The 124693-nt window shown below is 43.2% G+C and overlaps 7 protein-coding genes across 22 annotated transcripts in view; 4 read left to right on the forward strand and 3 right to left on the reverse strand.

Moving 5' to 3' along the window:
• The window catches only part of LOC129820869 (glutamate receptor ionotropic, NMDA 2C-like), a 93610-nt gene extending 72949 nt beyond the window's left edge, over nt 1–20661 (reverse strand). For all 3 annotated transcript variants that reach the window (XM_055878050.1, XM_055878136.1, XM_055877965.1), the window contains exon 1: nt 19899–20661. The gene's annotated coding sequence lies outside the window, so the exon portion shown is untranslated. The remainder of the gene's footprint in view (nt 1–19898) is intronic.
• Nucleotides 20662–35690: 15029 nt separating this feature from the next.
• On the reverse strand, nt 35691–52302 carry LOC129821019 (regulator of G-protein signaling 9-like). Of its 3 annotated transcripts, none has more exons than XM_055878346.1 (19): nt 51981–52302; nt 48999–49095; nt 47845–47895; nt 47595–47701; nt 47457–47508; nt 46350–46408; nt 46083–46159; nt 45800–45881; nt 43914–43976; nt 43344–43373; nt 43172–43233; nt 42872–42985; nt 42640–42755; nt 42276–42363; nt 42055–42193; nt 41816–41898; nt 41568–41691; nt 37177–37583; nt 35691–37091 (listed from the first exon to the last, which is right to left on the reverse strand). In XM_055878346.1, the coding sequence occupies exons 2-19, from the start codon at nt 49081–49083 to the stop codon at nt 36926–36928; spliced, it is 1905 nt and encodes a 634-aa protein (XP_055734321.1). In that variant the 5' UTR covers nt 49084–49095; nt 51981–52302; the 3' UTR covers nt 35691–36925. The 3 variants fall into 3 exon arrangements, with proteins under 3 accessions (XP_055734321.1, XP_055734234.1, XP_055734403.1); XM_055878259.1 differs by lacking the exon at nt 51981–52302 and adding an exon at nt 50691–51006; XM_055878428.1 differs by lacking the exons at nt 35691–37091; nt 37177–37583; nt 51981–52302 and adding an exon at nt 50691–51002 and having other exon boundaries at nt 40458–41691.
• A 35-nt stretch (nt 52303–52337) lies between these two features.
• Nucleotides 52338–89151, forward strand: LOC129821164 (guanine nucleotide-binding protein subunit alpha-13-like). The gene is made up of 6 exons (XM_055878546.1): nt 52338–52668; nt 61819–62045; nt 83991–84041; nt 84131–84331; nt 85529–85663; nt 86527–89151. Exons 1-6 carry the CDS (start codon nt 52386–52388, stop codon nt 86761–86763), a joined length of 1134 nt encoding a protein of 377 aa, XP_055734521.1. The 5' UTR covers nt 52338–52385; the 3' UTR covers nt 86764–89151.
• A 6659-nt stretch (nt 89152–95810) lies between these two features.
• On the forward strand, nt 95811–99028 carry si:dkey-21c1.4 (uncharacterized). The gene is made up of 5 exons (XM_055922504.1): nt 95811–96479; nt 96528–97053; nt 97225–97326; nt 98015–98131; nt 98225–99028. The coding sequence occupies exons 1-5, from the start codon at nt 95811–95813 to the stop codon at nt 98251–98253; spliced, it is 1443 nt and encodes a 480-aa protein (XP_055778479.1). The 3' UTR covers nt 98254–99028.
• Nucleotides 98945–108080, reverse strand: LOC129821227 (BRD4-interacting chromatin-remodeling complex-associated protein-like). 12 transcript variants are annotated; one of them, XM_055878945.1, is made up of 13 exons: nt 107763–108080; nt 105373–105421; nt 104995–105084; nt 104763–104832; nt 104574–104639; nt 102805–103995; nt 102659–102695; nt 102515–102564; nt 102387–102436; nt 101983–102128; nt 101799–101893; nt 101596–101698; nt 98945–101495 (listed from the first exon to the last, which is right to left on the reverse strand). In XM_055878945.1, the coding sequence occupies exons 2-13, from the start codon at nt 105390–105392 to the stop codon at nt 101023–101025; spliced, it is 2391 nt and encodes a 796-aa protein (XP_055734920.1). In that variant the 5' UTR covers nt 105393–105421; nt 107763–108080; the 3' UTR covers nt 98945–101022. The 12 variants fall into 12 exon arrangements, with proteins under 12 accessions (XP_055734920.1, XP_055734741.1, XP_055735193.1 ...); XM_055878766.1 differs by having other exon boundaries at nt 105373–105426; XM_055879218.1 differs by having other exon boundaries at nt 104995–105040; nt 107763–108079.
• A 698-nt stretch (nt 108081–108778) lies between these two features.
• Nucleotides 108779–110485, forward strand: LOC129821839 (tubulin-specific chaperone C-like). The gene is made up of 2 exons (XM_055879567.1): nt 108779–109445; nt 109583–110485. Exons 1-2 carry the CDS (start codon nt 108867–108869, stop codon nt 110048–110050), a joined length of 1047 nt encoding a protein of 348 aa, XP_055735542.1. The 5' UTR covers nt 108779–108866; the 3' UTR covers nt 110051–110485.
• An 85-nt stretch (nt 110486–110570) lies between these two features.
• LOC129821911 (peripherin-2-like) lies at nt 110571–118458 on the forward strand. The gene is made up of 3 exons (XM_055879687.1): nt 110571–112776; nt 114703–114949; nt 116559–118458. Exons 1-3 carry the CDS (start codon nt 112196–112198, stop codon nt 116763–116765), a joined length of 1035 nt encoding a protein of 344 aa, XP_055735662.1. The 5' UTR covers nt 110571–112195; the 3' UTR covers nt 116766–118458.
• The last annotated feature ends 6235 nt before the right edge of the window (nt 118459–124693 follow it).

Consider the following 124693-nt stretch of genomic DNA (forward strand, 5'->3'; position numbering starts at 1 on the left):
AAAACATTTCTGAAAAATACATAGTGTACAGCAAATGAAAGACAGGCATCTTGTGATTCCAGCCAATATTTCCAATTTGTTAAGTGTTTTACAGCGAAAACACAATATAGCGTTATATTAGCTTACCCCAATAGCCAGAAACACAAGCCATTTCCCAGCAGCAAAAGTTAGCGATCGTAACAAACCAGTAAAAGATATATAATTTTTGACTAACCTTGATAAGGTTTATCAGATGACAGTCCTATAACATCAGGTTATACATACACTTATGTTTTGTTCGAAAATGTGCATATTTAGAGCTGAAATCAGTGGTTATACATTGTGCTAACGTAGCTACTTTTTCCCACAACGTCCAGATTTTTTTCTGACACTTTTTCTGACACACTGTCACGATCGTTCTCCTCCTCTTCGTCTGAAGAGGAGAAGCATGGGTTGGACCAATACGCGTCAAGGTATGCAGTCATAATGAATTTATTTAAATGAAAGACGAACACTTAATACAAACTATACAAAATAACAAAACGACCGTGAAGCTACAAACGTTGTGCATAGACAGACAGGCTACAAACGTTCTGACATAGACAATTACCCACAACCAATGAGAGCCTATGGCTACCCTAAATAAGGCTCCCAATCAGAGACAACCGAAATCAGCTGTCTCTAATTGGGAACTCATTCAGGCCACCATAGACTCTCCTAGACAACTAAACATACATAGAAAACACTAGACACCTGTACTCCACACAAACCCATATACTATACAACAACCCATAACCCCTTTACCATATAAACACCCAACACCAACAAAACATAAACATTCCCCATGTCACACCCTGACCTAACTAAAATAATAAAGAAAACCAATAATACTAAGGCCAGGGTGTGACATAACCCCCCCCTTGAGGCGCGAACTCCGGGCGCACCATACACAGTCTAGGGGAGGGTCTGGGTGGGCTTCCATCCACGGTGGCGGCTCCGGCTCTGGTCGCGGTCCCCACGTCACCACAGTACCTAAACACCTCCTAGGCTTCCTCCAAACGACCCCCCTCCACCTTAACCCCATTGCATTCAGGGGCAGTTCCGGACTAAGGGGCAGTACCAGGGTAAGAGGCAGTACCAGGGTCAGGGGCAGTACTAGGGTCAGGGACAGTACCAGGGTCAGGGGCAGTACCAGGGTAAGGGGCAGCACCAGGGTAAGGGGCAGCACCAGGGTAAGGGGCAGCTCCGGACTGAGGAATGGCAGCTCCGGACTGAGGGACTGCAGCTCCGGACTGAGGGATGGCCCATGGCTGGCTGACGGATCTGGCTGCTCATGGCTAGCTGACGGATCTGGCTGCTCATGGCTAGCTGACGGATCTGGCTGCTCATGGCTAGCTGACGGATCTGGCTGCTCATGGCTAGCTGACGGATCTGGCTGCTCATGGCTAGCTGACGGATCTGGCTGCTCATGGCTGGCTGACGGATCTGGCTGCTCATGGCTGGCTGACGGATCTGGCTGCTCCTGTCTGGTTGGCGGCTCTGGCAGATCCTGTCTGGTTGGCGGCTCTGGCAGATCCTGTCTGACGGACGGCTCTAGCGGCTCCTGTCTGGCTGGCGGCTCTAGCGGCTCCTGTCTGGCGGACGGCTCAGTGGGCTCATGGCAGACGGGCGGCTTTGCAGACTCATGGCAGACGGGCGGCTTTGCAGGCTCATTGCAGACGGATGGCTCAGATGGCGCTGGGGAGACGGATGGCTCAGATGGCGCTGGGGAGACGGATGGCTCAGATGGCGCTGGGGAGACGAGCAGTTCAGTAATCGCTGTGCAGACGGCAGACTCCTGCCGGCTGAGGCGCACTGTAGGCCTGGTGCGTGGTGCCGGGACTGGTGGCACCGGGCTGGGGACACGCATCTCAGGGCTAGTGCGGGGAGCAGGAACAGGGCATACTGGACCCTGGGGACGCACATTAGGCCTAGTGCGTGGGGCCGGAACTGGTGGTACCGGACTGGGGACACGCATCTCAGGGCTAATGCGGGGAGCAGCAACAGGATGCACAGGACTCTGGAGACGCACAAAAGGCTTAGTGCGTGGTGCCGGAATTGGTGATACCGGGCTGGAGACACGCACCATAGGACGAGTGCGTGGAGGAGGAACAGGGCTCTGGAGACACACTGGAAGCCTGTTACGTGGTGTAGGCACTGGTGGCACTGAACTGGGGCGGGGAGGTGGCGCCGGAAATACCGGACCGTGCAGGCGTATTGGCTCCCTTGAGCATTGAGCCTGACCAACCTTACCTGGTTGAATGCTCCCCGTTGCCCGACCAGTGCGGGGAGGTGGAATAACCCGCACCGGGCTATGTAGGCGAACCGGGGACACCATGCGTAAGGCTGGTGCCATGTAAACCGGCCCGAGGAGACGCACTGGTGGCCAGATATGTAGGGCCGGCTTCATGACATCCGTCTCAATACTCAATCTAGCCCTGCCAGTGCGGGGAGGTGGAATAACCCGCACCGGGCTATGCACACGTACAGGAGACACCGTGCGCTCTACTGCGTAACACGGTGTCTGCCCGTACTCTCGCTCTCCACGGTAATTACAGGGAGTAGGCGCAGGTTTCCTACCTGACTTCGCCACTCTCCCTTTAAGCCCCCCCCAAAGAAATTTTTTGGGTTTTCCCACAGGCTTCCTACCGCTTCGTCGTGCTGCCTCCATTCGCCGGTATCCCTCCTCGCACTGCGCCAGAGAATCCCAGGCGGGCTCCGGCACTCTCCCTGGGTTGATCGCCCACCTGTCGATCTCCTCCCACGTAGTGTAACCCAGATCCTTTGTAGGTTCCTTTTCCTGCCTCCGAGCTAGCTCCTCATATCGCCGCCTCTCTGCTTTCGCTGCCTCCAGCTCAGCTTTGGGGCGGTTATATTCTCCTGGTACCTCCCGGTCTAAAATTTCCTCCCATGTCCATAAATCCTTGTATTGCTCCTGTTGCCGCTGGTCATGCCGCTTGGTCCTATGGTGGGTAATTCTGTCACGATCGTTCTCCTCCTCTTCGTCTGAAGAGGAGAAGCATGGGTCGGACCAATACGCGTCAAGGTATGCAGTCATAATGAATTTATTTAAATGAAAGACGAACACTTAATACAAACTATTCAAAATAACAAAACGACCGTGAAGCTACAAACGTTGTGCATAGACAGACAGGCTACAAACGTTCTGACATAGACAATTACCCACAACCAATGAGAGCCTATGGCTACCCTAAATAAGGCTCCCAATCAGAGACAACCGAAATCAGCTGTCTCTAATTGGGAACTCATTCAGGCCACCATAGACTCTCCTAGACAACTAAACATACATAGAAAACACTAGACACCTGTACTCCACACAAACCCATATACTATACAACAACCCATAACCCCTTTACCATATAAACACCCAACACCAACAAAACATAAACATTCCCCATGTCACACCCTGACCTAACTAAAATAATAAAGAAAACCAATAATACTAAGGCCAGGGTGTGACACACACATATTCTGACCAAATAGCTATTCATAAACATAACTAAAAAATACATGTTGTATAGGAAATGATAGATCCATTAGTTCTTAATGAAATCACTGTGTTAGAATTCTAAAAAATAACTTCATTACGACATACAGCTTCGGTATAGCTAGAGAGTACCCAAAAGCTGGGCGCCAACGACTAGTTCACATGTACGACAGATATATGAAATAGCATCATAAAATGATTCCTACTTTTGCTGATCTTTCATCAGAATGTTGGACAAGGGGTCCTTTGTCAAGAACAATCGTTGTTTGGATTTAGAACGGCCTCTTTCCCTCTCGATTTAGCAAGCACACTAGCCAAGTGGCACGAATCTCTCCATGTCAACAAACGGAAGAGAACGGAACACGGCAAAACTCCCGAAAAAAAATCAATAATCTGATTAAACTATATTGAAAAAACATACTTTACGATGATATGGTGACATGTATCAAATAAAATCAAAGCCGGAGATAGTAGTCGCCTATAACGAAAGCTTTTCATAAGGCAATCCCCGGTTCCTTCTCGCGCCTTCCTGAAAACAGGAAATGGGTGACACGTCATTCCAAGAGCTTTTATTCCACTTTAGACCAAGATAAACACTCCATTTCTTCTCTCACCTCCTCTTGACATCCAGGGGAAGGTGTATGACGTGCATGTATACTAATACGTATCATGCCCATTTATAGGCAGGACCCAGAACAGAGCCTCGATTTCAGACTTTCCACTTCCTGGTCAGGAAGTTTGTGCCAAATGAGTTCTGTTTTACTCACAGATATAATTCAAACGGTTTTAGAAACTAGAGAGTGTTTTCTATCCAATAGTAATAATAATATGCATATTGTACGAGCAAGAATTGAGTACGAGGCCGTTTAAATTGGGCACGTTTTTCCCCCAAAGTGAAAACAGCGCCCTCTGTTCTTAACAGGTTATCTTTGTTTTCTTTATTATTTTAGTTAGGTCAGGGTGTGACATGGGGGATGTTTGTGTATTTTTGTCTCGTCTAGGGTGTTTGTATTGTCTAGGTTTTTTTTGTAAAGTTCATGGGGTTGTGTTCATTGTAGGTGTTTATGTAAGTCTATGGTTGCCTAGATTGGTTCTCAATTAGAGGCAGTTGTTCAACGTTGTCTCTGATTGGGAACCATATTTGGGCAGCCATGTTCTTTGGGTATTTTGTGGGTGATTGTTGCCGTGTCTGTGTTTGTTCGCCACACGGTACTGTTTTCACTCGTTTGTTCACGTCGTTTATTGTTTTGTATTTTGTCAAGTATTTTTCGTCTTCGTTGAAATAATTAAAGTATGTATTCAAACCACGCTGCGCTTTGGTCCGATCCTTGCTCCTCCTCAGACGAGGAGGATTATGACGAGCGTTACATATCCACAGTAAAACGAGTCCTATATCGACATAACCTGAAAGGTCACTCAGCAAGGAAGAAGCCACTGCTCCAAAACCACCATAAAAAAGACAGAGTATGGTTTGCAATTGCACATTGGGGACAAAGATCGTACTTTTTGGAGAAATGTCCTCTGGTCTGATGAAACAAAAATAGAACTGTTTGGCCATAATGACCATCGTTATGTTTGGGGGAAAAGGGGGAGGCTTGCAAGACGAAGAACACCATCCCAACCGTGAAGCACGGGGGTGACAGCATCATGTTGTGGGTGTACTTTGCTGCAGGAGGGACTGGTGCACTCCACAAAATAGATGGCATCATGGGACAGGAAAATTAGGTGGATATATTGAAGCAACATCTCAAGACATCAGTCAGGAAGTTAAAGCTTGGTTGCAAATGGGTCTTCCAAATAGACAATGACCCCAAGCATACTTCCAAAGTTGTGGCAAAATGGCTTAAGGACTACAAAGTCAAGGTATTGGAGTGGCCATCACAAAGCCCTGACCTCAATCCTGTATAAAATGTGTGGGCAGAACTGAAAAAGCGTTTGAGAGCAAGGAGGCCTACAAACCTGACTCAGTTCGACCAGCTCTGTCAGGAGGAATGGGCCAAAATTCACCCAACTTATTCTGGGAAGCAAGTGGAAGGCTACCCGAAACGTTTGACCCAAGTTAAACCATTTAAAGGCAATGTTACCAAATCCTAATTGAGTGTCTGTAAACTTCTGACCCACTGGGAATGTGATGAAATATATAAAAGCTGAAATAAATAATTCTCTCTGCTATTATTCTGACATTTCACATTCTTAAAATAAAGTGGTGATCCTAACTGACTGACAAGGACTGACAATGAATTTTTACTTAGATTAAAAGTCAGGAATTGTGAAAAACTGAGTTTAAATGTATTTTGCTTAGGTTTATGTAAACTTCAGATTTCAACTGTAGCCCCTGGTTCAACTGTATATATATAACAGAAAGAATGTTAGCTGATATCCTGTTTATCTCACTCTTAACAACTTAATAGTTAGTAGTTACTGTATTTCTGACTGCTATTCTTTCTTTTTGCAACATGAAATCACTATCAGTTAGCATGCAGAACATTCAGGACCTAAACTCATCAACCTTTAGACTGAAGAGTTTAGCAACATCTTAAAGATGTTGACGTCATCATTCTGCAATAGGCATGATGTAAGGCAGACACTGTCACTCACTGTCCCACAGGCTACAGAGAGGTAATTGTGCCATCACAGAAACACAGCTCTGTGAGACCAGGCAGAGACTCTGGAGGACTGATCATTTGGTACAAATCCGAACTACAAAATCGAATTGATCCCCTCAAAATATCATATTTGGTTATTAAAACTGAAAAAAATAACTTGTACTGACATAAAAAGATGTGTTCCTTCGCGCAATATGTATCCCCCCTCAGAACCCCCATATTACTCAGAGGAGATCTTCCCCAACGTTGAGGAAGAGATGTGCCATCTGTGGGGACACAAATGCGCGCACAGGAACACTACCTGATCTAACGACCACACGAAGGGACAGCTTTATTACAGGCCATACTGTTTCTAACTGCCTTAATCTTCCCCATAGAAACAACAGTGACAGCACCATCAACAAAAACGGAAGGGATCTGTTGCAGCTCTGTAGAAGCCTTTGGTCTGTACTTTGTCAATGGTAGGTTACGGGGGGACTCTTTGGGGAGGTTCACCTACTGCTCACCTCTTGGCCACAGCACAGTAGACTATATGATTACAGACATTGACCCTTTCTCTCTCAGCTCATTCACTGTCAAGCCACTTACACCTCTGTCTGATCACAGCCAAATTACGTTGTTCCTCAAAAGAACAGACATGGAAACAACCACACATTCACAACCCAGTAAGCTATACAACATCAGAAATTCATACAGATGGGCCCAAAACAGCACAGAAGAATACCAGAAAGCATCCTGTAACCAAACTATCCAAACACTCTTAGATAACTTTCTGGATACCACATTCACTCACAGTAAATAAGGCATCAATCTAGCAGTAAAAAACATCAACTATATGCATTAGAAAACATCAACTATATGTTCAGGCAAATGGCAAAAGAGGCACAACTGAAATTGATTTAAAAAAAGAAAAAGACCACAGATGACACCTGGTTTGATGCAGATTGTAAAATTATAAGGAAAAAACTTAGAACACTATCCAACCAAAAGCACAGAGACCCAAATAATGGTGAATTACGCCTTCATTACTCTGAGACTTTAAAACTCTATAAACGTACTCAAAACCAAAAAAGTACAGTACAACAGCAAGCAGCTGACGCGAATTGAGGAGTCCATAAACACAAACAACTTCTGGCAAAATTGGAAAAACCTAAAAAAATCGAAACGAGGAATTAGCGATACAAAATGGCGACATATGGACAACCCATTTTAAAACACTCTACAACACTGTTCAAATTGACACAAACGCAAAGAAATGCCAAATTCATGAGAAGTTGAATGGATTAAAAAAAGCTATAAAGGACAATCAAAATCCATTGGACTCCCCAATTACTGACCAGGAGTTCTATAAGAAACGTCAGACCCTCAAATTTAAAAAAGCATGCGGACCTGATGGCATCCTAAATGAGATGCTCAGATTCACTAGTGTAAAATGTCAATTGGCTATATTAAAACTGTTTAATTTGATCCTGAGTGTAGGTTAATTACCTGACATCTGGAATCAAGGACTCATAACCCCAATCTTTAAGAACGGAGACAAATTTGACCCTAACAATTACAGAGGCATTTGTGTGAACAGTAACCTGGGGAAGGTTGTCTGTAGTATTATAAATGTTAGAGTTCTAAACTTCCTTAATAAGCACAATGTCTTGATTAAAAGCCAAATTGGATTTATACCAAAACATCGCACGGCTGATCATATTTACACCCTGATAGATAAACATGTCCACGAAAATAATACCAAAATATACGCTTGCTTTATCGACTTCCAAAAAGCATTTGATTCTATTTGGCATACAGGACTGTTCTACAAAGTTATTGAAAGTGGTGTAGGGGGTAAAACATATGACATAATTAAATCAATGTATACTGGCAATACGTGCAGCATTAAAATTGGCAAGAAAATAACAGAATTATTTAACCAGGGGCGGGGCCTTCACCAGGGTTGCAGTCTGAGCCCTGCACTCTTCAATATTTACATCAACGATTTGGCCACTATTCTAGAAAAATCCTCAGCCCCTGGTGTTAGTCTCCACAATTCAGAGGTTAAATGCCTACTCTTCGCAGATGACCTATGCCTGCTGTCACCCACAGCACATGGCCTACAGCTGAGTCTGGACCTGCTAGAGCAGTACTGCCAGACCTAGGCCCTGGCAGTAAACCCCAAAAATACTAAAATAATGATTTTCCAGAGAAGATCCAGATCTCAGGGAATTAGACCAAAGTTCTCAATTGGTACAAAATATATAGAGAACTGCACACACTACAATTACTCAGGTTTAAAAAATAAGCTCAACTGGACACCTTAATGATACAGTGAATTAACCTTTCATTGCTACCCATCCCGGATCCGGGAGCATCCTCATCAAAAAAGCTGACTAGCATAGCCTAGCCTAACGCGACAGGGATATCATATAATATAATTTTCATGAAATCACAAGTCCAATACAGCAAATGAAAGATAAACATCTTGTGAATCCAGCCATCATTTACGATTTTTTAAATGTTTTACAGCGAAAACACAATATGTATTTCTATTAGTTAACCACAATAGCAAAAGACTCAACAGCATATTTTCAGCATTTTTCTACCGCATAGGAAGCTATCACAAAAACGACCAAATAGAGATATAATTAGTCACTAACCAAGAAACAACTTCATCAGATGACAGTCTTATGACATGTTATACAATAAATTTATGTTTTGTTCGAAAATGTGCATATTTGAGGTATAAATCATAGTTTTACATTGCAGCTACCATCAAAAATATCACCGAAGCAGCCAGAATAATTACAGAGAGCAACGTGAAATACCTAAATACTCATCATAAAACATTTATGAAAAATACATGGTGTACAGCAAATGAAAGATAAACATCTTGTGAATCCAGACAATATTTCAGATTTTTTAAGTGTTTTACAGCGAAAACACAATATAGCATTATATTAGCTTACCACAATAGCCAAACACACAAATGCATTTATCAGCAGCAAAAGGTAGCGATCGCAAAAAAACAGCAAAAGATTTAAAATTAATCACTGACCTTGACCAACTTCATCAGATGACAGTCCTATAACATCAGGTTATACAATACATTTATGTTTTGTTCGAAAATGTGCATATTTTGAGCTGCAAACCGTGGTTATAAATTGTGAATATGTAGCATCGATTCACAAAATTGTCCGGAGATATTTTGGACACTCACCTAATCTGACCAAAAACTCATCATAAACTTTACTAAAAAATACATGTTGGACAGCAAATGAAAGATACACTAGTTCTTAATGCAACCGCCGTGTTAGATTTTTAAAAATAACTTTACCATAACAAACAGCTTACGTTATAGCGAGACAGGGCCCGCAAAAAGGGCGGAAAATAGGACTCAACATTTTCCACAGAAATACGAAATAACATCATAAATTGTTCCTACTTTTGCTGGGCTTCCATCAGAATCTTGTACAAGGAGTCCTTTGTCCAGAATAAATCGTTGTTTGGTTTTAGAATGTCCTTCTCTCCTGTCGAATTAGCAACATTAGCTAGCCATGTGGCGCGACCATGCCCATCTTCTCCAGACGCAAAGAAAGGAAAATTCCAAAAGTCGCAATAAACGTTGAATAAACTGATACAACTCGGTTGAAAAAACCTACTTTATGATGTTTTTATCACATATATCAAATAAAATCAGAGCCGGAGACATCCACCGTCTATACCGAACGCTTTTCAGAAGCCAATGCTGATGTCCTTCCCGCGCCTAGGTAGAGAAAGGAAATTGTGGTCACGTCATTCCAAGAGCTCTTGTTCGACCTCAGATCAAGCTAGACACCCCATTCCACCTTCCACTGCCTGTTGACATCTAGTGGAAGGCGTATGCAGTGCATGCAAATCCATAAATATTAAGCAATTGAATAGGCAAGCCCTGGAACAGAGCATCGTTTTCAGATTTTTCACTTCCTGTATGGAAGTTTGCTGCAAAATGAGTTCTGTTTTACTCACAGATATAATTCAAACAGTTTTAGAAACTTGAGAGTGTTTTCTATCCAATAGTAATAATAATAGGCATATTGTACGATCTAGAATAGAGTACGAGGCAGTTTAATTTGGGCACAATTTTTTCCAAAGTGAAAATAGCGCCCCCTATTTACAAGAAGTTTTTAACTGGGAGAGAAAGCATGCAGGGCATTCTACGCCATAAATTTTTTTGGGCTAAAACTAATTGAATGTGTCATTGAACCAATTGCACTTTAGGCCAGCGAGGTGTGGGGTCCACTTGCAAAACAAGATTTCCCCAAATGGGATAAACACCCCATTGAAACCCTGCATGCAGAGTTCTGTAAGATTTTCCTACATGTCCAGAGGACAAAATACAAACAATGAATGCAGGGCAGAATTAGGCCAAAATCCACTAATAATAAAAACTCAAAAAAGAGCAAATACGTTTTGGAAACATCTAAAATACACTGACCCCTCTCATATCACTACCAAGCCCTGCAATGCCAAGAGCTGATCAAAGAAAAGAGTCCCCTCATCCAGCTGGTCCTGGGGCTGAGTTCACAAACCTGTTCTACTAATACACTGAAGCCTCAGGACCAGAACATCCAATCAATCAGAGTAAAACAAATTACAACACAGTCAAAACAAAACTACATTGCTTATTGGGAAACACAAGCACACGCACAAAGGAAAATGCAGTGCTATCTGGCCCTAAATCGACAGTACACCGTGGCTAACTATTTGACCATGGTTACTGATCAAAACCTTAGAAAAATGTTGACAAAGTACAGGCTCAGTGAGCACAGCCTTGCCATTGAGAAGGGTAGACACAGGAAAACCTGGCTCCCTGTATAGGAAAGGCTGTGCAACCACTGCACCACAGCAGAACCTGAGACAGAGCTGCATTTCCAGACAAAATGTCAACAATGTCAACAATATAGAGTGATATAGAGTGACATTTCCCCAAATTTGAAACCCTTATTCAAGGTAGCACTACACAGTTGATTCAAACAACCAACTCATCATCAAGCTTTGATTATTTGATTCAGCTGTGCATTGCTAGGGCAAAATATTCACCAAGGAGGGGTTCCAGGACCGAGTTTGGGAAACCCTGAATCAGAGGAGATGACTGGAGAGCAGAGATGCTGGGTGCAGATAACGCTATAATAAATTACTATAATCTCTACACTCTGTACTGGGTGGTGATGAACACAGCAGATTAGTAGAGGCCGTGCGGGAGAGTGGGATTATGTATACACACTTAAAAATGAGGGTTCCTCAAGGGTTCTTTGGAAAGGTGATGGTTCCGTGTGTAACCATACTGACCCAAATAAACCTTTGAGCCCTTCAATGGTTCTTTGCAGTTCAACAAACGGTTCTTTCCTATTTTAGTAATAATTCAAATGTATGAGCGGCGGTTTATTAGAATATTTTGGTGCTGGTTTGGTTTTAGCTCTTTTCGTGCAACCGTGAGTGAGAGGGTCATTCCAGTTTATCTAATATGTTGTGTCATACTATTAAACATTTTATATGACTACAACCAGTGATGGTCTTTTGTAAAATACTCATATATGGCCTCATGTCAATTGAGAATGATTGACATTTTTCCACCCAGGGACCCCCAGCTGCTAGCACACCTGGTTGAACTTGTTAAAGGTCCTGATCAGTAATTCTGAAAAGTACTTGTTCTCTCATGGCTAACTACCAGGAAGTTTGAAAAGACAGGCTGAGTGGGTGGGAAGCTCAAATTCATGAGCTCACCTTGACTGAGAGCTCTTACATTTTTTTATACACACATCTCCCATTTGGCATTTGTCTTGTGATGCAGTTTATAGCAGCACTGATGGATGTGTTGACTTGACAACTGCGTCTGAGTTTTGACCGACCCTTCCCCCCATTTTGATCCATGCTGAATGAAGACCTAGCTAGCCAGTAACTAGCTAACACCAGACACAGATGAAGACCTAGCTAGACAGTAACTAGCTAACACCAGACACATATGAAGACATAGCTAGACAGTAGCTAGCTAACACCAGACACAGATGAAGACCTAGCTAGCCAGTAAATAGCTAACACCAGACACATATGAAGACCTAGCTAGACAGTAACTAGCTAACACCAGACACAGATGAAGACCTAGCTAGACAGTAACTAGCTAACACCAGACACAGATGAAGACCTAGCTAGACAGTAACTAGCTAACACCAGGCATATATGAAGACCTAGCTAGACAGTAACTAGCTAACACCAGACACAGATGAAGACCTAGCTAGACAGTAACAAGCTAACACCAGACACAGATGAAGACCTAGCTAGACAGTAACTAGCTAACACCAGGCACAGATGAAGGCCTAGCTAGACAGTAACAAGCTAACACCAGACACAGATGAAGACCTAGCTAGCCAGTAACTAGCTAACACCAGACACAGATGAAGACCTAGCTAGACAGTAACTAGCTAACACCAGACACAGATGAAGACCTAGCTAGCCAGTAACTAGCTAACACCAGACACAGATGAAGACCTAGCTGGCCAGTAACTAGCTAACACCAGACACAGATGAAGACCTAGCTAGACAGTAACTAGCTAACACCAGACACAGATGAAGACCTAGCTGGCCAGTAACTAGCTAACACCAGACACAGATGAAGACCTAGCTAGCCAGTAACTAGCTAACACCAGACACAGATGAAGACCTAGCTGGCCAGTAACTAGCTAACACCAGACACAGATGAAGACCTAGCTAGACAGTAACTAGCTAACACCAGACACAGATGAAGACCTAGCTGGCCAGTAACTAGCTAACACCAGACACAGATGAAGACCTAGCTAGCCAGTAACTAGCTAACACCAGACACAGATGAAGACCTAGCTGGCCAGTAACTAGCTAACACCAGACACAGATGAAGACCTAGCTGGCCAGTAAATAGCTAACACCAGGCACATATGAAAGGGGAAAGATATAAGTATTTTTAACATAGATGAATAAGGTAAACTTTTAATTATATTTTCTGACTATGGGGTCAATTTCACACCATATGTATTGAATTCAAAGTAAAATAAATTGTGAACATGAAAAATAAAGTTGAGAATGTAAAAAAGTTATTTTGAGGATGGGTGAAATAATGGATGTTGAAATCAAAAACCAAACAATTGAAAGCAAAATGTATAGAATTGTAAACAAAAATAAGACATCAAAGGCAAAACCCCAAAACTTGTAACTAAATAATTTTAAAACGAGAGCAAAAATCTATGACAAATTATTAAAAATATATATTTGAAAACAAATGCAAAAATCGTTTTTGGTTAACTTTCCCTGCAACCAATCCTATTGAATACATTTTGCCAACGCTCTTGCCTGCATGTACTACCTTTTGGTTACGCTACTCATATCTTTGCATTCGATGTCTGTTTTTATTTTTATTTCACCTTTATTTAACCAGGTAGGCCAGTTGAGAACAAGTTCTCAATTACAACTGCAACAAAAACAACAACACAGAGTTACACATGGGATAGACAAACGTACAGTCAATAACACAATAGAAAAATCTATATACAGTGTGTGCAAATGTAGTAAGATTAGGGAGGTAAGGCAATAAATAAGCCATAGTGGCAAAATAATTACAATTCAGCATTAACACTGGAGTGATAGATGTGCAGATGATGATGTGCAAGTAGAGATGCTGGAGTGCAAAAGAGCAAAAAAAATAACAATATGGGATGAGGTAGTTGGGTGGGCTATTTACAGATGGGCTGTGTACAGGGGCAGTGATCTGTAAACTGCTCTGACAGTTGATACTTATTGTTAGTGAGGGAGATATAAGTCTCTAGCTTCAGTGACTTTTGCAATTCGTTCCAGTCATTGGCAGCAGAGAACTGGAGGGAAAGGCGGCCAAAAAAGGTGTTGGCTTCGGTGATGACCAGTGAAATATACTTGCTGGAGCGCGTGCTACGTGTGGGTGTTGCAATGGTGACCAGTGAGCTGAGATAAGGTGGGGCTTTACCTAGCAAAGACTTATAGATGACCTGGAGCCAGTGGGTTTGGTGACGGATGCACAACGTTCCGCACAGGTGTTGGGGGGAAGATTTGGCGCGTAGTGGTGACGTCAGACCGTCTACTTAAGTAGGCAATAGAAAAAGAGCCTGTCTATCATGTTCATTGTTTGGATTAAGACAAACAGTCACTCCAAAACTAGCGGACCAATGGAGACTCATTGTCTACGTCTCCCTCTAATTCCCGCCCTTCACTGAAAAATAATGCCAAAACTTGCAATCGAAAAGCCTGTCAGTGAACGCAAAGAAACAGACTTTTAAACCGATTTTTTTTTTTTTATCATTTGTCATAGAGTTTTGCTCTCCCTTGAAAATTATTTAGTTACAAGTTTTGGGGTTTTGCTTTTGATGTCTTATTTACAATTCTATACATTTTGCTTTCAACTGTTTAGTTTTTGATTTCAACGTCCGTTATTTCACCCGTCCTCGAAAATATGTTTACATTCTCAACTTTTTTTTCACGTTCACAATTTATTTTATTTTGAATTCAATACATATGGCGTAAAATTGACCCGATAGCTGACACCCTACAGTCACATTTTGGCACCAGTAGAGTGAGTAGCTGTCTAGCTATATAAACCACGCCCCTCTGCAAACACGCTTTCTCCGATGTTGGTTACAAGGTGGCACTTATTTAAATTAGGTAAGAAAATATAATGTTACCATTGGTATATTAAAATAAGAGTTAAGGTGATGTCACACTATGCCCTTAATAATCCCTCTTCCTGAATGTAAGTGTTTGACATGGAGGGGGGACCAATAACTTTATGATAAAACTTTATCAATGTAGAATCAACAGTTATTTTACATACTTTGATCTGGTTTATCAAATATCATCACATTTCATGAAAAACTGGATTTTGAAAGTTCATGACCTTTAATAAACACAGTGATAAAACCTCTGTAAATTTAGCAATATAATATGGCTATTAAACCTGAATTTAAAAAAAGAGGCGTAACCATGGCGAACCCTTTTTTGGTGCTATATAGAACCTTTTGAATGGTTATTTATAGAACCTTAGGAAAGGGCTCTTTATAACACCATACAAGTTACATTTAGAGATTTATGAGCATGTTTCTTTATAGAACCATATAGCACCAAAAAGGGGTCTGCTATGGTTACAAGCCAAATAACCCTTATTTGGCACTATATAGAACCATGGGCATGTCTAGAGACACAGTAGACAGTGTTACCTCACCCTGCAGCCCTCAGTTACATAGACAGTGTATAACCTAGGTGGTTCGGTGGGCTATATGGTAGCCTGATGTCTGAGACCTGGGAGCATATCCATAAAAGCATCTCAGAGTAGAAAATTGGTGGTAAGTGCTGAGAATAGAGACATTTTACTCTTATGGGTCAAATAAAAGCTATGCATGAAGCCTCTTTAGTCATAAGAGTCACAGCTAGTCTACTGTATAGATATTTAGGAGACCTTATTAGCTGCCCTAACCCTTTAAAAGGTTACCAGCAGGTATCTTGGTAATATAAAATTGCAGTGAGTCAATGGTTCCTGCAACACATGCAGATGCTTTGAAGTTGTTGAAAGAATGTTTTGATATTTCTATATGATCAACCTATACATATTATATACCTACATGTAACAGTATCTATACATAATCTAGACCTACATGTAACAGTATCTATACATAATCTATACCTACATGCAATAGTATCTATACATAATCTATACCTACATGTAACAGTATCAATACATAATCTATACCTACATGTAACAGTATCTATACATAATCTATACCTACATGTAACAGTATCTATACATAATCTAGATCTACATGTAACAGTATCTATACATAATCTATACCTACATGTAACAGTATCTATACATAATCTATACCTACATGCAATAGTATCTATACATAATCAATACCTACATGTAACAGTATCTATACATAATCTATACCTACATGTAACAGTATCTATACATAATCTATACCTACATGTAACAGTATCTATACATAATCTATACCTACATGTAACAGTATCTATACATAATCTATACCTACATGTAACAGTATCTATACATAATCTATACCTACATGTAACAGTATCTATACATAATCTATACCTACATGTAACAGTATCTATACATAATCTATACCTACATGTAACAGTATCTATACATAATCTAGATCTACATGTAACAGTATCTATACATAATCTATACCTACATGTAACAGTATCTATACATAATCTATACCTACATGCAATAGTATCTATACATAATCAATACCTACATGTAACAGTATCTATACATAATCTATACCTACATGTAACAGTATCTATACATAATCTATACCTACATGTAACAGTATCTATACATAATCTATACCTACATGTAACAGTATCTATACATAATCTTTACCTACATGTAACAGTATCTATACATAATCTATACCTACATGTAACAGTATCTATACATAATCTATACCTACATGTAACAGTATCTATACATAATCTATACCTACATGTAACAGTATCTATACATAATCTATACCTACATGTAACAGTATCTATACATAATCTATACCTACATGTAACAGTATCTATACATAATCTATTCCTACATGTAACAGTATCTCCTGTGTTTTGACAATACTTAGAACCACTAGTCTATTAAATAATCACATATATTTATTTTGATAGTTCAATTAGCCTACATGTTATTTCAAGTGATTCTTTTGTTAACGGAGCACAATATCACACAGCATAAAAAAATATGGCGAAATTGGGTGTGGTTTTAAGAATTGGGTAATTGAAGGCATCTGGTCTCCATGTTAACTTTGATTGTGTTTGATGAAAATGATAGACCTTTCAAACGTTATCGGCAAGGGATTGGATGCCTACTTTGCCAAAGCGATTTAGAGTTGTTTAACAGGAGTGATGAGAGTGTTGATTTAATGGTAATATTATCAATATGTCTATCATATTATTCGAAGTATCAGAATTTTTGAAAAACAGGGTTATGCATGCCAACATATTAGGCAAGAATTAAGAGTAGGCTTAGACGAAGTGATCGTTTCAGGCAAAAATTATATTATGCCTGGGCTTTCCTTTCACAGTGTTGTGGTGCGTTCAAACCCTGTTGGTCACAACAGCCTAGAACAATCAGTAAAAAAACACAGACTGTGGGAGAAAAGACAGCACATTTGTAATCTCTGCCAAGCTCTCAACTGAAAGCCATCTGGTAAGAACAATAATCTCATCATAAAAATATCCCATTTTAAAACCAATTACGTTAGAGTACTATTTTAACTGATGTCCATTCACACACACTTATGCTCATTCAAACACACTTATGCTCATTATTTCTCACACACACACATACGCACGGACGCACATACACACACACACACTCATCCACATTCACACACTCACACACACATTCATGCAAGTTTACAGAACACACACAAACACACGGACACACACAAATACACACAGATTGGTAGTGGACATCTGTAGAGCTGTGTTAAAATAAGATTCTGTCCAGATGGCTGAAGGCTCAGTAATGAGGGATAAAGACTCACTCTCACTGGGACCTCAGGTGCACACACACACACACGCACGCACGCACGCACGCACGCACGCACGCACGCACGCACGCACGCACGCACACACACACACACACACACACACACACACACACACACACACACACACACACACACACACACACACACACACACACTACTTGGGTCACACACACCTCACAGCACCACTGCCACGCTGCAGCACAGCCCAATGGACCATCTCAACAGTTATTTAAATCTCCTAACCATGTCACCATTATCATACAGTGATGCCCCAGTTCATCGTATCGTTTACTAGCAGGGAGACTGACGGACAGACCCTCCAGGAAGCACAGGAATAAACTATAGCCTATGAGGTGAGCAGCAGTAACAACTATTCCTTTCCTTCCACTTCATATGTCAAAGAAATCTATTGAGATTTCACACATCAGAATACTATAGGATATATCATTCCAACCAGCGCTCACAGTCTCACGTCACAATTACATGTTTCATCTGTTTCTCAAACGTCACATTTCAAAGTTGTTCCGAATGTCAAATTTCAAAGTGTTTAAAGTTAAGGTTAGTGTTAATGTTTGGGAAAGGCTTAAACAAAAAAACTAAAAAAAATACGTTATATCGCTGGATTCAAAAATGCAACCTTTGGCACCAGAGGCAGGTGCTTGCCACCATCCCCTTCCACCGTCCCTTTCCACACGACTTGAAGGTAACAGGTTATGATGTACATCAGTATGGAACCACTCAAAGCTCTGCTAGTTGTTTCCCTGTTAAACTCTCATCACTACCTACGTATACCACCCAATCTGCTACAACACCTGTTAGGTACACACACACACACACACACACACACACACACACACACACACACACACACACACACACACACACACACACACACACACACACACACACACACACACACACACACACACACACACACACACTTCAGAGCGCACACACACACAGATACACACAGACAGACACACTGCAGAGCACACACACACACTTCAGAGAACACACACACACACACTTCAGATAGGATGTCATTGTGATTGTAATAAACAGTTAAACAGCCTGACACATATTTTAACAACCCAATCTCAGAATACAACGGCACCCTGTGGCGTAACTGCAGAGACAGAACCACGCCATGGCTTGCCGTTTTAATTAGGGCATGTGGTGCCGTATCTTAGCTGTCAGTCAAACTCGGCAAAAGTGAAACTAAGGTTTAGACATTAATTCCCGAAAGGTGAAGATTAGAATTAAGTTTAGGGATAGTCTTAAACTTAGGTTTAGGCATTAATTCCAAGTGGTTAAGTTAAGGGTTAAGGTTTAAAAAGAAGAAGAATACAAACGAGTGCCCTGATTGAACACGCGACCCTCGAAGTCCATCCACCATCCCCATCCACGAAGCTGCCAGCCTACTACATGGTAACAGGCGCTCACATTGCCACTAGTGAACAATATGGCTTACACATTTTGCCAGTTCCAAACGCAATCTGGTACCGGCAGAATCGGCACCTCCTGCCGTATTCCATAAGAGAACGGGCTGTATATTAGAATTGGCATGGCCATTCATCACCTTGTAACCGTGGGATACGCTACCATCGCTAATAGAGATGCATTAGACCTGCCCTGCGCAATCATAACCACACACACACACACCCATTAGACCTTCTGTACACAGCTGTAATGGGACTGTGACTGGCAGGAATAAAACTGCAGAAACACACACAGAGACACAGAGACAGAGACAGAGACAGAGACAGAGAGAGAGAGAGAGAGAGAGAGAGAGAGAGAGAGAGAGAGAGAGAGAGAGAGAGAGAGAGAGAGAGAGAGAGAGAGAGAGAGAGAGAGAGAGAGAGAGAGAGAGAGAGAGAGAGAGAGAAACCCAGACACCCAACCTTTTAAGCTCCACCAACACCTTTAAAAAAATACCAAAATCATATTAAGGTGTAGTTTATACAACAACATTTGACTGTAAGCTGTCTTGCACTGTCAGCAACAGGGAATCTCTCTCTCCTCTCTCTCTCTCTGTCTCTCTCTCTCTCCCTCTCTCTCTCTCTCTCTCTCTCTCTCTATCCCCCTCTTTCTCTCTCATAGGGACCAGCTTTTTTGACAGAAACACTAATTCATTGACCCAGATCTTTCACACACACTTAGATTGTGTATTACCTGTGCCAACTGTCTTCATTCAACCTCAGCTTCCGCTGTTCCATCTTTCTCTGTCTCCCTCTTTCTTCTTTTCCTGTTTTGTTCTCTCTCTCTCTCTGTCTCTCTCTGTCTCTCTCTCTCTCTCTCTCTCTCTGTCTCGCTTGCTGTCTCTCTCTCTCTTACGCTCTCGCTCTCTCACTCTCTATCGCTTGCTCTCTGTTTCTCTCCTTTCACCTGTCTCTCACTTCCCTCTATCCCCTCTCAGCACCTGTAAGGGTATGTGTTCAAACTGTGTGTGTATGAAAGTTTGTGTGAGGTAGTGGAATGCTCTCTTGAAGGAGAGCACATCTCAATGGGAGAGTGGCAGCATATGGACAGTGTGAGTGTGTAATGTGTGAAGCAGAACTATAGCAGGTGTTAATGAGTGGGACTGAGGTGGGGACAGTGAAAATGAGAGGGGAGGGGGGATGACAGAGAGAGGAGCAAAGCTGTTCACACACTCCTCCTTCTGACAGGAGTGATTCGCTGGGGAGAGGTGTGAGACAGAGGCAGCCAGCTTTCTCTTTGTGTGTGTGTGTGTGTGTGTGTGTGTGTGTGTGTGTGTGTGTGTGTGTGTGTGTGTGTGTGTGTGTGTGTGTGTGTGTGTGTGTGTGTGTGTGTGTGTGTGTGTGTGTGTGTGTGTGTGAACCTGCTGTTTAGCTCTCTGTCAGTCTGCCTGTCTCCCTCGCTCCCTGCTTGTCTGTAGAGGAGAGAACAGAGTGATGATGAGGAGTCCACCCAGCGGAGGAGATGAATGATATACAGGTCCTCTCCATGGGAATCAATTGTTATTCAGTTAATCAGATTCCAAAAATACAAGTTTCTGTCCTTTTTCCACCTGACGTTTTCCTCCACTTCGAGTTTGTTCTCCTAGTGTTGTATTCTCCAGTCCCTGGGGAGTGTCATCAATATTCTGTTGTGTTCTCCTTGTTGTCCTCCCTCTGTAAAGTGCAGACAGTATCCCCATGTGTTTTTATCTCCGGAGAGTGTGGAGTATGTTCTTGTGTTAGTGTGTCTCCCTGTGCTGAATATTCCTTGTGTTCTCTTTGCGGAGCGCGGTGAGTATTCTGGTCTTTGTCCCTCACGTCCGATGAGTGAAGAGGAGTTCCCATATGGAAGAGCTGCAGATGTCTATGGGACCGAAAGACGGACAGACGGTGGTCTGGCTTGTCGGAGCTGTATATAGCGGCAGGTCCTCTCCTGTTGCTCTGACTCACACAGTCACAGATTTTTCCTGGAGTTTTCCGGCTGGCTCCGCTCATCTGCCGTGCAGTCTAATCCTGCTCTCTCTCTATCTATCTCTCGTTCTGTCTCTCTCTCTCTCTGTCTCTCTCTCTACCTATCTCTGTCTCTCTCTCTCTCTCTCTGTCTCTCTCTCTCTCTCTCTCTCTCTCTCTCTCTCTCTCTCTCTCTACCTATCTCTCTCTCTCTCTCTCTCTCTGTCTGTCTGTCTGTCTGTCTGTCTGTCTGTCTGTCTGTCTGTCTGTCTGTCTGTCTGTCTGTCTGTCTCTCTCTCTCTCTCTCTCTCTGTCTCTGTCTCTGTCTCTGTCTCTGTCTCTCTCTCTAAGGATTTATCCTCTCTCTCTCCCTCTCTTTTTAACATCTAAAAATCTCTTTCTCCCCACTCCCCCTTTCTCTCTATCTTTCTCTCTGCACACAAAAAAAATGATGGTTGTATATAGCACCAGATAGGAGTTATTTGGCTTGTAACATAGTGGAACCATTTTTTGGTACTATATAGAATCTTTTTTGAAGGTTCTATTAGAGAACCATACTCATGAGGTTCTAAATGGAACCTGTATGGAGAATGGTCACATGAATAACTTTTCTCAATCTAAAAGGTTCTTTATAGAACCATACAGGGTGTTTTATTCTGGTCAGCCATTTTATACTGTTAAAATTCCATAGGTGTTATTATTGTATTAATTGACACGTTGAATCTAGTGAGATACCTCTGGAACAGCTGGGGGTCCATGAGGAGGGAAATGAGACTGATTTAGTCAACTGTTCTCAATTGACACAAGGCCATACATGAGTCTTCACAAGCCACCGTCACTGGCCATAGTCATATACAATTTGTAATAACACAACACATTAGATAAACTGCAATGAAACTCTCAGTCACGGTTGCACAACATTTACATTACATTTAAGTCATTTAGCAGACGCTCTTATCCAGAGCGACTTACAAGTACATACATTCATACTTTTTTTGTACTGGCCCCCCGTGGGAAACGAACCCACAACCCTGGCGTTGCAAGCGCCATGCTCTACCAACTGAGCTACACGGGACCGTGCACAAAAGCGCTGTGCACAAACCACGCTCCGAAATATTCTAATGGGCCGCCTCCCCTACATTTTAACTATCACTAAAAGAGCAAAGAACCCTTTTGTGAAATGTAAAGAACCATTGAAGAGCTCAAAGGGTTATTTGAGTCATTATGGCTCCATACAGAACCATCACCCCTCCCAAAGAAGCCTTGAGGATTTTTTGTGCGTCTCATTCTCTCGCATGCTCCCGTTGCTCTCCTTCTCTCACCCTCCTCTCTCCCTGTCGCTCCCTCACACCCCCATCTCTCTCTCTCTCTCTTTCTCTCCCTGTCGCTCCCTGTCGCTCCCTCCCTCTCACACCCCCATCTCGGTCCCTCTCCTTCTCTCACCCTCTTCTCTCCCTGTCGCTCCCTCCCTCTCACACCCCAATCTCTCTCTCTCTCTCTTTCTCTCCCTCCCTCCCTCTCACACCCCCATGTCTCTCTCTCACTCCCCCATCTCTCTCTCTCACCCTGCCTCTTTGCTTCTCTCCATTACCCCCTCCCCTCTTTCCTAAACAGTGAAGACGTAGAGATCAGAGAGTCAGATAGGAGGCTGAGACATCGTGACTCAACCAGACAAAGCATCCACCTAACTAACAGATATATTTGACAGTGATTACCAGTGCTGCCATCCTAAAACACATAGACTCACTTATCCCTCTTTATGAGGCTCTGGACTAACTGATGTGTATTTTTAAACAAGCGAGTTGACACGTCTCAATGTTTGTGTGTGTGAGCGTGCGTGCATGCAACATCCTCAGAATGCCTCTCATCTCTGCTCTCGCACTTCTACTACCAATGTTTATGTCATCTCACTAAAGCACCCTCCCCCTCTGCCTTCCTCCTCTCTCTCCACTCTGCCCCTCTCTCTCCTTGCATCTTTCACTCATTCTAGCAGGCAGGCGTTTTCACACGTTTAAGCTCTCCTGTCTTCCCAGGTTACGGTCTGATGTCTGTTCCCCTTCTCAGTCTTTTTGTCGTTGTAACCCTCCGCTAAAAATACAACAACGCTACTCTAAAATAGATCAGTGTGACATGCCTTCAAAACCAGCCACTAGGGGCAACGGAGAGCACTATAACATCAAGTAGTCATTCGGCTTGCTAGGGCTTTGCGGACAGGGATGGCATATGGGCGTAAGCAGCAAGACCCCTCCCCTCTTAGAACAAACGTTGAATACTGAAGTCAGATCTTGTTGAATATTTACAGGATGCAGCTCATGAGTTGAAGAGTACAGTAGGTAGCGGATCCATTAACTGCCAACCCGTACTAAGAGACAGTGTTAGCCAGATGAGTTGAAGGGACCCCTTGTCCCCAGGCCAGGAGGCCAAACACCCCTCTGACTGAGGCAGAAAGAGCCTTAGCAAAACTGTTCATCCAGTTGTTTGCGGAGCCTGCGTGCGTCCGTGCGTGCATGTGTGTGCGGTGGCTATTGGTTTGTGTACACAGGTCTCAGATGGCTGCTGTTTGGTGAATAAACAGTTGTCGAGTGTATGATAGTGGGGATGAATACTGAGAGAGAGACAGAGACAGACACAGAGACACAGAGAGAGAGAGAGAGAGAGAGAGAGAGAGAGAGAGAGAGAGAGAGAGAGAGAGAGAGAGAGAGAGAGAGAGACAGAGTGACAGAGTGACAGAGAGAGAGAGAGAGAGAGAGAGACAGAGTGACAGAGAGAGAGAGAGAGAGAGAGAGAGAGAGAGACAGAGAGACAGAGAGAGCGAGAGCGAGAGAGAGACAGAGACAGAGAGAGTGACAGAGAGAGAGAAAGAACGAGAGAGAGAAAGAGAGAGAGAGAGAGAGAGAGAGAGAGAGAGACAGACAGACAGACAGACAGACAGACAGACAGACAGACAGACAGACAGACAGAGAGAGAGAGAGAGAGAGAGAGAGAGAGAGAGTGACAGAGAGAGAGAGAGAAGAGGGAGGGGGAGAGACAGAGAGAGGAAGAAAGAGAGAGAGAGAGAGGGAGAGAGACAGAGAGACAGAGAGACAGAGAGAGAGATTGTTGACAACCCTGTACTGAACAGGTCTCAGTACAAAGGGAGAGCCATAGGGCAGGGACATTGAGGCAGAATTATACCACTGAACTAATGCCTGAATAAATGATAGCTGTGGGGGACTGTAATGAATATTCTCGTTGTTAAAGGTCCCGAACAATCATTTTGATTCCCATGTAAAATAGGTTTTTGAGTGACTAAAACATCACGCAAAATGTTGGATGTAAAATGTAGTTCGCCCAATCAAGCTAGTTCATCTTGGACTATTTCAGTTGAAACTTGAGATCTGGGTACTTCTCATTAAATATATACATTAACTACTAGACAATGTTCATATATCATAACTTAGAGGCGAAAGAAACGCACACCTATTTAGGCGTGGTCCTGCCTAACGAAATGGAACACTTAGAAAATAAAGGAGAGCCGCACTTTAGGAGCTCAGGCCCACTTTCTGGAAGAAAACCACTCCATTTCTGCTCTACGTTATATTGGCATCGAACATGTCTAGGAGAGGGGTGACCTCGACAATTTATTGTTAAAACGAGAGGCTGCCTGGATCTTTAATTTAAAGACCCTTGCTCCCTTCGGTCTCAACATAGACTTTGATCTGAAGCCATTCATGTGATTATTGTGATTTTGCTATTGTAATTGTTTGTAGGCTTATGTAGCCAAGTTGTATCTATGATCGTATGCTATCCATTTATGTTTTTTGTATGTCATTTTAATATGAGAATTAACCAATGATATCAGGCCACACCCGGCCATGATTACAGACACCTGTGTGTGTCTTTTGACACTATATAAATGATTCATCCTGCAGTGTTCGTCATTATTCCCTGATGAAAACAGCTTGTCTGTCGAAACGTTGGACATAAATATTTTTGCATCTGAGCTCCTAGAGTGTGCGGCTCTACTTTATCTTTTAAGTTTTACATGTATCATAACTATCAATGATGGCAAGACATTTGAATGTATGACAACGGCGTATGAGTTTTGGGCAACCCCTCCGCCATTTTTGTTCCATGCTGGCTGAAGACCAAGCTAGCCAGTTACTAGCTAACACTAAACACAGATGAAGACCAAGCTAGCCAGTTACTAGCTAACACTAGACACAGATGAAGACCAAGCTAGCCAGTTACTAGCTAACACTAGACACAGATGAAGACCAAGCTAGCCAGTTACTAGCTAACACTAGACACAGATGAAGACCAAGCTAGCCAGTTACTAGCTAACACTAGACACAGATGAAGACCAAGCTAGCCAGTTACTAGCTAACACTAGACACAGATGAAGACCAAGCTAGCCAGTTACTAGCTAACACTAGACACAGATGAAGACCAAGCTAGCCAGTTACTAGCTAACACTAGACACAGATGAAGACCAAGCTAGCCAGTTACTAGCTAACACTAGACACAGATGAAGACCAAGCTAGCCAGTTACTAGCTAACACTAGACACAGATGAAGACCAAGCTAGCCAGTTACTAGCTAACACTAGACACAGATGAAGACCAAGCTATCCAGTTACTAACTAACACTAGACACAGATGAAGACCAAGCTAGCCAGTTACTAGCTAACACTAGACACAGATGAAGACCAAGCTAGCCAGTTACTAGCTAACACTAGACACAGATGAAGACCAAGCTAGCCAGTTACTAACTAACACTAGACACAGATGAAGACCAAGCTAGCCAGTTACTAGCTAACACTAGACACAGATGAAGACCAAGCTAGCCAGTTACTAACTAACACTAGACACAGATGAAGACCAAGCTAGCCAGTTACTAGCTAACACTAGACACAGATGAAGACCAAGCTAGCCAGTTACTAACTAACACTAGACACAGATGAAGACCAAGCTATCCAGTTACTAACTAACACTAGACACAGATGAATGCGGAACCCTATAAATATTTTTACCTACGTTGAATAGGTGAAACCTAAACTGATATTTGCTGACAAGCTGTAGCCAAATGTTGGCACCAGTATCCTAGCTACCTAGCTATGTAAACCACACCCCTCTGCGAACACGCCTTCTGCAATGTTGATTATAAGGCGGCACTTAAACCTCTATGGGAACCCCCCCCCCCCCTCCCCCTCCCCCCCTGGGGGACGGTTGAGCTAACGTGAGCTAATGTGATTAGCATGAGGTTGTAAAAAAAATAAAAAAATCCAGGACATAGACATATCTGATATGGGTAGAAAACATCAATTCTTGTTCATCTAACTGCACTGTCTAATTTACAGTAGCTATTACAGTGAAAGAATACCATGCTATTGTTTAAGGAGAGTGCACAATTATGAACTTGAAATGTATTAGTAAACTAATTAGCCACATTTTGGCAGACTTGATACAACATTTTGAACAGATTTGCAATGGTTCATTGGATCAGTCTATTATTTTAAAAAATGAGCACATTCAATGCTGCCATCTAGTGGCCAAAATTGAAATTGCGCATGGACTGGAATAATGCGCTATTGTCTTTCTCTTGCAAAGATGATGGTACAAAAAACAAATAATACATTTTTAAAAATGCATGTATTTTTCTTTATATTATCTATTACCAGATCTAATGTGTTATATTATCCTTCATTAATTTCACATTTCCACAAACTTCAGTGTTTCCTTTCAAATGGTATCAAGAATATGCATATCCTTGCTTCAGGTTCGGAGTTACAGGCAGTTAGATTTGGGTATGTCATTTTAGGCAAAAATTGAAAAAGAGGGTTGGATCCTTAAGAGGATAAATAGTAAATTAGGTAAGAGAATAAGATGTTACCATTGGTGTATTAAAAATTCCGCTTTCATCCCACCTCCTGAATGTAAGTGTTTGACATGGTGGAGGGGGATCAGTAACTTTATGATTAAAATGTATCAATGTAGAATCAACAGTTATGTTTCATACTTTGATCATCATAATTTGATCTGGTTTCATCCAAATATCATAAAATGTCATGAAAACAAGATTTTGACTGTTCGGGACCTTTAAGACGGTCCAATTGTCAGCTTTTTTACCATAATGTAACATACCAGCAGGAATAACGTAACCCGGACCGCTCTGCTCACTACGCAAACAGAAAATAGCTGCGTGTCTATGTGACTGTCCGCCCGTCTGTCTGTCTGTCCGTCCATCCATCCATCCATCCATCCATCATCCATCCAGCCATCCATGCTAGACTGTCCGTCTGTCTGTCTTTCTCTTCCTTTGACTGACTTTGAGGGTAAAAATAGCTTGAGAGCAGAAAGAGAAAGTCAAAGATAAAAACAGGTCCATAAATAACCAGGTTTGTGCTTTAGCAAAGCAGAGGCTGACATCGCAGAGCCCACTGGGTATAAATATAACTATTCTCTAGAGACCGTGTGTTTGTGTTTGGGTGTGTGTGTGTGTGTGTGTGTGTTTGGGTGTGTGTGTGTGTGTGTGTTTGGGTGTGTGTGTGTGTGTGTGTGTGTGTGTGTGTGTGTGTGTGTGTGTGTGTGTGTGTGTGTGTGTGTGTGTGTGTGTGTGTGTGTGTGTGTGTGTGTGTGTGTGTGTGTGTGTGTGTGTGTGTGTGTTCAGCTGACAGAGTTCTTTTAATTATTTCGTCATGACTGACGCACCGGGCCCGACCCCCAGGCATCTCTCTCTCTTTTTTTCATTGTCCTGCGTTATCTGAAGTGGGAAGACGGGAGGAGAAAAGGGAGAAGAGCGAGGAGAGTAGGATTATGACATTTTATCCACAGAAAAGTATAATTACATCAACTTTCAGCGCTGGAAGTTAGTTCAGATTTCTATCACCTGAAGCACACACCCATACGGGGGGGGGTTAGGACAATCCTGAGGGACAGTGACTGACAGGGCCACAAGAAAAGTATTAGAAAATTAGGTACATTTTTTTCAATATTAAATTATTAACCTATCATCATTAATATAATATTTTATTTACAATGTACTTTTAAAACCAACGGTTTCTTTTTCTATTCTTGTTTTTGGCAAAAAAGTAAACAAATCAAATCAAATGTATTTATAAAGCCCTTCTTACATCAGCTGATATCTCAAAGTGCTGTACAGAAACCCAGCCTAAAACCCCAAACAGCAAGCAATGCAGGTGTAGAAGCACAGTGGCTAGGAAGAACTTTGTCCTAGGCCAAAACCTAGGAAGAAACCTAGAGAGGAACCAGGCTATGAGGGGTGGCCAGTCCTCTTCTGGCTGTGCCGGGTGGAGATTATAACAGAACATGGCCAAGATGTTCAAATGTTCATAAATGACCAGCAGGGTAAAATAATAATAATCACAGTAGTTGTCGAGGGTGCAGCAAGTCAGCACCTCAGGAGTAAATGTCAGTTGGCTTTTCATAGCCGATCATTAAGAGTATCTCTACCGCTCCTGCTGTCTCTAGAGAGTTGAAAACAGCAGGTCTGGGAGATCCAGATAGCCTCTGTAATTGTAGAATAATTTTCTGCTGTTCTGAAGGTTGGTCAGATTATTGAGGATAAAGTCCCTTCTGTGTGCCAACCACTGATCATGAAGTATTCCAGAGATCTGACACCTGAGTTTCAAAATGAAGTAAGACACCTGAACTCTGTATATGCTGCCACGTTCCCCCCTAACTTGTCCCCTCTTGGTCTCCTGAATGCAATTTGTAAGATGCAGCTGCAAATGCTTTACTTATATTTTGCACACTGCCTGTGACTGTTGCTGGTGGCGAGAGTGCTTTCAGTAAGCTAAAACTGATAAAAAAACATTTGAGGTCCACTATGTCCCAGGACAGGCTTTGCAGTCTTGCCATACTGTACATTGAAAGTCAGTTAGCTAGATAGCTGGACTTCAAAGACTTTGCTAGCAAGAAGGCTCGGCGCTGGGCTCTTGGTGAGTAAGGCTGAGCAAGGGCCAGTGATAACTGTTAAATGGCATGACGATGGATATTGGATCACTACACACATGATGCCCACAGGCTGAGAACAAGACTGAGAACAGACTAAGCACAAGATATATCTCAAAGTAATTGCTGGATTGACATAACATTTGTTGTGCAGAATCAAGACCCCTGGTGGAAGAAACCTATTGATTTGGTGACCACTTGACCTTTCCTCTAGCGCCACCATCAGGCCTTTTCGTTTCCATTTTGTTTTCCATTTTCCATTTTCACTTTTCCAGCTGCTTTTTTCTAGTTGGTAAACTTAGTTCAGAAATCTGCTGCTGATTTGATTATTTTGTTTGTTCTATCATTCTATAGATTTTAATGTCCATTTATTTTAATTGAAGAGATTAATGTATATTTAAGTTTTAAAAAATTCATTGATGAGGTTAATGTATATTTAAGTTATATTTATTTAAAATTATTCATTAATGTTAGGAGATTAATGTTAATGTTCTTGAATGTTCATTAATGTTTCCATTCAAGAATTTTACCATTAAAATTGCATTAAAACTGTAAAAGATGGCCTTTATGTAACAGCTTTCGTTGGTGGAAGGAGAGGAGGACCAAAATGCAGCGTGGTACGTACCCATAATCTCTTTTAATGAGATTGAATATTTAAAAAAACAAGAGAATCTAAATGAAAACCGAAACAGTCCGGAATGGTGCAAACACTGAAACAGAAAACAGGAAACAATCACCCACAACACACACTGAAAAACAGGCTACCTAAATATGGCTCCCAATCAGAGACAACAATAAACAGCTGCCTCTGATTGGGAACCACACCAGGCCAAACACCTAGAAATATAACCCACAGAACAAAACATAGAAAAACAACATAGAATGCCCACCCCAACTCACGCCCTGACCAACTAAAATAAAGACATAAAAAAGGAACTAAGGTCAGAACGTGACACTTTAGCACATTTCTTATAGAGGGTATCAGTCTTGCATCAAATAGTGAATTCCACTGTATGCAGAATGTTGCATGAATGTCTGCACAGTGTTATATTTCCACAGCTCGCTGTCAGTAAATATCGTACAGTAAATATTGGACTACAAGAGAGTTGCAAGCCGGCAAAGGTAGTTATTTAAAGCTTTGAATGGGTCGATTGGGTTCTGGAGATGTGTGGTTACAGCTATTGCGCAGGGTTGGTGTGGCCTGTGGTGGGGGGGCCCAATATGATATCTTTTCATGGGGCACAAAATCAATGGTGGCACCCCTGTTGCCTAGCAAGCATCTCAGTATACCTGCGTCTCAGTATGCCTGCGTCTCAGTATACCTGCGTCTCAGTATGCCTGCGTCTCAGTATGCCTGCGTCTCAGTATACCTTCGTCTCAGTATGCCTGCGTCTCTCTATACCTGCGTCTCAGTATGCCTGCGTCTCAGTATGCCTGCGTCTCAGTATACCTTCGTCTCAGTATGCCTGCGTCTCAGTATACCTGCGTCTCAGTATACCTGCGTCTCTCTATACCTGCGTCTCTCTATACCTGCGTCTCAGTATGCCTGCGTCTCAGTATGCCTGCGTCTCAGTATGCCTGCGTCTCAGTATGCCTGCGTCTCAGTATACCTTCGTCTCAGTATGCCTGCGTCTCTCTATACCTGCGTCTCAGTATGCCTGCGTCTCAGTATGCCTGCGTCTCAGTATACCTTCGTCTCAGTATGCCTGCGTCTCAGTATACCTGCGTCTCAGTATACCTGCGTCTCTCTATACCTGCGTCTCTCTATACCTACGTCTCAGTATGCCTGCGTCTCAGTATGCCTGCGTCTCAGTATGCCTGCGTCTCAGTATGCCTGCGTCTCTCTATACCTGCGTCTCAGTATACCCGCGTCTCTCTATACCCGCGTCACAGTATGCCTGCGTCTCAGTATACCTGCGTCTCAGTATACCTGCGTCTCTCTATACCTGCGTCTCAGTATACCTGCGTCTCACTATACCTGCGTCTCAGTATACCTGCGTCTCAGTATACCTACGTCTCAGTATACCTGCGTCTCAGTATACCTGCGTCTCAGTATACCTGCGTCTCAGTATGCCTGCGTCTCAGTATGCCTGCGTCTCAGTATGCCTGCGTCTCAGTATACCTGCGTCTCAGTATACCTGCGTCTCAGTATGCCTGCGTCTCAGTATGCCTGCGTCTCAGTATACCTGCGTCTCAGTATGCCTGCGTCTCAGTATACCTGCGTCTCAGTATACCTGCGTCTCAGTATACCTGCGTCTCAGTATAACTGCGTCTCAGTATAACTGCGTCTCAGTATACCTGCGTCTCAGTATACCTGCGTCTCAGTATAACTGCGTCTCAGTATACCTGCGTCTCAGTATACCTGCGTCTCAGTATAACTGCGTCTCAGTATACCTGCGTCTCAGTATACCTGCGTCTCTCTATACCTGCGTCTCTCTATACCTGCGTCTCAGTGTGCCTGCGTCTCAGTATACCTGCGTCTCTCTATACCTGCGTCGCTCTATACCTGCGTCTCAGTGTGCCTGCGTCTCTCTATACCTGCGTCTCAGTATACCTGCGTCTCAGTATACCTGCGTCTCTATACCTGCGTCTCTCTATACCTGCGTCTCAGTATGCCTGCGTCTCAGTATGCCTGCGTCTCAGTATGCCCGCGTCTCAGTATGCCCGCGTCTCAGTATGCCCGCGTCTCAGTATGCCCGCGTCTCAGTATCCTTGCGTCTCAGTATGCCTGCGTCTCAGTGTACCTGCGTCTCAGTATGCCTGCGTCTCAGTATACCTGCGTCTCAGTATGCCTGCGTCTCAGTATGCCTGCGTCTCAGTGTACCTGCGTCTCAGTATACCTGCGTCTCAGTATGCCTGCGTCTCAGTATACCTGCGTCTCAGTATGCCTGCGTCTCAGTATACCTGCGTCTCAGTGTACCTGCGTCTCAGTGTACCTGCGTCTCAGTATACCTGCGTCTCAGTATACCTGCGTCTCAGTATACCTGCGTCTCAGTGTACCTGCGTCTCAGTGTACCTGCGTCTCAGTATACCTGCGTCTCAGTATACCTTCGTCTCAGTATCCCTGCGTCTCAGTATCCCTTCGTCTCAGTATGCCTGCGTCTCAGTATACCTGCGTCTCAGTATACCTGCGTCTCAGTATACCTGCGTCTCAGTATGCCTGCGTCTCAGTATGCCTGCGTCTCAGTATGCCTGCGTCTCAGTATACCTTCGTCTCAGTATCCCTGCGTCTCAGTATCCCTGCGTCTCAGTATACCTGTGTCTCAGTATACCTGCGTCTCAGTATACCTGCGTCTCAGTATCCCTGCGTCTCAGTATCCCTGCGTCTCAGTATACCTGCGTCTCAGTATACCTGCGTCTCAGTATGCCTGCGTCTCAGTATACCTGCGTCTCAGTATACCTTCGTCTCAGTATCCCTGCGTCTCAGTATACCTGCGTCTCAGTATGCCTGCGTCTCAGTATACCTGCGTCTCAGTATACCTGCGTCTCAGTATGCCTGCGTCTCAGTATGCCTGCGTCTCAGTATGCCTGCGTCTCAGTATACCTTCGTCTCAGTATACCTTCGTCTCAGTATCCCTGCGTCTCAGTATCCCTGCGTCTCAGTATACCTGCGTCTCAGTATACCTGCGTCTCAGTATACCTGCGTCTCAGTATACCTTCGTCTCAGTATCCCTGCGTCTCAGTATCCCTGCGTCTCAGTATACCTGCGTCTCAGTATGCCTGCGTCTCAGTATGCCTGCGTCTCAGTATGCCTGCGTCTCAGTATGCCTGCGTCTCAGTGTACCTGCGTCTCAGTGTACCTGCGTCTCAGTGTACCTGCGTCTCAGTGTACCTGCGTCTCAGTGTACCTGCGTCTCAGTATGCATGCGTCTCCTGCATGTATTTTTATTTTGCGCTCGGCTCCAGGTGATGGAAATCTACTACCTGCGCTTTGAAAAGTTGATATTATTAGACTTTCCTGTGGATATATTGTCTCACATTCCTACCTTCAAAAGGACCAAACACACGGACGACCAGTAAAGTAGGTTCAAATATAATTATATTCAATATTCTGGCTTGTAGTGGTCATGAGAGGAAACTTTCCTGATTTAAATGCTCATTTCTTCCCAACGTAGAATTCAATGCAATTCAAGTCAAGTTTCCAGACAAGGATGGAAGTATGTACGACTTCCTAACAAATCATGCAAAATAAATTATAGTTAAGAGGAATATGTTAGTTAATGTAGAGAAACGATTATACATATTTTTGGGTCATATGAAAATGGCTATTTAACAGGCTAGCTGACTAGCTAACATTAGCCAGCTATTTATCTTGCTATATGGGCGTTTTACATTTTTTATGAATTGTAATTTGTGATGTTTAATGTTTTAGGGACTCCATTGTCAGGGCATGGAATCTACGAGGTGCCGAAAGCATTCCACAGGGATACTGGTCCATGTTGACTCCAATGCTTCCCACAGTTTTGTCAAGTTGGCTAGATGTCCTTGGGTGGTGGACCATTCTTGTTACACACAGGAAACGGTTGAGCATGAAAATCCCAGCAGCGTTGCAGTTCCTGACAGACTCAAACTGTTGTGCCTGGCACCTACTACTATACCTTTTCAAAGGCACTTAACTCTTTTGTCTTGGCCATTCACCCTCTAAATGGCACACACACAGTCCATGTCTCAATTGTCTCAAGGCTTAAAAATCCTTCTTTAACATGTCTCCTCCCCTTCATCTACACCGATTGAAGTTGATTTAACAGGTGACATCAATAAGGGACGATAGCTTTCACCTGGATTCATCTGGTCAGTTAATGTCATGGAAAGAGGAGTCTATGTAATGCAATGTTTTGTACGCTCAGTAATATATGCATCTTCTGACAAGATACAAACATCTCATCTAGCCTGAACAAGTCCTCTTGACTGAATGAATGACTGTATGATTGGTGGCTGTAACTCTCTTTGTGGAGTAAGGTTTGCTGCAGAGGGAGGTGTGAGACTGGATCCACAATGCTTCTGCTTCTGATCCTGGCTTCTGGTGATTCTGATCAACACCATCCATGGTGCTGATTATGTGTTACTAGTGCTATTTGGTTGGTTGTTCACCTTTACCATTCTTCACATGATAGTCAACACATGGGCTGCCACTTGTGTCAAATATACTGCACAAAAATATAAGCACAACATGCAACAATTTCTAAGTTTTTACTGAGTTACAATTCAGTTAAGAATCAGAAAACCAGTCAGTATCTGGTGTGACCAGCATTTGCACTATGCAGCATGACACATCTCCTTCACATAGAGTTCATCAGGCTGTTGATTGTGGCCTGTGGAATGTTGGCTCACTCCTCTTCAATGGCTATGCGATGTTGCTGGATATTGTTGGAACTGGAACACGATGTCGTACACGTCAATTCAGAGCATCCCAAACATGCTCAATGGGTGACATGTCTGGTGAGTATGCAGGCCATGGAAGAAGTGGGACACTATCTTCTTCCAGGAATTGTGTACATATCCTTGCGACATGGGGCTGTGCATTATCATGCTGAAACATGAGGTGATGGTTGTCAATGAATGGTACGACAATGGGCCATCGATAAAATGCAATTGTGTTCGTTGTCTGTAGCGTATGCCTTCCCATACCATAACCCCACCACTACCATGGGGAGCTCTGTTCACAACGTTGACATCAGCAAATCGCTCGCCCACACTACGCCATACACGTGGCCTGCGGTTGTGAGGCCAGTTGGACGCACTGCCAAATTCTCTCAAATGACATTTGAGGCAGCTTATGGAAGAGAAATTAACATTCAATTCTCTGGCAACAGCTCTGGTGGACATTCCTCCAGTCAGCATGTCAATTGCACAATCTCTCAGAACTTGAGGCATCTGTGGCATTGTGTTGTGTGACAAAACTGCACATTTTAGAGTGGTCTTTTATTGTAATGATCATGCTGTTTAATCAGCTTCTTGATATGCCACACCTGTCAGGTGGATGGATTATATTGGCAAAGGATGTAAACAAATGTTGTGCACAACATTTGAGAGAAATAAGCTTTTTGTGCGTATGGAACATTTCTGGGATCTTTTATTTCAGCTCATGAAACATGGGACCAACACTTGACATGTTGCTTTTATATTTTTGTTCAGTGTTATTAGTGAAAATATATCTACGGGAAAACCATAGCCTTTATAGCTGTAGTACATTAGCTTGTCTTCAGCCATGAAACATGCAGAGAACTCCACCTAGTGGAGGTTGTGCATCCTCACCACTGCCCAGAAGACAGATACAGTATATAATGCCATACATTGTCAGTCAGTCTAGTTGCACACAGGGGCGCAACTTTAGTTTTAGAAGTGGGGGGGGACATAATTATTATTATTTTAAAAATGTATACAGGCGGATAAACACTCCAAACAGCCTACCCGACCGCTCGGAGGCGTCCGTATGGTCCTAAAGCACACCGCTGCCTCGTTTTGTATCACATTCCAATGATAAAACTAGGGGGGGCAAAAATGCTATTTCAGAATGTGGGGGGGACATGTCCCCTCCCCCATCCCCAGTGAAAGTTGCGACCCTGGTTAAACACATAGATTAATTTACTCCTCACCCTGTTACAGTCATGTTTTAGTCATTTATTGAGGCACTTACACAAGAAATCATACAATACTGTTCACGTGTCACATTCTGGTCTCTGTAAACACATTAAAGGTAGAGGGTAAAATACATTCTGTTAGTTAACTCACTGCACTGTCCATTAGGAAAGACACTATGGAAAAACATCACTTAACCCCTAAAGATAAAGACAAAGGCTAACCAACAGGGGTATGAAACAGTGATTTAGGCAAGTCAGTAAACCTTGAGTCCAAGTCACTTGATCGTGTTCAATGTTGCTGTTCAAACATTTTAAAGTTTAATTTCATTACAGTGTGGCACATTTGTAAGGCTATTAAATAGACAATACAGTTATCTAAGATGTATGTTGAATTATGCAGAAGAGAGAGATTATGCAGAAGAGAGACTTTGTCTGACAACAAAGTTACAACTGGTCAAGTCCAAGTCTGAGTCAACACTGGTCGAGTCCGAGTCTGAGTCAACACTGGTCGAGTCCGAGTCTGAGTCAACACTGGTCGAGTCCGAGTCTGAGTCAACACTGGTCGAGTCCGAGTCTGAGTTAACACTGGTCGAGTCCGAGTCTGAGTCAACACTGGTCGAGTCCGAGTCTGAGTCAACACTGGTCGAGTCCGAGTCTGAGTCAACACTGGTCGAGTCCGAGTCTGAGTCAACACTGGTCGAGTCCGAGTCTGAGTCAACACTGGTCGAGTCCGAGTCTGAGTCAACACTGGTCGAGTCCGAGTCACGAGCCATGAAAATCGTGACCTGTGTCCGAGTCAAGTCCAAGTCACCACTGGTCGAGTCAAGTCCGAGTCCTGGACTAGAGTACTACAAAGCTACATAAAACAGCAGAGAAGCCACACGCAAAACTCTACAGAGCAGCAGCATGGTGGAGACACACTGTAGACCTAACGTCAGAAAACTAAACAGAGTTTAACTCACTAGAATACATATAGAAATGTGTACTGTACATTGTTGAGAGGTGTTGTGCGAACTCCCAGTAAACTCATAGAATCAAGAGCTGTGTTTATCAGTGGGCAACGTTCAGCTAGCTTTGACTAGCTTCTGCTACTTCTGAATGTCCAGAACATTGATGTATGAATTGAATGACCGTCATCTGATAGGTGCGAGAGAGCGATCAGTTTGGTTAAATTAAGGATTACGGTAAGGATTCAGCTGTGTCCGTGTGTGTCCATCTCTGTGTGTGTTGTGCATTCGTGCGTGAATGTGTGTGTGTTTGTTACCCGGCCCCCTCATGAGGTGTCACACTCTCCCAGGGACAGATGATCTCCTTCACCTGCCCTCCTCCTCCCCTTCTCGACGCCCCCCCACTCTCCTCCTCATCCTCGGAGTCGATGGGGTAGATGCGACACTCTGGAGGGATGTCCACCTTGATCTGGAAAAAACTGAAGGAACGAGGAAAGAGGAATGAGGAGGGAATGAAGGGATGAGGATGCATAAAGGTGTGTGAGCTGACTCTCTGTGACTCACTTGGCAATGCGTCTGGGCGGGGCTTGGCTGGGCTGCTCCATGCTGATAGGCTGAACGCGGCTGCTGGTCCCGGCGGGGGCAGGACATTTGGGTGACAGGCTGGCGAATACCGTGGAGGAAGTACAGCCCCGCCTCAACAGACGGCCCAATGAGAGAGCCATACGGGAACGAGAAGAGACAGCTGTCCCCCAGCCCTCAGGGCCCGCCTCTCCCCCCTCCAGCCCACCTCCTCTTCCTTCCTCCCACCTGCGTTCTGAGGCGGGGGTGCTGTCTATGGTTACACTGATGGGTGAAGGGCAGGCGGGGGTGTGGGGGAGACGGAAGGGGAAAGGGGGTGAGGCGGGGGAGGTGGAGGGGGGGCCGGAGTAGACCGCGAGGTGGGGAACAGGTGCTGTAAAGCGACACAGCTGTAGGGGTTAAAGGTCAGAGGTCAGATATAGGGTCAGGGGTGGGAAAGATTACTGAGAGGTTATACTAATACATTGCACACATGGATGGAGTGGTAAAAATGATGAGTAAATGATGAACACTGGTAAACTGTAGATGAAGGGTAGCATGGATTGGTCTGGCCCTGTGACAGGAATGACTGAGTTATCTGTGAGTTCTGTTATGGCATTATGGTCCAATGGACAGTGATGGGCCCAGTGACTGGATGACACAGTGAAAATGAGATGACAGACAGATATGGCTGGTAATTGATGCTTTATTGTATAGATGGTGCAGACATGTAGGTTACAGTAATGACATACAACATATGTGCCATTCCACCAATAGACTGCCTTTAGGGGACTGGCTTTTCTTCTTCATTTTATTACACCAAATTTGAACATTCTATCATTAATAGCACACGTTCCAACTTCTCAATAAACATGTTACATCTCAAGAGGTCAAATTATGAAAACATGACTACAAAAGTGACTATTGACAGGGTTGACTAACAGGGTTGACGATTTCATCTGAAATCAGCCATAACTCCCATTGTTACAGGGGGAATGGACGCTTGCTCTGTGCAATCGGGAGGAACAATCACAAAAAATAGAATATTTTTAAAACATTTCTAGCCTATCTACAATATATATACAAAAGTATGTGGACACCCCTTCAAATTAGTGGATTTGACTAATTCAGCCACACCCGTTGCTGACAGGTGTATAAGATCGAGCATGCCATGAAATCTCCATAGACAAAGATTGGCAGTAGAATGGCCTTACTGAAGAGCTCAGTGACTTTTAACGTGGCACCGTCATAGGATACCAACTTTCCAATAAGTCAGTTCATCAAATTTCTGCCCTGCTAGAGCTGCCCTGGTCAACTGTAAGTGCTGTTATTGTGAACTGGAAACGTCTAGGAGCAACAACAGCTCAGCCACGAAGTGGTAGACCACACAAGCTCACAGAATGGGACTGCCGCTGCGTAAAAATTGTCTGTCCTCGGTTGCAACACTCACTACTGAGTTCTAAACTGCCTCTGGAAGCAACGTCAGCACAAGAACTGTTCTTCAGGAGCTTCATGAAATGGGTTTCCATGGTCAAACAGCCGCACACAAGCCTAAGATTACCATGCACAATGCCAAACGTCAGCTGGCGTGGTGTAAAGGTTGCCGCAATTGGACTCTGGAGCAGTGAAAACACGTTCTCTGGAGTGATGAATCACGCTTCACCATCTGGCAGTCCGACGGACTAATCTGGGTTTGGCAGATGCCAGGAGAACGCTTCCTGCCCGAATGCATAGTGCCAACTGTAAAGTTTGGTGGATGAGGAATAATGGTTAAGGCCCCTTAGTTCCAGTGAAGGGGAATCTTAACACTTACTTACTGACTTTATTGTCCCCATGGGGAAATTTTATTGCAGAGTCATGTACACGTTTAAAGTGGCGTTTAAATACAAAACAAAATTGACAATACAACTTTCATAACAGTTACATACCAGTAAAACATTATTATTATTTTTTTTTAAATACTAGCCTGCTGGCCTTACTGAGTCGATAGGAACATTAGCCCAAGCTATTTTGGAGGGATATCACACCTGGCACAAATTGTCTAGTTCTGTTTTTCCTGCTGACGGGTGCCCTATACCTGCGACCAGAGGGGAGTAGTTCAAAGTCCGGGTGGCTTGGGTCTAATTAAAAACATAAAAGAACGCCACACCAAACACCACGCCACGCCACACCAAGCCACGCCAAACCAAACGCAACGACACACCAAACGCCACACCAAACCAAACGTCACACACTGCAGGATGCAACAGAGCCGCGTCCCCTGTCATCATAACACTACAGCATACAATGACATTCTAGACAATTCTGTGGTTCCAACTTTGTGGCAACAGTTTGGGGCCCTTTCCTGTTTCAGCATGACAATGCCCACATGCACAAAGCCAAGGTCCATACAGAAATGGTTTGTCGAGATCGGCGTGGAAGAACTTGACTGGCCTGCACAGAGCCCTGACTTCAACCCGATCGAAAACCTTTGGGATCAATTGAAACGCCAACTGCGAGCCAGGCCTAATCACCCAACATCAGTGTCTGACCTCACTAATGCTCTTGTGGCTGAATGGAAGCAAGTCCCCACAGCAATGTTCCAACATCTAGTGGAAAGCCTTCCCAGAAGAGTGGAGGCTGTTATAGCAGCAACGGGGGGACCAACTCCATATTAATGGCCATGACTTTGGACTGAGATGTTCAACGAGGTGTCCACATACTTTTTGTCATGTAGTGTATCTATGGGTAACAGGGTTGACGTGTTAGGCTCGATGTTCTCAGTTTTCTACCACAAAACACCAGAAAATGGCCAGAAAAAGTAGAGCCATCTCAACTGCTATTAAATGTTCAATGTTTCTTAAACGAATAGTGTTAACATATTAACACAAGAGTTGAGTTCACGTTACAGGGTTAACCCTGGGGGACAAATTAAGAGTTTATTTCCAAAATGCTATATATATCCATAACAGAAATGTTGGTAAATTAGCTTTTACTGTTTGAAGAACTTATGAATGAGACTAGTGGAAAAACACACCATCTAATCATGGCATGGGGTTGTTCAATGACAGACATGTATTTGTTTATAATCTGTCACTTGATGGTTTCATTTCAGATACAAATAATCATGTTTTTTTCTAAACGCTATATATCCATCTCACTCTCAGAGAAATCAGTAGTACTGCTAGGTTTTACACAGTAATAATATATATCCGCCTCACTCTCAGAGAAATCAGTAGTACTGTTAGGTTTTACACAGTCAAATGTAATTTTAAAAAACTTTTTTTTTTTACATAAAAAAAATAATTCAATGCAGTAATATGAGATCTATATGTAAAACATTTTACATTTTAGTTAGTTAGCAGATGCTCTTATTCAGAGCGATTGACAGCTAGTCAATTTATCTTAAGATATCTAGGTGAGACAACCACCTATCACAGTCAAATACAGAATACGAACATTTCATACCAGCTAAATAATGGATTTATACCGTATGGCAAAACTCTTTTTTTTATCTATTAATTAAACAACTTAGAACAGTAATATTGTAGACACAGGAAGGCTCCCATAAGCAACCATTTCTGATGAAACAAAAACACAAAATGTGAAAAATTGGTGGATATAGCATTTTGGAAATAAACCCTTCAAATGTAAATTTAATTAATCACATTAAATAAAATCTTTCCCTAAGCAGCAAAAGAACTAGGACTCATGGTGAAAATTTGGGGGAAGATCTTGGGGTTAAGTGGGTTAAAATCTTCCTAGAAGTTGGACAAACATGACTTGCGACATGCCAAAATTAGAATTTTCAATTAAAACACAATTTATTTGAATGAGAAAACACTGCTATTGGCATTGTTTACCGTGGTTTATGTACACACAATGTCTGAAGGACATAAAAGGCACTCTATTGGTGGAACAACCCAGATATGTCCCTATAGGTGGAACATGGAGCTGATGACATTGAAAGAGAGGTGAGAGACGCAGATACCGGTGAGACGCAGGTGAACATACCATCAAGACTAAAACCCTATCTCCTGTGACATGTACTATGATTTTCTAGAATAATTTGAACAGAAAACACTTTAACTTTACATGTAACGGTCTGTGGACAGTCAGACATTACTGTTCTTCTAGTATACAGTTCATAGAAATTCAAAATTGCACTGCTATCCTCCAAACTATTTTTAAAGATACCAACAACGTTGCTTCGTTTTCATTGGGTGTGTAGCCTATGTGTGTGTGTGTGTGTGTGTGTGTGTGTGTGTGTGTGTGTGTGTGTGTGTGTGTGTGTGTGTGTGTGTAGTTGTGCTTCTAGAAGTGTGTATATTTATGTCAATGCATGTGAGTATGTCTGTGGTCTATTTTTTGGGTGGGGGCACCTCCTTGCCCTTGTTGCTGAGTTTACTCATGACCTGTGTGATGTCCACAGGACCACTGGTGGCCATCCTGGCTCTCTCCTCCTTCTCCTGCTGGCGGACGATGATGGGACTGATGCTGGGACGACGCTTCCTGGCATTGGCCTCCAACTGGGACACACTGGAGAAGGGAGGTGGCGGAGAACGAGTTATTAACGTCCTTACAGTTACAAAGTCTTTCTATCTCTGCATTGAGGCATGACAGTCCAGACAATATGTCCACTGTACTGACACACAGCACTGACCTGAACCTGTGTTGATCAGGACCGATGGCCCTCTTCTGAGTGTCCTTAAACACTGGAGACTTCAGGTACCGCCCATAAGAGTCCTACATAAAAACACTTAGATACCTCCTGTACGTGTATTGACAGTTTTACTCCAAAATAAGTTAGTCAGGAATGTTACATCACGGCAGCCATTTTGTGTTTGATTTCTCCAGTTACAGCAGGCAGAGGGCCAGTAGTATTAATGCGGTGAAACTGACCTTCTTCATCAGCATGAAGATGTGTGTCTGAGCTGCATCCAGTACGTATCTGTGAGGGTGTTTCAGCCCTTTAACCGTCACTTCCATGGTCTTCCCGTCAATGTTGATCCACCGGGGGGCGCCACGCGCCAAGAAAGTCCTGACCAGAGACATGGTGAGTGAGAGTGTGAGAGTGTGTGAGTGAGTGAGTGTGTGAGTGACTGAGTGAGTGTGTGTCTTACTTGTAGACCTGCTGGGCCTTCTCGTTCATGGTAGCAGCCGTTCCCCACTTCAGATCTTCACATGCCTCCCAGAATGCCAGGTTCTCACCTGTCAATCAATCAGTCAACCAATCAAGCTTGACTTTTATAATATCAACCCCTAATAGAACAAGTAGATGCACCTTCAGAAGAGCCAGATGGTTGGGTGTCAAAGGGACTGGTACGTGACTGACTAGAATTCACTATTAGGTGTTTATATAATCTTTTTTTAATCAGGTTAGTATCATTGAGATGAAAATCTATTTTTCAAGAAAGACCTGGACCAACATATAATACCATTGCTGTAATGTTTCCCCAATGTTGTCATAACGTTGTATCAACATACCGCTGAACTCCTTCTTGAGGAAGAGTCTGAAGTCATCTCTGCCTCGAGGGTCAGAGAGCAGCTCCCCGAAACTGAACGTCCACCTCTCCACACGCATCTTAGTAGGAATATCCACACTGACAGACAGACACATGAATGTCCACGTATTGATACTGTACAAGTTCAAATGATACGTTCTATAACAACAGGTAGGACAGGAAGAGTAAGTTGAACAGTTGGGGATCAGACTCACTTGGCCATGTTGAGCAACCAGTAGGTGACATCATCGGTGACCCAGGGGTTGCTAGGGAGACAGGGGGCTAGGAAAGGGTCGTGCTTATTACAGGTGATGGAGTATTTCACCAGACTGGAAAAGAGAGAGAACACGCACACACAAACAACTACTGCTATGTTGGAGAGAATGGAGAATTATGCTTTTTAGCACCTAGTCATACAAATGTTTTCACCATTTATTACGACACAGTGCCTAGTATGTGAGTTCAGCTTTTAACCCTGGGTGTGTCAAACGTGACGAATTGTAAACTAGACGTACGCTCCGATAGAGACAGACGACTTGACCCTCGGCCTCATGATGGACTGCTGGGTAAAAATCATCTACAGGAAACAGGAAAAGGAAGTGGTCATCAACACAGGCAAAAAAGAAGGAGAAACTGGTCATATGTAAATGAGCTAATTATGTTAGGATATAAAATGTTGTTACTAACAATTCTTCTGAAGAAGTCTGAAGTTTCTTTCTGGAAAATAAAACAATGATTTGGTTATTTAAAGCAGAATGGCCAGCTACAGTCAACTTTGTTCCGTTAGACATAAAATAATAATGTGGTATTTATCACTACACTTAATGGTTTGTGTGTGTGTGTGTGTGTGTGTTTGTGAGTGAGTGTGTGCAGACGGAAGTACTCTTCAAAGTTGACACAGTAAAAGAGAAGAGAACCTGCAGAGAGAAAAGAGAAGGGGGATATCCTGTCAATTCAAATAGAAATCAAATGAAAAGGTGCCATCTGCAATATCTTCAGTTGAAGTATGTGATTGGATTTGGCTAACAGAGTGGACAGGTGTGGTGTGATTGCTTGACAGAGAGTCCAGATGTAATGTGGGGGCAAGTAGAAGGGTGTGTACCTGTATCTAATGTCAGATTACCACAGTTGAAATCCTCTTATCAAATATAAGCAGCTTGAATAGAGCCGTGCTAGGTCACAATGACAAACCTGTAGTTACAATACACCCTCAGCATAAGCAGGCTAATCTACACACATATGGGACTGACCTGTTACCTCCTCTGCGTTGGGGTCTACCATGCGTTCTAGTCCGTAGTCCATTGCACTGACAGTCCCTGGCTACAGACAGCCAGACAGACAGAGACAGAAAAAGTGTAATGTGCACGGTATGATAATATAATTTGAGAGCATGGTGTGTTGTTCTGTTGATTGGTATAAGACTGAAAAATGAGCTAGGCCCCCTACGCCTGCGCCCCTAATGAGAATATCCAGCATGCATCATTCTCTACCCATGATTCCTCATTAGCAGGCTGTCTGTCTAGACAGAGGTAAAGGCCAAAACTCCTACCTGCAGAGACACACATCATCTCACCCAAAGATATATTCACCTGTCAGCAGAACAGTGCCTGATAATAGATCTGATCATATTTACTGTCTGATAAATTCACTTTGAAGACAGGATTAACAATTTACTTTACTGCAGTGGGTTAAATCAGGGCCACACAGAATGTTTCTTGGTAGTCTTAAACAAATCTACTTTGAAACAAAAGTATACACCTCAAACACATGGTTATGGGTTTAAAGAAAGAAAAGTATGATATAGGTACAATGACACGTTTTTTTTTAACATGACTTAAAAAACGTAATCCTATGCAACATTAACCAATTAAAAACAGTTCTGTAGCGATGAGGTTTGTACAGTAAGCTATAGGCCCAATACATTATCACTGCATATTGGCTACGCTTGAATTGCCCTGCCATTGTTCTTCTCAGATCATTTTGAAATTATATTTCAAACTTTTAGGTATATGAAAGGAGAAAGGGGATACCTAGTAATTTGCACAACTGAATGCATTCAATCAATAGCTCATTTGTGTATTACTTGTGAGGCAAAGCTGAGTGAGCATAATAATAATATATATTTTTTTTTACTGGGCTGATGGCCTGCATTTGATGGTCAGTCTGAGGGGAGGGAGCAGCGGTGAGGCTGCCTCTCACCGTCCCTCCTCTCTCCCTCCATCTGCTGAGAAAGGGGGACACAGTCTTCCAGCTGATAGTGAAACTTAAGTCGCACTGCATTATTTCTGCACCAATTCATGTTGTTACTCCTATGACCAGAGAAAGGTAAATATTCCCTCGATATAAATGAAAAGACACAAGCCGCTAGTAATGACAACGCAAGCTTATCGGAACACTTTGCTATACTCATTCACCAGTGCTGGTTGTAGCAAGAGTGGAAGTAGGGAGAACAAGCATTTTATGGCTTAAAAGTGTTCAACAAAGTGTTGACAGTGCTCAATAAGAACTTAATGTGAGATTTCAAAACTTTTAAAAGCATGATTAGAGAGAGACTGAATGAATACGGCAAAAGCTGCTTTTTTTATGAGTAAGTGCATGTTTAAGTTCTTATTCATTCAGTCTCTCTCTAATCAGGGTTTTAAAAGTTTTGAAATCTCACACGATCAACTTTGCTGTACATTCAAAGTTTATTTTTACAGTCTATGGAGCGAGGAAACTGTGCAGACAATGTGATCTGAGCTATCTGATTGGTCAGCGATAGGCCTATAAGTGCACTTGATTTGTTCTCGGGGCCTGCCAGGTAGGCAGAGTTCTACCTTCAAACACACGCGCTAGGGCGGCTGAATCAAATGCACCTATCGCCAACAGTACTAGCGCTGCTGAATTAAGTGGGCTGCTGAATCAAGCACACCTATTGCCAATAAAAATAAATATTGTTGGGTTTTTTACAGAAATGTTTGGTCATCGACTAGGAATGCCTTGGAGATCGTCCAGTCGATTGCAATTGACCAGTTGGAGACCACATACAGTTTGATGTAGTGTGTGTGTGTGTGTGTGTGTGTGTGTGTGTGTGTGTGTGTGTGTGTGTGTGTGTGTGTGTGTGTGTGTGTGTGTGTGTGTGTGTGTGTGTGTGTGTGTCTCACCGGAGGTCTATGTACAACCCAGTAGGCTCTCTCCTGGCAGTCAAATACTGCACGATCAGGCTTCTTCCTCTCCTTCCCCGCCCTACACACACACACACACACACACACACACACACACACACACACACACACACACACACACACACACACACACACACACACACACACACCTGTTAGTTAACTCACACAACTTGAGTTAGAGGCCTGATAAACAATCTATGTTCCCATGTAAACAGTCTGTGGATGAATGGATGTTAGTGTAGTCTGTTTCTGCCAGACTAACCTGTACTGTTCTTTAGCCTGCATCACAATGAAGTCCCACTTATGGTTCATCCACTTGTGAAGACCGTTATACTGCTCCTGAAGAGAAAACACAGATGTGTGTTACCACTTACACGTGTGTGTGTGTGTGTGTGTGTGTGTGTGTGTGTGTGTGTGTGTGTGTGTGTGTGTGTGTGTGTGTGTGTGTGTGTGTGTGTGTGTGTGTGTGTGTGTGTGTGTGTGTGTGTGTGTGTGTGTGTGTGTGTGTGTGAGAGAGAATGCCTCTCACCTGTTCATGCATCTCTAGAACTCCTTTCTTGCGGATGTTTCTCTTGGCCAGGTAGATTGCTGAAAAATAAACATGATTTTATTAGGGATTTTTTAAACTTAAACTTATGCATGTGTTGCATGTTGCGCCACAATATTGTTTTGAAGGTTCCTTTTAGGACTGAGCATTCTACTCGATGCATCGTCATTGAGCGCTGATAAAGATTTATTCCAAAGTGCAGTACTGTGGCTTGAAAACACGATGGCATTTCTAAAGAAGGCGAATAATTCGTAGGAAAACCTTGTCATCATTTCGATGTCTCCAGATTGACTTTAGTTGCAGTATAACGTTAGCTAGCTAGCTAAGATTGAGGGGAGACTTCCAGATTTTAGCTAGCTAACATTAGCACTGCTAGCAATTTTTTATTAATTTTGCTAGCTAATGACAATATTGCCATCTGTCTAAAGTAAATTCGACAACATGATGATTGTTTCCTACTAAATATGTGCCTACTTTACCAACGTCATCGTATTCCCAAACCCCTATAGTGTAATTTGGACAAAACAGTCATTAGCCCTGGTTTAGAGTCATTAGCTCCCGTCCTACTTTTGAGCATCAATATGGCTGCTCCATCTGTAGAACATTGATTGAAAATGGCAACGACGCGACCGAGTGATGGAGGTGCAACACACGAATATGTCCACAATGTAGTTGACCTAACAATAAAGAAAGTTTTAAAGCTCCAATATGTAACTTTTTGGGCAACCCGACCAAATTCACATAGAACTGTTAGTTATAGATCTGTAATTCTCATTGAAAGAAAGTCTAAGAAGCGGTAGATCTGTTCTATGTGTGCTACTTCTATGCTTCAAATTTAGTTTTTTGCATATTTTATTTTCAGTTTTGTACACCAGCTTCAAACAGCTGAAAATACAATATTTTTTTTGTTATGGGAAATATATTTCACTGCGGTTTAGATGGCACAATGATTCTCTACACTATACTTACTGGTTTTGTCACATAAACTGAAATCAGGCAAACTATTAGAATTTCATCAACCAGAAAATTGCGGAGAGGTTTCTGCAAAGTGCACCTTTAACTATGTTTGTCTCGTTGTGTGTATCTCACCATAGTCGGTGTCCTCTACAGGCCACTGCTGGGCCGGCCAAAAGTATGGTGTCTGAGAGAAGACAAAAAGCACAGAGGTTTGGCATAGAGTTAGGAGTATGGGGTTGGTTAAGGTTTATACGGTGTTGTCGTGGTTACCTGAAAGCGGTAGAGGGCTGTGTCTGGTTTGATGACTAGTCGTTTATGATCCTGGAGGGGATAGATGTACCCAAACGCTACCAACATGGTGCCCAGAGCCCACGCCTCTACACAGACAGAGAGAGAGAGGGGGGAAGAGGGAGAGAAGGAGCGAGAGACAGAGAGAGAGGGGTGGAGAGGGAGAATATGAGAGAAAGAGAACCGTAATTCAAGAATGTTCTGTGTATGTCTGAGAAGAAAGCTCTCTTACCTTCTGCCTCTATAGTGTAACGGTTGGCTAGCCATGTCACGACATCCTCACCTGGAGAAGGTTGCAACAAACATCACAACTATTATAGAGATATGACATCACATGTATGACATCAGATGGACACTTTCATTGATGTTACTCTGTAATATAAAGAGGGTGTGGAAAGTAGAGAGAGAGAGAAAGGGAGAGGAGGATATTAGAGTGACAGAGAGAGAGATAGAGACACAGAAAGAGAGAGAGAAGAAAAAAGGGAGAGTAGAAAGAGAGATGCTGCCCACAGGACATTACATGTGGAGTCTGTAAATGCCAGAGGCCTCCCTCTGAGAGAAACTAATGCTGAGACAGTCAATATACTGAGAGGGGAGGATGAGAGGGGAGGGGAGCTTCTATTTTGCAAACCAAATTTCCCTAAGGGATTCTGGGAGTTCTATTTTCTTCTAGTCTGTTCTGTTCTATTATTTACCAATAATAGAATACCAGAAATGGACCCGGCTGAAGTGGCGTCATTAAAACTCAAGAGTATAAGTTCTTTATCAATCTCTCTCGCTCTTCTTTCTTCTCTCGGCCTCCTTCACACTCTATTCTCTCTCCCGCCATCATCTCTCTCTCCATCCTTCTTTCTCTACCTTTCTCTCTATCATTCACTCTCTCATTGTCTCTCTCTCCATCCTTCATTCTCTCATTCTCTCTCTCTCCATCATCTCTCTCTATCTTTCCTTCTCTCCCTCATCTCTTTTGCCTTCCTTCTCTCCCTCCTACACACTCTATTCTCTCTCTCCCTCCTCCATCATCTCTCTCTCTACCTTTCTCTCTCTCTATCATTCACTCTCTCATTGTCTCTCCCTCCATCATCTCTCTCACTCCATCCTTCTCTCTCTCTAGCCTTCAGTCTCTCATTCTCTCTCCCTCCATCATCTCTCTCTATCCTTCCTTCTCTCCCTCATCTATTTTGCCTTCCTTCTCTCCCTCCTACACTCTCTCCCTCCCTCTGTTCCCCTCTCTCAGTAAGAGGTTGTCATGGAGATAGAATATTGAGCTCAAGACATGGGAAAAAATAGAGGTTACCTAACCTATGGCAACCACTATCAATCCACTGAGTGTGTTTTCTGTGTGCTTCTTTGTGTGTGTGTGTGTGTGTGTGTTTTTTTTTTTACCTGTGATAGCGTGTGGTATAGTAGTGATAACCAGTTTCTGGGGTTGTGACTTGACTCCAGTCTTTGGATCCTGCATCTCCAGCATCACAGCCTCCACCTGGAAGACAACAGGAACACAGGCTGTAAAGAGAACAGATCACTAACGGCGTACACCACTACAGAGGCAGGTCACCGAGACAACGGGTTGTCAAAATAATAGGTTACCATGACAGTAGGACAGACAGTCAACAGGTTACTATGACGAGACAGGTCAGAGCTATATATGCATATAATTACTTAATTCTATTACTTTTAAGTTGTACTATGACTATTAAATAGTAGGATGTCTGTGCTTTGTAGTTCTGAGACAGGTTATTGGGAGGACTGTGAGGAAGGAGACAGGGAACACAAACAAGCATATACACGCTATGTGGAGGAAGGACTCAGGTCCTCTTAATGTTTTGGAGAACCAGTGTGTTTCAGCAAGTAGGGTTCTGTCTGTCTGTCTGTCTGTCTGTCTGTCTGTCTGTCTGTCTGTCTGTCTGCCTGCCTGTTTTGAACCCGGTTACCAGTGTGTCTGAGTCAGTCTTGCAGTGTAGAGCTATAGCCCAGTCTGTTTTAAACCAGCCTGCTCTGGCCTGTCTCTGACTGATATGAAGGGGCTTTCTGCCAGACCGGGGTCTGTCTGAGGCTTTGATGTCATGTGACAGTAACACCATCCAGCTAGGTTCAGCCAACCACAGCGGACTCTCAGCGCCCTCTGGACACCAACACCAATAGGCTAAACATCATAGTCTTAAGTTACACAGAGAACCTAGTTTTAGTACCCTGTTGATAACAGAAGCAGGTACAACAAGCACAGTCCCAGCTGGAAAAGCACTAGGATCTGTCCTCTCCATACTGCTACTGTCTGGATTAACTGGTTGATGGTGGTGCTGTTAATACTAATCAGACTAATGCTGATCACGCTCACTGACCGCATCCATGAGTAGCAGTACAACGCTAAAGAGAACACCGTGTCAATCAAAATAAAGATACCAGTAAGTGAAAGGCTGTTCACCAAAGTCATTTATTTTAACACATTGAGAATAGGTTGTCTCGCTCTCGTTTTGCTGCGTAGCTTTCGAGATCTTGCAGTCTTCTTAACACCTGTGAAACAACTAAACATGACCGTCATAATTCCCAGGCTTTCCTGTGAATTATGTTTTCTGATAACTGAGTTTTCAAATTGGCCATTGTAAGAGAAAATGGCATGTTAGGAAAACATATGTGTATGTATTATTATCATATAGGTGCACTGGGTTGACAGACATTGATCGAATAATACCAGAAAAACAGAACTGCCCACCCACGTCAATCTTTTAAAATTACATTTAGTGAAATTGTCGACTAACGTAAATTGAACGGGAAATCAACTAAAAACGTCTCCGTGCCATTGGATTTAGGTTAAAAGTTGGATGAAAATAATGTGCAATTCCACTACCTTTAAGACTTTTTTGCGAATCCAATTAGTTTACAACGTTGATGAACGTTATGACATTTTGGGGGTTGAAATTAAGTGGAAACAACGTTGATTCAACCAGTCTTTGCCCAGTGTATGAAGTACGAACAGACGATTTTATTTTAAGAACTAAATATAGCAAGACAGCCTATATGTCTGCGTCTGTGGTGTGTATCATAACCGTATCATAATTTCTGATAAAGCTAACCTACCTTTTTGAGACATGCCATCCTCGGTCGGAACCTCTGTCCATGATCCCGTACATTTCTGATGGTCATGTTGTTTGCTTTCCTCCCCTCTTATTCGCTATGATAACGCCAATACTGAATTAATTTAGCCTAATATTTCTCCAGCCAAAGCGAAGATGCTGGATGCGAGTGAATAAGCAAGCAGTTTATCAATACAATGACCAGCAGCAAGCATCCATAGGGATGGAGGGGGATTGCGTATCAGCCAATCAGGGCACTGTTCTATATTACCGCCAGTGATTTTACCTGTCTGTCACTGCCTGGGTTTCCACTAGCTTCTATAGCTACAAAGTCAGATTCCACAGCCACGAAGTCAGATTCCACAGCCACAAAGTCAAAATTGGCCACAATGGCGGAATTTGTTGTCTTAATTTAAGGTTAGGGTTAGGCATAAAGTTAACAGCGTGGTCAAGGTTATAAGAAGATAAATTGTAGAAATGGGCGAGGTTTATGACTGTGTGGCTATAACAGCTAGTGATGACCCACAGACTGCGTTATAACAGTTACCGGTCACGCTCTGCGTTTACGCAACTGTGACCGCCAGGTGATGACATTGGGTAATAAATCTCAGTCTACATGCTTCATGATTAAATTATGATTGTAATTTGGCAGTGTTGAATTGTTCTGTTAAATGTTAAATGATGCATTTAATGTGATGTGAATAATAAGGTATTTCAATGCTATAATTATAGGCACAGCTATTTTCTTTCATTTGGTCAACTTTGGTAAAACAGTTTGGTTTAATTGAGGATTTAAAAACGTTTTATCAGGGCAAAACTGCATGTTTTATTCAAACTACAAAATCACATGGTTGAGTGATGAGATAAGGTATTCATTTAGCATAGCAAGAAAGGCATTATATACCAGATTTGTTTACTGTATACTACAGTGGAGGCTGCTGAGGGGAGGACGGCTCATAATAATGGCTGGAATGGAGTGAATGGAATTACATAAAACTATGTGTTTGATGTATATGATACTATTCTACTTATTCCGCTCCAGCTATTACCACGAGCCCGTCCTCCCAATTAAGGTGCTACAAACCTCATGTGGTATGCTTAAGCAATAAGGCACCTTGGGGGTTTGTGGTATATGGCTAATATACCACAGCTAAGGGCTGTATGCACGCAAGACGCAACGCGGAGTGCCTGGATACAGCCCTTAGCCGTGGTATACAACCCCCGAGGTGCCTTATTGTGAATATAAACTGGTTACCAACATAATTAGAGCAGTAAAAAATACATGTTGTCTTACCCGTGGTATATGGTCTGATATACCACACCTGTCAACCAATCAGCATTCAGGGCTCGAACCACCCAGTTTATAATATATTGTCAAAGCACACTTCCTGGTTGTAGAACAGAGATGGGCTTGGCCCTCTATGTGTGTTTAGTTGTATCTCCATTAGCTTTTTCAGAAGCAGCAGCTTCTCTTCCTGGGGTCCACAAAAAAACATGACAAGATAAAAAACACTCATACACTGATAGTCACACAAATAATGTGCGTTTGTGTGTGAACGAGCTGCCTAGCGAAAGTGGTGTGTGTCACATGTAGTACATTGAATTGGAATAATTTTATTTCTATAGTGTAGTCGCGTTTCCGCGCGCCTCACATGAACGAGCAAACCCTCTCCCGTGTATCGATGAAGCTGGTTGAAACATGGCGGACTTCCTGCCGACCCGATCCGTGCTAAACCAGTGCTTCCCAGTTTGCCTGCTTACCAGCACCGAGGTTGAACAGCTGAGGAAATCTAAAGAGATTGACAAAAGTCTTTCCCGAGACAAAACCTACGCGGAACGACTAGTTAAGATACTTTTACTGGGCGCGGGCGAGAGCGGCAAGTCCACTTTCCTCAAACAGATGAGGATCATCCACGGGCAGGACTTCGACCAGCAAGATCGTGAAGAGTTCCGGGCAACAATTTACAGCAATGTTATCAAAGGTAACTAGGGAGAACTTCTACGGGACTAAAAAGCTACACGAGTTAACGTTCTGGACTCTTCTTTCGAGCCCTAGTGAAAGTTGAGTGGTAAAAAAACTTTTGAGCGAAGTTTACATTATATGTATGCGTGGAGCTGCTCGCTGAATTTAGCAGCTAGATTAGTTAGCTTGGGGTTTAACGTTAGCTTGAACTACAATTAAACATTCACAGTTTAGTGGATGAACGCCAGTGTTTATGACTGTTGTCGGCTAGTATGAGAGTGTCTCAGCTTTTAATGTAAAAGGGCCATTTTATGTTATAACTAGTTAAATCTGATGCACACTGTGTGGTGAAAAGGTCATTAGGACGCCTCTTTTAGAAAGTGTTAACCTACTTCCTGCTGTCAACTCTTCAGTGGCGAAGCCGCATAAAGATGTCTGAATTCAGATGACATCATTGTTTTACCACTATACTCCAGTATATGTCGGTATTCATGTCATAAGAAGAAATTCCCCTCGACCACGCCCACAAATTGGGGAAAACAAACGGTATTCCACATTGACCCCATTGTAAAACATAAATAAAATAAAAAGCCTACTTAGTCATCAATATTTAATTCTACAGAAATAACAAAACATGCCGAAAAGCTGTCAAAAATCCCGACCCACGGTTCGGAATGCTCCCACATAGGGAAATACAGCCTGCGAGAAGAGCCCTTTGGCTTTAAGCGTAAATCATGGTCCAACAGACGCTGACTGAGACAATATTTTGCAGTCCCTCCAGGATTTTGTGATTTAAAAAAAATATGTATTTATGCGGGAAAAAAATGCTTGATTTTTTTCAGCAGAATTTCTTAGAAATTCTTCGATACATTTTGCGATGGGTTTTTTTCACGTTCATTTCATATAAAGCAATAAAGTCATATGTGCTCAGTTTTAGGACGATTTTAAGCAGAATACATAATACAAAAACAATTATAAACATTTGAAGTGCTCAATTTTGTTTATTTACCTGAACAGCATTTTTTCTGAACAAAAAAGGTGTGGAAGCTAGCTCAGATTTCCAACATATATATTTTTTAAAAACGCATTCCTCTTTAATCTGTAAATAGTATAAAATATTAAACTAGGACAAAAGAAACACCTGGGGTCCAATCTGCAATTAAGACATATCTCAAGTTTATCTTCCATGAAAACAATTAGAGACAAATTTCTCTTTTCGGATGTTTCTATTTTTGAACAAACACAGCTCTTTTTCTGAACATAAGAGGTGGGGGGGGGTGACCGAGGGCCTAGCTCATCTAGGCCTATATCTCAATGTCATCCTCCATTTCATCCTTTCTATCCTCCTCCATATCAATTGCTCCACTGCGGAGTCGTTGGTTGTGGTACAGTACGTTTTACAGAGATTTTAAAATGGAAAAGCTGACAAATGTTTCTGTGCTTTGAGCAGCGCTCTCCATAGACAGACTGGGGAAAGCAGAGTGCCGACCACCCTACTAAAGCCAAGGTTAGCGGAGTAAAAGTTTGAGTAATACGCCGCTCACCTTGATTCTTTCAGCGCTTGTCACAGTCTTCCCTGCTACCACTTCAGTCATGGTGATCTGCCGCTGCTGTGCGATCTGTTCTGACATTCTCATGTGCTTTGCTGATTCCAAGTGACTGCTGATTTTCGACTTTCTCTTGTGTTCCAGCACAATGTTGCACGAAGTGCAAACCAATTTCTCCCCACTTTCATGTAAAACATTTGGAAATTGTTTTGCACGGTCTTTAGCTGTTATTTCTGTTGGCAAATGAGATTGACTTCTGTTCTATGTACTGCCTGTGAGCCATCTTTGCACGTGAATACGTTGACAGGCCAGGGGGGAAAACGTTGTTGCCGTGGTTGGATTGGGCCATTTTCCACGGTAACAGTGCAGTAGTTGGTCAAAATTACTAACCCGCTTTTGAGTAATGCGCTAAATGTACGGGGTTCGTCAAAATTGCGAGGTCTCGCATTATATGCACTGAGTTGTTGATTTTTGCATTGAATTATGTGATCGCGGAATCCTGGAGAGACTGATTTTGGCTTCCCATTGTGACCTAGCTAAGCGGCTCTGATACCACCATCTGTGAGGGACGCACAATTCCCAAACAGCGTTCCCCACAGATCCCAAACAGCGTGTCCTCTATTCATTTAAATGTGTTGACAGTTGGAGAAATTGCTTGAGCTGCGCTCAGAATTAGTAAAGTATGAACTAACTAATTTATAATAAATAAAAACATTTGGAAATATCACATTTACATAAGTATTCAGACCCTTTCCTCAGAACTCTGTTGAAGCACCTTTGGCACCGATTACAGCCTTGAGTTTTACTTGGTATGATGCTACAACCTTGGCACACCTGTATTTGGGGAGTATTCTTCTCTGCAGTTCAATCGGGTTCAAGTCCGCACTCAGGCTGGGCCACTCAAGAACATTCAGAGACTTGTCCCAAAGCCTCTCCTGCGTTGTCCTGGTTGTGTGCTTAGGGTCGTTGTCCTGTTGGAAGGTGAACCTTCGCCCCAGTCTGAGGTTCTTAGTGCTCTGGAGCAGGTTTTCATCAAGGGTCTCTCTGTACTTTGCTCCGTTCATCTTTCCCTCGATCCTGAGTAGTCTCCCAGTCCCTGACACTCAAAAAGATCCCCTCAGCATGATGCTTCCTCCACCATTCTTCACCGTAGGGATGATATTGGCAGCGGTGGGAAAGTACTAAATTCTCATACTTGAATAACATTTTACGGATAGCCAGGGTCACACTCCAACACTCGGACATCGTTTAAAAACAAAGCATTTGTGTTTAGGGAGTCCTTCAGATCAGACTCAGTAGGGATGACCAGGGACGTTCTCTTGATACATGTGCGTATTGGACCATTTTCTTGTCCTGCTAAGCATTCAAAATATAACAAGTCATTTTGGATGTCAGGAAAATGTATAGAGTAAAAAGTACATAATTTGTTTTAGGAATGTAGTAAAGTGAAAGTTGTCAAACATATAAATAGTAAAGTACAGAGACCCCAAAAAACAATTTAAGTACTTTACACCACTGGGTATTGGCCAAGTTATGAGCGGTGCCTGGTGTCTTCTAGACGTGACGCTTGGTATTCAGCCAAAAGAGTTCCATCTTGGTATCATCAGACCATAGAATCGTGTTTCTCATGGTCTGAGTCCGTTGGGTGCCTTTTGGCAAACTCCAAGTGGGCAGACATGTTCCTTTTTTACTGAGGCGTGGCTTTCATCTGGCCACTACCATAAAGGCCTGAAATGCTTACTTACAGGTCCTTTTACAACAATGTAGAGAAAATAGAAAGTGACACAAGGAATAAATACACAGTGAATAACAATAACTAATAAAATAACATGTCTATATACAGGGATTAACAGCGTTACGAGGTAATTGAGGAAGCTATGTACATATAGGTAGAGTTAACGTGACTAGGCAACAGGATTGATAATAGACTGTAACAGAAATATATGTTGTGAGTGTGTGTGTCGTCAGTATGCGTGTGTGTTGGTGTAAGTGTGCGAGTCCGGTGTGTGTTTGTGCATAGTCAATGCAGGAGATTTGGTGCAAAAAAGTGTATGCGTCTGTTGTGGTGGCAAGGTATGTACTGTGTGTGTGCATAGTCAGTGCAATAGTTTTATTTTATTTTTAAATGTATACATAGTATTTTTGCACTTTAATGCATACGTGAATTTTTATTGTTACAGAGCAGGCATCATCATGCCCTGTGTATACAAACGTAAAACAAGCAGGGGTCTATCCCCCTTGAGGTTCTTGAAAGAGCAGCCAAGGAAGGGAAGAAGTCCATTGGAGCAGCAGCAAGGGATGAACAAATAGACTGAATGACACTGAAGAGGTACAGAAAACAAACATGTACCTGTTTGAAAGAGAGGCGGTGACAGAGTATTAGAGGAACACAAGGTCTTATCTGATGACATGGAGTCTGAGCTTGATAAAGAGAGGCGATGACAGAGTAGCAGAGGAACACAAGGTCTTATCTGATGACATGGAGTCTGAGCTTGATAGAGGCAATGACAGAGTAGCAGAGGAACACAAGGTCTTATCTGATGGCATGAAGTCTGAGCTTGATAGAGACGATGACAGAGTAGCAGAGGAACATAAGGTCTTATCTGATGACATGGAGTCTGAGCTTGATAAAGAGAGGCGATGACAGAGTAGCAGAGGAACACAAGGTCTTATCTGATGACATGAAGTCTGAGCTTGATAGAGGCGATGACAGAGTAGCAGAGGAACACAAGGTCTTATCTGATGACATGAAGTCTGAGCCTGATAGAGGCGATGACAGAGTAGCAGAGGAACAGCAGGTTTTCAAATCAAATGTTATTTGTCACATGCGCCGAAAACAACAGGTAGACCTTACAGTGAAATGCTTATTTACAAGCCCTTAACCAACAATGCTTTATGAAGTTTTAATTTAAAAAATTAAAAATAAGTGTTAAGTAAAAAAATAGAAAAGCAAAGTAACAAATAATTAAACAGCAGTAGTGAAATAAGCGAGGCTATATACAGGGGGTACTGGTACAGAGTCAATGTGCGGGGGCACCTGTTAGTTGAGGTAATATGTACATGTAGGTAGAGTCAAAGTGACTATGCATAGATTATAAACAGAGAGAGGCAGCAGTGCTAAAGAGGGGTCTGGGTTTCCCTTTGATTAGCTGTTCAGGGGTCTTATGGCTTGGAGGTAGAAGCTGTTAAGCCTTTTGGACCTAGACTTGGCGCTCCGGTACCGCTTGTCGTGCGATAGTAGAGAGAACAGTCAATGACTACGTTGGCTGGAGTCTTTGACAATTTTTAGGGCTTTCCTCTGACACTGCCTGGTGTAGAGGTCCTAGATGGCAGGAAGCTTGGCCCTAGTGAAGTACTGGGCAGTACGCACTACCCTCTGTAGTGCCTTGCAGTTGGAGGCCGAGCAGTTGCCATACCAGGCAGTGATGCAACCAGTCAGGATGATCTCAATGGTGGGGCTGTAGAACCTTTTGAGGATCTGAGGACCCATGCCAAATCTTTTCAGTCTCCTGAGGGGGAATAGGCTTTGTCGTGCCCTTTTCACAACTGTCTTAGTGTGTTTGGACCATGATAGTTTGTTGGTGACGTGGACACCAAGGAACTTGATGCTTTCAACCTGCTCCACTACAGCCCCGTCGATGAGAATGGGGGTGTGCTTGGTCCTCCTTTTCCTGTAGTCCACAATCATCTCCTTTTTCTTGATCACGTTGAGGGAGAGGTTGTTGTCCTGGCACCACACGGCCAGGTCTCTGACCTCCCTATAGGCTGTCTCATCGTGGTTGGTGATCAGGCGTATTACCACTGTTGTCATCAGCAAACTTGATTATGGTGTTGGAGTGAGTGAACAGGGAGTAAAGGGGGGGACTGAGCAGGCACCCCTGAGGGGCCACCGTGTTGAGGATTAGTGTGGCGGCTGTGTTGTTCCCTACACTTACCACCTTGGGGCGGCCCGTCAGGAAGTCCAGGATCCAGTTGCAGAGGCATGGTGTTTAGTCCCAGGGTCCTTAGCTTAGTGATGAGCTTTCAGGGCACTATAGTGTTGAACGCTGAGCTGTAGTCAATGAACAGCATTCTCACATAGGTGTTCCTTTTGTCCAGGTGGGAAAGGGCAGTGTGGAGTGCAATAGAGATTGCATCATCTGTGGATCTGTTGGGGTGGTATGCAAATTGGAGTGGTTCTAGGGTTTCTGGGATAAGGTTACCTTAGTGTTCTTGGGCACAGGGACTATGGTGGTCTGCTTGAAACATTGGTATTACAGACTCAGACAGGGAGAGATTGAAAAGGTCAGTGAAGACACTTGCCAGTTGGTCAGCGCATGCTCGGAGTACACGTCCTGGTAATCTGTCTGGCCCTGCGGCCTTGTGAATGTTGACCTGTTTAAAGGTCTTACTCGCATCGGCTACTGAGAGCGTGATCACACAGTCGTCCGGAACAGCTGGTGCTCTCATGCATGTTTCAGTGTTACTTGCCTCAAAGCGAGCATAGAAGTAATTTAGCTCATCTGGTAGGTTTGTGTCACTGAGCAGCTCGCAGCTGTGCTTCCCTTTGTAGTCTGTAATAGTTTGTAAGCCCTGCCACATCCGACGAGCTTCAGAGCCGGTGTAGTACGATTCGATCTTAGTCCTGTATTGATGCTTTGCCTGTTTGATGGTTCGTCGGAGGGTATAGCGGGATTTCTTATAAGCTTCCAGGTTATAATTCCGCTCCTTGAAAGCAGTAGCTCTACCCTATAGCTCATTGCGAATGTTGCCTGTAATCCATGGTTTCTGGTTGGGGTATGTACTTACAGTCACTGTGGGGACAACGTCATCGATGCACTTATTGATGAAGCCAGTGACTGATGCGGTGTACTCCTCAATGCCATCGGAAGAATCCTTATTCCAAACTTATTCCAGTCTGTGCTAGCAAAGCAGTCCTGTAATTTATCTGATAACATGGAGTCTGAACTTGATAAACATATTAGAGGTCGACCGATTATGGTTTTCCAACGCCAATACCGATTATTGGAGGACAAAAAAAGCAGATACCAATTAATCGGACGATTTTTAAAATGTATTTGTAATAATGACAATTACAACAATACTGAATGAACACTTATTTTAACTTAATATAATACATCAATAAAATCAATTTAGCCTCAAATAAATAATGAAACATGTTCAATTTGGTTTAAATAATGCAAAAACAAAGTGTTGGAGAAGAAAGTAAAAGTGCAATATGTGCCATGTAGGAAAGCTAACATTTAAGTTCCTTGCTCAGAACATGAGAACATATGAAAGCTGGTGGTTCCTTTTAACATGAGTCTTCAATATTCCCAGGTAAGAAGTTTTAGGTTGTAGTTATTATAGGAATTATAGGACTATTTCTCTCTCTACCATTTGTATTTCATATACCTTTGACTATTGGATGTTCTTATAGGCACTTTAGTATTGCCAGTGTAACAGTATAGCTTCCGTCCCTCTCCTCGCTCCTCACTGGGCTCGATCCAGGAACACATCGACAACAGCCACCCTCGAAGCAGCGTTACCCATGCAGAGCAAGGGGAACAACTACTCCAAGTCTCAGAGCGAGTGACGTTTGAAACGCTATTAGCATGTACCCCGCTAACTAGCTAGCCATTTCACATCGGTTACACCAGCCTAATCTCTGGAGTTGATAGCCTTGAATTCATAAACAGCTGAGCTGCTGGCAAAAATGCACGAAAGTGCTGTTTGAATGAGTGCTTACGAGCATGCTGGTGCCCACCATCGCTCAGTCAGACTGCTCTATCAAATCATAGACTTAATTATAACATAATAACACACTGAAATACGAGCCTTAGGTCATTAATATGGTCGAATCCGGAAACTATCATCTCGAAAACAAAACATTTATTCTTTCAGTGAAATACGGAACCGTTCCGTATTTTATCTAACGGGTGGCATCCCTAAGTCTAAATATTCATGTTACATTGCACAACCTTCAATGTTATGTCATAATTACATACAATTCTGGCAAATTAGTTCGCAATAAGCCAGGCGGCCCAAACTGTTGCATAAACCCTGACTCTGCGTGCAATGAACGCAAGAGAAGTAACACAATTTCACCTGGTTAATATTGCATGCTAACCTGGATTTCTTTTAGCTAAATTTGCAGGTTTAAAAATATGTACTTGTCTATTGATTTTAAGAAAGGCATTGATGTTTATGGTTAGGTACACGTTGGAGCAACGACAGTCCTTTTTCGCGAATGCGCACTGCATCGATTATATGCAACACAGGACACGCTAGATAAACTAGTAATATCATCAACCATGTGTAGTTATAACTAGTGATTATGATTGATTGTTTTTTATAAGATAAGTTTAATGCTAGCTAGCAACTTACCTTGGCTTCTTGTGAGGCAGGTGGTTAGAGCGTTGGACTAGTTATCCGTAAGGTTGCAAGATTGAATCCCTGAGCTGACAAGGTAAAAATCTGTCGTTCTGCCCCTGAACAAGGCAGTTAACCAACCGTTCCTAGGCCGTCATTGAAAATAAGAATGTGTTCTTAACTGACTTGCCTAGTTAAATAAAGGTGTAATTTTTTTTAACAAAAATACAACAACAGAAAACTGCAAAATCGGCATCCAAACTACCGATTTCCGATTGTTATGAAAACTTGAAATCAGCCCTAATTAATCGGCTATTCCAATTAATCGGTCGACCTCTAAAACATATCAGGTATTGGCACGTAGAAACAACATCACTGTCCCAGACAGCTGGTCAGGACTTATTCCACATTTTATTGAGTTACAGCCTGAATTTTCTTACTGATCTACACACAATACCCCATAATGACAAAGTGAAAACATGTTTTTTGGAAATGTTTGCACATTTTTTTACATTTAAATACAGAGATATCTCATTTACATAAGTATTTACACCCCTGAGTCAATACTTTGTAAATGCACCTTTTGGCAGTGATTACAGCTGTGAGTCTTTCTGGGTAAGTCTCTAAGAGCTTTCCACACTTGGATTGTGCAACATTTGCCCATTTATTTATTTTTTATTCAAGCAAAAACCTAGCCATGAAGTCCGAGAACTCCGAGACACAATTGTGTCGAGGCACAGTTCTAGGGAAGGGTACCAAAAAATGTCTGCAGCATTGAAGGTCCCCAAGAACACAGTGGCCTCCATCATTCCTAAATGGAAGAAGTTTGGAACCACCAAGACTCTTCCTAGAGCTGGCCGCCTTGCCAAACTGAGCAATCGGGGGAGAAGGGCCTTGGTAAGGGAGGTGACCAAGAACCCGATGGTCTGAATGCCAAGCGTCACGTTTGGAAGAAACCTGGAACCATCCCTACGTTGCAGCATAGTGGTGGCAGTATCATGCTGTGGGGATGTTTTTCAGTCGCAGGGACTGGGAGACTAGTCAGGATCGAGGGGAAAGATGAACAGAGCGAAGTTCAGAGAGATCCTTGATAAATTTGCAAACATTTCTAAAAACCTGTTTTTGTTATTGTGTGTAGACTGAGGGGGGAAATATATGTTTTATCCATTTTAGAAAAAAGCTGTAACGTAACAAAATATCATCGACCCCCATCAGAGAGTTTCTGTGTATGGTCGTTGTTGTTCACTATCAACTCTATCTGTCCTCTTCAGGTGTGCGTGTGTTGGTGGACGCACGAGAGAAGCTTCACATCCCCTGGGGTTCCCCTGACAACCAGGTGCACGGAGACAATGTGATGTCTTTCGACACACGGTCTGCGATGATGGCGAACGGCCAGGTGGAGACAAGCGTGTTTCTCAAGTACCTGCCCTCCATCCAGGTCCTGTGGGCCGACAGCGGAATACAACACGCCTACGACAGACGCAGGGAGTTCCAACTGGTTAGTACACACACCCCAGTACACACACACACCAGGGTTTCCGTTATCCGTCAATTGCCGGCTTATTCATTGCTGGAAATACCAGTCAATGGAAATATATTTGACTGTCATGCTTATCGGGCTACAGGTTAATTTGCATTATTTAGTGGAATTAAATTGGCCTGTGTGTTTTTGTTAGTCATCCTGTATCTTATTTATCCAACACAACTATCACACGTGCACAGCATAGGGACCCTATTTTGAGCTAGATATTTCCAGCAGCTCCTCAGCTGATTGCCTTTGGTTCTGCAATGAATGTGTTTTACTCCATTCTAAATGCAATTGCGTGTTAAATAGTTTTGGTGCATGATGAAAAAAATAGTTACTATTTTATTTCTCAACTGGTAATTAAAGGGCGCCTCCCATTCAAGTGCGGGCAACAGTCTATCAGTGTGTCACCACCACTTTACAGGTGGAAGTTGGAGGCGTGTCTTACCTTACTTCAAAGTATGCTATAGGCAAAATCAGATCATGGATATGGGGAGCCATTTCTTTTTTAAAGACTTCATAGGCCACTCAGCATTAAAGAGCGATATTAGCGGGTAAGGCCCTGCGATAGACTAGCGTCCTGTCCAGGGGGTGTGCTTGTACATCAAGCTGCCTCGCTACAGAAACAGGAGATAGGCGCAGGAGCCTATGAGCTGTTCCAGCTCGCACAAACCAAGGCTCATGCAAGGCTACTTACACAGCGACTGGGATCAGCGACTCTGCAAACGGCACCGACTCAGACGAGGCAGAAAAGCTAACACAAGTTTTGGAAAATGCCTGTTACGTCTTCGCACGTTGTAGGAAAGACATATTGTTAAAACATTTAACAACTGCTTGAAGTTCTGAGCCAACCTGGATACTAAGGAGATCCTGAGGGAAATCGACAGGTACCAACAGCTTTATGCTATGGAGGAACAACATACTCCATCGTGGGAAGATCCGGCTACCTCACAAAATAACTCTAACCTAACGATTTACTTACCGTTGAAGTAGAGGCTAGGGCTCTTGCTGGAATCCATGCAACACTTAACGTTTTGTGAGGAGGTAGCAGGGTTGAGGGGGAGCTTGGAGTTGAGTCAGAGTGAAATTCTCATGTTCCAAAGAGAGAAGGCACTAACAGCCAAGGTAAAAACCCTCAATTCCAACCTGGATTGTCTACTCAGGGAAAACACGAGTGATGAGGGAGTTGCTACTAGACATACAAACCCGAAGCATGGAGGAAAATCTAATATTGTCTGGAATTCCTGAGGACGGATCCAATAATCCAGAGGGGGCGATCAGAGAGTTCATGCAATCAACCTTGAAACTTGCTCTAGAGACTGTAAACGAGGTGGCTTCCCACCGAGTGCAGAGACTTGGAGCTCAGAGCGACAAGACCAAAATTTGAACGCTACCAACAAAAGGAGCTGATCAATAGCAGGGGAAGAGAGCTTAAAGGGACCAAAATCTGTCTCAATGACCAATTTCCCAGAGAGATAAACGAATGTCGCAAGAGGCTGTATCCTGTACAGAGGCATCAGAGGGAGAGGGGTAAGCGTGCCTTTCTCATTGTGGACAAACTCTTTATAGACGAACAGCTCTTCCAAAACAACTCCATGGTCAGAAAATGGGGCCAAAAAATATCTGAACACTATGAAGTTGATACACACTCGCTTACTCACACTCGCTTACACACACTCGCTTACACACACTCGCTTACACACACTCGCTTACACACACACGCTTACACACACACGCACACGCTTACACACACACGCACTCGCTTACACACACACGCACTCGCTTACACACACTCGCTTACACACACACACACACTCGCTTACACACACACACACACACTCGCTTACACACACACACACACACACTCGCTTACACACACACACACACACACTCGCTTACACACACACACACTCGCTTACACACACACACACACACTCGCTTACACACACACACACACACACTCGCTTACACACACACACACACACTCGCTTACACACACACACACTCGCTTACACACACACACACACACACTCGCTTACACACACACACACACACTCGCTTACACACACACACACACACTCGCTTACACACACACACACTCGCTCACACACACACTCGCTTACACACACACACACACACACTCGCTTACACACACACACACACACACTCGCTTACACACACACACACTCGCTTACACACACACACACTCGCTTACACACACACACACACACTCGCTTACACACACACACACACACTCGCTTACACACACACACACACACACACACTCGCTTACACACACTCGCTTACACACACTCGCTTACACACACACGCTTACACACACACGCACTCGCTTACACACACACGCACTCGCTTACACACACTCGCTTACACACACACACACACTCGCTTACACACACACACACACACTCGCTTACACACACACACACACACACTCGCTTACACACACACACACACACTCGCTTACACACACACACTCGCTTACACACACACACACACACTCGCTTACACACACACACACACACTCGCTTACACACACACACACACACACTCGCTTACACACACACACACACACACACACACACACTCGCTTACACACACACACACACTCGCTTACACACACACACACACACACACACTCGCTTACACACACACACACACACTCGCTTACACACACACACACTCGCTTACACACACACACACACACTCGCTTACACACACACACACACACACTCGCTTACACACACACACACACACACTCTCTTACACACACACACACACACTCGCTTACACACACACACACACACTCGCTTACACACACACACACACACTCGCTTACACACACACACACACACTCGCTTACACACACACACACACACTCGCTTACACACACACACACTCGCTCACACACACTCACACACTCGCTTACACACACACACACACACACTCGCTTACACACACACACACTCGCTTACACACACACACACTCGCTTACACACACACACACTCGCTTACACACACACACACACTCGCTTACACACACACACACACACACTCGCTTACACACACACACACACACTCGCTTACACACACACACACACACTCGCTTACACACACTCGCTTACACACACACACACACACTCGCTTACACACACACACACACTCGCTCACACACACACTCGATTACACACACACACACACTCGCTTACACACACACACACACACACTCGCTTACACACACACACACTCGCTAACACACACACACACTCGCTTACACACACACACACTCGCTTACACACACACACACACACACACTCGCTTACACACACACACACACACACACTCGCTTACACACACACACACACACACACTCGCTTACACACACACACACACACACACACTCGCTTACACACACTCGCTTACACACACTCGCTTACACACACACGCTTACACACACACGCACTCGCTTACACACACACGCACTCGCTTACACACACTCGCTTACACACACACACACACTCGCTTACACACACACACACACACTCGCTTACACACACACACACACACACTCGCTTACACACACACACACACACTCGCTTACACACACACACTCGCTTACACACACACACACACACTCGCTTACACACACACACACACACACTCGCTTACACACACACACACACACACACACACACACTCGCTTACACACACACACACACACACACTCGCTTACACACACACACACACTCGCTTACACACACACACACACTCGCTTACACACACACACACACACACACTCGCTTACACACACACACACACACTCGCTTACACACACACACACTCGCTTACACACACACACACACACACTCGCTTACACACACACACACACACACTCGCTTACACACACACACACACACACTCGCTTACACACACACACACACTCGCTTACACACACACACACACACACTCGCTTACACACACACACACACACACACACTCGCTTACACACACACACACACACTCGCACACACACACACACACACACACTCGCTTACACACACACACACACACTCGCACACACACACACACACACACACTCGCTTACACACACACACACACACACACACTCGCTTACACACACACACACACTCGCTTACACACACACACACACACTCGCTTACACACACACACACTCGCTTACACACACACACACACACACTCGCTTACACACACACACACACACTCGCTTACACACACACACACACTCGCTTACACACACTCGCTTACACACACTCGCTTACACACACACGCTTACACACACACGCACTCGCTTACACACACACGCACTCGCTTACACACACTCGCTTACACACACACACACACACTCGCTTACACACACACACACACACACTCGCTTACACACACACACACACACTCGCTTACACACACACACACACACACTCGCTTACACACACACACACACTCGCTTACACACACACACACACACACTCGCTTACACACACACACACACACTCGCTTACACACACACACACACACACACTCGCTTACACACACACACACACACACACTCGCACACACACACACACACACACACACACTCGCTAACACACACACACACACACACACACACTCGCTTACACACACACACACACACACACACTCGCTTACACACACACACACACTCGCTTACACACACACACACACACACACTCGCTTACACACACACACACTCGCTTACACACACACTCAATTACACACACTCGCTTACACATACGGACACACACACTCAATTACACACACTCAATTACACACACTCAATTACACACACTCAATTACACATATGGACACACACACTCAATTACACACACTCGCTTACACATACGGACACACACACACTCAATTACACACACTCGCTTACACATACGGACACACACACACTCAATTACACACACTCGCTTACACATACGGACACACACACACTCAATTACACACACTCGCTTACACATACGGACACACACACACTCAATTACACACACTCGCTTACACATACGGACACACACACAAACTGTCTCTCTTCTTACTCTTTTCCTCTTCTCTCCCTCTCTCTCTGCCTGTCAAACTTTTCTATGATTTTAGTTTTTTTGTTTATGTCTTTGTTTACATGTTTATTTGTTTACAACAAGCAATGGGAAGATATCAGAGCAGGGACGTTGAGGAATACAAACATTGTATGGAAAACATTTGTAATGTAGTGAAGCCATCTCTACAGCAATGCAAGGTCTCTTTCTTAATCATGTGAATTTTCCATTGCTATGGAAATGCTGGGATGTGTTTTTCCATGAACATGTTTAATTGAATTATTATGCAACTATGATGGTGATAAGATATGGATTACAATTATCATCATGAATATTAAGGCTATACTCGCTTCATGTTACACACACAGACACACACACAGCCATGCAAATTGGCTGGGTTATTATTTATTTAGACATCACACATTATAGTCTTACTAATTATCCAGACATCCTATACAGTGGCAAGAAAAAGTATGTGAACCCTTTGGAAATACCTGGATTTCTGCATAAATTGGTCAAAAATGTGATCTGATCTTCATCTAGGTGACAACAATAGACATAACAGTCTGCTTAAACTAACACAAACAATTATACGTTTTCATGTCTTTATTGAACACACCGTGTAAACATTCACAGTGCAGGGTGGAAAAAGTATGTGAACCCTTGGATTTAATAACTGGTTGACCCTCTTTTGGCAGCAATAACCTCAACCAAATGTTTTCTGTAGTTGCGGATCAGACCAGCTCAACGGTCAGGAGGATTTGGTGGACAGAGCCTAACATTCTCCTGCAAAATGTCTTGATTAACTTCACTAGGGTAGGGGGCAGTATTGGTAATTTTGGCTGAAAACTGTGCCCAAATTAAACTGCCTGCTACTCAGCCATAAAAGCTAGAATATGTAACGTAACAAAATATGTATATTTGGATAGAAAACACACTGAAGTTTCTAAAACTGTTTGAATGATGTCTGTGAGTAACAGAACTCAAATGGCAGGCAAAAACCTGAGAAGAAATCCAACCAGGAAGTGGGAAATCTGAGGTTTGTAGTTTTTCAACTCTTGGCCTATCGAATACACAGTGTCTATGGGGTCATATTGCACTTCCTAAGGCTTCCACTAGATGTCAAGTCTTTAGAATCTTGTTTGATGCTTCTACTGTGAAGTGGGGGCGAATGAGAGGGGAATGAGTCAGAGGTCTGCCAGAGAGCCACGAGCTCAGTCTCACCCGTTCACGTGAGAGCAAACTCTGTTCCATTGCAATTCTACAGACAAAGGAATTCTCCGGTTGGAACATTGTTGAAGAATTATGTAAAAAAAAAATCCTAAAGATTGATTCTATACTTCGTTTGACATGTTTCTACGGACTGTAATATAACTTTTTTGACTTTTCGTCCGTACTTTCCGCTGGACTTACATGCGCGTCGTGAGTTTGGATTGTGTGCTGAACGCGCGAACAACAAGGGGGTATTTGGACATAAATGATGGACATTACCGAACAAAACAAACATTTATTGTGGAACTGGGATTCCTGGGAGTGCATTCTGATGAAGATCATCAAAGGTAAGTGAATATTTATAATGCTATTTCTGACTTCTGTTGACTCCAACATGGTGGATATCTCTTTGGCTTGATTTGTCGTCTGAGCGCCGTACTCAGATTATTGCATGGTTTGCTTTTTCCGTAAAGCTTTTTTGAAATCTGACACAGCGCTTGCATTAAGGAGAAGTGGATCTAAAATTCCATGCATAAGTTGTATCTTTTAGCAATGTTTATTATGAGTATTTCTGTAAATTGATGTGGCTCTCTGCAAAATCACCGGATGTTTTGGAACTACTGAACATAACGCGCCAATGTAAACTCAGAGTTTTGGATATAAATATGAACTTTACCGAACAAAACATACATGTATTGTGTAACATGAAATCCTATGAGTGTCATCTGATGAAGATCATCAAAGGTTAGTGATTCATTTTATCTCTATTTCTGCTTTTTGTGACTCCTCTCTTTGGCTGGAAAAATGGCTGTGTTTTTCTGTGACTTAGCTCTGACCTAACATAATCGTTTGTGCTTTCGTCGTAAAGCCTTTTTGAAATCGGACGCTGTGGCTGGAATTACAACAAGTGTATCTTTAAAATGGTGTAAAATACTTGTATGTTTTGAGGAATGTTAATTATGGGATTTCTGTTTAGAATTTGGCGCCCTGCAGCTTCACTGGCTGTTGACGAGGTGGGACGCCACATACCCTAGTGAGGTTAACTTGGGAATTCATTTTCCCGTCTGATAGCAAGCTGTCCAGGCCCTGAGGCAGCAAAGCAGCCCCAAACCATGACGCTCCCTCCAACATACTTTACAGTTGGGATGAGGTTTTGACGTTGGTGTGCTGTGCATTATTTTTCTCCACATATAGTGTTGTGTGTTCTTTTCAAACAACTCAACTGTATTTTCATCTGTGGAACATCCAGGTGTACTTTTATAAACTTCAGATGTGCAGCAATGTATTTTTTTGTACAGCAGTGGCTTCTGTGGTGTCCTCCCATTAACACCATTCTTCTTTAGTGTTTTAAGTATCGTAGACTCGTCAACAGAGCTGTTAGCATGTTCCAGAGATTTCTGTAAGTCTTTAGCTGACACTCTAGGATTCTTCTTAACCTCATTGAGCATTATGCGCTGTGTTCTTGCAGTCATCTTTGCAGGACAGCCACTAGGGAGAGTAGCAACAGTGCTGAACTTTCTCCATTTATAGACTATTTGTCTTACCAGGGACGGGTGCACATCAAGGCTTTTAGAGATACTTGTGTAACACTTTCCAGCTTTATGCAAATCAACAATTCTTAATCGTCTGAGATCTCTTTTTGTTCGAGGCATGGTTCACATCAGGCAATGCTTCTTGTGAATAGCGAACTCACATTTTGTGATTTTTTTTTTATAGGGCAAGGCAGCTCTAACCAACATCTCCATTCATGTCTCATTGATTGGACTCCAGGTTAGCTGACTCCTGACTCCAATTAGCTTTTGAAGAGGTCATTAGCCTAGGTGTTAACATACTTTCCCCAACCTACACTGTGAATGTTTAAATTATGTATTCAATATAGACAAGACAAATACAATCATTTGTGTGTTACTAGTTTAAGCATAATATGTTTGTCTATTGTTGTGAATTAGATGAAGATCAGATCAAATTTGATGACCAACTTATACAGAAATCCAGGTAATTCCAAAGGGTTCACACACTTTTTCTTGCCACTGTACACTCACTAAATCACATCCGATATCACACACACCAACCTACTCATATCTACTACACACACACATCTTGACTCAATTGTCTAACATCTGTGGCATTGGCAAACAGGCAAGGGAATCAAATAAATATTGCTAAAAACCTGTTTCTTGAATTCTAAACATCAGACATTTTGTAGCGGTCTTTATATGTACCACAGGAGAACCAGAAATGAAGAGCGACACCACGGCTGTTTTGGCTTTAATGTCGATCTACAATAGTATTGTGAAAAGACAGGACAGGAACACATCAGTCTCCAGTGCACCATCTGACAAGTTGTTCTTTCCCTCTGTGTTTTCTCGGACTCACACAATCACACTCATACATAAAGCCATAATGTATACTATAAAATAATAACCAGTCCTTAATACAAAGAATGTATCATCTTAATTCTTAGACAATAGAACCATACCTGCAATAGTATTAAGACAGGACAGGAACACATCAGTCTCCAATGCACCATCTGACAAGTTGTTCTACACAGGAGCATAAAGAAAGTTAAAACACATATCCTGTCTCACATCCCCAATACATTGCTAGGTGCTTTCAGTGTTGAGTTGTTTTATTTTAATACTGTCATTTACAAAAACACTGTAATACAAACAAGCTACAATGTGAAATCGTCTTTTTCCCCATTCAGACCTTAGAGGGCTAAAACTACATCTCTCATAATGCAATGCTAGCATCAGTCGGCAGCTCAGCTAACCGTTTGCGTCACAGAAAAGCATGCTAGCTAGCAACAGCAATACTTTTTAGCACTCTGTAAACTATATCAATAAAACTCTGAAAGTTACATGTTTCAATGGTCTCTCACTCCCTTATAACAATATCTACAGCATTAACCTTGGTGTTTTATTTCTTTCACATTATGGAATTCTACAAAGGAGTCATCTGCAACACATACCTTTCTGTGTTTTCTCGGACTGAGGAGAACGGGAGCTACGGGTGGTACCAGGGTTTTAGTAGGTGACGAAAGCACCCAGATGAAATAAAATACATTTAATGAAATAAAACCCGAAGATGTTAATATCATTCAGCTACTGTAGCTGCCTACCTAACATCAACAGGCAGCACTAGTAGCGCAACAATTAAAAATAGACACCAAAAGTAAAGTTCCTGGCGATCATAGCGATCTGACTCCCCCCTTCTGTCTGAACTTGGAATATTCCTGTTCGCGGGCTTTGGCTACTGACCCCCAACCTGGTTGTTCTGTTCTGCGTTGTGTACTATTCTAATAATTTGAAGTTTGATGGAATAACCATTTTAACTCTCCTGCAATTTGAAATCTCTATTTTTGACTGTCATAGTACCTCTTATGGCAGTAACTTTACAAGCACTAATTATGGTAAATTTAGACTGAGAATAGTATCTAGTTATGGTAAGGGGTGAAATAAGGATAGCCAGTTATAATTGTAACGGATGAGCAGATTATAAGAAGAGATCAGTCTTTACAAGGCTAGAAGAAAAGGAATATAACATATATACTGTTTACAGGAAACTCACTCTACATCCTTAGATGAAGTTGCGTAGGAAAAGGAATGGGATGGTCAATTCATTTTCTGTGATGGACAAAGGAACCCGAAAGGTGTGATATTAACAAAAATGTTGATCCTAATGTGCAAATAGTCAGGAATGATTCACTAGGAAAGTGGATCCTTTTAACTGATTCGGTCATTAATCTATAATATGGTCCAAATCCGGATGATCCATACTACTTAATAAATATTTATACCAATGTATTGAACTTACAGGCAACAAACGATCAAATCATCGAGGTGGGAGACTATAACACAGTGTTCAGTACCTCAATGGACCGTAAAGTTAATCACTCTACATACTATCATCACCGTTGTTTTAAGGAAATCACAAATATTATGGACACATTAAAACATTCTGGATATCTGGATATTTGTCCCTAAAAAACCCTGACCTAGTGAGATATACAGTGGGGAGAACAAGTATTGGATACACTGCCGATTTTGCAGGTTTTCCTACTTCCAAAGCATGTAGAGGTCTGTAATTTTTATCATAGGTACACTTCAACTGTGAGAGACGGAATCTAAAACAAAAATCCAGAAAATCATATTGTATGATTTTTAAGTAATTAATTTGAATTTTATTGCATGACATAAGTATTTGATACATCAGAAAAGCAGAACCTAATATTTGGTACAGAAACCTTTGTTTGCAATTACAGAGATCATATGTTTCCTGTAGTTCTTGACCAGGTTTGCACTCACTGCAGCAGGGATTTTGGCCCACTCCTCCATACAGACCTTCTAAAGATCCTTCTGGTTTCGGGGCTGTCGCTGGGCAATACGGACTTTCAGCTCCCTCCAAAGATTTTCTATTGGGTTCAGGTCTGGAGACTGGCTAGGCCACTCCAGGACCTTGAGATGCTTCTTACGGAGCCACTCCTTAGTTGCCCTGGCTGTGTGTTTCGGGTCGTTGTCATGCTGGAAGACCCAGCCACGACCCATCTTCAATGCTCTTACTGAGGGAAGGAGGTTGTTGGCCAAGATCTTGCGATACATGGCCCCATCCATCCTCCCCTCAATACAGTGCAGTCGTCCTGTCCCCTTTGCAGAAAAGCATCCCCAAAGAATGATGTTTCCACCTCCATGCTTCACGGTTGGGATGGTGTTCTTGGGGTTGTACTCATCCTTCTTATTCCTCCAAACACGGCAAGTGGAGTTTAGACCAAAAAGCTCTATTTTTAACTCATCAGACCACATGACCTTATCCCATTCCTCCTCTGGATCATCTAGATGGTCATTGGCAAACTTCAGACGGGCCTGGACATGCGCTGGCTTGAGCAGGGGGACCTTGCGTGCGCTGCAGGATTTTAATCCATGACGGCGTAGTGTGTTACTATTGGGATCATAAAATATGATCCCAATACTTATTTTCCACCATAATTTGCAAATAAATTCATAAAAAATCCTACAATGTGATTTTCTGGATTTTTTTCTCTCATTTTGTCTGTCATAGTTGAAGTGTACCTATGATGAAAATTACAGGCTTCTCTCATCTTTTTAAGTGGGAGAACTTGCACAATTGCTGGCTGACTAAATACTTTTTTGCCCCACTGTATATGATAACTAGTAGAAATAATACAACATGAAACATTTAAGAAGCTAGGCCTGGTATTTATAACAGCTTTTTTTAAAGGACTATGATAAAGTAAGACTGGATTTTATTTATAAATGCTTGGATTTTTATAAAATCTCTTAAAATGGGTAAAAGTAATGTATAGCAACTCCATGTGTAAAATGGTAAATAGCAGTTTCTTCTCAGAGTTTTGAGGTAAACAAGGGTCTATTCGTAATGGGAATCTAAATGCAAGCTATTAAAATCAGATCAAACAACAAAATTAAAGGATTAGAAATCCAAGGCCTAAAAACAAAGGTGTCCATGTAGGCCGATGACTCAAGTTCTTTATTAAGTCCGCAAGCTAGATCCCTGCAATATCTCTTTGAAGAAATTTTCTGGAATCTCTGGACTAAAACCTAATTATGGTAAGTGTACAATATTACGTGTTGGATCTTTTAAAAGATACAACTTTCATTACCCTGTAGTGTACCTAGAAAATGGTCTGATGGTGAAGTAGACATACTTAGTATTCACTTCACAAAATATATAAATGAGCTCTCCACAATGAATTTCAATAGAAAAGTAGTAAAAAAATAGACAAGCTCCTGCAACCATGGAGAGGTAAATACCTGTCTCTTTATGGAAAAGTTGCACTGATTAACTCCTTAGCCATATCTCAGTTTAGTCACTTATGTTGCTGCCTACTCCTGATTCATTTTTCAAATCCGTGGGGCAAAAGATATTTAGCTTTATCTGGGATGCTAAACCAGACATGCTAAAGCGTGCCTATCTATATAATCAATATGAACTGGGTGTGTTGAAATTATTAAATATGAAAGCACTAAACCTTAAAGCTTCAAATATAAAAGCACTAAACCTTATACCGTTCGCTGCCTGCACTCGCACGCCTGACTAGCATCACAACCCTGGACGGTTCCGACCTAGAATATGTGGACATCTATAAGTACCTAGGTGTCTGGCTAGACTGCAAACTCTCCTTCCAGACTCATATCAAACATCTCCAATCCAAAATCAAATCTAGAGTCGGCTTTCTATTTCGCAACAAAGCCTCCTTCACTCACGCCGCCAAACTTACCCTAGTAAAACTGACTATCCTACCGATCCTCGACTTCGGCGATGTCATCTGCAAAATAGCCTCCAATACTCTACTCAGCAAACTGGATGCAGTTTATCACAGTGCCATCCGTTTTGTTACTAAAGCACCTTATACGACCCACCACTGCGACCTGTATGCCCTAGTCGGCTGGCCCTCGCTACATGTTCGTCGTCAGACCCACTGGCTCCAGGTCATCTACAAGGCTATGCTAGGTAAAGTGCCGCCTTATCTCAGTTCACTGGTCACGATGGCTACACCCACCCGTAGCACGCGCTCCAGCAGGTGTATCTCACTGATCATCCCTAAAGCCAAAACCTCATTTGGACGCCTTTCCTTCCAGTTCTCTGCTGCCTGCGACTGGAACGAATTGCAAAAATCTCTGAAGTTGGAGACTTTTATCTCCCTCAACAACTTTAAACATCTGCTATCCGAGCAGCTAACCGATCGCTGCAGCTGTACATAGTCCATCGGTATATAGCCCACCCAATTTACCTACCTCACCCCCCATACTGCTTTTATTTATTTACTTTTCTGCTTTTTTGAACACCAGTATCTCTACTTGCACATGATCATCTGATTTATCACTCCAGTGTTAATCTGCTAAATTGTAATTATTCGATTTATTGCCTACCTCATGCCTTTTGCACACATTGTATATAGATTCTCTTTTTTTCTACCATGTTCTTGACTTGTTTATTGTTTACTCCATGTGTAACTCTGTGTTGTTGTCTGTTCACACTGCTATGCTTTATCTTGGCCAGGTCGCAGTTGCAAATGAGAACTTGTTCTCAACTAGCCCACCTGGTTAAATAAAGGTGAAATAAAATTTAAAAAAACTTGAAGAAAAGTCATTGTTTAAAAATTGCCTTTTTGCCTTTGTGCAGATTGCCATGTCTCATTTTCAATTAATCAAATCTCTTTTTCAAACAAGTATTGCAGAGCTAGTTACAATTTCAATTTCATCCCTCTGAAACGAGAGAACAATTTTATGGTGAACCCAAATGTGCTGGTTGAAAAAATACCTGTTTATGGAAATATGTTTGAAACGGGTATTTTGTTTTTTAAATGATATTGTAAATTGGAATGGTAGTTATGTCTTTCATGGAGTTATCAGAATTGTATGGGAAGGTCTGCTCAATCCAAGATTACAACCAATTGATTACAGCATTATCCCAAAAAATGGAGGAGACAGGTAGTAGTGGGAGGAGCTAGGGAACTGGTCTGTCTGCCCAATATAAAGGATCAAAGCTGGTTTAGGATTTTTTTTGTGCATAAATGGGAAAGTATACCAGTTTTATTTGAGGACCAGAATGTTGACAGCTGTGCCATACAGATTGAAAAATAGTTGGTTAGAGATTTTTGATGTACCTATTCCATGGTACAGGGTGTATAAGTTGATTATAGGTAAAATGGCACAAGATTCAAGACTTTGCTTTTCAGCTAAAATTATTGTACAGAATTCTTGCCACCAACAAAATTGTGAATATTTTGGGCATACAATCATTGCAGCTCTGCAGATTTTGTTGTGAGGATACAGAATCAGTAGACCATTTGTTTTGGTATTGCCCTCAGGTAGCCTGTTTCTGGTCTCAGGTTCAGGAATGGCTGAAAAAGCAGAATATAAATCTAAAATTGACCCTAGAAATAGCAGTGTTGGGTGATCTAGAGAGACCTGGTCAGTCAATAGGTGGGATGGGCTGAGGTTTGGGATGTGGAATAGGAGACAAGTTGGAGTGGAGTTGAATGACTGTCAATGAAGATAAAAGTAAAAAAATAAATAAATAAAAGTAAGTTTGAATGACACTGAGGGGCAACGTTGTTACATCTAATGCCTGTTTGCCTGAGGCTGATGGCGCGTAGGTGTTTGTACGCATATACACACACTCGCATTCAATCGCACACACGGACACATACGCACATGTAAATAGTGCCACTCAAATGTATTCCGTTGGCCTTGCTGTTTGTTGTTCTTGATGTCTTTTTGTTTTGTTTTCCTCTTTTTTTCATTCTTTTGTTCATTTTGTTGGTGCATTGGGGTCGGTGATTTGGGTGTTGGGCATGGAATGGTTTTACTTTAAACTGTGAGGGGGGGGGGGGGGGGGGTCTTGGAGGTCTGGCGGTTGGGAGCTTGGGCCGGTGGCTGATAGGTCGCTGGTTTGGATCCCTGTTTTTGACCTTGTAGGAGATCTGTCAAAGTTAATTCAACTAATGCAAGAGCACCAGCCTCTGCCATATAGACACATTGTTACTAGAGGTCGACCGATTATGATTTTTCAACACCGATACCGATTTATTGGAGGACAAAAAAAGCCGATACCGATTATTGGAGGACAAAAAAAGCCGATACCGATTAATCGGCCGATTTATTTATTATTATTTATTTTATATATATATATATATATATATATCATACACACACTTTATATATCATACACACCCAATGCACACACAAAAAAAAAAAAACGCTGACCTACATTTCCACACAGCAGGCCAGGTACTTCTATGCGTGCTCAGGCGCTCTCTCTCTCAACATTATCAGGACAGAGAAACCAGACACATGCTCATTGCTCACATGAAGCACTCCAAACAAAAGATAATAAAAAAATTGACAAATTTCGTAAATGATGGTTATGAAATAAACCAAAACTTGTTTCACACAAGTGTAGCAGAATTGTGAACTCTGCAAACAACGTATTACATTAATTTACCGTTAAGCACCCAATGCATTTGAATCTGGTAAATTTCTCAAATGGCTGGTAAATTAAAATCTTGAGATCACGTTGTCTGGATCAACATTTTCCTAACGGAAACCCTGACGAGCACACATACAGATTCAGACTCCGCAGACTGGCAGAGCTGAAGTAAAAGTGAAACTGAGTCAAGACTAGACTTTCTACTGCTTCCTCCCTTGTCTCTCAATCTCTCTCTCTGTGTGTGTGTGTGTGTGTGTGTGTGTCGCATGCTAAAGAACATGCATCAGTCCGTTTCCTGTGCAGACCCCAGCTCTCTTGTCTTGACGTCTGGGCTTTCCAAATACACTAGGGCTGGGAATTGCCAGGGACCTCAATACAATAGTATCACAATACTTGGGCGCTGATTCAATTAATATAAATTAATAGTAAGTAATGTATTGTGTCATTTTGTAATCACTTTTATTCTAAATAACAATAGAATATGTCTCTGAACACTTCTACCTTGTTGATGCTACCATCATTGTGCATAGTCCTGAATGAATCGTGAGTAATGCGTGATATTGTACCCCCAAGACATGCTAACCTTTCACCATTACAATAACAAGGGAAGTTCTAATTTTTGGGGAGGTCTTAACTTTCTCACTCATCATTATTCACAATTAATTCAGCATTAGGCTATCTATAATCACGGCAGCATCCACGTTAATGTGGAAGTGTTTAGAAACATTCTATTGTTAGTTACAATAAAAGTGACAATACATTATTTACCATTTCTATTACGCACAACATAATCAGAAACACAACAAATGCATCCAACAAGTTTGTTGGAATCATTGTATGCTATGAACTTGAGACCAAATACTTAACTTTTGACCGCTTTAATACACATTGAATTTGTCCCAATACTTTTGGTCCCCTAAAATGGGGGGACAATGTACAAAAAGTGCTCTAATTTCTAAACAGTTCACCGATTTTTATGGATGAAAAAAAAAAAACTCAAATGAAAGCTGACAGTCTGCACTTTAACCTCATAGTCATTGTATCATTTCAAATCTAAAGTGCTGGAGTACAGAGCCAAACGACAACACATGTCTTCCTGTCACAATACTTTTGGAGCTCACAGTATTTTCCTGATTCTTGACCACTTTTTTACTCTGACCTCCATTGATTTAGTCACCCTAATCTTGGTCATCCTACAAGGGTTAAAACTCCAAGAAGTTTCTAAAGGATTATGATATAAACATAAGGTTTGGACCATTTGGACCAATATCGCAATGTGATTTTTACCCCCATCACTAACTGTTTGTTGGTGAGATTGAGTGTGATCTGGGCTGGAATGTTGATCTGCTTACAGACAGAACACACACTCAGTCCACCCAGCATCTGCTGCCCCGCCTGCATACAACACTAAATACTGGCACAGAAGTTTGGAAGATGGCGCCGGAGGGTAGGGCTGCCGTCTTATCGGCTCTTAACCAACCATGCTATTGATATATATTTAAAACTTGTTTTGTACATAATGTTGCTGCTACCGCCTCTTATGACCGAAAAGAGCTTCTGGATATCAGATCTGGGATTACTCGCCTCAAATTGGATGTGGAGTTCTTCAATGAGTCGGACGCAGGGGATATACTGAGGACATCCGACCAGGCCCAGATCCCCGCGATTCGCTGGAAAAGGAAGCGTACGTTTCACGGAAAGAGATCAGGATGCCTTGTGAGGATCAAAACGTGAAAGCACGTATATCCTACGAACAGGACATTAAAAACTGTAATATCTTATGTTTCACCGAGTCGTGGCTGAACGACAACATTAAGAACATACAGCTGGCGGGTTATACACTGTATCGGCAGGACAGAACAGCAGCCCCTGGGAAGACATGGGGCGGGGGTCTATGCATATTTGTAAACAATAGCTGGTGCACGATATCTAAGGAAGTCTCAGGGTTTTGTTGCCTGAGGTAGTGTGGTTTACAGTTTATCATGAGATACTCTGTCTACCTGGAGAGTTTTCATTTGTATTTTTCGTAGCTGTCTACATACCACCACAGACCGAGGTTGGCACTAAAACCTCACTCAATGAGCTGTATTCTGCCATAAGCAAACAGGAAAACGTTCATCCAGAGGCGGCACACCTAGTGGCCAGGGACTTTAATGCAGGGAAACTTAAATCAGTTATCCCTCTTTTCCATAAGCATGTTAAATGTGCAACCAGAGGGTGAAAAAAACTCTAGACCACCTTTACTAGACACACAGAGATGCGTACAAAGCTCTCCCTTGCCCTCCATTTCGCAAATCTGACCATAACTCTATCCTCCTGATTCCGGCTTACAAGCTAAATTAAAGCAAGAATTAACAGTGAATCGGTCTATAAAAAAAGTGGTCAGATGAAGCAGGTGCTAAACAACAGGACTGTTTGCTAGCACAGACTGGAATATGTTCCGGGGTTCTTCCGATGGCATTGAGTACACCACGTCAGTCACTGGCTTTATCACTAAGTGCATCGAGGACGTCGTCCCCAGAGTGACTGTACATACATACCCCAACCAGAAGCCATGAATTACAGGCAACTTTCGCACTGAGCTAAAGGGCAGAGCTGCCACTTTCAAGGAGCAGGACTCTAACCCAGAAGCTTATAAGAAATCCCGCTATGCCCTCCGACGAACCATCAAACAGGCAAAGCATCAATACAGGACTAAGATCGAATCGTACTACACCGGCTCCAACGCTCGTCGGATGTGGCATGGCTTGCAAACTATTACAGTATTAGACTACAAAGGGAAGCACAGCCGAGAGCTGCCCAATGACACGAGCTTACCAGACGAGCTAAGTAACTTCTATGCTCGCTTCAAGGCAAGTAACACTAAAACATGCATGAGAGCATCATCTGTTCCGGACCACTGTGATCACGCTCTCCGCAGCCGATGTGAGTAAGACCTTTAAACAGGTCAACATTCACAAGGCCGCAGGGCCAGATGGATTACCAGGATGTGTACACCGAGCATGCGCTGACCAACTGGCGAGTGTCTTCACTGACATTTTCAACCTCTCCCTGTCTGTCTGTAATGCCAACATGTTTCAAGCAGACCACCATAGTCCCTGTGCCCAAGAACACGAAGGTAACCTTCCTAAATGACTACCGACTCGTAGCACTCACGTCTGTAGCCATGAAATGCTTTGAAAGGCTGGTCATGGTTCACATCAACACCATTATCGCGGAAACCCTAGACCCACTCCAATTTGCGTTCCGCCCCAACAGATCCACAGATGATGCAATCTCTATTGCCCTTTCCCTCACCTGGACAAAAGGAACACCTACAGTTGGAAGTCTGAAGTTTACATACACCTTAGCCGAGTACATTTAAACTCAGTTTTTCACAATTCCTGACATTTAATCCTAGTACAAATTCCCTGTTTTAGGTCAGTTAGGATTTTCACTTTATTTTAAGAATGGGACATTTCGGAATAATAGAGAATGATTTATTTCAACTTTCATCACATTCCCAGTGGATCAGAAGTTTACATACTCAATTAGTATTTAGTAGCATTGCCTTTAAATTGTTTAACTTGGTCAAATGTTTTGGGTAGCCTTCCACAAGCTTCCCACAATAAGTTGGGTGAATTTTGGCCCATTCCTCCTGACAGAGCTGGTGTAACTGAGTCAGATTTTTTAGGCCTCCTTGCTCGCACATGCTTTTTCAGTTCTGCCCACATATTTTCTATAGGATTGAGGTCAAGGCTTTGTGATGGCTACTCCAATACCTTGACTTTGTTGTCCTTAAGCCATTTTGCCACAACTTTGGAAGTATGCTTGGGCTCATTGTCCATTTGGAAGACCCATTTGCGACCAAGCTTTAACTTCCTGACTGATGTCTTGAGATGTTGCTTCAATATATCCACATAATTTTTTTCCCACATGAAGGCATCTATTTTGTGAAGTGCACCAGTCCCTTCTGCAGCAAAGCACCCCCACAACATGATGTTGCCACCCCTATGCTTCACGGTTGGGATGGTGTTCTTCGGCTTGCAAGCATCCCCCTTTTTCCTCTAAACATAACGGTTGCCATTATGGCCAAACAGTTCTATTTTTATTTCATCAGACCAGTGGACATTTCTCCAAAAAGTACGATCTTTGTCCCAATGTGCAGTTGCAGGCCGTAGTCTACCTTTTTATGCCAGTTTTGGAGCAGTGGCTTCTTCCTTGCTGAGCGCCCTTTAAGGTTATGTCGATATAGGACTCGTTTTACTGTGGATATAGATACTTTTGTACCTGTTTCCTCCAGCCTCTTCACAAGGTCCTTCGCTGTTGTTAGGGGATTGATTTGCACTTTTCGCACCAAGGTACGTTCATCTCTAGGAGACAGAACGCGTCTCCTTCTTGAGCGGTATGACGGCTGCGTGGTCCCATGGTGTTTATACTTGCGTACTATTGTTGTACAGATGAACGTGGTACCTTCAGGCATTTGGAAATTGCCCCCAAGGATGAACCAGACTTGTGGAGGTCTACAATTTTTTTTCTGAGTTCTTGCCTGATTTCTTTTGATTTTCCCATGATCTCAAGCAAAGAGCCACTGAGTTTGAAGGTAGGCCTTGAAATACATCCACAGGTACACCTCTAATTGACTCAAATTGTCAATTAGCCTATCAGAAGCTTCTAAAGCCATTACATAATTTTCTAGAATTTCCCAAGCTGTTTAAAGGCACAGTGAACTTAGTGTATGTAAACTTCTGACCCAATGGAATTGTGATACAGTGAGTTATAAGTGAAATAATCTGTCTGTAAACAATTGTTGGAAAAATGACTTGTCACGCACAAAGTAGATGTCCTAACCGTCTTGCTAAAACTAGTTTGTTAACAAGAAATTTGTGGAGTGGTTGAAAAACAAGTTTTAATGACTCCAACCTAAGTGTATGTAAACTTCTGACTTCAACTGTATATACAGTGGGAATAAAAAGTATGTGAACCTTTTAGAATTACCTGGATTTCTGCATAAATTGGTCATACAATTTTTTCTGATCTTCATCTAAGTCACAACAATAGACTGTCTGCTTAAACTAATAACACACAAACAATTGTAATGTTTCATGGCTTCATTGAACACACCGTGTAAACATTTCACAGTGCAGGTTGGAAAAAGTATGTGAACCCTTGTATTTAATAACAGGTTGACCCTCCTTTTGGCAGCAATAACCTCCAATGTTTTCTATAGTTGTTGATCAGACCTGCACAATGGTCAGGAGGAATTTTGGACCATTCCTGTTTACAAAACTGTTTTAGGTCCACAATACTCTTGGGATGTCTGGTGTGAACCGCTCTCTTGAGGTCATGCCACAGTATCTGAATCGGGTTGAGGTCAGGACTGACCGGGCCACTCCAGAAGGCCTATTTTCTTCTGTTCAAGCCATTCTGTTGTTGACCTAACTTCTTTTGAGCTTCAATTGGCGGACAGATAGCCTTACATTCTCCTGCAAAATGTCTTGATAAACTTGGGATTTCATTATTCCGTCGATGACAGCAAGCGGTTTAGGCCCTGAGGCAGCAAAGCAGCCCCAAATCATGATGCTCCCTCCACCATAGTTTACATTTGGGATGAGGTTTTGATGTTGGTGTGCTGTGCCTATTTTCTCCACACATAGTGTTGTGTGTTCCTTCCAAACAACTCAACTGTAGTTTCATCTGTCCACAGAATATTTTGCCAGCAGAACATCCAGGTACGTCTTCAGATGTGCAGCAATGTTTTAGTTTTTTTGGACAGCAGTGGTTTCTTCCATGGTGTCCTCCCATGAACACCATTCTTGTTTAGTGTTTTACGTATCGTAGACTCGTCAACAGAGATGTTAGCATCTTCCAGAGAATTCTGTAAGTCTTTAGATGACACTCTAGGATTTTTCTTAACCTCATTGAGCATTCTGCGCTGTGCTCTTGCAGTCATCTTTGCAGGACAGCCACTCCTAGGGAGAGTAGCAACAGTGCTGAACTTTCTCCATTTATAGACTATTTGTCTTATTGTGGACTGAGGAACATCAAGGCTTTTAGAGATACTTTTCAAACCCTTTCCAGCTTTATGCTAGTCAACAATTCTTAATCTTCTGAGATCTCTTTTTGTTTGGTTGGTTCACATCAATCAGGCAATGCTTCTTATGAATAGCAAACTCACATTTTGTGAGGATTTTTTTTATAGGGCAAGGCAGCTCTAACCAACATCTCAATTATGTCTCATTGATTGGACTCCAGGTTAGCTGACTCCTGACTCCAATTAGCTTTTGGAGAGGTCATTAGCCAAGGGGTCCACATATTTTTTCCAACCTAAATTATGTATTTAATATAGACAAGAAAAATACAATTAGTGTTATTAGATTAAGCACACTGTGTTTGTCTATTGTTGTGTCTTAGAGGAAGAACAGATCAAATTTTATGGCCAATTTATGCAGAATTATTCACATGCTTTTTCTTGCCACTGTGTACACATTCACACACACACACGAATATACACACATACACACACACACACACACTCACTCACTCACTCACTCACTCACTCACGTGAAGCAGTTTTAGACTGATAGATTAGTATGATTATCCATGAAGCTAAAACAAATTTCTCTTCTCTGTCTCTTAGGGTGAGTCTGTGAAGTATTTCTTGGACAATGTGGAGATGCTGGGGGAGCAGGTGGGTTTCCTCTTTATCCCTCAATCCCTCTACCTCCTTCGCTCTACATCCTCCTGTCCTCATCTTATTTTTCTTTCTCTCTCCTCCAGAGCTACATCCCTTCCCAGCAGGACATCCTGCTAGCCCGCAAGCCCACTAAGGGCATCCATGAGTACGACTTTGAGATCAAGAGCGTTCCCTTCAAGATGGTGGACGTGGGAGGACAGCGCTCAGAGAGACGACGGTGGTTTGAGTGTTTTGACTCTGTCACCTCCATACTGTTCCTAGTGTCTTCTTCAGAGTATGACCAGGTACACACACAGCAGGGACACACTCACCACTAGGGCTGGCCGATAAATCAATATCAATAATTATCGAGGTAATTACTTTCCTCTAACGATATAAAAACGTTTAGGTTCATTTTCGATAATGGCGATATAGAATAATTAGGTACAGCCATCCATTTCACCTCTGTGACGCAGCAGGAACGTGCGGAGAAGTGACAATATGCACGTGGAGAGGTATACGCCCACTAAAAACCACGTAGCACATCGAGTGATGGAGTAGCCACTATTAACCACGAAAAATGAGTGATGTAGGCGAAAACAGTGGCAGTGATAGCCATGGAGAAAGAGCAGGTTCCAACAAAGAAATTATTGATTAAAAGGGTTCATCTGTTTTAGTAATTTGGAAGTGGTTTGGCTTTTTGAAGTCTGACAGAGCAGAGCAATGTTCGGTGCAAATTGTGCCGTAGACAGGTGTCTACGAAGTCTGGTAATACAACAAACCTTTTTCAACATCTGAAGCAAAATCACTCTTTAGAACATGCAGGTAGTTTGAGTTTGCCCCACGGTATTGATAAATGCCCCTCAAGCACCAGCCAATCTAGGGATGTTTGCCCGACGCAGTCAACACTGACAGCGTTTATGCCCTACGAGCAAACATCGAAAAGACAAAGACATCACAAATGCTATAATGCATTGCTAAGAACATTAGCACAGTCGAAAAGGAAGGTTTCATGAGGCTTATCAATTTAATTGACCCCAGGTACGTGCTCCCTGGCCGCAAACATGGAACAATCTTCCTTCAAGTATAATTTTATGTGTAGCTCACATAATAAATAAATAAAAAATACCTTTATTTAACTTGGCAAGTCAGTTAAGAACAACTTCTTATTTACAATGACGGGCTATCGGGGAACAGTGGGTTAACTGATTTGTTCAGGGGTAGAACGACAGATTTTTACCTTGTCAGTTCGGGGATTCGATCTAGCAACCTTTCGATTACTAGTCCAACGCTCTAACCACGGTTTGTTAAGGCATTCTTGAGTTTAAAGCAGATATGCACCTTTTAAACATCATTTGATTAATATCGTGATAATTATCGTTATCGAATGAAAAAATATATATATCTCGTGATAATTTATTTGCCATATCGCCCAGCCCTACTCACCACACACTCCCTTTGTTTCTCTCACCCACACTCCCTAATTTATTTATTTTTTCAAGGTCTTGATGGAGGACCGACAGACCAACCGTCTGAGAGAGTCATTGAACATCTTTGAGACGATAGTCAACAACCGGGTTTTCATCGCCGTCTCCATCATCCTCTTCCTCAACAAGACTGACCTCCTGGAGGAGAAGGTCAGTAACATCACAATCACACCAAACACTAGGAAGCAGGGTTCACACTCAAGAAAGTAGGCTCTATTCGCTTTTCAGAGATAAATGTGTTGTAATTGAGGCCACACCAACCTTCAGATTCTACTAGGGCTGACCCCAATTAGTCAACTGGTTCATTGTTTGGTCGATAGGCTGTTGGTTGACTAAGATTTTCACTTATTCACTCTTGGCATTCTCTCAACCAGCTTTATGAGGTAGTCACCTGGAATGCATTTCAATTAACAGGTGTGCCTTGTTAATTTGTGGAATTTCTTTCCTCAATGCGTTTGAGCCAATCAGTTGATATTTATTAAAGTGTACATACAAATGGCTTATAGAACAGGTTGTTCGCAAATTATATTATACAAATGTTATATTTTGCTTTTCAATAAAACCTGACATGTTGGTATAAGAACATGGTTCTACTTTATTTTATTCGAACTTTACAGGCTAATTTCTATTCTGTTAAAATGAATTACAATCTAAATGTGATTTTGAGCACCATGGGTGGATGCAGATCGATGTCCGGTAAATTTCTCAAATGTCCAGTAAATGTAGATCTTGCCGGTTACGTTGTCCTGTGCCACATTTTCCTAACGAAAACCCCACCTTACACATTGAATAAGGGACTGGCACTGACCTGTATATACTTGCATTCTCATGTTTCTTCAACTTATATTGTACGTCTTGTGTGTTTTTATTCTCTTTTCTATTATCTATCTACATTATTATCAACCCTGCATTGTGGGAAAGAGCTCTCAGTAAAGAATTTCACTGTAATGTTTTACACCTGATGTATCCTGTGCACGTGGCGAATAAACTTTGTGTTGATCTGTTCCCGGCAGGTCTCGAACATTTCGCTGAAGAAATACTTTCCAGAGTACACTGGGCTGGACCACAGCCTGCCGGACGTCCAGAAGTTCCTAGTGGACTGTTTCCGGGGGAAGAGAAGAGATGCGACACAGAAGCCTCTGTACCACCACTTCACCACGGCCATCAACACGGAGAACATCCGCCTGGTGTTCCGAGATGTCAAGGATACCATCCTCCACGAAAACCTCAAACAGCTTATGCTCCAGTGACCTATGACCACTAGAGAGGACCTGAGAGGAACCAGCCTCAGAGAGAACCCCAGAGAGGACCTCTTCTCCCGCCTAAAAGAAGACCTGATTGAGGACTGCTCTCACCTTCAAAAGAGGACCGGATTGAGGACACCAGTGCCTTGGGGAGGACCTTGATGTTCCACTTTTGTTGTTTCAATGGTTTTATTTGTTTTTTACTGCACTGTGTTGAGTGGATGGTCTATAGACTGCTCTGAGGTAAGTTTGACCTTCTAGGAGCCAGGGACATGATTGAACGCTGGATAATAAGCAACTGTCCTGGATCAGTTTTGAATCCTGCCATGCTGTCATAGCCTCGCTCCTGTACACTGATCTGAGACCTGTGTGACTGACAGAAACCACAACGCGTTCATACAACAACGTCTTAATAACCCTTAATCACTGTGTGCGCTATCTGTGTATACCTGTCTTGGCATTAGCTATCATGTAATCAATCATGTCCTTTATAGTCAATACATTTTAATGTGTGTATACAGTTTACAAATGTCTACCTTTCTATTCCCAGGTAGTTGTCATTTAATTCTGCTGTAAGGACACAAGACACACACTTGGCCGGTTATCTAGTATTGTTATCTCAGGGTTGGATGGAGGTACCTCTACAAAGGATGTCATTATTGTGTTATTATTGTGTTAAACAGTCTGTCCATAGGGCTGTAGTCTGTCTATACCCTCAAGTTCACATCTGGACCTTCACTGCTTTTAGACTTGTATTCTTCCCCCTCTAATCAGGGACTGATTTTAGACCTGCGACACCACGTGGGTGCAATTCATTATCAGGTAGAACAGAAAACCAGCAGCACTCCGTACCTCGTAGGGTCACAGTTGAAAACTCCCGGTCTATAGTGTATATCCCAGGTTGAAGCTTTAGATTTTTTTTTTTAAATGTCTTCCTGTGAGAACCTGTTCTGGGATGTATTCACTAAGCATGAAGCGGAAGACAACAGGCTGAAACAGGGATGTACTATCTGAACTTGTCCAATAAGAAACGCTTGTTTACTTTTTCCATTGCACAATGTTTTGAAACCTTTTTCTACAGTGTGCCCTAACGGACCAGAAAAGCAGAGGGGCACGTCTCAGACCCTGGGCTACAGTACTTTAATTTGGGGCGCAACGTTACAGAACTTTCAGGCAGATTCGTATGCGTGTTAATTTCTGTCTGAACTTTCTACAATGTTTTACCCCCCCACGGAACGTGGCCCAGGTTACCACGACAAGTTAAAGGTACCGCCTCCTCCTTCCCTTCCCATTGGTGGCCTTGTAAAGGGACTTGCGTTGTGTTGGTCAGTGAGGTTGTCTGTCTAATGGATGTGATCATGTTTATAGTTGTACAGACTGACTCAAATGTATCTTAGTTTAAAATCATGACAGATTAGTTTGTTTGTTTCCGGTCCATACTGTAACCTGTTGTTGATGACCATAGTGTGTGTATAGGTATGCCGACACTGTAAGATACGCCACCTCATAGTGCTGAAAGACAGCTAGAGACTCCAGATTAGCGTTTGAACGTTTCTCTCCTGCCAAGTCACACTGTGCCTTTTCTATGACTGTATAAAGATTGACTGTCCTAGTTTCTCTAGCTACGGAGATTACGTGTCTGTCTTTCCACTGTGCCTCGCTCTGACCTTGTACAGACTGACACCTGGGCCCAGATTCACAAAACCTTTTAAGAAGACATTTCTTAAGTGCCCTTTTTTCCCCTTAACTTTATACGTATTAAAATTTGCTATTCCTCAATAAGGTTATTGCAAATGTTCTTAAATTTCTACCTAAGAAAATAGTTAAAAATAAATTAGATTCTTGAAAATAAAGAAATTGGATTTCTTCTTGAAATTCCAAGATGGCTATAGTAAACCCTTGTCTTAAACTCATGGAAGTGAGAAAATAATCTAATGAAAGCAATTGAACATGTTTATTGACTCTACTGAAACTTTCAGTTGGAGTTATTGTTTTAAATCCAATAAAACATTTTAGACCAGTAATCTCTGTAAGAAATATGCTAACATGATTGCCCTTGCTAGCTAGCTCGGTTGCCTAGCGACAATCATTTTAGGAAGATAGTTAAGAAGTCCGTAAGAAAATCATGAATTATGAAACATTTGAGGAATTGCATTTTGAGTTCTTAAGCTTCTTAAAAATAAGTTCATAAGTTTTTGCATAACTTTTGTAAAACTGTGCCCTGATGCCTTAGTTGTAATATAAAACGGTTTACTTCCATGTGTAAATGGTTCAACAACAACAAAAAATCACTGTTTCACAGATGGCCTTGTCAATGAACATGTTTCTTTCTCTAACAATCTGCATTCTTTTTTTTTATGCCACTAATTTTTACAATAAACGACTTTTCTAATAGTGTGAATTGTCATTCATTCAGCCCATAGACTATAAAGCAGCAGTTTGAGTCTGGACCAGAGGCCACCCCAGTGTGCACATTTTTTTTCTCCCGCTCAACACTAGCACACATGATTCAACTACCCAAGGGCCTGACGATTACAGATAGTTGACAATAATTTGAGGAACCCTGGTATAAAGTGTTACATCAGAGAGTAAGAGGCAAAGCGACAGGAATACGTGTTTGGACCATAGCCTAAGGCTGGATTCCAAACACTTAAAAGACACACACTAGCCCCTCAACCCTCAAATTAAGGGGACATTTCTGATGACGAGTATACACTTGCAGGGCGAGGGAGGAAGGGTTGATTTTTAAATGGACCGCCCTTGTCTGTAAATTTGTCACTCGTTCATCCCGCGATGATTGTGTTTGCAGCCACCGGTAGCTTGTGGGTGCTTCATATGCGCTAGTCAATTATGATTGCATGTCTACTTATATTAACTATTTAACTAATATACGCATACTGTATGAGTGCTAGAAAATTAATTAGCTTACTAATGTTAGCCTGCCTAGCTACTTCTGAAGAAGGAAAATGTTTTATTTCTACAATTCCCAAAAGCTAACCAAACAAAAATATCATTACTTTTATGAGATGTTTGTGCATTAGTAGCACAATTTAACTTATTTACATTTGTTTTTACTTACACTTGTATGTTGACTCCATATTGACATTGCGGTTTTAAGTTTTGGCTGACTTTTTAAAATGTATTTATTTATTTAACCTTTACCTAGGCAAGTCAGTTAAGAACAAATACGTATTTACAATGACTGCCTACCAAAAAGCAAAATGCCTCCTGCGGGGATGGGGGCTGGGTTTAAAAATAAAATAAAAAATATATATTAATATAGGACAAAACACGCATCACGACGAGACAACACAATGTTACATAAAGAGAGACCTAAGACAACATAGCAACACAACATGGTACAAACATTATTGGGCACAAAAGGCAAGAAGGTAGAGACAATACATCACGCAAAGCAGCCACCACTGTCAGTAAGAGTGTCCGTGATTGAGTATTTGAGATGAGGCGTTTCAGGATCGAAGTCAACACAATTGTATTTATTTTTATTTCACCTTTATTTAACCAGGTAGGCTAGTTGAGAACAAGTTCTCATTTACAACTGCGGCCTGGTCAAGATAAAGCAAAGCAGTTCGACACATACAACGACACAGAGTTACACATGGAATAAACAAACATACAGTCAATAATACAGTAGAAAATGTCTATATACAGTGTGTGCAAATGAGGTAGGATAAGGGAGGTAAGGCAATAAATAGGCCATGGTGGCGAAGTAATTACAATATAGCAATTAAACACTGGAATGGTAGATGTGCAGAAGATGAATGTGCAAGTAGAGATACTGGGGTGCAAAGGAGAGAGATAAATACAGTATGGGGATGAGGTAGTTGGATGGGCTATTTACAGATGGGCTATGTACAGGTGCAGTGATCTGTGAGCTGCTCTGACAGCTGGTGCTTAAAGCTAGTGAGGGAGATATGAGTCTCCAGCTTCAGTGATTTTTGCAGTTCGTTCCAGTCATTGGCAGCAGAGAACTGTAAGGAATGGCAGCCAAAGGAAGAATTGGCTTTGGGGGTGACCAGTGAGATATACCTGCTGGAGCGGGTGCTACGGATGGGTGCTGCTATGGTGACCAGTGAGCTGAGGTAAGGCGGGGCTTTATCTAGCAGAGACTTGTAGATGACCTGGGGCCAGTGGGTTTGGCGGCGAGAATGAAGCGAGGGCTAGCTAACGAGAGCATACAGGTCGCAGTGGTGGGTAGTATATGGGGCTTTGGTGACAAAACAGATGGCACTGTGATAGACTGCATCCAATTTGTTGAGTAGGGTATTAGAGGCTATTTTGTAAATGACATCGCCAAAGTCGAGGATCGGTAGGATAATCCGTTTTACGAGGGTATGTTTGGCAGCATGAGTGAAGGATGCTTTGTTGCCAAATAGAAGGCGATTCTAGATTTAATTTTGGATTGGAGATGCTTAATGTGAGTCTGGAAGGAGAGTTTACAGTCTAACCAGACACCTAGGTATTTGTAGCTGCCACATATTGTAAGTCAGAACCGTCCAGAGTAGTGATGCTGGACGGACGGGCAGGTGCGGGCAGCGATCGGTTGAATAGCATGCATTTAGTTTTACTTGCATTTAAGAGCAGTTGGAGGCCACGGAAGGAGAGTTGTATGGCATTGAAACTCGTCTGGAGGTTAGTTAACACAGTGTCCAAAGAAGGGCCAGAGGTATATAGAATGGTGTCGTCTGCGTAGAGGTGGATCAGAGAATCACCAGCAGCAAGAGCGACATCATTGATGTATACAGAGATGAGAGTCGTCCCGAGAATTGAACCCTGTGTTACCCCCATAGAGACTGCCAGAGGTCCGGACAACAGGCCCTCCGATTTGACACACTGAACCCTATCAGAAAAGTAGTTGGTGAACCAGGCGAGGCAATCATTTGAGAAACCAAGGCTGTCGAGTCTGCCGACAAGAATGTGTTGATTGACAGAGTTGAAGAAGAAGGTACGGTGGGATTCGAAATGGTCGGTAATCTGTTTGTTAACTTGGCTTTCGAAGATCTTAGAAAGGCAGGGTAGGATAGATATAGGTCTATAGCAGTTTGGGTCTAGACTCTAGAGTGTCTCCCCCTTTGAAGAGGGGGATGACTGCGGCAGCTTTCCAATCTTTGGGAATCTCAGACAATACGAAAGAGAGGTTGAACAGGCTAGTAATAGTTGTTGCAACAATTTTGGCAGATCATTTTAGAAAGAGAGGGTCCAGATTGTCTAGCCCGGCTGATTTGTAGGGGTCCAGATTTTGTAGCTCTTTCAGAACATCAGCCATCTGGATTTGGGTGAAGGAGAAATGGGGGAGGCTTGGGCGAGTTGCTGTGGGGGGTGCAGGGCTGTTGATCGTGGTAGGGGTAGCCAGGTGGAAAGCATGGCCAGCTGTAGAAAAATGCTTATTGAAATTCTCAATTACAGTGGATTTATCAGTGGTGACAGTGTTTCCTAGCCTCAGTGCAGTGGGCAGCTGGGAGGAGGTGCTCTTATTGTCCATGGACTTTACAATGTCCCAGAACTTTTTTGAGTTTGTGCTACAGGATGAAAATTTCTGCTTGAAAAAGCTAGCCTTAGCTTTCCTAACTGCCTGTGTATATTGGTTCCTAACCTCCCTGAAAAAATTGTACTCGCAAACTCCATTAAAAACTGAGGGCTGAGGGGCTTACGTTGCAAACTTCCCTTCCTTGGCTAATCATTTGGACCGACAACAAATATGGCCGCGGGGATTCCCCCAAGGGCTGAGGGCTGTCTACTTTGAGTTTGAAACTCAACCTTATTTTCAGTAGCTAGGGTTCCATCCAGTAGAGCCCCACAGTGGAGGTGTCATAATACCCATAAAGCATAGCGGTCAAACAGGGAAATTGTTCCAATCGTTTTTCTACCAATTTTTCCCATAGGGAATTTTCGAAACACTTCAAATTAGAGCTGTGTTTCATCTAGGCTTACCCTGGCGCGACGTTTTGATAACCATGTAAAATTATCTTGGACAAGGTGACTTATCGATATATTCTGCTCTATTTACTCTGATTGCAAAAATGCTAATTAGCGTCAAAGTAGACTAAATGCAAAACTACAAATCCCTGCATGTCATCTCTAGCTGACGCCTTTGTGTAACGGATGTGAAATGGCTAGCTAGTTAGCGGGTACGCGCTAGTAGCGTTTCAATCAGTTACGTCACTTGCTCTGAAACCTAGATGTAGTGTTGCCCCTTGCTCTGCAATAGCCGCGGCCTTTGTGGAGCGATGGGTAACGATGTTTCGTGGGCGTCAGTTGTTGATGTGTGCAGAGGGTTCCTGGTTCGCGCCCGAGGCCGAGTGGACGGTTTAAAGTTATACTGTTACATTTGCTAACAGGTATTGTGTCCATTTAAAACCTGCACAAGACAGTTCGCAGAATTGTCCATTTAAAGAATGTTACCAATTTATTCATTATTACATTTAGCAAATATATTAATAAGTAACCTTGTCTTAGACAGATTTACAGTTATCAAAACGTCACGCAAGGGTAAGCTTAAACGAAACAGCCTTTATTTGAAGTATTCCTACAATTCTAAAATCCCTTATGGGGGGCAAATTAATAGTGGAAAAAACGATTGGAGCCATTTCACTGTTTGATCACTATGTTTCATTAGTATTACGACTCATACCGTGGTACTCTATAGGCAGATTTTCATGCAAATGTTAAAATCCACATAAAAACAATATGCGCATTTTCCCACCAGAGATGTGTTTCCATCACATTAACTGATTTTAAAAAAAACTGCGTGGTGACGTTGTGCATTTTGCGGTTAAATTCCCATGTAGCGAATAAAAAATACAAATTGAATGGGTTTCCATCGCATTTTCAACTTGGGTTCTCACACAAAGTAAATGTGCGTTATATACGAACACTGGTATTGACACGTGCAGGCTCGCCAACAGTTTGCAGTTACAGGTCTAATGACAGTATTATAATAGCCAGAAGAGCAAGATCATTTGTATTTGGCAAACGGCAGCCAAGCATCGATTATCACGTCACCAGAATAAGAGGATCCTCGGTATTTATTGGAAAGCAGTTTCAAACTAATCACCTTGCACTTTCACCGTCCTGTGAAGTTCATCATTTATTTAATCTGTAGCCGAATAAACTGTATGCTTTCACGACGAGTTGTTGTGGGAGAGCCATACAATGTCATCAAATGACTCCAAATTTACTTCGATATGATAGTTATATTAATATTTGCGCATAAAAGCGTTCACACCGACATTTCTCGCATAATTAATTTTACCGACACAAAAAGATCCCACCTTGTCTAGCGTATTTTCTTCAGTCGAGATTTTGAAAGTTTACTGACAAATCTTCTGTTTCCATCAGGCCTGTCATGACATGTTTTATCCTACGTACTTTACTCGCATTAAACAGATAATCTATGGTTCCAGTCGCTCTGTTCAGGCTAGAGCTGTAGCAAATATGTTTATAAGTAACCCAAGATAGATCACAGCCTCTCGTTTTCAATGGGAACAATGAGTCAGAGTTGGCAGAACAAGCAAGGACGTGGGCAGAGCCAAGCACGAGCTAGCGAGATCCTATTGGCGCGTTCAAGCGTTATTTGCATATTTCCGTTAGTGAACGCCTACTCTGTATTGCGCGTGTGCAATATTTATTTTATTTTTAACCTTTATTTAACTAGGCAAGTCAGTTAAGAACAAATTATTATTTACAATGACGGCCTACCCCTGCCAAACCCTAAACCGGACAGCGCTGGGCCAATTGTTCGCCGCCCTATGTGACTCCCAATCACGGCCGGTGGTGATACATCCTGGAATCGAACCCGGGTCTGTAGTGATGCCTCTAGCACTGAGATGCAGTGCCTTAGACCGCTGCCCACTCGGGAGCCCCTAACTCAATTCTCCCTTGCACTCATTCTAAACAACGCAATTTTTGGAAGCTTTGCCAAAGTGTAAAGTCTGCAAAACTGTATTGAGATCAAATGTTTCATAGATGAGAACATTTGCAGAATGTCCCACAAAATCCATATCGTTCCTTCTTCTCCAGGAAAAAAAATCTAACGAAACGCGAACGAGCATTGCTTCGCATACACGCGAGAAAAGTGGACTTGCTGTCATTGACTACCGTGCATTCTAATTGCAGCGAGTACACGCTCGTTCGCGTTTCATTTGATTTGACCTTCCCACTGCCGGCCACTGGGCTTCCGCTTACTACCATATTTGGTAGGGAGTTTAAACACCAAGCGGATGTTTCACATTTATACATCCGGTGAAATGTCTGTCTCATTGTTCTATCTGTGGGTGTAGCTTCCACTAGGGGTCAGCAAAGATCTATTTTTTCAACTACCACGCCCACTTTCTCTAGACTACGAGATACATTGTTTCGTTTTTACCGTTACAATTCTAACCAATTGCTGTATCGGATAACGAGTGCAATAACAGTTCGTTTAGAGAAAATAATATCAGACATTTCTAAAGCTTTATTTGTGCTGAAAATATTTTCGATGTGGAATTATCTAGCTAATTTTCTCAGGCGTTTACTTGTGCTACCCAAGGGGTCTTTTCCAAAAGTATTTAGCAGACAAAAATGTTATGGCTGAAACAACTTGTGCACACAATGTTCCACGCGTACAGTAAAATGGCACCAGTTTACATTTCGTCAAGAAGAAGATAAGCATTAGAAGCGGCCCTGGTTTCGTTCTAGCAATCAACAAACGGCAAGTCAAATTGATTCTACCACTCAAGACTCATGTCATGCGGGTTATGTAAGCCAATATGGCATTTCCCATTGTCAGGAGCACGACTGGCTATGCAGACTAGAAAAGCCTAATAATGGTCATCAAACTCATTAACCCATTTGATTGAGAGAAAAGTAATGCATGTATTACATATTAATGTATAGATTATGTAGAGTTTTTCTCTAAGATATTAAAGCTAGAAAGTTATTGGTTGTAAGAGACAACATTCTGAAAATAATTTCATCCTTTGTCAAACTCTGTCAGACCATAATAAAAACATAATATTTACATAATCTATAATCCTCTCTCTTTTCCAGCAGTGATGTCGTCCTCCAGTGAAACATGCCCGTTCTGTGGGAAAAACTTCAAGAGATTGAACAGCCACCTTCCCAGATGCAAGATGGCTCCGGTCGCCACAACCACACAAAGCTCGCAGACCCTCCCTGGCCCAGCTGACCTCATCACAGACAAGGACAGCAAGAAGACATCTTCATCGTCGTCTTCTTCATCACCATCAACAACTTCTACTAAGAGTAAGAAGACATCATCTTCGTCTCCATCACCAGCGTTATCACCATTGGCAAGTACAACCAAGAGTAAGAAATCATCATCATTGACAACTCCTAAAAACAATAAGAAGACACCATCACCTTCCTCCTCATTGTCATCAACAACAACTTCAAAGAAACGGCAGAAGCTCCTTGATGAGACTTTCATTCTCCCCAAGGACAGTCTGGCAAAAGATACAGCCAATATCCACACAAAACCCAAAGCGATAGCCAAACTCAAAGCAGTCCCTGCCACAGCCCCAGTCTCTGCCACAGTCCCTGCCACAGCCCCAGTGAGCACTAAAGCCAAAGCTGCCTCTAAGAAGAAGGTTTCACTGAGGGAGCAGATTGAACAATCCGCTCAGACAGCCAGAGCTGCTGCCACACTATCCCAGGAACCTTTACCAGAGGCACAGAGTGAAGCAAGACCCTTCTGGAAGGAGGTGGAGATGGGGAGCAGTAGGGAGAAGGTGGGGAGCAGTAGGGAGAAGGTGGGGAGCAGTAGGGAGAAGGTGGGGAGCAGTAGGGAGGAGGTGGGGAGCAGTAGGGAGGAGGTGGGGAGCAGTAGGGAGAAGGTGGGGAGCAGTAGGGAGAAGGTGGGGAGCAGTAGGGAGAAGGTGGGAGGAGAAGAGAAGCTGCAGAGGTCAGGCAGTGGTCAGCCCAGACCCAGCATCCAGGACCACACCACCATCAAACCTGACCGGCTGTACAACAAGACAATCGCACTGGACCATAACCCAACCATAACCTCCGACCTCAATAAAGACGGTCTACGCAGCAAGACAAGCAACAGGGGACCACTCACGGTCAACCACGTTTCAACAGTACTGGACCGTGTTCAGACCACAACCGCTGATCGTAACAAAGACTATCTGTATAACAAGACCAGAAGACTGCTCACGGTAGAACTCGGTCAAACCTCCGTGAGGACAGAGTCAGCAACAGCCAATCAGAGCGTGACAAGGGAGAAAGCGCCATTCGACACCAGGAAGTATGGCACTGAGCAGAGGATCATGGGTCTGTAGTGTTTATCTGGTCCTACTGTATTATGGCTGGCTAATCCATTAACTATTGACATCCCTACTCCCTGTAGAGGAGACCAGCACTAACTAACTGGTTAACCATAGACATCCCTACTCCCTGAAGATGATGAGACCAGCACTGATTGACTGGCATGTTGTGTTGTAGGTAAACTGTCTCTAGGGGAGGTGAGGCTGAAGGAACTGCCTTGCTGGATCGCTACCAGAGCTCCCTGCAACCCCAGAAATGGAGTACAGGCCCTGAACAGCGGTAGAAGACACCCTACACCAGGGATCATCAACTAGATTCATCTATAGGACGATTGTTTTTCATTGAGCGGATGGTCAGGGGGCCGGAACATAGTTACAAATCATTTATAGACTGCAAATTGACCGCAAGAAGCCCAAACAGATATAATATTTGACAAAAACATAATTTTAAACCTTGTTTACATTTGTATACGATCACATACACTGAGTATACAAAACATTAAGAAGTTACCAGCTACTAAGTTGCTTTGAAAATAGTGGAAACAACTACACTTTGTACACTGAGTGTACAAAGCATTACGAACACCTGCTCTTTCCATGACATAGACTGACCAGATGAATCCAGGTGATATTGATGTCACTTATTAAATCCACTTCAATCAGTGTAGATAAAGGGGAGGAGACAGGTTAAAGATGGATGTTTAAGCCTTGAGACAATTGAGACATCAATTGTGTATGTGTGCCATTGAGGGTGAAAGGGCAAGACAAGATTTAAGCGCCTTTGAACGGCATATGGTAGTAGTTTCTTTTGTATTTTTAAATGTTTTTTATCAGAAAACTTAGGGGTGCCAAATAAAACGCCAGTAGGAGAACCCTGCGCCACACACACACACACACACACAGTGAATCTATTCGGTTATCCCATGATATCTCTTTTAGGTCCATCTACCATCTCTCTCTTTCTCTAGGATGGCAGTGGTACTACAGGAGGTATATAGATGTGAGGAAAGGTGGAGTGGGAGGAGTGGCCATGCTGCTAGCAGGATATTGCATCCTGGGCTACACCTGGCACTACCCACACATCAGTAAGTGTGCATGTGTGACTTCAATCTTCAGAAAATTGACTTGACTTTCTTTATTTTTCTATGTTTACAGACTTGTGTGTTTTCCCTCAATAGAGCATGACCGCTGGAGGAAGTACCACTGAGCCCTGCTGAGCGCCAGCGGTAGGGGTCAAACTAAGGGGAAACCTCTCACTCGGAGAGCGCGCCCCTAGTGGTGTGGTGGAGAAACATTTTCCAACAGGAGACATATTTGATGAGCTGCAGCTATGGCGAAAAACGCTTTGGTTTTATACATATATTCTTCTGTGTGAAAGGAGATGTATACAGAAGCATCACTGAGGTGCCGAGGGAAATGGTCTCATTTCAGTTTGAGGTTTAATTTCTTGTAAACCTTGTGTACAACTTAAGTATTTATGTCGCATTTGCTGTTGTTTTGTTAACTGTTTATGAAAGGGAAGGATCTCTCAATGTTACAGCACTTCTGCTTCTAGGACAAGTTCAAATGAATTGTGTTCTCTAAACTAGTGAGAACAGCGTCAAAGCTAGTTCAGCACTCCTAAAAGACTCCCAGACAGTCCAGCAAGTGTCACTGTTGGACTGTTTTTGTTTAAACTGACACTGTAGTAATGTGTGTAGCATGCCCACCCAATCAATGCCTCAAATGATTGAATGTAAAGTCATGACCAGCCATGAGACAAACTTGCCCAAGTATAGTAATATTATAATAACAAGTATTACAGTGTGTGTGCTTGCAGTATTTAACTGATTGTGAAGGTTTAACCAATACTACATGTTTGAGAAAGGTTAAGTTTCAAATGAATCAGGCTATGCCCATTTATGATTGTATTCAAAATGAATTTATTGTTGACTTTTCTCTTTCTGTTGTAGTGAACACAAACTAAAAATGAACAACTGACAGTATTTGTAACGATTTCTCTTGGAACACTTCATAGCCAACAGAATACAAAAAAAAAACTTTTACATTCTTTTTCTTTACAAAAAAGTATAAATATTGTTTCATTTTTATATATATAGATATATATATAAAAACTATACAAATCATGTACAGAGTGAGACAAACAAAAGTAAACAGTGAAAATGGGGGTAATGAAGTAAAAATGTGTCACTCCTTGGCAGAAAGAGCCTAGTATATCAACCTTAGGCACTCCTGTGTGAAACGACTGTTCGCCATCAAGTACACTACTTTTGCTCCACGCCACATAAGCTTGTCAAAAGTAGTGCACTATCACAGGCATAGGGTGTAATTTGAGACAAGGAGGTGGTCAGGACCAGGGCTGAAATACAGAGGGTTGACGAGACAAACTGTAAAACAGACAGCTGTGTTCTCTCTCTAAAGCCTTCAGTCTGTCCATTCGGTCAATTTATGAGCATAGACACTCCCCTCTCTCCTCCTGTTGATTGGGGTATAATTGTTGGGAGGGACAGGAGGATTGAGTGAAGTGATGGATAGAATGGAGGAGAGGAAAGTTAAGTGGGCGAAGTAATGAGTAACATTCGTCCAGCGTACGTACGCAGAGACATACACATACAACCCATGACCTTCCAGGGTCATTAAATCTCACGACGGTTACAGTGGTTGCACTGGGACACACATCCCTAACAACACAAATAGTGATTTATAAAAAAAATAAAAAATAAATGAAACAAAAAGATAAACACGTCGAAACATTTCTCCCTCAATCTGAGGAGTTAGCTCCCCCCAACACCAATACACTCTGACGAGAGTGAATGTGTGTGAGTGCAGAGGGGCGTCACATACCTTTAAGGTACAAAAGAAAAATGCCAAATAAGAAAATGACAAAACTGACAGAAAACCAAAAGCTGCTTGTTTAGTCGTTCTATAGACACAGAGTGTGAGTGAGTCTCTCTGGCTTGACTTTACCATGAAGACTGAAGTAGAAAACACAAAAATAGCTATATTTGTTGTAGTTTTCAAAACCATCAATTACTACTGTATTTTATGTGTAGGTGTGTAATGTCAGGTCTAAAAAGGACATTTCTTACAAGGCTTCTTCATGTAAACATTTCAAGGACAACGTAGAATTTCTCAGGCACAGAATCATCATCTTCCTCCTCCCTGAACTTCAGCATTGTGGGACGTAGCCTAACATTGGGGTTCAGGAATTTTTGTATAGAGGTCAATGAGAGAGGGTGTCGAATTTGGTCAACAAAAAATGTACTTGCTCATTTGCTACATGAGGCTTATTTGATCAAATAGAAGTTTTGCAACGGTTCGGTTGTTACAAATGCACTGATATAAGTGGACACACGTGGCATTAATATCTGAGTTGTACCTGTTGTCATAGAGATACTGTATATAGAGGACTCATCGTGGATATAACTTGTTTTAAAGTGGCCATTGGGGCTTCCACCAATTTAAAGTAGCCAACTCGGTGGGGATTCCTATTGAGTTGGAAGCAATCGGCCAATGAAGAAGAAAATGTACTACTTTAAAATGGAAATAGCCTCAATGGTGCTGCCCATGCTGTCACAGACGCTATGATGGCACAGATACAGAGATGAGTCGTCCATCTATCTCTATAGCCTGTTAATCACACACGTATCTGCCCTCTCATTGGCTAAAATAGTCCTACCTGATCTCGCCACCTCCCACCTGCCTTCCATCTTAGAGGACATGTATTTCCATTGTTAGAGCAGTATGATGTCACAAAGATCATGACCCCTGGCTGTCCTACAGTAAACATAATACTGTAACCATAGAAATACAATCTAGATTATATTTCTATGGCTGTAACTAACTCAGAGGTGGTTGAACTGGACTGACAATGAGAGCGAGAAGCAGAAAATAAACAACAAACATGTAATCCCTGGGGGGAAAAGATGGAGAAATGGAACGATAGAGTGATGGGCACGTCTGCCCATCAGTCTGTCTAACATTCTAGAATGCTGTTGACGGCTGCCTCTAGAACCGAGTCTGTGTCGGGCGGGGTGGGAGGGAGGGGTAGGGGGGCCTGGGGGTGAGAGGACAGGTGAGACAGGTGCTGAGTCTGTTCCGTCCCTGTCGACACTGCCGCTGTGGCCGTAGCAGCCACGTTTCCAAGGTGATAGTTGCTGTTGTTGTTGTTGTTGCTACAAGCAGCTTTGTTTCCATAGTTGCTATGTTGAGTCCTCTTCAGGTCAATGATACTCTTATAAGAGTCTATTCCTCCTCCCCCACTACCTCCCCCCGGGTCTCCATAGCCTGACTGGGGGTCTGTCCTGTAAGGGGGGTCTGTGGTCACCCCCCTCACTGACTGTCTATGGCCATGGCTGGACGAGGGGGAGGAGAGAGGGTCCAAGGGGAGGCAGGGGGGAGAGAGGGGAGACGGCTTCACCGCACAACAGAAATCTTCCAAGAAGCCATCTATGGAGGGAGAGAGAGAGAGGGAGAAAGAGACATGATGAAAAATAATGGTCCACACCTTATGAATGATCCACATTCCTGCCATTTCCCTCCTCCTCACCTGGGTCAACCAGTATCATACGTTTGTCCTGTGTCAGGTTCTGGCGTTCCTCTTGGTTAAAGGTCCTGTCAATCATCACCATCTCTGAGGAGGGACTGGAGCGCTGCAGGAAAAGAGGGACTTAGCAACATCCTTACAATTTTGAAGAGAAACAAGTATTTGTGTGTATGTGCTTATGTCCGTGTGTGTGTGCGTGTCCTCACCTCAGCCTCCACCATCAGCAGTCGTCTGTATTTGTTGATCATAACCTGGGTTCTCTTCAACACCTGAGTCGCCATCGTCTCAAACTCATCATCCACTGGTACAGACAGAACACAGTGTCACACACACACACACACACACACACACACACACACACACACACACGGTGTAGGGGAGGTTTCTGACCTTGAGAAAACTCTTCCTTGTTGGGCGGAGCACCGTGGAACATGTGGTAGGGGAGGAGTCTGTGCAGTGCGTCATCCAATGAGGTGAAGCGGGTGATGTCAGGTGACAGAACCCCTGAACGATCCATCGTCAACTGATGTAGCATCCTGTAGACATACACATTGTACACTTGTCACATACAATCAGTATATATGCATATGTGGATATACACACACACACATCTATACCACTGGAGGCTGCTGAGGGGAGGACGGCTCATAGTAATGGCTGGAATGGAGTGAATGGAATGGTATCAAACGTATGTTTTTCATGTGTTTGATATTATTCCATTCCAGCCATTACTACGAACCGTCCTCCCCTCAGCAGCCTCCACTGATTTATACGCACAAACATAGATTACTTACATTGCTCCTCTGGTGAGCTGCTGAGGGGCCGGCCTCTTCTGAGCGCTGACCTACAAGAGACACGTCATTTTCATCATCACGCACACAAACTAACACACAAACACACACGTGTGCAACACGTAGACTACCTGTGTGTTTAGCAGGGAGTCTTGGCTCATGGAGGTCATTGTTTTCACAGCTAGGAGACAAAAAAGGGAAACAGGAGTCAGGAGAGGGGTTTCTATATGTCTGTAACTACACACAGACACACAAACTCATATACAAACACAAACCTTTGTTTCCAAGGAGGTTGACAAGCTGTGTCTGAGCCTGTGACAGGAAGTGGAGAAGAAAACAACAAAATATATTATAGAAACGAATACAAAGAGGGTAATATTTGAGAGCGAGAGAACGAGGGGTAGAGAGTTGTAGTTAGTACCTGTGAGTATTCCTCGTCCTGTGTGGCAGTACCAGTACCAGAGAGAGACATGGGGGAGAGGGAGCTGCTGTTCTGAGTCACTACGAGGCGCTGCACTGGGCTGCACGACACCTGACCCCGAACCCCTGTGGTCGCTGTGCCAACCAGCGTCAGACACCCCTGATTTGATGCCGCCTGGATGGGGGCAGGGCTAGTACCAGGAAAAGTCTGCCATTTTTGGGTCATGGCTCCTCCTAATCCCACCTGACTGCCTCCCACCTGGATCAGCTGACCACCTGCGGTCGCCGTGAAGTTCTGCCCGGTGACAAGCTGCACTGTGTTCTGATTGGCTACCATGGTTGATTGGGATGGGTCTGAGGAGCCATTGTGGTGGACCAGGTACTGCCCTGGGGCCAGGTTGGCCTGGGCTTGTTGTCCCTGGGTCTGCTGCCCCAGCGGAGAGTGGACCAGGATGGAGCCGTTAGCTGTGTAGTGTCCCTGGGCCGCAGTATTAACCATGGTGGTGGTTGTGGTCTGGAGTCCCAGGCTGTAGACTGTCTGAGCCCCAGCTTGAAGGGGTTTGGGCTGGATAGGTCTGACCAGGGCCTGGGTGCCCCCTGGTCCTCTCTGGATGATGATGTTCTGCAGGGGGATATTTTTAAAGGGCAAGCCCACCTGGTTCACCTGGCCCATTTGGGAGGAGGCGGCGAACACCTGCCCCCCTGCTGCTACTCCCCCCATCACCCCCCCAATCTCCCCACCCTGCCGGAGGAGGATCTGTTGGACACCACCACCTCCGAAGGACCCCAACACCTGGATGTGCCCCCCTGCCTGGCCGTTGGGCAGCTGGGACACCTGGGATACGCCCTGGAGGAACTGACCACTGGGAAACGCTGCTGTCGCCGTGGTGACCCCGCCGCTGTACCCCCCCGAGACCAGCTGGGCGGGGAACGGGGAGGGGGCCGGAGGGGGAGGTGGTTGGGAGTCTAGCATGGCCTCCTGTTCCAGAGTCTGTTCAGTGATGTCTGCCTCCATGAGAGACTTCTGCAGGATGTCAAAGTGCTGATCCTCTCCTCCTCCAAGATCCATTCCTCCTGGAGAGGCTCCTCCCCCCAGCTCATCCTCGATGAACGATAGGCTGCTGGAAAGCTGGAGGCCAGCACCCGCTGAATCCTCAAACTCGCTATCTTTGAGGCCGGAGTTAGAGCCAGCCTGAGAGAGAGAAAAAAAGAAAACACTTTATAACTATAATTGATACTCAAGGTGCTTTACATAGTAGTGGGAAGTTCACCTTATCCACCGTCAGTGTCTAGCCCCCACCTGGGTGATGCACGCCGACCATTTTTGTGCCAGAACACTCAGCACACATCAGCTATCAGGTGGTGAGGAGTGATATATGCAAATTAGGAGGATGATTAGGTGGCCAGGTTGGGAATTTATCCATTACACCAGGGTTAACACCCTTACTCTTATGATAAGTGCCATGGGATTTTTATGACCACAGAAAGTCAGGACACCCGTTTAATGTCCCATTGGAAAGACTGCACGATAGGCAGGGCAAAGTCCCCTTCACTGCCCTGGGATCTCCCTAGACCAGAGGGAACAGTACCCCGTACACCACTCCAGCAGCATCTGGTCTCCCATCCAGGGACCGACCAGGACTGAAGCTGCTTAGCTTTAGAGGCAAGCCAGCAGCGGGATGCAGGGTGGTATGTTGCGGGCAACTATGCAGGCTCCGTCGGTATATAAACCCACTGGCAGCAGGTAAGGAAAGGTTTACTACGACTCACAGTGTTACTAGTGAAGAAGGTTCCAGCAGAGCCATACGCTGCGTTCGTCACATCATCCTCCTCAATCTGAAGGAGAAAACACACTGTCACTTCACCTGTATCACAAAGCAGCCTGCTAATTTTATTAAATATTATGTTAGTTGAAATGGCCATGGATGAACTAGTAGACCAGAGGGCGAAAACACTCACAGACTTGTTGGTGGAGCCGTGGAGGTAGTCATTCAATGCCTGCACATCTCTGAAGGAGAGAGGGAGGGAGCTTGAGTGAGAGACAATCTGAATTAATTTTTTTTTAATGCAATTTAGTTAACATTTGTAGCCCCTGGGAAACATACTTCTCTGTTCCACCTGCCATTATGAATGCCTTAGTGTTAGATATGTTATAGACTATGTTTGTGATTTATGTGTCAGATAGATTTACCCTATAATATCCAGAAGACGGCGATCGTCCTCATCATCCATGACACCTGGGAGAGGAGAGGTGAAAGCAGAGAGGGACGAGGTGAGAGAGCTGGATGAGAGCAGAGAGAAGGATGATGTGAGAAAAATTATGTGTAATGGAAGGAAGGATAAGTGGAAAATATTCTATTAAGGCTTTTAACTGTATACATTCTGTAACTATGCTAAAAAGCTCAAAGGCAATATAAGAGTTTTTATTCAAACCCCTGTTACTACTCTAGATTGCGGCAACAATTCTTATGAATGCTTATGAGCACTAAAGAGCAATGCAGAAACATTGACAGTGGGCCAAGGAAGTGGTGTGTGGTGACAGTTGGTAATGACGCAATAAAACACTCACAGCTTTCTGACAGCGAGCATGGAATCATTAATTAACCACCCTTTATTTTCTGTGCTGGAGTGGAAGGGAGCAGGGTGAGAGAGATACAGGAAAGAGAGAGCGAGGTTAAGAGAACAGTACGTACAGTATTGCCCCTATCCCTCCACCTAGTATCCAGATTCCCTGAGAGTAATAATATATGAAATTATAGCAGACGCTCTTATCCAAAGCGATTTACAGTCGTATGCATTCAACCCACTATTCTGGCGTTGCAAGCACCATGCTCTACAGCAGACCGCGAGTGACGCTCCCGAACCCTACCCTTCTCCTGCACATTGGTCGTCTCTCCTGTCACCTCCCATAGAATGAAGATGGCCATCGGTGTAAATAACTCCACCCTGTTCAATTTCAAGGTTGTCTGGGAGTTGAACGTTTAGAAAGCATTTAAATTTGTTCTATAGCCAACATTCCACATAACTAACTCCTATGTTGACCTTGTATCATGGCGGAAGGGGCCATAGAACAGTGAATAGCAATAGTATCATATTATTCTCAAGGGCGAAACTGTTATTTGGTTAATTCATAGAGCTGCAATGCCAGGGTTAAACAAGGTGGGGCTTTGAAAAATGGATTGCCATTGTAGGGGGCCTAATATACTGTGATGTGTCCCAATTATAGACTTATTTTTTTTACTTATTTGTACCGTTCATTCGACGTCATGTCGAATTACAAATCTGATACATTGTGTCAAATCAGTGATGTAGCCTCGTACTCCCGTATCAGTCTGGAAAAATTTAGCAAGTATGAAACAAAATGGCGACTCCGCCACCATCTTTATTTGAGAAAGAAAAGCCTGATGAGACTCAAAGCAATGCGACAAAGTCTCAGCTACAATCGAGTAGTTCAATGTAGGGAATTACACGACTATGGTTAATCAGATCTAACTGGCCGTTTTGAAATTGCGAAACTAGTTGTATTTTCAATAGTTGGGCTGCTAGTTTGTCCTTAACCAGACATATGGCATACGCAGATAAGCGTGGCACTTTATATGCAGTTTTCCACACCCCAAAAAGGAAACAAAACAATACATTTTACTTCACAAATTAAACCGATACACGCGCTCTTGGATGGTCCCTTCAAGTCTTGTTAGTTAACGAAACGCTAGTTGAAAATCATCTGATGGCGTCGTAGTATACGTTGGCTACGCGACTAGCTAACCTTAGCTAGCTTTATAATGTCCCTCTGCCCATTTCACTGGTTATTTTATGCCATAGTGGCGAACTAGCACCACTAAACATTGCATTTGTACGTGTCAAATAACGTTAACTGTCCAAATTCACACGCAGTGTCAAAAACCCTGTCATTTGGCTTTGAAATATCAAAGATTTGACTAGATAAATTTGACCGAATGTGGGAAAACAAGCAGCTAGCTAGAACGTTGTCAGCTAGCTGGCCAATAAATGCAAAAGAAACACAAAATATAGCATTTCCTCTCCCCCCCCTACAACTCGCCCAGTGGTCGGAGTAGGCGTATAAGAAGAGATAGCTAAACCAGCTCATCCGAAGAATAGTCGAAACATTTTGCTCCAATTGAATTTCGACATCGCAATAACACCCTCCCAAATCTTAGCATTGTGCTGAGTCGAACCGCTAGCTAACGACAGTCGTGGCACAGCGCTCAATCTTTGGCGTCGTTAAGAAAGCCAGTTAATGTACAGCTTGCTATTTTTATGTCCAAAAATAGACTGAATCGACGGGCAATGAATCGCATTCGAGCACAAAAAGCCTGTCCTTCCAGCCTCTAGCTGACGTGCTCTTTCTCTGTTGGGGTAGACTAAGGCTACCACTTGTCTTCTACGGTATTTAGCTCATCTGCCAGCATGCAAAACGTCACATTTCTCTCGATTTGCTGAACAGACGTATTTCAATCGTGGAATTTACTAGAGCGCGGAGTCTTCCATCAAGCAGCTCTTGGGGCTACTTATTTGACCGATGATTTTTTTTTACTGGTAAACATCGGCCTGTTCTAGGTTAGCTCCGTTGTCGCCTATTTAGAATCGTCGGACAGAATTCGTTGACACGGCTAACGGACTAAACAGCGTCGAGACATAAATATTTATTTCGATTAGCATAACATAAAGACGACTGAAAGAAGGCAAACCCTTACTCCTGTCTCACTCTTCTTGAAACCCAATATCTCCATTTGGCAACTTTTAATTTGCTCCCCCCTCCTCCTCCTCCCTCCCTCCTTTCCCACTCATATATTTTTCTCACTGTCCCTGTTCTGTCTCAGATATATTTCTCTCCACTCTCACTCTATTCCCCCCCAGAAGGAAGGGAGGAAGGAGGTTGTGTGTGTTTTTCCTTGAAATTTTATCACAAAATTATAATACACTCAAAGGGAAACTCACCGTCATGAAAAAGCAGTGCCTTGTCAACGGGGTTTCCTCGCCATCACAGCACGGGTAGTCGGGGTAGTGCCGCTCCAGCAGAAGGCAGCAACATCAGAGCATTCTACAGAAAGCATTGCAATATTCCATAGTACTCACATAGTACAACCAAATAATTACTAAACTATAAATACTGAAAAACTATGTTCTACCATTCATTATAAAAACATTTTTTACTTAACAGATACTTAAATTCTCCCATATGAATAGGAAATTGTTTTACTGTACACTTGGCTATTATGAACGGTAGGGGGCCACTAATAGATGCCACACCTTGATGTGGCTGCTTAAGTAATTGAGGAGGATTGACTGCACATTGTGACTACAAAGAGATCATCAAAACGAGGGCGTTATCCCACTCATATACCCTCCAGGGGCATATAGGAGGGCGGTAAAATCTTTAATAAGTAATCCTATTCATAGTGCTGCTCTGTACACCATGTTTCAATCAGAGATTGGGGTCAACTACATATACTGCAATTCAATCTATTGTGGTGAGAATTCATGTAGGCCTATTTTATTCCATATAATATAGACCCATTTCATTTATTGCATAAAAACAGTTACAGCTGTCTCCTTTGGAAGAGTACAGTTATTCCTCCCTGCAGAATAATAAAAAGTTACTGTATATGAAAGTGAGGTGTGTGTGACATTGAGGAATCAATACACCCTTCTACATCTACTGTGAAGGTGGCCCCTGATATACTCTTTTACTATTCTGAGATTCGTTTTATATTCGCCTAGATTTAAATCGCAGTAGGGCACGATAGAACATTGGAATCATTATAGATGGATATTTGTTATGGGTTGCAGAAACACTCGTGTATGAACGAACCTGTGTGGTCTGGCTGACACCAGCCCTCGTGGGCACTGGTGACTTTTGGTTCGCGCGTCAACCAGTCTAGGTGAGAGTGGGGAGAACGTAGTAAACGCCGTTCCATAACCCACCAATTAAGTGACAGTATAGCCACAAGAGGGGAGGGATTTATCCAATGAGAAGGCCGTTTGTTACGAAGCGACATTATCTCTTCCGCATTTGCCGATACAAACAACATAAACGAGAATATGGATGTGGAGAGTGGTATTTGTCAGGGAAACGGAGACTCTGGTCCGAGTGAGTTCGGCGTGAAGATCCCGGAGAGGATGCTGAAACGGGAACAGGATAGGCTCGAGGACGCGGAGAGAAAGAAAGAGGTGAAAAAGAGCCAGTCTGTCACGGAGGAGAAGAGTGGGTTCTTCACCGCGACGTTCGGCAGCGAAAGGGCGGCTATCGAGAAGTTACTGGCTGGTTGCTCGGGGGCTACTGACCGTGTCCTGGCCACCAACACTTTGGAGGAGGTGACTACTAAAACACAACAGCTCCAGAAGTTTCTAAACGACAGCATGGTGTTTTTACCGCAGTACGAGCTGAGACAGGCACAGGTGGCGCTCCAGAAACTACAGAACTCTCTGGCCGAGAAGAGAGATGAGATTCTCCCCAAGAAGAAGTTCGCCTTTAGGTCGCGTGCAGCAAATACACCCAAAGTAGATCCACCTGTCGCGGACCCAATGTCACCTGTAACGCCTAAGGATTCTGGCCGAACTAAAGTGGACGGAGCCATAAGCCCCCCAGAGCAGTGCGGCTTCTCCCACTTTGAGTCCCAGGTAAAAGTCCCTAACATAAGAAGATTCATTAAATTATTTCTTATGAGAATGCTTGTCTCTAGTCAATTGTGCTGTAGATTCTACTCTTTGAAGGTATGTAGTTTAAATGTCTGATGACCACTGTTTGTTTTTGGCAGGTACTGACCAAGACAGGGGAGGAGATCAAACAACAGGATGTTCTCCTGACCCACCTGACCAATTGCAAGGTCAGACTCCTGGGCTCCCCCAGCACCGTCCACATCAAACACGTCCAGAACTGTGAGATCTTCTCTGGGCCGGTCTCCAGCTCTGTATTCGTCGACCACTGCACCGGCAGCACCCTCTCCTTCCCCTGCCAGCAGCTACGGACTCACCACACTACTGACACACAGGTCTATCTGCACGTCACTAGCCGTGCCATCATAGAAGACTGTCAAGGGGTGTGCTTCGCCCCCTTTGCCTGGTCCTACCCGGGTCTGGACCAGGACTTTAAGGTGTCTGGTCTGGACCGGGAGAGGAACAACTGGAACCAGGTGGATGATTTTAACTGGCTAGCCATAGGGACCCAATCACCTAACTGGTGTGTCATCCCAGAAGCTGAGAGAAGAACTGAATGGGACTCCTAGAGACATAAATAAAGAGCCTGTCAATCAAACAAATGAATAGTGTTTTCTTATTTTCTGGAATTTATGTAGTTGACTTTGCAACAACAACAATCACTCAGTCCTGATGGTGACAAAGCCTTATGTGACTAATGCTGATGGGTTGTTTCATAATGTCCTGACAGGAGTGTGTGTGTTTACGCATTGCTGCTTTCTCACTACCCTACTCTGAGCAATACAATTAGAACGTTAACCACAGGTAATGTCACTAACACAGTTTGTTACACGTTCATTTAATCAGAAAGGACCACCTTAGTCCTTTAAAAAAATATAATAGCCACACCTTCATGTTTTCAAAACCCATTTCTTTCACTGTTCTCTCATCTGTGGAAGTGGTCTTGGTGAGTGTTAGTAAAGATGTAAATAAAGGGTTTGGTTGACAAACCAATAAATCTGTCAGTTTGTCTTTAATGGTACATTAAATATTTTACTGAAAAGTTTGCGGTGGTTTTCCTGGATGCATATTAAGCCTAGTTCTGGACTAAAAAGCAAGTTCAATAGGGAATCTCCATTGAATGTGTTTTTTAGTCCTAATCTGTGTATGGGAAGCCGCCCCTAACTGTTTCTTCTCTATTCCACATCCTGTCCCCACTTTTACCATGAGAAAGGTGACATGTATTAGAGGTTATTATCATACTGTGACAGTGCTGATCTCTGCCCTCAGCTACTCTAACACCAGTATGCTCCTCTGGTTTCTCTCTCATAAGTTCTGCCAACTTCTAAAGATGTCATATCAGGTCTGCTGGCCTGTTGTGTGTCCCTGTGCAGCTCACATGTGCACCTGCCATCATGTAGTTGATTGAATGCACTGACACTCACATAACCACACACATCTCCCTTCTCTTATATAGTGTACACATCACAATCCTAGCTTTGCTGTGCAATGAAGAGGCCCCCTTTAGAAGTTAGTTTTTGGTCCACCAAACTGCCAGAAGCATTACACAGTTCATTCAGTCCAGACACAAATACCTACATAGTTAAATCTGCCTGCTTCCTTACTACAGCGGGGTATATTACAATGCAGGATCAATGAGTTAGCCAGCTAACTTGCTTTATCATTCTGAAATTACTTTTTATTTTATTTTTAAATATAAGCTAGAAATGTGCATGGTTTAATTGTCTTAACAGCCCAAAAAACGTCTCAGTTTAGCTTTCTTAATGAATCAGAAAATCAATAGTTCTTTCTGGTTGTTGATCAAAGTTATCTGATCCTGCTTTGTAGTAGATTCCTCTGGTGAGAGACTGCCAGGTTGTTTATGTTGGCTGCTGAATGCAGGTGTAGCTAAGTGGGTCATGGGGAGACTGTGTTGTAGTCTACTCTAAGGTGTAGTGGTTGTAGTGTACTCTAAGGATCCATTCTTCCAGAGCCTGTCTGTGAGGGGCTTACAGTTTTTTTGGTTGTTTTTATTGAATCGTGTCACTGACTACACTGCAAACATCCTGCCTCGTTTGAACCAGAGGACCCATGTCAACATCGCAGCACGTCTTAGTTCCACCTACCGGCTCGCTGTTAACCACTAACCATTAACTGTCCTCGTTTACGGCCCCCGGTGAGTTCAATTGGGGCGACCGTGGACCATGTGAGCATTCAAACCAATTATTTATCCTGGCAGCAGTTTATGGCCTGGCTCATCTTCTGGAGAGGGATTTCTGTAAATGGGATCAGACTGCTTACAGGGGATTATCATGACGCACCTCCCCTCTGCCTGGAATCTGGAGGATCTTCCTCAACCCTCCTCCAGCCAGGGAAAGGGACATCACAATTAGCCTCACCTGTTGATTTTGACATTTTTGGAGGGAAAGTTTGGGACACAGGCAAGGGGAAAAAGTGTGACCCTGTGTTCTGTCATCCGTCTGGATGAGTTTGGTGAGTTTTCTTTTTAGGGTCCTGCCATTATGAGAGAGGAAAGGGCCCTGAAATAACTCCTCTTTCCTTACCTTTCGTTCTCTCTGGGATGGATTACAGATCATTGGCTGAGCTGACACTCCTGCCCTGCTGAAACTCTGCTGCCTTGGACATCCAAAAGAAGGACCAGACCTTCAGACATTAGAGCTATATCTCATCTCAGTAGTGTATTTTCCTTTTAGGAATCTCCCTAAATTGCCACCATGGCACTAATGAAGGTCAAGTTTGACCTGAAGAAGCGGGTGAAACTGGCCCAGTTTGTATGGCTGATGTACTGGTTCTCAGTGATGGCAGGCGTGCTGGTCTTCAGCATGGGGCTGTTCTTTAAGATCGAGCTGCGTAAGCGCTCAGAGATGATGGACAACAACGAGAGCCACTTCGTTCCTAACCTACTAATCGGCGTGGGGCTGCTGGCCTGTGGGATCAACGCCATGGGAGGCAAGATCTGCTACGACTCCTTGGACCCTATCAAGTTCTCCAGGTGGAAGCCTATGCTCAAACCCTTCCTAGTCTCCTGTGTGGTTTTCAATTGTCTCCTGGTGCTGACGGCTCTGCTCTGCTTCCTAATGAGGATCCCTCTCCAGTTCACGCTGGCCGAGGGCCTGAAGAATGCCCTGAAGTTCTACAAGGACACAGACACGCCGGGACGCTGCTACATGAAGAGAACCCTGGACCAGATGCAGATGGAGTTCCGTTGCTGCGGCAACAACAACTTCAGGGACTGGTTCGAGATCCAGTGGGTCAGCAATCGCTACCTGGACTTCAGTGCCAAGGAAGTAAAAGAGTGAGTCATGATATTAGCAACAGATCTAGGATCAGTTCTAAAGATCAGTGTTTAACTGACCTTAGATCAGTGTTAAACATAGTGACGTACGTTTTATTTGAAATAAGATGACTCTATAATAGGTCCACACCAACAAATGGTATGAATGGAGATTGTAGAGTTAGTTTATGGGGGGGTTGACTGTTCTTAATGGGTGTTCAGTATAAAGGGATTGCAGGTGCGAGGAGGGGGGGGCTAAGTAATATAAAAGGGCCACTTTTTGTTATAAGGTGGAGGGATTACAGGGTCAGTAGATTTTAGTGTTAGAGGTGGTGATGGTGGTGTGTGCATGTGGGTTTGTTTAAAGGATTACTGAACAGTGTCTGGCTTACGGGAGGTGGGGGAAGGAGATTCAGTCTGTGAGAGTTGAAAGGGAATGATTCCGGGGTCTGTTTTGCAGTGTGTCAGGTGTAAGGTGTGTATGGATTCAGGTGTTTCAAGTTTTGGTTTTCAGTGTAAGTGATATCAAGTGTGTAGTTGTGGTTGTCTAAAGGGGCAGTAAGTGGTATAAGGCGTACGTGCACCCATGTGTATGTGTGAATGTGTGTGTGCGTGTTTGTGTGTGCGAGCCTGTGAGTCCTTAGTGGCTCCAATCCTACTTTAATACACCTCATTCAGAAAATCGGTCCTGTCTAGAGTGTCAGCGTTATCAAGCATTTTCAGTATTCCCAACAGAGTGTTATTCTATGTCCTTGTTGTTGGGAATGACTGGAAATTATTCATATCCATGTCACTCTCTCATCTCTGATCCCATCAGACTACTCTTTGCTTGACTCTAATTTACAACTGCCCTACAACTGTCAATCACAGTTGAAACCCTACCGTCAGACCACCCAAAGGCCAAATGCACACTCCCTGCTACAGAATCAGAGAGATTACTGCTGTCACTGTCAGTCCAGTCAGTCTCACCTTATGGGGATAATCCACATCTACTCAGACGATCAACAAACTGCTTGATTGATTACCTGTCAACTATAACTATGTTGACAAGCCACAACTAGGTTAACTAGCTACTACTGCATATCCAGCCATCGATTAGTTAGTATGCAGACTAATTCCATTTGGGCAATTCATCATCATTCGAAGTAATGGATCAACCATCAATTTATGAATTGAATTTCAATACATCCTCTGAAATGCCTTCTCAGTGTAGTGGAGGAAAGTCATTCTGAGAGAGATCCTTTGTAAGTGGTGTGGTTCATTATCCTCCATAATCCTTTGTTGTAATTTCTGAGTCCGTGGCAGATAGATGTCTTACCAATGAGGACGTGTGTTCAATGAGAGTTGCTGAATGTTTTTCTCATCTTCAGTGTGCTCATCTGTTTGTGTTGGAGACCGAGATGTAGTGAAAGTATCATAGTTTCTTCCCAATGTAAGCAAGAGTTCATTCTTCATTCTCAGTTGGCTCATGCACCTTTTTTTGGAAAGCAAATGACAGTATTCGTTTGCACTGTTTCTTCCCAAATCCAAAGTGAGAGCAGAGTGTTCCCAGTAGAGAGGGGCTAACGGGGTTAATCCCATTCAAACAGCATGTGAGAGACTGATAGAGCTTCATGATCCTCTCTTTACCAGGTACAATGTGAACTGATTTCAGCTCTGTCAGAAACAATGCAAGCACTGCAAACCCTTTATCATGGAAAGAGCACGAAAAAGCAGTGTTAGGTTGTGTCAGGGTTGTGCTAGGGTTGTGTCAGGATTGTGCTAGGGTTGTGTCAGGGTTGTGCTAGGGTTGTGTCAGGTCTTTCAGCCTAATACTACCTTTCTAAATACTGGTAGTTCACTAGGACTTCATCACGCTTACAATACATTATTATGGATGGATTGGGTAGGGCTTTTTTTATATATTACCCTGACCATAAAATCTGCCCTTTGCCCTCTGACCCCCAGTCGTATCGGCAGCAACGTGGATGGGAAGTACCTGATGGATGCTGTTCCATTCAGCTGCTGTAACCCCGGCTCCCCGCGGCCCTGCATCCAGTACCAGGTGACCAACAACACGGCCCACTACTCCTACGACCACCACACCGAGGACCTGAACATCTGGAAACGGGGCTGCCGCGACGCTCTGATTTCCTACTACGGAGGCATGATGAACAGCATAGGAGCCCTGGTGCTGCTGGTCACTATTCTGGAGGTAAGAAAATATAGTCTGTAGAGCATCTACAGATGGACTATCCAAATAGAATTTGTCAAAATACTGTTATGCTGGTGAATGAGGACCCAAAAGCGACTTAACAGAAACAGAGTCTTTATTCCAGTCTTAAACAAAAACGATATTCCTGGATCTATCTTAGGTAAATACAAAACAGGAAAACTGAAATCCTCTCGTCAGTAGAGAGGAACGACTGGAGACGCGACCACTGACTGCAGGTCGCTTCGGGAAGGCACAGGTCGTAGCTGACATAGACACCTGCTCACACGCAGCATCTGAAGAAGGCAAAAACACGACAGGGCGGAACAAGGACACAGAACAGCAAACATCAAACAAGGATCCGACAAGGACAGAAGCGGAAAACAGAGGGAGAAATAGGGACTCTAATCAGAGGGCAAAATAGGGGACAGGTGTGAAAGAGTAAATGAGGTAGTTAGGAGAATGAGGAACAGCTGGGAGCAGGAACGGAACGATAGAGAGAGAGAGAGAGGGAGAGAGGGAGGGGGAGAGAGAGGGATAGAAAGAGGGAAAGAACCTAATAAGACCAGCAGAGGGAAACGAATAGAAGGGAAGCACAGGGACACGACATGATAATCAATGACAAAACATGACAAATACTCCCTTTCACTCGCTTGTTAAAAGGCATGGGGTGTTTTTTGTGATGAAGTTTGTCGCTGAGAGTGGACAAAGATGCCCCAGATGCCTGGCTAGATCCAGAATTCCTGGCATGGTGTCCTCCTGTACTCTCAATGTACATTTCCACACCTCCCTCACCTCCTCCACCTCCCTCCATCTCCTCCACCACCTACCTCCACCTGCCTCCACTTCCCTCACCTCCCCCCACCCCTCCATCCACCTCCTCACCTCCCTCTATCTCCTCACTCCACCTCCCTCACCCACTCCACTTTCCTCACCTCCCTACACCTCCCCCCACGAACTCCACCAGCTCCCTCCACCTCCAGCTCCCCCCACCTCCCTCCACCACCTCCTTCCACCACCCCCCTCCACCTCCACCTTCTCCACCCCAACCCTTCCTCCTGCCTTAGTCATGATACCTGCTTCTACGCCTCCTGCTCTCTGCTGTAGGGATGCCATCACCTGCCAGGTTTACAGAGGTACAGACACACACCTGCCAGGTTTACAACGGTACACACATACACACACCTGCTAAGCTTACAGCGGTACACACAGACACATACCTGCCAGGTTTACAATGATAAACATAGACACAGACCTGCCAGGTTTACAATGGTAAACACAGACACACACGTAGAGGCAGGCTTACAGTGGTAGTGCACATGGCTGGTAACGCTTTAGTGGTCATCTTGTGGGCTATCTCTCTCAACCCCTGTAGGTTGGTTAATGTGGGGTTAGGTTTAGTTATGGGTTTTCACTTCCAGTACATGAGCAAGTCGCTGAAGCTAGTGTCTACCTCAGGCCAGGTGTAGCTCTTCACCCAGGCTAGCTGTAAGTCTTAGCCCAGGCTAGCTGTAGCTTTTCACCCAGGCCAGGTGTAGCTCTTCACCCAGGCTAGCTGTAAGTCTTAGCCCAGGCTAGCTGTAACTAATATGTCTCTCTCTATCCCCTGTAGGTTATTGTGATGATCGGCCTCCAGTACGTGAATACCTCCCTGTCTAACCTGGCCAACCCAGAGGACCCAGAGTGTGAGAGCGAAGGCTGGATCCTGGAGAAGACAGTGAAGGAGACGTTTACTGACATCATGGACAAGATGAAAGCCATGAGTAAAGGCAATGCAGTGGACGAGGCCGAAGTGGATGGTGTCGCCACGGGGAGCTGAACAAGACACGTTGACACAAACTGAGACCACTCCCACCGAAGGGAAGAAAGGCAGATTGAACACCTCCTTTGCATTTATTACACAAAATACACACATAATACACACATACATGCCCGACACCCACAATTCTGTCCATCTGAAGGGAAAACTGAAATGGACAAAAATGGACTCTTGAGTACATGTCAGCACTTACGATATTTTGAATGTACGAATGCACGAATGTGTGTATAAGTTACATTAGAACCAATTTCCAATATGCCCTCCCCCACTCCAATACACACAGACTCACACACAATACACACTTTTTCTAACACTCATACCTTTTACACACACACACACACACACACACACACACACACACACACACACACACACACACACACACACACACACACACACACACACACACACACACACACACACACACACACACACACCTCCAACCCCAAACTTTGCTACTCTGCTTCAGTTTTCTGTGTGTTTTCTTACATTCTGTATAATTCTGCTCTGTTTCATATTTTATTTTTACCCCATTTTCTATAAAACGAGGGAAAAACTAAACACCACCCTTTGTCATGAAAATGCATAATGTCAGATGTTTTGCATTGTACTGTGAAAATGCATTTTTAAGAGTAAGGTCAGGAAACCAGGTATGTTGTGTTTTATGGATAATGTGGGGCTGCGTGGGGCCCGCTCCCCTTCTCAGAGAGGAGGTTAAAGTGGAAAGGTTAAATGTTCATTCATTCATAGCCCAAGGAATATATTTTTGGGATCCACCTGTAGTGCAGTTTTTTCTATTAGATAATTCATAGAAAATTCCAAAAAAAAGGACTGAAACACCCCAGATATCACCTCTTTAAAGTTCTTAATTTCTAACTGTTCATTTGAGAGATGGAGGAGGGCTGGAGACTCCTGGGCTGGAAGAGGTGGAACCATTTCACCCTAACCCGATTTTGTTGAAGTTTGGGGAGGAGGGCTGGAGACTCCTGGGCTGGAAGAGGTGGAACCATTTCACCCTAACCCGATGTTGTTGAAGTTTGGGGAGGAGGGCTGGAGACTCCTGGGCTGGAAGAGGTGGAACCATTTCACCCTAACCCGATGTTGTTGAAGTTTGGGGAGGAGGGCTGGAGACTCCTGGGCTGGAAGAGGTGGAACCATTTCACCCTAACCCGATGTTGTTGAAGTTTGGGGAGGAGGGCTGGAGACTCCTGGGCTGGAAGAGGTGGAACCATTTTATGCTAACCCGATGTTGTTGAAGTTTGGGGTGGAGGGGCTAAAGGAGACGTGGCGGGGGTGAACCAGGGGTGACCCCAAAGTTGAGGACATTTGAGACTGGCAGCTAAACCCCTGGCCTCTGACCCCTGAACTCTGACCCCAGCCCTCTGCTCTGTGAGGTCACTCAGCAGGTCCAATCAGCATTCTCTTATTGGATTATCAAGAGCTACTGTACATACCTACATGCTCATAGACCAACACCCAGGCTACTGTTGTCTTTGTAAATAGTATAGTATTGATACATAACTTTTTTTAAACAGTGTAATTCATTTAAATTATTTTATTTACTGTAAAGAAAATGTTTTGCTATGAGAAATCCTTCTGTTTTTCTTTCTGTATGTTGTGTAGAAGGATGATGATGCCATTGTGTAAATGAAAATGTTAATAAAGGAAGCTAGCCCTGTGAAGTAGAGTTGGACATATTGGTGTTGTGTTGTTTCTACTTAAGACTGATCAAAGATCAAACAGCAATGCCTTCTGGGAACTCAGCGGGGTGCCTGATTTAGCTAATTGGATCAGGGTAATCATCAGATTATCGCATTCACATGGACACAGGACAACCCTGCACATGGAGACTGAAGGACGATTGTGTGTGTGTGTGTGTGTGTGTGTGTGTGTGTGTGTGTGTGTGTGTGTGTGTGTGTGTGTGTGTGTGTGTGTGTGTGTGTGTGTGTGTGTGTGTGTGTGTGTGCGTGTGCGTGTGCGTGTTGTGTTTGTTCTGTGACTTTAGATGTAAAAAAAATCTCAACTTTGTATCTCTAACATTCTAGGTGTTTTTAGTTGTTAAGCGATCAAAGGATCCGCCTATGTTACCAAAGGATCCGCCATTAACTACGTTACCAAAGGATCCGCCATTAACTACGTTACCAAAGGATCCGCCATTAACTACGTTACCAAAGGATCCGCCATTAACTACGTTACCAAAGGATCCGCCATTAACTACGTTACCAAAGGATCTGCCATTAACTACGTTACCAAAGGATCTGCCATTAACTACGTTACCAAAGGATCCACCATTAACTACGTTACCAAAGGATCCGCCATTAACTACGTTACCAAAGGATCCGCCATTAACTACGTTACCAAAGGATCCGCCATTAACTACGTTACCAAAGGATCCGCCATTACCTACGTTACCAAAGGATCCGCCATTAACTACGTTACCAAAGGATCCGCCATTAACTACGTTACCAAAGGATCCGCCATTAACTACGTTACCAAAGGATCCGCCATTAACTACGTTACCAAAGGATCCGCCATTAACTACGTTACCAAAGGATCCGCCATTAACTACATTACCAAAGGATCTGCCATTAACTACGTTACCAATTCCAATGTCGTCATTAAAGCACCTTTGCAAGACTTCCTTGATAAACATACTAATTTAATTGTGACATTTGATGTCTAATTGTCTATGACATTATGTGATTGTCTGTGTCCAGTGGTAAGCAGTAAATCCTATAAATCTATAAAGAGAGGAGACAACCAGACAACGCCAGAGCCCAGTCATTCATCTGAGCATTCAATGACCAACAGAGATCCAACAACGTTATTCATCTATAGGCGATCATCACATATTTTGTCAAGTAAGTCGCCAACCAGTTCCATGCAGCTGCCAAATTCTGTTTCACTTGGGCTGCGTTTACATAGGCAGCCCAATTCTGATCTTTTTTCCACTAATTGGTCTTTTGACCAATCACATCAGATCTTTTTCACAGTGAGAAAAAAATATCAGAATTGGGCTGCCTGTCTAAATGCAGCCTTGGCCGTAATATTTATAATCGGCATTACATCCCATTAATGGCTAAAATGTTTGAGGTAGTGAGGAGATATTTGGAAAGGCACAATGCTGTCCCATTGTACGACAAATCAAGGTTCTGATTCCAGGTCAAGTCAGAGGGGAGACCTATAGAGAGCAGAACAGCAGTAGGTGTTATTATGGTACTGTAAAGGACCAGGTATAATGAGGTAGTTAGCTTGTGAGTGGGGGCTTGAGGGGTAGTTAGTGGGTGTGTGGGGTATCTAGCTAGTGTGTGGGGGCCTGAGGGGTAGTTAGTAGGTGCGTGGGGTATCTAGCTAGTGTGTGGGGGCCTGAGGGGTAGTTAGTAGGTGTGTGGGGTATCTAGCTAGTGTGTGGGGGCCTGAGGGGTAGTTAGTAGGTGTGTGGGGTATCTAGCTTGTGAGTGGGGGCTTGAGGGGTAGTTAGCGGGTGTGTGGGGTATCTAGCTAGTGCGTGGGGGCCTGAGGGGTAGTTAGTGGGTGTGTGGGGTATCTAGCTAGTGCGTGGGGGCTTGAGGGGTAGTTAGCGGGTGTGTGGGGTATCTAGCTAGTGCGTGGGGGCCTGAGGGGTAGATAGTGGGTGTGTGGGGTAGTTAGCTAGTGTGTGGCGGCCTGAGGGGTAGTTAGCGGTGTGTGGTGTAGTTGGCTAGTGAGTGGGTCATGAGGGGTAGTTAGCGGTGTGTGGTGTAGTTGGCTAGTGAGTGGGTCATGAGGGGTAGTTAGCGGGTGTGTAGGGTAGTTGGCTAGTAAGTGGGGGCCTGAGGGATAGTTAGCGGGTGTGTGGGGTAGCTAGCTTTTGAGTTGGGGGCTTGAGGGGTAGTTAGCGGGTGTGTAGGGTAGTTGGCTAGTAAGTGGGGGCCTGCGGGATAGTTAGCGGGTGTTTGGTGTAGCTGCAGGCAGCGGTAAAGAGGCTAACAGTAGGTCGTATTTTGGTATTGTGGTTAACCAGCAGGTCTGAGCAGATAAGAGGCCAAAAGAGGCTTTAGATTAGCATCGTTAGACAGCCTTGAGAACAACTATACAGTCCTGGAATTACGTCACTAAGGGGGGGGGTGGTATGAGCTGAATCAGGGGAAAGCGGTACGCACTAAGCAAGCAGCGTGACGTCCATTACACTACCTTCTGTTTCCCACAGAGAGCATTATCTGTTCTCTTCTCCCTTTCCTAGCTGGAAAAGCACTAGGATGTTGTTTTGGCTCGGTTCTGGGCCCTCTCCTCTTCTCTCTATACACCAAGTCATTGGTGCTGTCCACTCGCTCCTGCAGTGACTCGCTCCTCTACAACCCTCAAACTCAACTCTAGACCTCGAAGCCACTTTCATTGCTTTTTCTCCATTGTTCCCCTCTATTCAGGGAGAGATTTAGACCTGGGACACCAGGTGGATGCAATTTATTAACAGGTAGAACAGAAAACCAGCAGGTCACCTCTGGTCTCTTGGCCCTTCCACCCCTACGGGATGGCAGCTCCGCTCAACCCAGTCCAAGCTCTTCTCTGTCCTGGCACCCCAATGGTGTAACCAATTTCCCCCTGAAGCTAGGACAGCAGAGTCCCTGGCCATCTTCTGAAAACATCTGAAACCCTACTTCCTTAAAGAGTATCTTAATAATCTCATAGCCTCCCCCCTTCGCACCCCCTCCTCACCACGTTCTCCCTTTATTGAGTAAACATCTATGTGTGGTTGTCCCACCTAGCTATTTTAAGATTAATGCACTAACTGTAAACCGTTCTGGATTACTAAAATTACAAAAATTTAAATGAATTCAATTGAAATTGATTGTAAAAACTGTATGCAATATTCATAAGATTCAGTTTTAAAATCATGAAATACTTTTTTGAAATACAATTTTAGGGTTAGGGTAAGGGAAAATGCTCTCCTAACCTGCCATGAGAAGTCACTTCCGGCCTTAACTGTATCAAAGTGGCATGTTTTAAGGGAGTCCCATTATGATGTCACTCAAAGAAGCTGTCCTCTGCTGCAGTCTGCTGGTGCTGATAGGTACTGCTCTGCTCCCTCATCCTGTCGTTCGACAGCAGATATCACTATCCCAATGTCTACCTTGGTATTCCCCTGGACTTTTGTCCTTTGTTTAGTGGTGTCATAGTTTGACCTTTAACCCAGAGCTCTGGGGTCAAACACGTAACCATCAAAGACACAGATAAACATTTTCTGAACTATGTTCATCTAGAGAGAGAGAGAGCCCTCTGCTGTGAGTATGTTTTAGTAGCTAGTCAGTGCCTTGTGTCTTAATGAGAGGGGGTATTGTTTGGGCCCCGCCCTGAATACTCATCATACCATACCAGGCTGAAACAACGACATCACCCAATCACACACACACACACACACACACACACACACACACACACACACACACACACACACACACACACACACACACACACACACACACACACACACACACACACATACATATACAGTTGAAGTCAGAAGTTTACATTCACTTGGGTTGGAGTCATTAAAACTAGTTTTTCAACCACTCCACAAATTTGTTGTTAACAATCTATAGTTTTGCCAAGTCGGTTAGGACATCTACTTTGTGCATGTCATAAGTAATTGTTCCAACAATTGTTTACAGACAGATTATTTCACTTATAATTCACTGTATCACAATTCCAGTGGGTCAGAAGTTTACATACACTACGTTGGCTGTGCCTTTAAACAGCTTGGAAAATTCTAGAAAATGATGTAATGGCTTTAGAAGCTTCTGATAGGCTAATTGACAAAATTTGAGTCAATTGGAGGTGTACCTGTGGATGTATTTCAAGGCCTACCTTCACACTCACTGGCTCTTTGCTTGACATCATGGGAAAAGCAAAGGAAATCAGTCAAGACCCCAGAAAAACAATTGTAGACCTCCACTAGTCTGGTTCATCCTTGGGAGCAATTTTCAAACACCTGAAGGTACCACGCTCATCTGTACAAACAATAGTACGCAAGTATAAACACCATGGGACCACGCAGCCGTCATACGCCTCAGGAAGGAGATGCGTTCTGTCTCCTAGAGATGAACGTACTTTGGTGCGAAAAGTGCAAATCATTCCCAGAACAATAGCAAAGGACCTTCTGAAGAGGCTGGAGGAAACCGGTACAAAAGTATCTATATCCACAGTAAAACGAAAGGCCGCTCAGCAAGGAAGAAGCCACTGTTCCAAAATGTCCATAAAAAAGCCAGACTATGGTTTGCAACTGCACATGGGGACAAAGATTGTACGCAAATGTGTCTTCCAAATGGACAATGACCCCAAGCATACTTCCAAAGTTGTGGCAAAATGGCTTAAGGACAACAAAGTCAAGGTATTGGAGTGGCCATCACAAAGCCCTGATCTCAATCCTATAGAAGATTTGTGGGCAGAACTGAAAAAGTGTGTGCGAACAAGGAGGCCTACAAACCTGACTCATTTACACCAGCTATGTCAGGAGGAATGGGCCAAAATTCACACAACTTATTGTGGGAAGCTTGTGGAAGGCTCCCTAAAACATTTGACACAAGTTAAACAATTTAAAGGCAATGCTACCAAACACTCAATTAGGGTATGTAAACTTCTGACCCACTGGGAATGTGATGAAAGAAATAAAAGCTGAAATAAATCATTCTCTCTACTATTATTCTGACATTTCACATTCTTAAAATAAAGTGGTGATCCTAACTGGAATTTGTACTAGGATTAAATGTCAGGAATTGTGAAAAACTGAGTTTAAATGTATTTGGCTAAGGTGTATGTAAACTTCTGACTTCAACTGTACATACACACATATACAGCACACACATACAGTGGGGGAAAAAAGTATTTAGTCAGCCACCAATTGTGCAAGTTCTCCCACTTAAAAAGATGAGAGAGGCCTGTAATTTTCATCATAGGTCCACTTCAACTATGACACACAATGAGAAAAAAAAATCCAGAAAATCACATTGTAGGATTTTTAATGAATTTATTTGCAAATTATGGTGGAAAATAAGTATTTGGTCAATAACAAAAGTTTATCTCAATACTTTGTTATATACCCTTTGTTGACAATGACAGAGGTCAAACGTTTTCTGTAAGTCTTCACAAGGTTTTCACACACTGTTGCTGGTATTTTGGCCCATTCCTCCATGCAGATCTCCTCTAGAGCAGTGATGTTTTGGGGCTGTTGCTGGGCAACACGGACTTTCAACTCCCTCCAAAGATTTTCCATAGGGTTGAGATCTGGAGACTGGCTAGGCCACTCCAGGACCTTGAAATGCTTCTTACGAAGCCACTCCTTCATTGCCCGGGCGGTGTGTTTGGGATCATTGTCATGCTGAAAGACCCAGCCACGTTTCATCTTCAATGCCCTTGCTGATGGAAGGAGGTTTTCACTGAAAATCTCACGATACATGGCCCCATTCAATCTGTCCTTTACACGGATCAGTCGTCCTGGTCCCTTTGCAGAAAAACAGCCTCAAAGCATGATGTTTCCACCCCCATGCTTCACAGTAGGTATGGTGTTCTTTGGATGCAACTCAGCATTCTTTGTCCTCCAAACACATTACGAGTTGAGTTTTTACCAAAAAGTTCTATTTTTGTTTCATCTGACCATATGACATTCTCCCAATCTTCTTCTGGATCATCCAAATGCTCTCTAGCAAACTTCAGACTGGCCTGGACATGTACTGGCTTAAGCAGGGGGACACGTCTGGCACTGCAGGATTTGAGTCCCTGGCGGCGTAGTGTGTTACTGATGGTAGGCTTTGTTACTTTGGTCCCAGCTCTCTGCAGGTCATTCACTAGGTCCCCCCGTGTGGTTCTGAGATTTTTGCTCACCGTTCTTGTGATCATTTTGACCCCACGGGGTGAGATCTTGCGTGGAGCCCCAGACCGAGGGAGATTATCAG

This window comes from Salvelinus fontinalis, chromosome 1 (genome assembly GCF_029448725.1).
Source record: "Salvelinus fontinalis isolate EN_2023a chromosome 1, ASM2944872v1, whole genome shotgun sequence".
NCBI classification, from domain to species: Eukaryota; Metazoa; Chordata; class Actinopteri; order Salmoniformes; family Salmonidae; genus Salvelinus; species Salvelinus fontinalis.

Excerpts from the sequence above, each read along its gene's own strand:
- LOC129821019 (XM_055878259.1), bottom strand. The coding sequence starts at position 50,756 with ATGACCATCAGAAATGTACGGGATCATGGACAGAGGTTCCGACCGAGG. Across the intron at positions 43,234-43,343 it reads CAGACTTCTTCAGAAGAATT|ATGATTTTTACCCAGCAGTC; the intron begins GTTAGTAACAAC and ends TGTTTCCTGTAG. Across the intron at positions 41,692-41,815 it reads CCTGATCAACACAGGTTCAG|TGTGTCCCAGTTGGAGGCCA; the intron begins GTCAGTGCTGTG and ends TCCCTTCTCCAG.
- LOC129821164 (XM_055878546.1), top strand. The coding sequence starts at position 52,386 with ATGGCGGACTTCCTGCCGACCCGATCCGTGCTAAACCAGTGCTTCCCA. Across the intron at positions 84,042-84,130 it reads TGGAGATGCTGGGGGAGCAG|AGCTACATCCCTTCCCAGCA; the intron begins GTGGGTTTCCTC and ends TCTCTCCTCCAG. Across the intron at positions 85,664-86,526 it reads CTGACCTCCTGGAGGAGAAG|GTCTCGAACATTTCGCTGAA; the intron begins GTCAGTAACATC and ends TGTTCCCGGCAG.
- si:dkey-21c1.4 (XM_055922504.1), top strand. The coding sequence starts at position 95,811 with ATGTCGTCCTCCAGTGAAACATGCCCGTTCTGTGGGAAAAACTTCAAG. Across the intron at positions 97,327-98,014 it reads AGTACAGGCCCTGAACAGCG|GATGGCAGTGGTACTACAGG; the intron begins GTAGAAGACACC and ends CTCTTTCTCTAG. Across the intron at positions 98,132-98,224 it reads CTGGCACTACCCACACATCA|AGCATGACCGCTGGAGGAAG; the intron begins GTAAGTGTGCAT and ends TTCCCTCAATAG.
- LOC129821227 (XM_055878945.1), bottom strand. The coding sequence starts at position 105,392 with ATGCTCGCTGTCAGAAAGCT. Across the intron at positions 105,085-105,372 it reads ATGCTCGCTGTCAGAAAGCT|CTCTCTCACCTCGTCCCTCT; the intron begins GTGAGTGTTTTA and ends GCTCTCATCCAG. Across the intron at positions 102,437-102,514 it reads ACTCCCTGCTAAACACACAG|GTCAGCGCTCAGAAGAGGCC; the intron begins GTAGTCTACGTG and ends TGTCTCTTGTAG.
- LOC129821839 (XM_055879567.1), top strand. The coding sequence starts at position 108,867 with ATGGATGTGGAGAGTGGTATTTGTCAGGGAAACGGAGACTCTGGTCCG. Across the intron at positions 109,446-109,582 it reads TCTCCCACTTTGAGTCCCAG|GTACTGACCAAGACAGGGGA; the intron begins GTAAAAGTCCCT and ends TGTTTTTGGCAG.
- LOC129821911 (XM_055879687.1), top strand. The coding sequence starts at position 112,196 with ATGGCACTAATGAAGGTCAAGTTTGACCTGAAGAAGCGGGTGAAACTG. Across the intron at positions 112,777-114,702 it reads AGTGCCAAGGAAGTAAAAGA|TCGTATCGGCAGCAACGTGG; the intron begins GTGAGTCATGAT and ends TCTGACCCCCAG. Across the intron at positions 114,950-116,558 it reads TGCTGGTCACTATTCTGGAG|GTTATTGTGATGATCGGCCT; the intron begins GTAAGAAAATAT and ends TATCCCCTGTAG.